The sequence below is a fragment of the Geotrypetes seraphini genome, chromosome 8 (assembly GCF_902459505.1).
Source record: "Geotrypetes seraphini chromosome 8, aGeoSer1.1, whole genome shotgun sequence".
NCBI classification, from domain to species: domain Eukaryota; kingdom Metazoa; phylum Chordata; class Amphibia; order Gymnophiona; family Dermophiidae; genus Geotrypetes; species Geotrypetes seraphini.
In genome coordinates this window covers 68,917,893-69,062,071 of record NC_047091.1, presented here as the reverse complement: position 1 = coordinate 69,062,071, position 144,179 = coordinate 68,917,893, and the positions used below count along the sequence as shown (strand labels likewise).

The 144,179-nt window shown below is 43.3% G+C and overlaps 2 protein-coding genes across 2 annotated transcripts; one reads left to right on the top strand and one right to left on the bottom strand.

Annotated features, from left to right (window-relative positions):
• The first annotated feature begins 13,298 nt into the window (after nt 1–13,298).
• Nucleotides 13,299–14,777, top strand: LOC117365462 (galactoside 2-alpha-L-fucosyltransferase 2-like). The gene is made up of 2 exons (XM_033955939.1): nt 13,299–13,437; nt 13,647–14,777. Exon 2 carries the CDS (start codon nt 13,689–13,691, stop codon nt 14,775–14,777), a length of 1,089 nt encoding a protein of 362 aa, XP_033811830.1. The 5' UTR covers nt 13,299–13,437; nt 13,647–13,688.
• A 51,415-nt stretch (nt 14,778–66,192) lies between these two features.
• On the bottom strand, nt 66,193–136,476 carry NAALADL1 (N-acetylated alpha-linked acidic dipeptidase like 1). Its single transcript, XM_033956534.1, has 19 exons — nt 136,292–136,476; nt 120,825–120,997; nt 117,866–117,987; nt 113,711–113,830; nt 112,643–112,832; nt 103,546–103,639; nt 100,988–101,092; nt 98,676–98,761; nt 96,559–96,678; nt 92,625–92,710; nt 91,317–91,380; nt 90,930–90,997; nt 88,028–88,119; nt 83,010–83,100; nt 79,936–80,017; nt 75,862–76,035; nt 67,118–67,208; nt 66,874–66,966; nt 66,193–66,536 (listed from the first exon to the last, which is right to left on the bottom strand). Exons 1-19 carry the CDS (start codon nt 136,474–136,476, stop codon nt 66,362–66,364), a joined length of 2,211 nt encoding a protein of 736 aa, XP_033812425.1. The 3' UTR covers nt 66,193–66,361.
• Nucleotides 136,477–144,179: the final 7,703 nt, after the last annotated feature.

The window sequence follows — 144,179 nt, the reverse complement described above, 5'->3', positions numbered from 1 at the left end:
TGGACCAGAAGGAGATACTGACAAACCACTGGAAGAGATTCTAAAACAACTACCCAGAAATAACACCCAAAGACCCACTCAGTGTGTGAACCAGTTGAGTGGAGTGGACTAACTGGGGGTGGAAATGGGCCCAGAGTTTGCTCAGCAGAATTTCCCAGACTACCTCTTCCTCTCAACACACTGACATGCTACCACCACCACCAACACTAGGAACACCTCACCGAGTATGCCAGCAATGCTTATAAACTTTATAAAACACATTATTATATTTTCTTATAAAGCATATATTTTAACTGAACTCAGCCTTGCCATTCACAAAAATAGAAAAGTTCCCATTTCAAGCTGTCTCATGTACACTTTTCAAATCTAACATATTGTAATCACAAAACAGAAAATAAAATTATTTTTTCTACCTTTTGTTCTCTGATCAATATTCAAATCTTGTTGGTCCCAGGCTCTTGTTGTCTTGCTTGCCAGGGTCTCCTTTCTCCGTGCTAACCATCCGTCTGCCATCTCTGTTCTCCCCTTCCGTTTCCCTTCCCTCTCCCGGAGATCTGGCATCTTTCCTTTTTTTTGTCTCCATCCACAGATTCACCTTTTCTCAACTCCCCACCACCCCAGGATCCACCATCTCTCCCTTTCTGTTCCCAACTATCCTCCTATCCAGTATCTCTATCCCCCCTCCACACCATCCCCTGTTTCCAAGTTCTCTCCCTTTCTGTTCCTTCCCTCCCTAAATCCCATTATGCACCATCTCTCTCCCACTCCTCTGTTTTTAGACCCATTATTTCTAACCCCCAAAGTCTGGCATATGCACGTATCTTTGAACCCCCCCTTCCCTCTCTCCCTCTGTGTACTTTTACACCAGGACCCCCCCCCCCCCGAAGGTCTGTCCCCCCTTAAAGGTCTGCCTGTCCCACCCCCTTGTAGGCCTGTCCCCCCTTAAAGGTCTGCCTGTCCCACCCCCTTGTAGGCCTGTCCCCCCCTTGAAGGCCTGACCCCCCCTTGAAGGCCTGCCTGCTTGTCCCCCCTTGAAGGCCTGTCCCCCCCCCTTGAAGGTTGGCACCCCCCCAAAGGCCTGCACCCCCTTGAAGGCCTGTCCCACCCCCTTGTAGGCCTGTCCCCCCCTTGAAGGCCTGTCCCCCCCCCCTTGAAGGCCTGCACCCCCCCCTTGAAGGTTGGCACCCCCCCCAAAGGCCTGCACCCCCTTGAAGGCCTGTCCCACCCCCTTGTAGGCCTGTCCCCCCCTTGAAGGCCTGCCTGCCTGTCCCCCCCTTGAAGGCCTGTCCCCTCCCTTGAAGGTCTGCACCCCCCCCCGAAGACCTGCACCCCCCCTTGAAGGCCTGCCTGCCTGCCTGTCACCCCCCTCCCCCTTGAAAGTCTGCATGCCCGCCCGCCCGCCCCACCCTGAAGGCCTGATGCCCCGACCCACCCCGAAGGACCATTCGCCCCCCTGGCCTCCCCGCACTACCTATGAAGCAGCCGCAGCAGGATCGCGACGTCAGCTATCTTTGCGCTGCTTAGGAGCTGCTTCCTGCGCCGCGGTCCCGCCCCCTCCTCTGACGTCAGAGGAGGGACGGGACCGCGGCGCAGGAAGCAGCGCCCAAGCAGCTGAGGGATTGCTGACGTCGCGATCCTGCTGCGGTCTGCTTCATAGGTGTGCTGGAAGGTCAGTGGGGCGAGCGGTCCTTCGGGCGTGGGGGGGACTGAGCGGCAAGGCCGGGAACACCCCCTCAGGGCTGGTACCCGGGGCGGCCCGCCCCCCCCCCCACCCCCCCCTAGGTACGCCACTGAGTTCAGGAAGACATCCACAGACACCCACACAGTTCTCTAAAAAGAGGACATGTCCAGGTAAATCCAGACCTCTGGTAACCCTACTCTTTGCACATTTCCCTCCTCTGTCGCCAACCCAGTTCCCAAGTACCTTCCTCTCCCACTTCCAAATCCAGTTTTCCTTCTCCTACCCCCTCCCCCTTCCCCTTCCTATTCATCCATTTCCCCCCTCCCCCCCTGTTGCTTCACAGAGGGGGCCCTACCTCCTCCTCCCCCCCTTCTCTCTGTTGCTTCACAGAAGGGGGACCCACCTCCTCCCCCTCCCCCTGTTGCTTTACAAAGGGGGCCTACCTCCTCCCCCTCCCCCCTGTTGCTTCACAGAGGGGGGTCCCACCCCTTCCCCCTGTTGCCTCACAGAGGGGGATCCCACCTCCCCTTCCTTCCTTCCTTCCACCCTCCCCTCCCCCTCCCCCTCCAACTATGAGGCCTACTATGGGATACATAGCTGGGCATATGGTCAGTTTGCTATCTGGAACCTGGATCTTCAATCGCACCACCGTGAAATAGAGTTGGTGGTAGATCCATGCAGAGGCAGTCCGGGAGAGTCACAAGGTCCATGGTAGCACAACTATCTTTGAGAGGGAGGTAGAGGCCATAGTGGGCCCCTTCCCCTGGCCACAGCCCCGCCCTCGGCCCTACCTGTGGTCTTGGCCAGATGTTCCATGGGAGGACCCCTGGCTGGTGGAAGCCTGTCTGGAGGAGGCCTGTAGGGTGGCTTGATCACCAACAGGGCGACCCCGGGCATTGAGCTGGCTGAGCAGGTATGTAAGCATGGCCTGCATGTGCTTGTGAGATTGCCGGGTGGCAACTTGCTCCCACGACCAGATCAGCGAGATGCTCATTGATAACATCCACCTTGCTGGCGAGAACATCCAGAGTCATATTGAAGCCCCGCAACCTCTTCCCTGAGCTGGACTTGGTCCTGGTGGATGGTGATTTTCACACACATCCAGGGAGAGGGGGAAAATATATTTTGTATTATTATTTGATTGGATGTAAGTGCTGTTCAATGTATTTCTTGTTTGTAAAAGTTTTTGCACTTTGTACTCGAATTGAAAATCAATAAAGAATTATAAAAAAAAAAAAAAAAAAAAAGCAGAAGCAGTACTCTGTAAATTACAAAAATCTCTCCACAAGTTTAATTCTTCAAGTATTTGAAAAAAAATCATAAAAGACAAAAAAAAAATAGAAAGCATTCAATTACGAATGCCACATAAAAATGTGCTAATAGAATACTAAACTATATATAGTGCTCAGTCACCAACCAAATAGTGTCATAAAAATGGCAGCAATGGTTGTGCAGAGGGACCATCGTAGCACATAGAGAGTCCCTCTTACTGCCCTCCAAGTAACATAACGTTGAACTATTAGGTGTATCGTGTAGTAGAAAATGATGAATATAAACGTTACTTATCTGAATCAGATGAGAAAATTAATGGAGGCAGTAATTTAACGGTAATGCTAGACAATTTACTATTGAAATCTCAATCAATCAAGTGCTGTGAAACCTTTACATCCCCGTATTCACTGGACTACTGGCCTCCCTTTGACTCAAGTGTCGCTCAAGGCGTCGTCAGGAAGGGGGCATAGCACGGCCAGCAGGAACGCTGCAATTCAGTGGGGGGCACTCGTAATTGAATGCTTTCTATTTCTTTTTTGTCTTTTATGATTTTTTTCCAAATACTTGAAGAATTAAACTTGTGGAGAGATTTTTGTATTTTGTATTTTAACACAAGTGCTCCTGGAATCTGTTTAGTTTTTTCGACTCTGTAAATTACACACAGATTTATCCAATGAATCTAATTTATTTCTTAGCTGTATTATTTGAGTTTCATACTCATTCATTTTAATTGTTGTGTCGGAGTAGAACTGACACAATTTCAAAACATTATTTTGTAATGAAGATTCAATTCTATTAACTATACATCATTTAAAGTGACTACTTTATCTTTAGGGAGAACACTAAGGCTTGGCTCCACAACCATTTGTACAGAAATCAAACCTTTTGCTCCCACCGTACCAGATTGATCTGAAACACTAGGGCTAGATTCACTAAGGGCACGGATCGGATCTGATCCTTGTCTGGAGGGCTGATTTCACGAATCGCCCTCATGCAAATGAGGGTGATCGGAATCGCACCCCGAACCGCCTGCCCATGGTTAAAACCACAGGTTTACACTGCAGGGAAGGGCAGGAGAGGCGGAGCAGCAGGAGATATTCAGAGCGAGAGCAGGGTGGCGAGTCGGGGCGGCAGGAGAGATTTGGGGTGAAAGCAGGAGATCGGGGCAGGCAGGAGATTGCAGGAAATCTGGGCAAGCAGGAGATAGTGGGAGATCGGGGCAGGCAGGAGATTGTGTGAGATCGGGGCAGGCAGGAGATAGCGGGAGATCAGGGCAGGCAGGAGATCGGGGCTGAGAGCAGGAGATCGGGGCAGGCAGGAGATTGTGGCTGAAAGCAGAAGATTGGGGCAGGCAGGAGATTGGGGTTGAGAGCAGAGAAGCAGGGCAGAAAGCAGGGCGGCAGAAGGCAGGGCAATCAGAAAGAACCTCAGCAACTGGTCCTCAGCAGTCGCTTATGTTTGGATCGGCCAGCCCAGTTGATGTTGCTTTTTTATTTTAGTGAATCGCTTCCTGACAAGTGGTTCGACAATGAACTACTCCAACTCAAAAGACAATGCAGACAAATAGAAAGAAAATGGAGAAAAAGCAGCCAAGAATCCACAAAAACAGCATGGATAGTAACAAACCGAAAATACAAACAAAAACTGAAGGAAAAAAGAAAGACATACTATTCAAAACAAATAGGAGAAGGACCCCAAGACACTAAAAAGCTATTCCAGCTACTAAAAGTTCTCACAAACACCACACCCTACATAGCCAACAGCAACTCCCCCCCTCCTTCAGCCACCCTCTTAGCCACATACTTGAAAAACAAGATTGTAAACTTCAGAGCCTCATTCAACGGAACCCCCACACACATAGAGACATCATTTCCCCCTACAGAAAAAGAACCAATCGCGGCAGATAGAACCTGAGCCCATTTCTCACCTATACAATGGTCAGACTTCAACAATCTTTATAATAAATACAGCCATGCAGCCTGCGACCTTAACCATTGCCCCTCATACCTACTGAAAACCTTAAGTACATTATTCCGCTCCCTTCTTCTACAATGGATACACTCTTTACTACTAGAGGGTCATTTCCCACAAGAACTCAGCTAAATCATCATAACTCCGATATTAAAAGACCCCAAAGGAGCAACGGACCAACCATCCAACTACAGACCCATAGCCTCAATCCCACTGTACGTCAAACTGATGGAAGGCCTCGTAGCCAAAACTTTAGCCTCAAACCTATATAATCACAACCTACTCCACCCCACACAATCGGGCTTCAGAGTCAACTACAGCACGGAGACCCTACTAGGAATACTAATGGACACCGCAAGACAATACCTCTGTACAGGCAAGAAAATCCTACTCATACAACTAGACCTCTCTGCAGCCTTCGACCTGGTAGATCACGACATTCTTCTACAAACTCTAGACTCCATTGGAATCTTAGGCAAAGTACTTGCATGGTTCAAAGGCTTCCTACAATCCAGAACCTACAGGGTTAAAACAATGCAAGAAAAATCAGAACCATGGTCCAACCCCTGCAGAGTTCCCCAAGGATCACCCCTATCACCCACACTATTCAATATATACATAGCCTCCATCAGCTCCTATCTAGACAAACATGGCATAACTTCATACAGCTATGCGGATGACTTCACTATTCTCCTCCCCTTCGACCACCCAGAACCCACCATGACAAGCACAATACACAGAACACTCGAAACGGTAGCAACATGAATGACAGAGCACAAATTAAAACTTAACCCTGACAAAACAAACTTCATCCACCTAGAAAACAACAAAACTCAAACCTTAACAAATCTAGTAATAAACTCGATCTCATTCCCAATTTAACCCACACTAAAACTTCTGGGAGTAATAATTGACAGAGGCTGTACCATGCAAACACAAATCAACAAAGTAATAAAAGCATCGTTCGTGACCATGAGAAATCTAAGACAAATCTGAAAATTCTTCGACAGGAAACAATTCCTACTTCTGGTACAATCTCTTATCCTTGGACTAATAGACTACTGCAACATGCCCAGCGCCCATGATAAAACAATTACAAACAATACAAAATACAGCCCTGAGACTCGTCTACTACTAAAAAAAATATGACTTACCATGACTCACACTGGCTTCCAATACAAGCAAGAGTACACTTCAAATTCTACTGCCTACTTTTCAAGGCTATTAACGGAGAAAGTCCAACCTACTGGAATAACCGACTAACTCGATCCTCTTCAACCAGGCACAGGAGAACCCACTCACTATTCACACACCCATCATCCAAAAATGTCAAACAAAAAAACTATATGACAACCTAATAGCCTCCAAAGCACCTAAACTGGACAGACAAATCACCATTCTGTTATCATCAATCACAGACTACAAAACCTTCAAGAAAGATATTAAAACCATACTCTTCAAAAAATACATAAAACCCATCTAGCACAACCAGTCCCTACCCAATCCCCTCCAACCTTCTCTATACCCTTAATACACCCTAATGTGCTTCTAACTACCCAACAAAGTCTAAAATGCTTCTAATTTACCCAACTAGTATCCTTTCGTCAATGTTTTATTCAATGTTTTTTTCTTTTCTTTCAAACCACTTTTCTGGGGCGTCAGACATGCCAATTATATTCGCCTCCATTCTGGCGACATAAAAGTCTTTTTGGCTATGACTCTGGCTGTGGCCTCTTCATTCGCCCACTATAAATAACTTTTTGTTTTTTGTATTATTTTGTTTTTTAAGTTGTTTTTATTTTTTATAATAAAGTGCTAGTGCTTATTTTCATAAATATTAAAGTGAAAATAACTTATCTTAAAAAGACTTTGTTTCCTTTAGTATAATCGGACCAGGGACCTGTCAAATCGACATGTTTCGCCTCCTTGGCTTTTTCAAGATTAAGTCCCCCTTTTCTTTTTCATATGACCATCCCGATACTAAAGCATTTTCGATCTACCAAGATCTACCAAGATCTACCAAGATCTTGGTAGATCGAAAATGCTTTAGTATCGGGATGGTCATATGAAAAAGAAAAGGGGGACTTAATCTTGAAAAAGCCAAGGAGGCGAAACATGTCGATTTGACAGGTCTCTGGTCCGATTATACTAAAGGAAACAAAGTCTTTTTAAGATAAGTTATTTTCACTTTAATATTTATGAAAATAAGCACTAGCACTTTATTATAAAAAATAAAAACAACTTAAAAAACAAAATAATACAAAAAACAAAAAGTTATTTATAGTGGGCGAATGAAGAGGCCACAGCCAGAGTCATAGCCAAAAAGACTTTTATGTCGCCAGAATGGAGGCGAATAATTGGCATGTCTGACGCCCCAGAAAAGTGGTTTGAAAGAAAAGAAAAAAACATTGAATAAAACATTGACGAAAGGATACTAGTTGTACAATACTAGTCAATGTAAAGAACACTGGCTTATATATCTAATTTACCCAACACATATCACTTAAGCTCTCGATTTCTCTTTGGTAATTCTTATTACCCAACATTTATCACCTTAAGATCTCGACAACTCTTTGGTACTTCTTTAGTAAATATTATGACATCACTTTGCTATTCCTATTTGATACTTCTTAAGTAAATCGTATGACATCGTTTATGTTATTCCTTCAAACTTTTAATGTAATTCTTGATAACTTTGATGTAATCCGCCTAGAACCGCAAGGCATTGGCAGAATAGAAATCACTAATGTAATGTAATGTAATTTGCATGAGCAGATCAGAGGATGATTGGGACAGAGATTAGTGAATCAGGACGGAGGGAAATTGGGTCATAAAGGGGTCGCTAAGTGGTCGGAAGTTGATCGATGGGCTTAGTGAATCTAGCCCTTAGTCCAGTTACATCAGACAATTGTAAGGAACAGGTTACTTCCTCAACCTTAAAGGGTGTCTCTACTCTTCCAACAAAACTTGATGGCTGGGGAGGTGCCACATCGATGTGGAGATGCTGGTTAGCGTCCCCCTTGAAGTTCGATTGGATTTGTTACACCCTGTGGTAGCAGACTTATGAAATGCTGGCCACCGTTGGTGTACCGATCAACAGCAGATAAGTGGAAGATTTTTCCTCTATCTTCAAATGCATACAATTTAATAATTTAAATAGCACCGAACAATGCTTTTATCTATCTGCAACATTACAGAGGTTTTTTGCCAGTGAGGTTATCGCCTAACCACCTTTCAACCACCATTGTGGTGGTGGGAGGGCCTCAGTCTGAGGCTTTTTCCTCTGTTTAATTGCCTTTTATGATTAAGCTTGCAAGGAGTTATAGATATCCACTAGACGTCATTCTCACATTTTTTTTGTGAACGTGTTTATTTGATACATTAGGATTTCACAGTACTTGAGTCTTTTTGCTAATCCCAATCATAAACCATGCCCACAAACCTTCGACTCGAGTTTCACTTAGCGCGTCATTAGTAAAACAAAATAACAATTACTACTTACATAACTCTCACTCATTCACAAATCCAGCCGCTCGCAAACCATTGCAACCATCGCAATTAAATATCAGCTTCAGTAAACTAATTTCCAAATCATGAACAATGCACGAGTTTATGTCTACATACCTAATGGGTAGAGGGACTAATGCATCGGGACACAGTGAAGGCAGAATAAAACCAACTGCCGGGGAGCATGTTTCAAAGCCCCAAGGAGAGACACAACTCTGAGGACCCCCACAATGGAATGGCAACTCTAGGGTCCCAGTGAGAGCCCCTACTCCATCCTCCGAAAAAGTACACAGGTGAGCAATCTCCATGAGGCGGTTAGCAGCGAGGCGATACCTGGGCAGCTGCTAATGTTTGCTCTGGGATGGAGGAGATCAGCAGGCGAACTAATCCCCACCCATAGGCATCTGAGAGTCAATATGTGGTAAGACGGTGTGTTTGCACTGAGCATTAAGAAAAATAAAGCCCAGCAGGAAACAATAGAGAAGGAAGCGTGACACCCAAGTATAAGGAAGATGAGATATGTGGTAAGACGGTGTGTTTGCACTGAGCATTAAGAAAAATAAATCCCAGCAGGAAACAATAGAGAAGGAAGCGTGACACCCAAGCACAAGGAAGATGAGATTGAGAGGGAAGAGGGGTGGGAGGCACTTCCTGGTGCAGGTTTAACTACTTTGAACTTGTTTCAGTGGGGCACAGATGTGTTGGTACTAGGACAGAGGGTACTATGGCAGAGACACTCATAAAAAGGTACTGTATATGTCAGGGGTAGGGAACTCCGGTCCTCGAGAGCCGTATTCCAGTCGGGTTTTCAGGATTTCCCCAATGAATATGCATTGAAAGCAGTGCACGATGTTCCCAAATGGACTTTATTTGAAAGTATCAAAGTTCCAAAGGTACACTAAAATCATCCACATAAAATAATTCCATCCACATAAAAGTAAATCATCCACATAAGAGCCTTAAAGGACCTAGTCCGCTAGGGATACAGGACCCAACACAGTCCGCGTTTCGACAAAAAGTCTTCTTCAGGGGTCCTATAAATAATGAGGGGTAATTAAGAATGCATGTAAGTTATGAATAGTAGTAGTGATAAAATGTGAAACTGTGAATGATATCTGGCATGCAAAGAGTATGAAAGATATGTGATAAAAGGACACAGTGATGTAAATGGCACTAATAAAAATGAGTTGGTGGACGATTTACTTTTATGTGGATGGAATTATTTTATGTGGATGATTTTAGTGTACCTTTGGAACTTTGATACTTTCAAATAAAGTCCATTTGGGAACATCGTCACTCCACAGAGTTTTTTTGGTTTTCTCTGGATTTTCTTCTTTGTGGATATTTTGGGGTCAATTCCTTTTGTTTTTTGAAAGCAGTGCATACAAATAGATCTCATGTATATTCATTGCGGAAATCCTGAAAACCCGACTGGAATACAGCTCTCGAGGACCAGAGTTCCCTACCCCTGGTATATGTTAAGAACGTAAGACTAGCCGTACTGGGCCGGACCAATGGTCCATCTAGCCCAGTAGCTGGCTTCACACTGGCCTAAATCACAAGTACCTGCCAAAAAACCAAATAGTAGCAACATTCCAGAATCTCAAAGTGGCAACATTCCTTGCAGAATTCCCAAAGAGTGACAACATTCCATGTTACTGATCTAGGGCAAGCAGTGGCTTCCCCTATTTCTCAATTTTCTGACTGCACTTTTCCTCCAGAAACTTGTCCAAACCCCAATGACAGGTGTGACTGTGAAGAAAGTGTGACTCAGATTTCCAGACTCCTCTATCCATTTTGTCTGTAACCAAAGAGGAGAGGTCCCTGTCCGGGTCTGTGTAACCCTGGGGTGAGTTATACTGTCTCCCTATGTTTCCAGGTTAGATTTACTAGAAGGCACTACCATATTATTCCTCATTGAGATACATCATTGTGTGTTATTTACATGGTAGCGCACTCAGGTGACAGCAAGGAAGCTTTCTGTTATGTGACATTCCGACATACCACTAGGATCAAGCACTGTCATTTTTGAAGAAGGTGGTGGGATGAGCAGGATGCCACTGGACACTTCTCCAGAACTGTTTATCATTTCTATAGTGCTGAAAAGCGTACGCAGTGCTGTACAATCAACATGCACTAGATGGTCTCTTACAATCCAATTGGACAGACAGACAAGACTATGATAGTATTATTGGTCCACAGAGGTGGGGGCACCACAGCATTACAGACTCTCTGGTTAAGGGGCTCCCTATGCTGGGTGCCTGTAGCTCTTAAGGCTACTCCTTTTCTTACTGTGATTGACTGCATTAAAACCTGTGTTGCATAATTTGGAACCTTCCTCTGCTCCTCATGTTATCGTCCACTTTTTATCATAGCAGAACAAGAATCCAGGCTACACTGACTGCTCCAGTACCTCCGGGATCTTATCAGAGAGCAAAAATTCTGGACTTAAGGATCTGATTTGACAGGTCCCTGAAGAAGAGTCCCACATTGGAATGGGCACTTCGGTGGACCCACTAAATCTTTAAACCCTCCCTACACCCTCAAATGGCCCCTCGACAGCCCAGGTAGTGACTGGCACCCATGCCAAGGTCTTAGCCACCAGCTGGCTGCTCCAGGCTTGGATGCTACCTGTACAAATTAATTCATTTTGCTTGATGGGGAAGGTTTCTGCTCTGCCATCGAAAACCAACAGGAACCCTTGGCCACACTGGCAGTACTGGGCACAGCACCTAGGAACTGCTATTTCTCAGTTCTTTAGGAAAGGTTTTGTCCTGTCACATCTCTTTCTTCAGAATGAATCTTCCATGTAGCATATCTAAACTGATAGCTCTCCTCCTCCAGGACAACCCAGAGCTGAGTAGGTGTGGCTGCTTTTTTACCTTCTTCACACAGACACTGTTTCCAAATGCTGTGTGACAGCAGAGTCGGCTAGGCAGGAGCTCCTTCTGGTTCTCCTCCCAGAGACTTTGTCTTCAGGGGGCAAAAAAACTCCAAAGATCCCAAGAAACACCTGCAGGTACGCAAGGGAACAGGAGCTAAGGCTTTCTTCTAAGTGTAATGTCACCATTTAATCAGGGACTACATTTCATACAGGAGAAAGAAGTGACACCAACCCAGGGAGAATTAGAAAGCAAGGGGACTGGGGAAAGATCTCATTGAAGGGATATTCCTATAGGGGGGATTATACTTAATGAGCAAAGTTATAACAGCTGAGGGTAATTGGCCATGGTTGAATCATCTAGCCTGTCAATCACTAGCCAGGTGTCAATCTCAACCCAGAGCTTTTTCTTTTAAATTTTGGTTAGCTTAATGGTTGGTTGTTTGATTGCATTCCCTAAGGATACCTGCTTGGGGTGGTAAATTTCAGTGGGGTGGGGGGCAATATTGCTATGTATTCATTGGGTAGGGAATAGTGTATGTGGTTGGGGTTGCCTTGTGAAAATGTTTGAGATGTAAGACACTTTGGGTCATTTGGTGATATTTTGATCTATAACTGAGCCCTGTATAAAGTTTTAGAAGATGCATTTCTTGACTTATGCATTTGACTCTGCTTTCTATTTGTCAGTTGATACATTGATTCTAGTTTATATGGTTCTGTTTTGATGTGACTTGTTTGAGTGTTTTCATAGACATGTAACAGCAAGGTAAAAATATAATTCTAATACATCACTTGGAACTTAAAATTGCTTATTTATTCTTTCCGAAAATACAAGGCCTGGAGAGGGGGGGCACAAGAAGAAGCTATTTAGTACATTTTTAAAACAAGTTGGAAAAGAAAATGTTTCTTCACTCATTGCGTACTTAAACTCTGGAATTTGTTGCCAGAGAATATGGTAAAAGGGTTTAGCTTACCAGGGTTTAAAAGAAAAGTTTGGATAATTTCCTAGAAGAAAAGTCTGTAAGGCCTTGTGGCACGTGGGATAGTGGTCTTAATTCATCTTTGGTCAGTTCTCAGTATTGCAATTCTTATGAAATAAATACAGGAGTCGCTCCTGGTGAAGAGCCTTGGGAGGGAGAAGCAGGGAGAGCTGAGTTCAAATTAAGACATCTGGTAACCCAAATCATTCTGCAGCTTTCAAGTGCTGCTGACCATTGAAAGGGAGGCAATGAGTCACTGAAGCTATTTACCATCCTGGTTCTACAGGAAAGTGACATTTAGTGAATCGGGTTCTGACTTTTACTGGTTAGTCTTACCGATAGGTAATTCTTCAGCCTCTATTTCTACAAAATCCTCACTGGATATTTCATCTAAGAAAAGCAAAATCTAGAGAGGGGGTTTAACCAGGATCAGGTTGGTTCTGCCTGCCTGGAACAAAACATTAGGAAATCAATAAAAAAAATTATCAAAGGAGATAAAGGTTGACATCTGCTAGGGAGACATTTAATTCTTTTTATTTATTTATTTATTTATTTATTTATATCTTTATTCATTTATAATACTTTCATTAAGTGAATACAATAAAAATACATTTTACACTTTATACATCACTTAAAATCCTTAGAATATATAATAAGATCAACACATTTTCCCATCAAAAATTATTATATAGTTATTGATGAAGTATATTCATAACCTTCCAAAAGTGCAAATGTCATATTTTTCATTTTTATAAAGAAATAGTAAGCACCTATATAAACATTTAATTCTAAGTTTCTCAAGATTGTTTACTGATAAGGTTCAGATAAATCTTTTCCACACACAGGGCCTTTAGAAGTTGAGAAAACTGGTACACAGTTTGGCTGTTTCACACAGTTTCACCTTTGACTCTCAGGAACCCACCAGGGAGGGGGCTGGTGGGGGAGGAAAGGATGATGTGGTTTTGAATTTCCAGGAGGGGATTGAAGGTGTGCACTTTGTATCTTGGACAGGTTGGCCATTGCTGAATGAGGCCTGAGTACAGCTGATGCTGCTAAGTCAGATTAACTCTGCCGGACTCTGAATTGTGGTATATTACTGTTAATTATTGGGATTTGGCTCATGCCTTTTCCAGCTGTTGCTCAAGGTGAGTAAATAGATCCCTGTCTCTGTAGCTTCCAATTCAAGTTTGTCCTGGATGGATGAAGCAGATCAGTGCTCAGCTTGGGGGGGGGGGGCGGGGGATGTCCATTTGTGACAGGAGTATTTTGGTTTAATCTTCCACATCTCCTTAGAACCTTGGCTGTAATTCTTCAGTCATAACCACCACTCATCTCTTCCATTTTTCCTTTCTAGACCATCTACAGATTGCGGTAAAGAGGAAAGGGAGTCTTAGTGATGTCCCACAAGGGTTACAGTTTCGGCATCCTCCTTATGCTTATCTGTACCCTGTCTGTAATCTTCCTGCGAGCTAAATGGACCACTGAACTGAGGAAAATACTTAGTTACTCCCAATTCAAAGAAAGTGAGTGCCCCATGGCGGAAAGTACAGAGGACAGCAACAGGACTGAAGATTGCAAAGTCCACAAGAAAAGAAATGGCATTTGGACAGTGAATTCGAGTGGTCGTTTGGGCAACCAGATGGGCCAGTTTGCCACTCTGTATGCACTGGCTAAACTCAATGGCTATGAAGCCTACATCCAGCAGGAAACCTATGATTGGCTGGCCCCAATCTTCAGGATCAGCCTCCCAGTGATACATAAGAAAGTGGTTAGTAAGATACCCTGGAAAAACCGTTGGGTCCATGACTGGATGTCAGAGGAATACAAGCACATTGAAGGGGAATATGTGAAACTCACAGGCTACCCTTGTTCATGGACTTTCTACCACCACATCCGAGAGGAGATCCTCCGGGAGTTCACCTTCCATTACTTCATCAGAGATGCGACCAATAACTATTTAGAGCAAGTAAAAGGGAAAAGGAAGAATGCCACCTTCATTGGGGTCCACGTACGAAGGGGGGATTACGTCTATACAATGCCCAACACATGGAAAGGAGTAGTGGCAGACAAGACTTACCTGGAGAAGGCGATGAGCTATTTCCGTAATAAGTATCAAGAACCCATCTTTGTGGTGGCCAGTAATGAGATACAGTGGTGTAAGGAGAACATTGATGCCTCTAGAGGAGACGTCTACTTCTCTGTGGATGGGGTGGAGTCTTCACCTGGGAAGGACTTTGCCCTCCTTGCTCATTGTAACCACACTATCATGACTATTGGCACCTTTGGTTACTGGGCAAGCTACATGGCAGGAGGGGAGACCATTTACCTCACCAACTTCACTCTACCAGAGTCTAACTTCTTGAAAGTCTTCCATTATGATGCTGCCTTCTTACCAGAGTGGAAGGGGATCCCTGCTGACCTCTCACCTCTTCTTAAACTGCAAAAGGAACAAACAATCCCAGTAACTAAAAGCATTGTAGAATGAATGAAACCGGTCCTGTCCCCAAACTTACCCAACACCACCTCCAGAATAAGGTCTCTTTTCCAAAGGCGATTATCGCGGCGGGCCACAGTAATTGCTCCGATGCCCATAGGGATTCAATGGGCATCGGAGCATTTGCCAAATGGCAGCCGCTATAGAGTCTTTGTAATGGGGAGAGGGGAGATTAGGATTATTGAAGGAGAATCTGCCATGTGACAATGGTGATATTGTCGTACTTTCATATATAGTATTGCTTTTTTTTAAAAAAAAAATTGTATTTTATACTGTTTCTTTAAATTACTTATAGTTAGATGACACAGGTTTGTTTTAACTTTTCCCATCTTCCTGGAATATGAAAAAAAGAATCAATAGAACACAACTGTTTTGCCATTGTAAATTTCAGATCCCTCTAGCCTGAGGCCATGTCAAATATGAATACAGCACGGATGGCTGGAGGAAGAACTCAGTGATGAAACAGATACCCAACTGGAGAATACATATCAAACAGCTGAACAGAGAACTGCAGGTGGAGTTTGGTGAGGTGGAGGGATGCAATAATAAGTGACAACCACCTTTAATCCAAGGGCATAGAAAAGTAGTGTGTTTTTGATATTAGAAAATTTTTTTTAAATGCTCTGGTTACAGAACAGACAGATAAGTCAATTTCTCTCAGGAGCAGTGTCTCCAAATGGGTCACTTTTGCTAGAATATGCAGTCCAATATCGTTGCTTGTGTGCTCTCTTGCAGAAGGCTACACACTGTCATCAGCAATGGAAAAAATCAGAAATTGTGGGGGTTTGCTTGTCCAGAAAATGGTAAATCTCATTTTAGGTGACTGCATATCCTTGGCTTTGCACAGGCCATGGGGGCGGGACTGCGGTGTAACAGGGCAGGGATGAGTGGAACTGGGGGGGGCGGGTCTAGGGATCTGAATTTTACTAAAGTAAAATCTGGCAACTACTCTGACTGTATCTCTTCGCACTTGAGGATCTTCTTTCTTTTCCTGCAGCTTATAGAGTTATCGCTAAGGGCAGATAACTTTGCCGATTAATGCCCATCTGGGGGTTTTCTCTTTCACCACTGTGTCCAGTTTCTTTGCATCCAGCTTTTTAATGGTCAGAATGGGTGATCATAACCTCTTCATTCTCGAGAATTCTCTTAGGGTTGTAGGTCCCCCAGTGCTTTTCCAGTCCAATGATGCTAAAGTGTTTACAAAGTTCCCAGCGGATGTGAGATGTTATTTCATTGCATCTTTCTACATTGAAAATTACTATCCTCAACACCTTGTAGTCATCTATGAATAGAGTAACTGTTCCTAGCAATTACATTTCTATTTTTCCATTTTCCCACTCCTGCAGATAACTCACCAATCTGCTGTCATCGACCACAGACTACAAAACCTTCAAAAAGAAACTAAAACCCTACTCTTCAAAAAATACATAAAACCTATATAACACAACCAGATTATCTCAGAAAAAAAAAAGTTCAATCTACTCCTTATGTATTTCCAAATATCATGACAACATCTGCCTTATTTATTTAATAATTCTTATGTAATCCGCCTTATGTATTAGCAATATCATGACAATGCTTATGTAATCCGCCTTGAACTGCAAGGTAATGGCGGAATAGAAATCACTAATGTAATGTAATGTATTTGCTGCGATCCGTATCTCTGGTAATCCACTGTCTTAGGTTGCAACTTTCCAATTTCTTATCCTTTGGTTTCAGTTCCCCTTTCCTTAAATGTGTCCAGTTTTGACTAATTTACATTTCCCACTCTGTTTCCACATTAAACACCTGTTTTATTTTGTTTTTCCATGGTGGTGGGAGTGATGTTGAAACTCTGCTCAGGTAGGGAAAAAATGATTCAGCCTTTATGCTAGACATTTGCTACAGGAGGGCAGCACTGAGCATCTCTGCAGTTAAATATACTGATTCCTGAAGCAATGCACCCTCCAGTGACTAGAATAGCATCTGCAAACTACCAGTAGAGCAAAACGGCAGATTTTGAACAAAAGTAAATAAATAAATTCCTTTTTATTTGCCCTTTTAAATTGTTCTCCATCAGTTTGTTATTGAGATAAATGCTTTGCGTTCCATAGTTGGGGAAAAGGGCGGTCTCTAAATATAATATGATAGAGTATTGACCTAATCCATCTCATGAGCAGTTTTCAAATGCTCACTCCCTCCTTTCTCAGACCCAAAGCAAATGAGTAAAAGATGGCAAAATACCAGAAATTTTATCTGAATCATTAAAAAAACATTCATTGCAATGATAGTCTGAAGATACCACTTTGTTTTGTTTTTGTTTTTTTAATGGTGTAATGAAGCAGACAGATACCAAGTTTCCAAGTTTATTAGTTTTTAATATCCCGATCATAAAACAAATGTCTGACCGGTTAACAATAAAATTTAAAAATAGAAAGAAATGATAGTAAGTGCATAGAAAGTATGCACTTACTGAAGTGAACATAAATGACGTAGACTGACAAACTAGAAAGTGAGGATAAAAAGGGGAGGGAGGGAAAAGTTACAGAATTTAGATGAAATGAGAAAGAGGGGTAGGGATAAGACGAGAAGGGTAGGGACGCATTGTTGAGGTAAATATTTGTTCAAGAAGAAAAGAAAAAACAGAAGAGAAAGGAAAAAAAAAAAAAAGAAAATTAATATTAGGACCTATCGAAGGCATCTTGAAATAAGAAAGTTTTAAGGCTAGTCTTAAATTTGGGTAATTGTTGTTCGTCGCGGAGATACTGTGGAAGAGAGTTCCATAATGTGGGTGCAGTTATTGCAAAGTTGGTTTTCCGAGTATAATAGGATTCTTTTAAGGATGGAATGAAAAGAAGTTTTTGGTCCGTTGATCTTAGAGTGCGGGGGGAACATTGTGGTATTAAAAGTTTATCGAGAAATGAAGGCAGGTGAGAGAGTTTGATTTTAAAGGAGAGTAGGATAATTTTGAAGATGATGCGGTGGGTGATAGGGAGCCAATGAGCCTCTTTGAGAAGAGGAGTGACGTGCTCGAATTTACCTTTTTTGTAGATAAGTTTTATTGCCGTGTTTTGTATAAGTTGTAATCGTCGTAGTTCTTTTTGGGGTAGTCCATTAAAGAGAGAGTTGCAATAGTCTAAATGGGAGATAACTAAGGAGTGAATCAGAATATTGATTGAGTCGGTATCCAGAATAGAGCTGAGTGAACGAATAATGCGTAGTTTAAAGAAGCAAATTTTTACGACTGAACTTATGTGGTCATGAAAAGTAAGCTCTCTATCAAAGATAACGCTGAGTAGTTTAATTTTAGTTTCCATTTGTAGTGGTAGAGATTTAATAGAGATTGTTCCTAATAGTGATTCGGATGTTTTGATAGGAAGAAGGAGTTCACAGGATTTATCGATATTGAGTGAAAGTTTATTTAAGAAGAGCCAGTCGCTTATAATATCCAATTTATTGTTTATTTCTTTTACATCTGAGATGTTTGTAGTATTGATTGGATGGAGAAGTTGTATATCGTCTGCATAGGCGAAAATTGTAAATCCTATTGATTGGGCTAAAGTGAGAAGAGGAGATAGGAAGATATTAAATAATAACGGAGATAGAACAGAACCTTGAGACACTCCAAAAGTTTGTGATATGGTTGAGGAAGTTTCGTTTTTTACGTGAACTTTAGAACTGCGTTCATGAAAGTAAGATATAAACCAGGTAAGAGCGTGACCTGTAATACCACAGTCTTTTAATCTGGATAGTAGAAGAGAGTGGTCTATGGTATCAAAGGCTGCAGATAGGTCGAGAGAAATTAGTAAAACGGATTTTAGGTGGTCATGATAATATTGTATAGTTGTGATAAGGCTGAGTAATGATAATTCTGTAGAATGTGAAGCACGAAAGCCGGTTTGATATGGATGTAAAGCGTGAGTTTGATCGAAAAATTCTGATAGTTGAGAATGAATAAATTTTTCTGTAAGTTTAGAGATTAGAGGTAGATTGGCAATAGGATGGTAGTTGTTAGTTAAAGAGGAATCTGTATTGTATTATTTGAGTTTTGGAAAAACAAGAGCTGTTTTCCAAGCGACAGGGACAACGCTGTCAGAAAAAGATTTGGAAATCATTTCCCATATATATGGGCCGAAGAAGGAGAAAAATTTTTTAAGAAGTATTGGGGGAATGCTTTCCGAAAGGTTATTGGGGGAGTTTAAGGATTGTAAGATAAGGAATAGATGAGCTAGTGAAGGCATTTTGAAATTAGTATAGGAGCTGAAAGGTAGTTGAGTAGATTCATTATTAGTTTGGGCAGAGAAAATAGGTAATGAAGGTCCGAGGTGTGATCTTATAGTTTTGATTTTTGCGTCGAAGAATTGAGATAATTCATCTGCAGATGGTAAGGTTGAGACAGGTAGGTTTTGGGTTTTTTTAGAATATTTTGAAAGTGACTGAGCGATACTGAAAAGGGTAGAAGAATTACGAGTGGAAGAGATAAGTTTAGAATAATAATCTTTTTTAGTCTGTTGAATGTTTTTTTTTTATAATGACAGGCTTTTTCTTTATAGAGAAGGAGATAGCTGTTATGGTGTGTTTTACGCCATTTGTTTTCAGCAGACCGAAGTTGACGGCGGAGAAGGACCAGATTTTCGTTGTACCAGGGTTGTTGTTTCTTTGAGGATTGATTAGAGGTGGGGTTTTTTTTTTTTCAGATTTGGGAGCCAGAGAGTTTAATAGGGATTTTGTGGATGTTTCCCAAAGAGAAAATTGTTCAGTGACGGAAAGGGAGGAGAAATCTTTAAGATTTAGGTCAAAGGAAGACTGGAGAGCTGAAAGCGTTATATTATTAATGTTGCGGGTGAAAGGGACATTATTTGTTTGTTGGACATGGTTAGAATGTGTTGGAAGGTCTAGTTGCCAAGTAATCAAGGTATGGTCTGACCATGGAATAGAAAGAAAATCAAAATTATGAAAAAGATGGTTGATAGCAGTTGGACATAGAATCATGTCAAGAGTATTTCCAGCAGAATGTGTAGGCATATGGTTGAGAGGGGATAGTGATAGATCAGTGAGCAAGGTTAAGAGTTCGGAGGTATTGTAGTGATTAAGAGAGTTAAAGTGAATATTGAAATCTCCGAGGATTATGGAGTCAGGATAGGCGATATTAAAATCAGATATGGTGGAAATAAGGGAAGAAAGTGAGGTTTTAGATACTGGCGGGGGTAGGTAGATAAGAAGAAAGTTAAGAGAAGAGGAGTGTTTTATTGAAAATTGGAGAGTTTCAATGGGAGCATAAGAGAATGAATTAGAGGTATTTGATTGAAGAGGGATTGAGGAATGATATATAACAGCTAAACCGCCTCCTTTTTTGTTTGGGCGGGGTTGAAAAATTGCTTTGTAGTTGAGAGGACAGGCTTGAGTGATATAGGCTTCTTCTCCCTGAGTTAACCAGATTTCAGTAATACATAAGATTTGGAGATTATGTTGAGTAATGATGTCATGGATTAAATGATATTTATTTTTTATGGAACGTACGTTTATTAGGCCTAAATTGAATTTGGAAGGGGAGTCAGGTTGATTGAGACAGAGGTTAGATAGAGAATGAATTGGTAAGGAGATGTAGTGTCTAGGGCGAATTATGGTTTGATTTTTATGGAATGTGGACTTAGGAGGTCGGCGGCCCCAAATGGTGGGGATAGAAGACATTGTACTTGGACCGGAAAGTAGGGGAATGGAGGGAGTAAATTGAAAGGAGTAATGAAATAGAAAAAAGGAAATAAGTAGATAATTTATAAAACGGAGGGTTCTATGTAGAGAAAGAAAGGTAGACGAAGTTTTGGTGAAAGAGAAATTGTGGTGGAGAGAGGATAGGATATGAAAGAGCTGCATGAAGGAGCGCATAAAGGAGCAGAACCTGCTCCTTAGGTGCGCTCCTTTGGCGCCACACTGTGTTATTCAGAGAAGGTCCACCTCGTCTGCCACAGTGTGCTCTGCTGATCAATGCTTTTTTCTTGCTTCCTTAGATTCTGTGCTTGATTCAGGATTTCTTGAATTATGTCACTGCTATCTGCTCCAGAAGTCCATCTCAGTGAATGTCTGAGATGGGCTTCTGGAGCAGGTGCTACCAGAAGCTACCTTAAGAGACTGGAAATTCAAATGGCAGATGATGTTTAATGTGAGCAAGTGCAAAGTGATGCATGTGGGAAAGAGGAACCTGAACTATAGCTATGTGATGCTGGGTTCTGTGTTAGGAGTCACTGCCCAGGAATAGGATCTAGGTGTCATTGTTGAGGATACGTTGAAACCCTCAGCTCAATGTACGACTGCTGCTAAGAAAGAAAATTGAATGTTAGGAATTATCAGGAAAGGAATGGAAAACAAAGATGAAAATGTTATAATGCCATTGTATCGCTCTATGGTATAGCCACACCTTGAATACTGTGTGCACTTCTGGTCACTGTATCTCAAAAAAATATATGGAGGTAAGTCTTAAGTAGTTTGAAAGTATGCCCCAAAGTGAAATTAGAAAAAGTACAGAGAAGGTTGATGAAAATGATAAAAGGATAGGTTGACTTCCCTATGAGGAGAGACTAAAGCAGCTAGGGCTCTTCAGTTTGGAGAAGGCACAGCTCAGGGGTAATATGATAGAAGTCTATAAAATACTGAGTGGAGTGGAAAGGGTTGATGTGAATCGTTTGTTCACTCGTTCCAAAAATACTAGGCCAGATATGGTCTCCAAAACTGAACACAGTACTCCAAGTGGGGCCTCACCAATGACCTGTACAGTGGCATTAACACCTTCTTCCTTCTTCCTTCTACTGACTACGCCTTTCTTTATACAGCCCAGAATCCTTCTGGCAGCAGCCACCGCCTGGTCACACTGTTTTTTTGTCTTTAGATCTTCGGATATTATCACCCCAAGGTCCCTTTCCCCATCTGTGCATAGTAGCCTCTCACATCCCAGCATATATGGTTCCTTCCAATTATTAATCCCCAAATGCATTACTCTGCATTTCTTTACATTGAACTTTAGTTGCCAGATATTAGACCATTCCTCTAATTTTTGCAGATCCTTTTTCATGTTTTCCACTCTCTCCTCGGTGTCTACTCTGTTACAAATCTTGGTATCATCAGCAAAAAGGCAAACTTTTCCTTCTAACCCTTTAGCGATGTCACTCACAAACATATTGAACAGGATCGGTCCCAGCACCGAACCCTGAGGGACTCCACTATTCACCTTTCCTTCCTCAAAGCGACTTCCATTAACCATCACCCTCTGACGTCTGTCCGACAGCCAGTTTCTAATACAGTTCACCACTTTGGGTACTAACTTCAGCCCTTCAAGTTTGTTCAAGAGACTCCTATGAGGAAGCCTCCTATGAGGAACCGTATCCAAGGCTTTGCTGAAATCTAAGTAAATTACATCTAGCATATGTCCTCGATCCAGTTCTCTGGTCACCCAATCAAAAAAATCTGGTTTGTTTGGCACGATTTACCTTTTGTAAAGCCATGTTGCCTCGGATCCTATAATCCATTAGATTCTAGGAAATTCACTAGCCTTTCTTTCAGCAACACTTCCATTATTTTTACAACAACCGAAATGAGGCTTACCGGCCTATAGTTTCCCGCTTCATCTCTGTCACCACTTTTGTGAATAGGAACTAGAAACATAGAAACATAGAAACATAGAAATTGACGGCAGAAAAGGGCTATAGCCCATCGAGTCTGCCCATACCAATGACCCACTCCCTGATTCTTACTCTCCTAGAGATCCCACATGAATATCCCATTTTCTTTTGAAATCTAACACGCTGCTGGCCTCAATTACCCTCTGAGGCAGCTCGTTCCAATGATCTACCACCCTTTCAGTGAAGAAGTACTTCCTCGCATCACCCTGAAATTTCCCTCCCCTGATTTTCAGCAAGTGTCCTCTGGTTACTGAGGGCCCTGTAAGACTGAAGATATCATCTTTCACCTCTATACGCCCAGTAATATACTTAAAGGTCTCAATCATGTCCCCTCTCTCTCTTCGCTCCTCCAGTGAGTACATCCTCAGTTTTTTTAACCTTTCTTCATACGTGAGTTCCCTGAGCCCCAAAACCATCCTGGTAGCCATTCGCTGAACCGACTCAATTCTCAACACATCTTTTCGGTAGTGTGGTCTCCAGTATTGAACACAATACTCGAGATGAGGTCTCACCATGGATCTGTACAGCGGCATTATGACTTCAGGTTTTCTGCTGACAAAACCCCTACGGATACAGCCCATCATTTGTCTTGCCTTGGACGATGCCTTCTCTACTTGATTGGCAGCCTTCATATCGTCGCTAATGATCACTCCTAAATCACGTTCCACCGTGGTCCTGGACAAGGTTTCACCATTTAGTGTGTAAGTTCTGTGTGGATTTTTTTTGCCTAGGTGCATTACTTTACATTTTTTAGCATTGAAGCCCAGCTGCCAAGTTGATGACCACTGTTCAAGCTGTCTTAGGTCCTGCGTCATAAAGTCAGGCACGTTGCTTTTGCCAACTATGCCAACTAGAGAATGACCCGGGGAAAAAATTTGTCCCCGTCGCCGCCCTGTCCACGCAACCACTGTCCCCACCCATCCCTGTGACTACTATCCCTGCAGCATCCATACAAGCCTCAGTACTGCAATATTTAGCTTATTCCTTCCTTATAAATCAAAGTTCTGGCTGCTGAACTAGAGAAAGAGATGTTCAGCTGGCAGGGCTTTTTTTTTTATAAATTTTTATCAACACAACTAATATACTACATTATCTTAAAGCAAAAAAAATAAAAAAAAATAAAAGGAAATAAATAAATAGAATTTTTTTTCTACCTTTGTTGTTTGGTTTCTGCTTTCCTCATCTTCTCATTCAACTCCTTCCATCCACTGTCTGTCTACTCTCTGTGTCTTCAATTTGCTCTGTTACTGTGCCTCTTCCTTCACTCCCCCACCATTTGGTCTGGCACCCATCTTCTTCCCTCTGCTCCCCCCATAGTCTGGCATCTCTGTCTTCTTCCCTTCCAGTGTCTTCTCCCCACTCTCTGTTCCCCATTTCCCTTCAGCATCTTCTGCCCACTGTCTTCCCCATTTCCCTTCAGCATCTTCTCCCCACTCTGTCTTCCCAATTTCCCTTCAGCATCTTCTCCCCACTCTGTCTTCCCCATTTCCCTTCAGCGTCTTTTGCCCACTCTGTCTTCCCCAATCACCATTTCCCTTCAGCGTCTTTTCCCCACTCTGTCTTCCCCATTTTTTTCTTTCAGCATCTTCTCCCCATTCTGTCTTCCCCAATCCCCATTTCCCTTCAGCGTCTTCTCCCCACTCTGTCTTCCCCATTTTTTCCCTTCAGCATCTTCTCCCCACTCTGTTTTCCCCTTCAGTGTCTTCCTCCCACCATCACCCCCTTCCTCTCGCCACCTCACCGCCCTTCAGCACACCTCGCACGGCCCGAGAATCTCCCTTCCCCTCCCTTCCCTTCGCGGCACGTTAGTAAAGTAACTCGCTGTAGCCGGCCAAGCCTGCCTGCAGTCGCGTGTGTGTGGGCGGAAGCTTCTCCTCTGACACAACCGGAAGTTGCGTCGGAGGAGGAGCTTCCACCCACACACACGCAACTGCAGGCAGGCTCGGCCGGCTTCAGCGAGTTACTTTACTAACGTGCTGCGAAGGTAAGGGAGGGGGAGGGAGATAGTTTTGATAGGTAGGAAGAAGGAAGGGGGCCACAATCGATCAGTGACTGCACGCGTTCAGTCCCTTAACTGCGGGGACAAGGCCATTCACCGCGCCACGGAGCCTGCAGTAAGCACTTCGTCCCCCACTGTTTTGGCGGATTACCCGCAGCTAGCCACCATGTCATTCTCTAATAGGGACACTATCATTGGTCACCTTATAGTTCCAAACACATTAACTTAAATTCATAAACTGCTACAGTCAGCTGGAGCACCTAGTGAACACTCAGACCCACAACTTTATCCCAGTGAAAGCTGTGTAGAGAGACCATCATAGTGGTTCACAGTCTCACCTACCTTAACAAAAAAACTTGTGTTGCATCACTGTAAACACAAAGAATAAAAACAAGGAATAACTTAACTTATATTGTAATGGTGGGTAATAATCAATACAGCTACTCCAGGCACCATCTTAATTGCTTCAACTGCATACAAGCAATTCTCCGGCCTCCGGAAGAACGTTCCAGCTTTCTACCACTCTCTGGGTGAAGAAGAACTTCCTTATGTTTGTACTGAATCTATCCACTTTCAACTTTAGAGAGTGCCCTCTTGTTCTCCCTACCTTGGAGAGGGTGAACAACCTGTCCTTATCTACTAAGTCTATCCCCTTCAGTACCTTGAATGTTTCGATCATGTCCCCTCTCAATCTTCTCTGTTTGGGGAAGAAGAGGCCCAGTTTCTCTAATCTTTCGCTGTACGGCAGCTCCTCCAACCCCTTAACCATCTTAGTTGCTCTTCTCTAGACCCTTTCGAGTAGTACTGTGTCCTTCTTTATGTATGGTGACCAGTGCTGGACACAGTACTCCAGGTGAGGGCGCACTATGGCCCGGTACAGCGGCATGATAACCTTCTCTGATCTGTTTGTGATCCCCTTCTTTATCATTCCTAGCATTCTGTTTGTCCTTTTTGCCGCCGCCACACATTGCTTGGACGGCTTCATTGACTTGTCGATCAGAACTCCCAAGTCCCTTTCCTGGGAGGTCTCTCCAAGTACCTCCCCGGACATCTTGTATTCGTGCATGAGATTTTTGTTACTGACATGCATCACTTTACATTTATCCACGTTGAACCTCATCTGCCATGTCGATGCCCATTCCTCGAGCCTGATTATATCACATTGCAGATCTTCGCAATCCCCCTGCGTCTTCACCACTCTGAATAACTTCGTATCTTCCGCAAATTTAATCACCTCACTCGTCGTACCTACGTCCAGATCATTTATGAAAATGTTAAAGAGCACAGGTCCAAGCACCGAAACCTGCGGCACCCCACTGGTGACGCTCTTCCAGTCCGAGTATTGTCCATTTACCCCCACTCTCTGTTTCCTATGCTCCAGCCAGTTTTTAATCCACATGAGTATTTCACCCTCGATTCCATGGCTCGCAATTTTCCGAAGTAGTCGTTCATGTGGAATCTTGTCGAACGCCTTCTGAAAATCCAGATATACAATGTCAACCAAATTGCTCTTGTCTATCTGTCTGTTTACTCCCTCAAAGAAGTGCAGTAAGTTTGTCAAACACGATCTGCCTTTGCTAAAACCGTGCTGACTGGTCCTCATCAGCCCGTGTCCGTCAAGGTGATCAATGATGCTGTCCTTTATCTACCATCTTTCCCGGTACCAAGATCAGACTCACAAGTCTGTAGTTTCCCTCACAGGTCTGTAGTTTCACCTCGAACATTTCTTGAAGATCGGCATAACATTCACCACCTTCCAGTCTTCCGGAATCTTTCCCGATTTGATCGACAGATTGGCTATTAGTTGAAGCAGTTCTGCTATGGTCCCTTTCAGTTCCTTGATGACCCTTGGATGGATGCCATCCGGTCCCAGGGATTTATCGCTCTTAAGCCTATCAATCTGCCTACACACCTCCTCTAGACTGACTGTCAATCCTGTCAGCTTTCTGTCTTCGTTTCCAACACATAGCCTGATGGGTTCCGGTATGCTGTGTACATCTTCTTCGGTAAATACAGACGCAAAAAATGTGTCCTCTTTTAGCGCTCCCTATGTTCCATGGTCATCCAACGGTCCCACCACTTCCTTCGCGGGTCGTTTCCCCTTAATATATCGAAAGAATGGCTTGAAGTTCTTCGCCTCCTGAGCTATTTTTTCCTCATAGTCTCTTTTGGTCCCTTGTACCGCCTTATGGCACCTGCATTGATGTTGTTTGTGCTTGTTCCAGGTTTCATCCGTTTTTGACCTTTTCCATTCCTTGAATGAAATTTTCTTGTCTCTGATCGCTTCCTTCACCTCTACAGTGAGCCACGCCGGTTCTTTGTTCTTTTTCCTCTTGGATCCCTTGTTGATACATAGTATATATAGATTTTGCGCCTCGGTGACTGTGTCCTCTTCTTAATCTTCTTCCCTACCATGAGTCTCATCCCTTTGTAATTCCCTTTTCGGAAGTTCAGTGCCGTAGCTGTCAGTTTGGACCGATGTTTCTCCCCTGCGTCCAGATCAAAGCGGATCATATTGTGATCACTGCTTCCCAGCGTCCCTTCTACTTCTACATCTTGTGCCGGCCCTTGCATGCCATTTAGAATTAAGTCCAGAATTGCATTTCCTCTAGTATTTTCCTTGACAAGTTGTTCCAGGAAGCAATCGCCTACAGCATCCTAAAACTTGGTCTCTCTAATGCAGCCAGAGGTGCCTAGGTTTCAGTCTACTCCCGGATAGTTGAAGTCGCCCATGATAACTGTGTTGCCTCTCTTGCAGTTGTGTTTAATCTCGTCTGTCATTTCTCCATCAATTTCTTCGGACTGCCCTGGGGGTCGATAGTAGATGCCGATCTTCATTTACAGGCCATTTATTCCTGGAATTTTGACCCATAGAGACTCTAACTTATCCATCAGTTGTGGCGTGTTCTCTCCAGTAGATTCGATTTCCCCTTTGATGTATATGGCAACGCCCCCACCTTTTTGAGCCACTCTGTCTCTGTGGTATAGTTTGTATCCCGTAGCACAGTGTCCCAGACGTTTTCCTCAGTCCACCATGTTTCCGTGATGCCTATGATGTCAACGTTATCTTTTTGTGCCATGGCTTCTAATTCACCCATCTTATTTCTAAGGTTCCTTGCATTCGTGTACATACACTTGAGTTTGCGGCTTGTTCCTTTCTTGCATTTCCTTCCCTCTTGTGTCCTTTTCAATCTGTCTTGCCTGTAATCCGGTGAGTCTTTCCCTCTATCTTTTTGCACGGTATCCTCCTGGTATACCGGTTCCCGAACCATCCTCTCTCTCTCTTGGACGACTGTCGGCTTTTCCCTTCTTCCTAGTTTAAAAACTTGTCCACTTCTCTCTTGATGTTGCTTGCAGGTAGCCTCGTTCTGTCTCTGCTGAGGTGGAGACCATCCTTCCTGTAGAGCTTGCTCTTCCCCCAGAACATCGTCCAGTTGCGCACAAAGTGGAATCCTTCTTCCTCAAACCAGCGCCACATCCACGCGTTGACAGCTTGCAGCTCCATCTGCCTCTTCTCATCTGCCCTGGGTACCAGCAGAATTTCCGAGAATGCTATCCTCTGCATTCTGGTCTTCAGCTTCCTTCCTAGCATCCGGAACTGGTCCTTCAGTACTTCCCTGTTGTAGTTCCTGTTGCTCACGTTGTTCTACCTTGGCTCCCGATAGACAGGTCACCAGCCAATCAAGTCTTCCTCCTGCTACATGGCTGTCAACTTGTTTGATGATGGAGTCCACCACGATGATTGCTGTCCTCTCTATCTTCTCCTGATTCTCCAGCCGCAGGTCCGTGTCCCTGGTGTATGTCCATCTCTCCTGCCGCAGGTCCGTATCCTTCATTCTCGCTGCTATGTCACCCATTTCTTCTTGATGGTTGTTCATCAGGTGATCCACACTCTCTGTAGGTGTCTTTCGGTAGTTCCACTGTTGCTGGTAATTTTCCAAGGCTTCCCTGTATGCCTCCTCTATGAACTTCTCCAGCTCTCGGACTTCTTCCTCGATGGTGTCCTCTGTCTTGTTTCTGCTTCCTCTGTCTGGACATTCTCTGCATCTCTGTCTCTCTCCTCCGGTGCTTGAAGTGCCTCCAGTTTCAGTATTCTACCCTCCAGGAGTCTGACTTGTCTCTTCAGGCTCTCCAGTTCTCCGCATCGAGCTCATACATAAGACCACCTCCCAGAGTGGAGGTAGTCATACATATGGCAGACGATGCAGAAAACTGGGTAGCTCAACATCTTGCTTCCGTCTGCTGCTTCCATTGCTGCCTGCTTGCCGGTCTGTTGTGGTTGTGCCTGCTCTTTTATCTGCTTTTTTCCCCCTTTGGCTTCTCTCTCCCTCTACCTCTCTCTGTGGCTGCTTTTCTCCTGCTTAGATCAGCTCTGCTCCATTGGCCCCTCCCCTTTTAAGGCAGGAGCTTCGGTGGTTGATGTCGGGGTGGGCGGAACTAACTCTCACCGATACCCCTCTTGGTCTACTGCCTCTGCTTCTCTCTCCTGCTCTTTTATCTGCTTTTTCCCCCTTTGGCTTCTCTCTCCCTCTGCTTCTCTCTGTAGCTGCGTTTCTCCTGCTATCTCCTGCTCAGATCAACTCTGCTCTGTTGGATATCGCTTGGATATCGATCTTTACATAGAGAGCTACTCCTCCACCTTTTTTAAAAAAATTCTTTATTAATTTCATAAACAAACACAAAGTGCAATAGAATATACAGTAACACCTTGGATTGCAAGTAACTTGGTTTGCAAGTGTTTTGCAAGACAAGCAAAACATTTTATTAAATTTTAACTTGATATACAAGCAATGTCTTGCAATACAAGTACATACAGTATACACACATCATAACTGAGCCGATGGTTGTTCGCTCGCTGACGCTGCGGGAGTGTAGTGACTGTTCTAAATAAGCAAAGTCTTGCAATACGAGTACATACAGTATACACACGTCACTTCATCACAACTGAGCCGATGGTTTTTCTCTCTGACGCTACAGGAGTGTAGTGACTTCTAAATGAGCAAGGTCTTGCAATACAAGTACATATGGTATTTTGTATTAAAGTTTTTGGGTTGTGGAATGAATCGTCTGAGTTTCCATTATTTCTTATGGGAAAATTAGCTTTGATATATGAGTGCTTTGGATTACAAGCATGTTTCTGGAACGAATTATGCTCGCAAACCAAGGTTTGACTGTATAATCAATTGGTACGTTAACCAGCACTTATATATAACAAATAATAATATAAGTACATATCACCCCCACCCTTCTCTCCCTCCCACCCTTCCTGGATGTGTGTATAATTCATTCAGAAATCAAAGGCTTATACTAGTGATCAATTTTTACAAAATTTGCTAATGGACCCCAAGTCTCTTTAAATTTCTTTTTTTTAATATTTATATTTCTTTATTAATTTTCAATTTAAATCAAGCTAACCACTTGTACAGAAAGCAATAGTCATAATAACAAATAATCATAAGGTAATTAACATCCAATAAAGAAACATTATTTAACTATTTATGCTCAAGTCCTCCTACAGGATCCAAGTTTTAAATTTTTTTTTTTTTATTATTATTTTTTTATTATTTATTTATAGAATTTTATAATATTACCAAGCATATACATCTTGTACAGTAAAGTGAGCTCAAACAACATAATAAACTAAATTTCCAGAATTAAGATATACCACAATCATAATTCAATTTGAAAATGAAGATAGATAAATGAAGTAATAATAATCTAGTTGATCACACACTAGTCCTCCATGTATTGGATCCAAGATTTAAAGAGTAGAACAAATATAAATCAAATAAGTTAAAAGGAAATGCATGTCTTACTACAGTGCAGGGGGGGCTAACCTTCCATGGGCGCTGTTATTCCTTTCTCAAGACGTTTCGCTGAGAGAAAACTAATCAGTTGAGACGGCTCTGTAAAAATATACTTCAAAGATAAATATCTAACCACACATTTACATGGATATCTCAGAAAGAAAATACCCCCTATTTGAGTCACTCCAGGTTTTAGAAGTAGAAATTATTTTCTTCTCTTTTGAGTCTCTCTAGAGACATCAGGAAAAATCTGAATATGATGTCCCAGGAAGTCTTTGGACCTATTTTTAAAGAAAAGTTTTAATATCCAATCCTTGTCTGGAGCCAAAGCCACAGACAACAAGAGAGTGGCTGGAACAGCCAATTCTCTATCCGATTGTTCCAGAATTGCGGAAATGTCCAATGATCTGTCCCGGGATTCCTCAATTTTTCCTTCTTCTTTGGATTGGGGCTTGGCAGGAAGATAGTACATTCTTGTAATAGGAGGTAAGGAGCTTTCAGGAATTTCCAATATTTCCAAAAAATACCTTTTCACCATTTCTCTGGGAAAAGTTGACAAGATCTTTGGAAAATTTATAAATCTCAAATTGTTAATTCGACCATTATTCTCCTGAGCTTCCAGCTTCCTCCTGAGTATTATATTATCTTTAACCAGCAAATCTTGATTTTGTTTTAAAGATATTAGCTCCTTACTTGTATTTTGTGAGTCTGTTTTTAATTGAGATATATCCTGTTTTAACACTTTTTGTTCTTTTAATTCCTTGTGCAAACTTTTTATTTGAGGATTTAAAGAATTCCCCAAATTCACTACCAAGTCCCATAATGCTTCAAGTGTAACTTTAGGGGGTTTTGTAGGTGAAAAAAGTTGTAATGGTGTAGTGTCTAACTGTTCTGAAGTTAGCTTTACCTCAGTGGAGTCTTGTATTTCCCCAACCTCTGTTGTCCCGGTCGCAGGTCCTAGCAGAGAGAGCCTGTCACTCTGCGTTGTTATGTTCGGCGAGCCCTCCATGCTAGCCTCTGGAAACAAAGAAGCTACCTCCTCGGGTGCATTCTGGTCCCGTGGAGAGCTGGCTGCTTGCGGCGTCGGTTGAAAGGGTGGCGTCCTGACGTCGGGGCTAAGAGTAACATCGAGCCCAGGGGATCTCACCACCATGCTACTCTCCGGCGGCGTCCCTAGCGAGCTGGCACCCGACTCTTCCTGCTCCCGCTGTAAGCATCAGAGAAAATCATCTATGGTGACCGCTGGGGTTAAGGGTCGCCGGGAGGCTCCTCCGACGTTCCTTCCCTGTCTTTTCGGCATAATTACAGGTAGCTCTCGATGGCGTCCTCACTGCAGCAGAGATGCAGCGGCCATCTTGGATCTGTCTCCAAGTTTTAAATTTAGCGAAAAGTTAAAATAACAGAAATTTTTTAGCAAGATGCTAAAAGCAGAAGCACTGAAAAAATGAGGTTTCTTAATTATATTAGGGTTCAAGATAATCCTCCATCCAGACGAGACGTAGCTACAAAAGTTGTCAATTGAGATGGCTCAAAGAATACATATTTAACAGAATGGTAACACACTATACATTTACATGGGTGTCTCAAATAAAAGGTAGCCCCCAGAGAAGTAACCCCAGATTTCAAAAGAAGAAATTCACGGCGACGCTTCTGTGTCTCCCTTGTAAGATTAGGAAACATCTGTAATTTACAATCAAGAAAAATTTTTTGTCTATTTTTAAAGTAAAGTCTTAATAAACATGTTTTATCTAACGGAAGTGCCACAGTTAGAATCAAAGTTGCTGGTGATGCCAAGTCTTTATCAGATGTCTCCAATAATTCTGATACATTTAAAGTTTGTTGACCCAGTTCTTTTTGTTGATTTACAGAAATTTTCATAGGCAAATAATAGACACGTGAGAATGGTGGTAACATTTCTTCTGATACTTCTAGGATTTCCATCAAATATCTCTTAAGCATTTCTCTTGGATTTACCATTTCTAATTTAGGAAAGTTAATTAGGCTTAAGTTATTACTACGAGAATTGTTCTCAAGCATTTCAACTTTCCTTCTCAAGTTGGTATTGTCTTTAATTAAAGTCTCTTGAAGTTGTTTAGATGTAATTATTTCCTTTTCAATTTTCTGAATAGATGCATCTGAATCAGACAATTCTTTTCTTAAATCTTTAAGTTCTTTTGTATGTTTTATAATTTTTCCTTCCAGATATTGAAATTTAGGCGTAGTAGACTTTACAAAACCAGCAATTAAGTCCCATAATGAATCTAAGGTTACAACTTCAGGTTTAACCAAAGAAATTGAAGTTTGTAAAATAGTAGAGTGCTCACCATTCTGTGGAGATTCTTCGAGGCTTGTCTCCTGGATTTCGCCCCCTTGTAAAGTTGGATTCTCCTCAGGTATATTTGTTAGAGCTCCTTGAGTATGAGCCCCAACCTCCAAAACTTCTCCCAGATTTAGTCTTGCCTCTGAGGGAGAGAGCACCACCAACTCCGGGGTTTCCCTGCCCCTGGGAGAACTGGTAACCTGAGGTTGTGAGGGCAGCGCCCTTGCATCGGGGCTCAGCGTAACATCATGCCCTGGAGGAACAGCTACGGGTTCGCTTCCCTGTGCCCTCAGCGGGCCGCCTTCCGACGCCCGGGAAACCTCCTGCACTCACCTCAAGAGCCGCTCAATATTGCCCAGAGAGGGAACCTCAGGACGCCGCGAGACAGCAGCAGCGCTCCGTCCTCTTCTCTTAGGCATAATTGTAAGTAAGAAAAAACCCCTTTCAAGGTTCAATAGAAGGAATTTCTTTGATTTATGAGCAGGTCCGACGCGAGCAGCTCAGCGCGTCTGACTCGTAGCAGCCATCTTGGATCGGTCTCCTTTAAATGTCTTATAGTACCCCAATTGTTCCGAATTTATAAAATTGGCACAGAGTTTCCTACCAAAAGATATGATTTACCCCCTCTTTTACTAAGGTGCACTAAAAAAATTAGCGCACTGAGGTGCATAGCCTGAAATAGCACGTGCTAATAGCCGAATTAGCGCATGGCATATAGGTGTGTGTGTGCACTGTGACAATCCTGTAACCCCGAGTCTTGTCACAGAGAGATTTGGTAGGAATTACAAGCCCCGATGCAGAAGGGCTGACCAAGTCAGAGCTCGGGGGGGGGGGGGGGGGTAGATCAGCTGACTGTCCGGTGGACTCTGAGACAGAATGGAAGTAGAACAGGAAAGCTGTGACTTCCCTGATACTGTCCAGAAACCAGGCAGTAAAGTTTTACCTCGCTGTTTGCCAGGTGCTGGGAAGCAGAAAGCAGCACAGCAAGGTGCCTTGAAAGCAATTCAAGCCGAGGGAAGGAAACTCACCCCCCTGCAGCTAAAGGGGAGTGGTTTCTTCCCTCAGCTTAAACAGAGGCTCTGTAAGGAGCTTAGGGAGGCAGCAGGAACGTGGCAGAAAGGAACCAGCAGATTCTCCGGGACAGGAGCAGAGCAGGAGCCAGAATCCCAGCATGAAGCTGAACTAGCTTGGAAGCAGCCAGAGCTACTTGCTGAAAGGGACTGGGACATGAAGGAGGAACAGGTTGGAAACTTGCCTTTATCATACTATGTGCCTGAGTCTATGATAATTGATGAGGGCTATGCTCCGTGTGTAACTCACGCTGAGCCAATGGAGATTGCTTAGGGCTGTGAGGTTAAGGAGGGGAAGATTTTTGCTCCTTTCTGTTTCTCTGCTGTTCCTTGCTCACAAGGAGAAGTTATGACCAAAGTAATATTCATGAAAACTGTCAGCACTTTTCCTGATGTTAGGATCAAATAAGGCACCAGAGCTTATATGTTTTGAGGATATACAAGCCTGCATATAGCTGAGTGAAACGCTGTACAGAACGACAGCCTGTGTTTGCCTGGTGTCAGGTTATAAGCCTCCGTGCAGGCTTACAGAGTGCTAATTGCTCTCCATAGCAACTAAGGAGAGGCTACATAGTGCTGCCAGATTCAGAGTCTTAACCCAAATGCTGGCTAAAGACTGGTTTATGAATGTTGAGAGAATACAGTCCCCGTTTGTAACAGCCGATGGGAACTAGCTGTACTGCATTGAAACTGAATGAACTTTTGATTGATAGCAGTTGCACTTCTCAGTTATGATACTCTGGTGAAGAGGACTGTTAATTCTATGATTTATTTTGATGAAGTCCAGAGCATGCCATATTATGTCTGATTTAAAGAAGTGCCTGTTTTGTATATAAAGTTTATGTCACCGGTGAAACCGGGCTTGCCTGAAGTTGCCAAGGCCAGTGGCCTAATAAAAGCTATGATTTAACATTGAAGCCATTCTGACTGTTGAAGTTTCTGTACCAAGAACACACCAGATCTAACCCAGGTGATAAATTAGAGGTATCCTGCTTGAAAGGTAGCCCTACTACAAAGGGGCTCACGCCGGAGTGTCGGTTATAAGTCACTGCCTAGCTACCAGAAACCGCTCGGCCAGAACATAGGTGGTGACAGTACGTGATAGAGCCGCGTAAGTAAACAGCACGCGACAAAGACAGATATTAGCACACGGTAATCCACCAGCATTATGCCTAGTCATCTTATGGACCCAACTTTTCTCCATGTGTTAAGTAGAATAGTTTAGTGCATCCCAATGGCCCCTTTAACATAACTGTGCTAGCACTGTTTTGCAAGCGGGAGCTGTGCTCAATGTCCTGTGCCACTCCTGGTGGTTCCTATGCGTGTCGGGAGAAGTGGGCAGCATTCTGTGGGGTCAGGGTGCAAAAAATTGCTGGTGTGGTTTTTTATAAGAGGTGTGTGTGTGTGTAGATGTACTCTGTTACACATAAATGTCACCCCTCCTCCCACCCTTTGGCCAACCTGTGCTAGTAGTGTTTAGTGCTAGACAGGGTGCTTAATGCTCTGCACTGCACCTGACACTCTATGATTGTGTAGGAACAGTGTCAGCAGGCAGTTTGCCCATAAAACCCCCTATCATGCTTTGGTAAAAGGGGGGGTGGGGTGAATTAGTGTTGGGCTGATCTCACCATTAGTAACCAGCACTGTGCAAACACACACACACACTCAAACTCACACTCACTCACTCACTGAACTGGTAGGACTGTTCCTGCCAAACTCTGGCTTCTGGGTATGCTGGCTGCCTCCGCTGATCAGACTGGAAATACCCCTGCTGCAATCAACTCAGCTGCCTGCCCCACACCACCTCTTTCCCAAGAGTCATCCCTGAGATTGGCAGGATGGAGGGATGGCCACTCCAACTTGCCTGATACCATCAACACCCTCACCTCTTACATTCCCAGATCGGCAGGAGGAATGCTCATTCTCTCCTGCTGCTGGGACCCCCCCTTCAAACCTGTGACACTGCAGCTTCACGTCACAACACCCACTTGATATCTCAACACCCCCCCCCCCCGATCCTGCTAACACCATATCCCAACACCCCTAAGTATCTGGGTGCAGTGTTTGTTGGTTTGAGCTCGGTGTCAAGTGTTAGAGGTGAGGTATTGAGCGTGTGAGGAGGGCCTGTTCCCATGAGGGAGCAGGTATTCCTCCTCCAGATGTCAGGGATGTATATGGGCCTCTGCTGCAGCTGCCAGAACTGATCACAACAAGGGTATATTTCCCCGATCAGCTGAGACTGTGTGACTCCCAGAAGCTGCGGTTTCATGTGAGGATTCTTGTGTCATCATCAACTGATTGTAAGGTATCCCTTTCCAAAGACAGGGGGCTGAGCAGCCTGTCTTTGTGATCAAACAGATGGGATTCTCTAACTAGGGATAATTAGAGAATGGCGGGGGGGGGGGGGATCTTGGAAATAGGTAAGGTGACATACCGGTGTAGCACATGCAATGACACAGCTATAGCTTCATCAAATGTGTCCTTCCAAATGGGAGACACCATCCAGCTCTCATAGGGGGACATGTCCAAAGCACAGAAGCCATGCATAGAACAACCTCACCAATGGTAATGAAACAACATATTTGAAAGAAGGTGTATGTGCCTGGGGACACCTGGGAGAAACATATATACACATGTCAATATAAGGCTGTATGTGAAACTTCACATGGTGTGGGAAATGGTGAGGTGGCAGGATGAGGCCACCAACAGAAGCAAAAATACCTCAACTCAGGTGCAATCCCTGTCATACAGCGGTGTTATGATGGTCATATGTAACTCAATAAGAAAATTTGAACTGCCTTACTGGGTCACTCCAATGGTAGGGCTTTCTCACGGTGACCAAGGCAGCTCCCTAGTATCTAGCCATAACCCAAAGAGTTGCTACATGCTACCCATCTCCCCGTGTACTGATAACCAACTATGGACTTTTCCTCCAGGAACCACAGCAACAACTATGCCTACACCACAGAAAGGCTTAGGCTGCACTGTAGATTGACATTTCCTAGACGCATCCTGCTCAGAACAACATCTATGAGAAGTGAGCCTTGGAAACATTAGAACTGCCTTACTGGGTCAGGCCAATTGTCCATCAAAGGCAGTAGCCCCTTATCATGGTATCCAAAATATAATTAAATTCGGAAACACTCATAAAAATGCTGCTTATTTGATATATGCTCCAATGAAGCATCAAGTGGGATTTGAACTCGCAACCTCAGAGGTTGGGGTGGGGGGGGGGGGCGGGTACAGCAAGCTAACCACTACACCACAGCTCCTCTACACATAAACATGACAGCATAGATGGTAATTTCATATTCGGCACACATACGGAAGATGTTAAAAGTAGAATTCTCCAATTTGGCACAAGACATTTGGACTTTAGAATCGCAATTGGTTTTGAAATGGGAACAATCTAACTTACAGGCCCTTAAGAAAGCTAAATATAAATACAATGAGACTTCCTCAAAATTGGCTAGGAAAGATTTGTTTACTCAGCAGGCTCTGTATTATGGAAATTCGAATAAAGCGGGAAGATTATTAGCAAATTATTTCAAAGCAAAAAAAGGAAAGTAAAAATAGTGGCTATTAAAGATGAGAAGGATAAAACTCATTCTCAAATTGGGAATATTGTGAAGCAGTTTTTGAAATTTTATAAAGCTTTATATTCTTCCGAACTTTATCCAGACAAAGAATTTGAAGGATTAGAATTTTTAAAGCTAATTAAAGGGCCAAAAATTTTTGAGCATATAAAACAAAATCTTGAGGCACCTATATCACTTCAAGAACTTCAGAAAGTATTGAAGTCCCTCAGAGCTGGATCCGCTCCGGGTGGTGATGGCTATACAGTGGAGTTTTTCAAATCATTCCAAATTATTCTTTTACCTTATCTGCTAAATTTTTATCATTCGCAACTTAGCAAAGGTTCTATTTCAGGTACTATGGCTGGACCCTTAACCATTGTTTTGCCGAAGCCAAATAGAGATTCCATATTGGTTTCGAATTACAGGCCTATTTCTGGAAATGTGGATGGAAAACTCCTGGCTAAGTTATTGGCTTTAAGGCTAGCCAAGGCTCTCCCATACATGATTGGTATGCATAAAAACGGGTTTCGTTGCTCAGAGGCACTCTTCAAATAATAATTGATTGGCATTTCATATACTTAATTTATCAAAAACAATGAACGATCCAGCTTTCTCTATCTCTCTGGATGCAGAGAAGGCCTTTGATCGAGTGGAGTGGACTTTCATGTATCAAGCAATGGATTGGTTTGTTATAGGATCTGGATTTATACAAATGATTCAAACCTTGTATAGCTTCCCATCTGCCAGATTATATATAAACAATACTTTTTCAGAATGTTTTCGTCTGGAGAGGGGAGTTAGACAAGGGTGTTCATTATCTCCTTTGCTTTTTGACATTGTACTGGAACCCTTACAGGGTATTCCTTACGCAGGTCGGGAATACAAGGTCTCTGTGCAGATGATATCTTGCTTCATTTAAAAAATCCTGAATCTACCATTCCACATTTACTGGAATTGATTGATTGATTTGGCAAATTTTCTGGTTATAAAATAAATTGGAGTAAATCTGAGGTTCTGCCACTAAGGGCTCCTTTTACGAAGGTGCGCTAGCTTTTTTAGCGCACACACCGGATTAGCGCACGCTATGGCGTGTGCTAGCCGAAAAACTACCACCTGCTCAAGAGGAGGCGGTAGTGGCTAATGCGCGGGGCATTTTAGCGCCCACTATTCTGCGCATTAAGGCTCTAACGCGCCTTCGTAAAATGAGCCCTAAATGCACACTGTACAAAAGGACTATTTGAGTCATTCCCATTCCTTTGGAAGGAAGAAGGGATAAAATATTTAGGCATCATGATACAAAAGACTCTGGAAGACACAATGATAGTAAATGAAAAATCTTTATTGCTGAAAGTCAAAGATATGTGCGAGCATTGGAACCCTTTACATCTTTCTTGGTGGGGGAGAGTACAAATGGTTAAGATGATGATTTTGCCTGTGGTTTGCTACCAAATGGGGATGTTGCCAGTCTATTTTCAGGGGTCCTTTTAAAAGAAATTACATAGAATTATCACTAACTTTATTTGGCTGGGTAAAACTGCTAGAGTAGCAAATTGCGGAGGGTGGGGTAAATTTTCCCAATTTCTACAGATACCATAAAGCTTTTATCATGCGGCAGGGTATGTATTGGATCCTTCCTGAGCTCATGGAACATGTTCCTGATTGGCTGTACTTGGAGTGGCAACTTATGTCCCCATTATGGCTGTTTCATGTGTTGAGTATAAAGTTACCTAGTTAAGTTAAAGACAACAGTATTATATTTTACATTACATTACATTAGGGATTTCTATTCTGCCATTACCTTGCGGTTCAAGGCGGATTACAAATGGATTGTCCGGAGATTAGAAGTATTTAGGGAGTAGTTTGTACATTTCTTTGAGTTGCTAGGATTACATCTGAGTTGTCATGATATGTAATAGTTACAGGTGATGCTTGGGACATTATTGATTGTGTTAGTTCGGTTTCATGTGTTTTGTGAATGGAAGGGTTTTTATTTCTTTCTTGAATGTTTTGTAGTCTGTGGTCATTGTCAATAGGTTGTAGAGTTGTTGGTCAAATGTTGCAGCTCGAGTGGCTAGGAAAACCTTGAAATTTATTAACAAATTAACAGAGATCCCAATAGAGAGATCTACTTATCAGTCCTTATGGTTGAACTCCAAGATTCAAATTGGCGAGTCTAAAATTGCCTGGAAGCATTGGATGCAAGTATTTCAAGATCTCAAAATTATAAATGGTTGCAGTTGAAGCAAGCCATTCAGAAGGGGTTTCCTGATTGGCAGAATCTTAAAAATTATTATAGCCTGCAGGTCCTATGCTTCCAGAAAGATTTGTTGGGACATCAGGCTGTCCCGGTGGTATAAATTGATATCTGAATTCTTGAATAAAAAAACAAAATCTAGTCTTAGGGAAATTTGGAGCATTGAGATAAAGCAGTACATTTCCGCATCTCGATGGCCACAAATTTGGTCTTGGAGAATGAGATGTAGAGTGTCAGCATCTATGAGACAAACATGGTTTTTCTTGTTACATAGATCTTTTTGGACCCCTGTTAGGTTGCACAAGTTAGACAGTTTAAATCTAATAGATTCTGGCACTGTCATCTGGACATTGGATCAACTGTTGTACTATTGTCCTATGATACTCAACTTTTGGAGGTTAGTATGGGGAAAGATAAATGCCTTACTGGAATCATCAATTCCATTGACATATGAGGCAGTCATATGCGGAACATTATTACATATTAAGCCTCCCATGGACTGATATAAACGTAGGCTTTTCCTAATTATGACCAGGATAGCCATGCAGATGATTACTTGAAATTAGAAAAATTTTGATCGCCTCAATTTTCCTTTTTGGTGGGCGAATTTATGCTCCAGTTATAGATATGAGAAAATGAATGCTGATATGTTGGGGCATAGCAATATATTTAAACTGGTATGGGGCCCATTGACATCTTTTATTACCTCATTATAGTTGTTTTTATGTCTTAACTTTTTGTTTATTTCCACACGCACATCCAGGGGAGGGAGGGGGGGGGAATATTTCTATCTATCTTAGTTCTACACATTTGAATATATACATCTAGGGTGGGTGGGGGGTGGGTGGGATTGCATTATTATTTTACATAAGGGAAGGTTATTGAATGAATATATGTATATGTGCTGTTATTGATTAGTCAATGGGTGGGAGGGTTAAAATGATTGATCAGATATGTCTGCAAGATGAATGTGCTTTTATTGTTTTAGTATATGTTTATATACTTGTTTATTGCACTGTCAATATTTGGAAAACCTATAAAGTTTATTTTAAAAAAAAGTGCCTTTCAACTTTGCTACACTATAGATTCTAATGCCATTTCTGCAGCTGTACTGTCACTAAGCCATATCATGTGATTCTTACTAGAGAATGACACAGGGAAAAATCTGTCCCCTTCACCGCCCCGTCCCCATCCCTGCCGTCCCCATCGCATCCATCCTTCCCTCTCACCACCTCACCGCCCTTCAGCGGCCCGAGAATCTTCCTTCCTCTCCCTTACCTTGGCGGCGCGTTAGTAAAGAAAATTACTGAAGCCGGCGGAGACTGCCTACCTGTGCCTGCAGTCGTGTGTGTGTGGGTGGAAGCTTCTCCTCTGACGCAACCGGAAGTTGCGTCAGAGGAGAAGCTTCCGCCCACACACACGCAACTGCAGGCAGGTAGGCTTCGCCGGCTTCAGTAAGTTTCTTTACTAACACGCAAAATGTAGGTCACGTGTGCCATTGCCCATATACAAGAATTCCATTTCAACTAGGTAGGGGAAAGTTACTGTGGGGCTGAGTGGAAAAGCACCTCTTTCCCTACCATTTCTTCCCACCAGCAGGGTGTTCTAATCCCAGTAGTATAGTTCTCACATACTTGCTCCCTAAAAGTTCTTAGATGCTGTGTAACCATGAAGTCACACAGAAGCCTCAATCATTGCTGTGAACTATAGGTTGATTTAAATGTACACAAGCAAAAAACATCAACACCCACACACTACCATGAACACGCCAATGCATTAACATGCATATGCACTTCCATGAACACGCTTACATTAGCACATTGTTACATCATTTCCTTTTCCTGTTTTGGTTTAAACTGAATGCAGACTGTTGCAGTGTCAGGAGCCAGCTTCCTGTGTACATATTATATTCATCTGCACACATGGTTAATAGGAATTTTCATGCACATACTAAGAAATATTCTGTACTTTTTTGGTACACCTGCTTTCTTTTTAAAAAAAAAAATCTTTATTGATTTTCCAATCTAACAACAATGCATGAAATTAATACAGAAATAATTCAATAAACAACACTTGCATCTTTTCCACTAATACTCGAAAAAAATGTTTTCTCCCACCCAGTTCCATAAACTCAAGAAAAACATAATACATACATTCCTTTCTTAAAACATTCTCAATATAATATCTTAAATACCTAATATATCCCCCTTCCTCCCATCCCCCACCCTGGATGTGTAAGTTATACCTAGTAGTATATTAATAAATCATTCAATTATTATTATTAAAATTAGTTAACGGACCCCAGGTTAGCTGAAATGTCTTAGGGCTCCTTTTATAAAGGTGTGCTAGTGGTTTTAGCGCGTGCCAGCCGCTACCGCCTCCTTTTAAGCAGGTGGTAATTTTTCAGCTAGTGTACGCTAATCTTGTGTGTAAAAGGAGTCCTTAGTGTTACCCTTTTGGTCAGAAATCATTTTCTCCATCCTATAACACATACTTAAGTGCCACCAGAAAGTGAAGTTCAAGCGATCAAAATTTTTTGTGATCATTTGAATGGCTATCCCCGTTACAATGGGCAGACCTCAACAAACTCTATAACAAATACAGCCATGCAGCCTGCGACCTCAACCATTGCCCCCCATACCTACTGAAATCCACCAGTATGCTATTTCGCACCCAGATTTTTCAATGGATCCAGACTCTACTCACAGACGGCCTTTTCCCACAAGTCCTCAGCGAAATCATCATCAACTCAATCCTAAAAGACCCCAAAGGAGCAATAGACCAACCGTCCAACTACAGACCCATAGCCTCAATACCGCTCTATGTCAAGCTAATGGAAGGCCTCGTAGCCAAAGCCCTAACCTCATACCTAGAAAACCACAACTTACTCCACCCTACACAGTCCAGATTCAGAACCAACTACAGCACAGAGACCCACCTAGGTTCTCTCATGGACACCGCTAGATAACACCTCCACAGGCAAAAAAATGCTGATTATTCAATTAAATCTCTCCGCAGCTTTTGATCTGGTGGACCATGACATCCTTCTACAAATACTAGACTCTATAGGAATCATTGGCAAGGTACTATCATGGTTTAAAGGATTTCTACAATCCAGAACCTACAGAGTCAAAACAAACAATGTAAAATCAGAACCATGGTCCAACCCGTGCGGAGTACCCCAAGGATCACCTCTATCACCCACACTATTCAACCTATACATTGCCTCCCTCAGCTTCCACCTAGATAAACTAAACTTAACCTCTTACAGCTAAGCAGACGAAATAACCATCCTCCTTCCTTTTGACCAACCAATACCCTCTATGGCAGACACAATACACAGAACACTCAAAATAATAGCAACATGGATGAAAGAACACAAACTAAAACTAAATCCTGACAAAACAAACTTCATTCTACTAGAAAACAGCAAAACCACAATCATAACAAACCTAGTCATAAACTCTATCTCATACTCCATTCAACCCACTTTAAAACTCCTGGGAGTGTTAATAGACAGACGCTTCAAAACCTTCAAAAAAGAAAAAAAAACCTACTATTCAAAAAATACATTAAACTAAACTAACACAACCAAATGTGCACCACCTGCAACACTCCCTGATCCTTCCATCTTAGTAAATTTCCAGACTACTTCTTATGTATCTCCAATTGACCTAATATCTCATATGTAATATGTAATACTGTAAATTGTAATAATGTAATCCACCTTGAACCGCAAGGTAATGGCGGAATAGAAATCACTAATGTAATGTAAGTAATGTAATAATACCCAACAGTCTATTTTTTATGCCTATCAATTGGAGGCTTAGGGGATAATAAAGTTCCACAAATTACCATATCATAAGATAACGGAACCACAATCTCCATAATCAGATTAATATGTCCCCAAATAGATTTCCAGAAGTTGAGTATCAAAGGACAATAGAATAGTAAATGATCCAGTGTCCCTATATCAATCTATTAGATTTAGAACTATCTAATTTTTGTAATCTAACAGGGGTCCAAAAACTTTTATGTAACGAAAAAACCCAGGTTTGTCTCATAGATGCTGACGCTGTACATCTCAGCCTCCAAGTCCAAATTCGTGGCCATTGAGACGCAGAAATCTGCTGTTTAATCTCAATGCTCCAAATATCCCGAAGGCTTATTTTTGGTTTCTTATTCATATAAACAGATATTAATTTATACCACTGGATGGCCTGATGCCCTAGGAAAACTGTTTGGAAGCATAGGACCGGCAAGCTATATTGAATTTTTAGATTTCGTCACTCAGGGAACCCCTTCTGAATGGCCTGCTTCAACTGCAGCCATTTATATATTTGAGATTTTGAAATACTGAATGTTTGTTGCAGTCGTGAAAAGTTAAGCATCCTCCCATCAGATAATACATCATCCAGAGTACGTATACCTGCCTGCAACCAATGCTTCCAGAGGATCTTAGACTCGCTAATTTGAATCTTGGAGTTCAACCATATGGATTGACATGTGGATTTTTCTACTGGAATATCTATTAAGTTGTTAATAAATTTTAAAGTGCTCCAAGTAGCAAATAAGATATTATTGTCCTTATAGATTCTAGGTAATTTGATACTCACCAGGTGACTCAATCTCAATGGGGACATAAGTTCCCACTCTAGGTAAAGCCAATCAGGGAGATTTTCCATGAGCTCAGGAAGGATCCAATACATACCCTGACGCAGTATATAGGCCTATAAAAGTGTGGGAAATTTACCCCACCCGCTGCAATTGTTTTTTGTAAAGATACTAAAGCAATTCGAGCAGTTTTACCCAGCCAAATAAATTTAGTGAGAATACTATTTAATTTTTTATAAAAGGACCCCTGAAAATAAACTGGCCACATACCCATTTGGTAGCAAACTACAAGCAAAATCATCATCTTAACCATTTGGACTCTCCTCCACCAAGACAGATGTAAGGGGTTCCATTGCTCACACATATCTGAGACCTTCAGCAATAGAGATTTTTCATTTACTCTCATCGTCTCTTCTAGCATTTTTTTTAATCCAAATACCTAAATATTTTATATCCTCTTCTTTCCAAAGAAAAGGGAATGAGTTAAATAATCCTTTTGGACAGTGTACATTTAGCAGAAGAACCTCCGATTTACTCCAATTTATTTTATATCCAGAAAATTTTCCAAATATGTCAATCAAATCTAATAAATGTGGGATAGTAGATTCAGGATTCCTTAAATGAAGCAAAATATCATCTGCATAAGCATAGACCAGGGGTGTCCAATGTCGGTCATCGAGGGCCACAGTCCAGTCGGGTTTTCTGGATTTCCCCAATGAATATGCATGAGATCTATTTGCATGCACTGCTTTCAATGCATATTCATTGAGGAAATCCTGAAAACCCGACTGGATTGCGGCCCTCGAGGACCGACATTGGACACCCCTGGCATAGACCATTTATTCCCAACCTGCATAAGGAATATCCTGTATCTCCTTTGCCTGTTGAATAGCTAATAGCAAGGGTTCCAGTACAATATCAAAATGCAAAGGGGATAATGGACACCCTTGTCTAACTCCCCTCTCCAGATGAAAACATTCTGAAAAAGTATTATTAATATACCAGTCTTTAAACCTGTTACATTAACGGGAGGAAAAGGATGCAGAATTAAATGAAGACATTGAGAATATTACCTTACGGGGGGAGGCTGTCCTATTAGGAGACTTCAACATGCCTGATGTAGACTGGAACACACTATCAGCGACAGCTTGTGATAGCAGAAGGATATTAACATCCATGAAGGGAGTACGGCTCAAACAAATGGTACTAGAGCCCACTAGGGCCCAGGTCATCCTGGACCTGGTACTTACGAATGGGGAAAGCGTCTCGGACGTCTCGGTGGGAGAGACGCTAGCCACCAGTGACCATAACATGGTATGGTTTAACCTTAAGAAAGGCTTCCCTAGATCACAAACAAAAACAAGGGTACTTAATTTCAGGGGCACGGACTTTGCACGCATGGGAGATTTCGTCTACCAGACGCTGCAGGTTCAAGAAGTAACTGATAATGTGGAAGCTATGTGGACAACCTTGAAATCGATCCTTCATGAGGCAACTATCCGCTACATAAAATCGGTAACCAAACAACAAAGAAAAAGGAAACCCCAATGGTTCACAGATGAGGTACCATACCTCGTCAAGGAGAAGAAAAGAGCATTTCTATCATACAAACGCATGGGGGAAAAAGAAGCAAACGTTAAGTACAGGACAAAGTCTGCAGCGGTCAAAACAGCAATCAGGGAGGCCAAACTTCGTATGGAAGAAACTCTAGCGAAGAACATCAAGAAAGGGGACAAATCCTTCTTCAGATACGTTAGCGACAGGAAAAAGAACACAAACGAGATAATACGCCTTAGAACGCCAGACGGGAACTATGTGGAAACTGACTCCGATAAAGCCAAACTACTGAATGATTACTTCTGTTCAGTCTTTACCTGCGAGGCACCAGGGCACGGGCCTCGGCTGGATACAAAGCAAAGCATGGATGACCCATTTCAGGAGTTTGAGTTCACACCAGCTGATGTTTACAGAGAGCTGTCAAGACTCAAGGTGAACAAAGCCATGGGACCGGACAATCTGCACCCAAGAGTGCTCAGAGAGCTATGCGATGTTTTGGCGGAACCGTTAGCCATGCTCTTCAATCTCTCCCTAAGTACGGGGAGGGTCCCCCTGGACTGGAAAACTGCCAATGTTGTTCCTCTGCACAAAAAGGGTTGCAGAGCGGAGGCTGCGAATTACAGACCAGTAAGTCTCACATCAATAGTGTGTAAACTCATGGAAACTCTACTTAAAGGGAAATTAGACATGATATTGGATGAGGGGAATCTGAGGGATCCCTGTCAACATAGATTCACTAGGGGCAGGTCATGCCAGTCCAATCTCATCAGCTTCTTTAATTGGGTGACAGGAAAGCTAGACTCGGGAGAGTCTCTGGACATAGTATACTTGGATTTCAGTAAAGCTTTTGACAGTGTCCCACACCGTAGACTATTAAACAAGATGAAATCGATGGGGTTAGGTGAGAAACTAACTGCATGGGTCGATTGGCTAAGTGGAAGACTTCAGAGAGTGGTGGTCAATGGCACCCTCTCTGAGACATCGGAGGTGACTAGCGGAGTGCCGCAGGGCTCAGTCCTGGGACCATCCCTTTTTAACATATTCATAAGGGACTTGACCCGAGGGCTTCAGGGAAAAATAGCGCTGTTTGCCGACGACGCCAAACTGTGTAATATAGTAGGTGAAAGCGATCTCACGGATGGTATGGCGCAGGATCTGATCAAGTTGGAAAACTGGTCCTCAACATGGCAGCTAGGCTTCAACGCAAAGAAGTGTATCTCAATGCATCTCGGCAGCAGAAATCCATGCAGAACATACACCTTGAATGGAGAAACACTAGCTACGACCTCATAAGAACGGGACTTGGGAGTAATCATCAGTGCAGACATGAAGGCTGCCAAACAGGTAGAGAAGGCCTCATCCAAGGCAAGGCGGATGATGGGATGTATCAATAGAAGCTTCGTCAGCGGTAAACCTGAAGTCATAATGCCACTGTACAGAGCCATGGTGAGACCTCATCTGGAGTACTGTGTGCAATTCTGGAGGCCACATTACCGTAAAGATGTACTTTGAGTTGAATCGGTCCAGCGAATGGCCACTAGGATGGTCTCCGGACTCAAGGGTCTCTCATACGAGGAAAGACTGGGCAAGTTGCAGCTCTACTCTCTAGAGGAGCGCAGGGAGAGGGGTGACATGATTGAGACATTTAAGTACGTCACGGGTCGTGTCGAGGTGGAAAACGACATATTCTTTCCTAAGGGACCTTCGGTCACAAGGGGGCACCCGCTCAAACTCAGAGGAGGGAGATTTGGTGGTGACACCAGGAAGTATTTCTTTACAGAAAGGGTGGTGGATCACTGGAACAAACTACCGGTGCAGGTGATCAAGGCCACTAGCGTGCTCGATTTTAAGAATAAATGGGACATCCAGTGGGATCTCTACGTGGGTCGAGAAGCACTCTGACTTAATGGGGTGGGACAGTAGAGTGGGCAGACTTGATGGGCTATAGCCCTTTTCTGCCGTCATCTTTCTATGTTTCTATGTGCTAGAATAGATGTATGTGTCTGTCTTTCGTTCTCTCTCTCTCTCTGTCTGTCTGTCTGTATGTCTGTCTTTCTTTCTTTCTGTCTCTCTCTTTTTTTGGCTATCTACCACCACCCCTTGCCTGCTCCTCCTGTCCAGCAGCACCCCTTTCCTGCTCCCCCTGTCCAGCAGCAGCCCTTCTCTCTTCGCTTTACCTCCCCCCGTCCAGAAGCACCTCTTCCCTGCTCCCCCTGTCCAGCAGTAGGCCTTCTCCCTTTTATCTCCCCCCTGTCCAGCAACACCCCTTCCCTGCTCCCCTGTCCTTCAATAGCCCTTCTCCCTTCCTTCTTGTCCAGCAGCACCCCTTCCCTGCTCCCCCTGTCCAGCAGCAGCCCTTCTCCCTTCGGTTTACCTCCCCCCTGCCCAGCAGCATCTCTTCCTGCTCCTCATGTCCAGCAGTAGGCCTTCTCCATTCCTTTTACCTCCCCCATGTCCAGCAGCACCCCTTACCTAATCCCCCTGTGTAGTAGTACACCTTCTTCTTTTCCTGCTCCTCCTGTCCAGCATCCAGTAGCCCGGGCAGCCTCGGGGCTTTTGCTAGGCCGGCCCACCTTGCATTATTGAAGTGGGCCGGCCTAGCAAATGCCCCGCAGCTGCTATATTTGCTGGTCCAGGGTGAGAAGAGGCATCCCGGTAGCAGCAGCACAGGAGTCAAACCGCCACCGCTGCTGAAAAGGCTGCATGCGCCGCAAGCTGGTGCACGCGCTGCAAATAGAACATGGCACGGAAGCAGAAATCACAGCGGCAGGGATCACGCCGTGTCAACTGCGCATGCGTGGGTAAGGGTTTTATTATAGAGGATAATCTGGCAGAAGGTGAACTATACAAGGTTTGAATCATTTGTATAAATCCGGAACCAATACCAAACCAATCCATTGCTTGATACATAAAGGTCCATTCCACACGATCAAAGGCCTTCTCTGCATCCAAAGATACAGAGAAGGCCGGATTTTCCATGGCTTTTGTTAAATTTAACATATGAAAAGCCAGTCTGGTGTTGTTTGAAGAATGTCTTTGAGCAATGAAACCTGTTTGATGCATACCGATAATATAAGGGAGAGCCTTGGTCAAACGTAAAGCCAATAACTTAGCCAGAAGTTTTCCATCTACATCAATTAAAGAAATAGGCCTGTAATTTGAAACCAACATGGGATCTTTATTTGGCTTTGGCAAAACAATAATTAAAGATTCTGCCATAGTACCTGAAATGCAACCTTTAGTTAGTTATTCCTGATATAAATTTAAAAGATGAGGTAATAATGTAATTTGGAATGATTTGAAAAACTCCCCAGTGAACCCATCACCACCTGGAGCGGATCCAACTCTAAGGGACTTCAACGCTGCCTGAAGTTCCTTCAGTGATATAGGCACTTCAAGATTTCCCTTTATATGCTTGGGAATTTGTGGCCCCTTAATTAACTTTAAAAACTAACTTTATTTGAATAAAGCTCAGAACATAGAAATAGAAGTTCAAAAATTGTTTTAAAATATTTCCAATTTGAGAATGTTTCACCCTTCTCATCCTTAATAGCCACAATCTTTACTTTTCTTTTTTTTTTTGCTTTGAGGTAATTAGCCAATAATCTTTGCTTTATTAGGGGGTGTGGCTCGGCTGCCAATCGGAATGGAGGGATATCTACTGAGCTCCTCCATGAAATGCCTTATTTTAGTTGTTTATATTGTCTTTTCCAACCCAATTTCAATTATTTTTGCTTTACATCCTAATGTGATTGCCTACCGGGAGAGAAATGTCATTTGCATTCCTAATTCAGTGAGGGGATTGTAGCACGAACATCGTGTTGGGACAAGCTGCCCACAGGTGTTTGACTGAATTTTTTTCCCCTCTAAAAAGTCCCTCTAAATCTCGCTGCTAATATAAATTTAATTTGGTAACAAACTCACCTTCCTGGTGAGGGGATTTTCCTTTCTATCATCAAATATACGGCTGAATGTGAAACATCATTTTAATATAGCTGACAGTTGGGGAATCGGCAGTTGAAAAATCGGCCGGCCATCTCAGCTATTGAGCTTCCACAATACTGAAGTTCGCAAACAACATAAATATAATTTGGCGGCAACTCACCTTCCTGGAGAGATTTCCCTTTCTGTTATCGGAAGGGATAAGGGAAGGTAAAACAGCATCATTCTGATATAACTGACCGCGGCAAAGTTGGTAGTGACGGCGGTTTGAAATTAACGCCATTCTCAGCTGATTAGCTTCCGCTGGACTGCAGGTGCCGTTATCTTTGATTGTGGCAAAACTGGATGGATGCTCAACCTCAGACCACCAGGAACATAACTGGTATGTGGAGGGGGTGGGAGGGATATAAAAAGCTGTTGAAAGTCCGCTGGACAAGGATATGAGAGAAGAGCGACTAAAATGGTTAAGGGGCTGTACAGTGAGAGATTAGAGAAACTGGGCCTCTTCTCCCATAATCTTCTTTCCATTCTCTCTCCGAAAATCATAGGCACCAGAAGGCACGATATGTTCTTGGTTATGGCCCCTCAACTATGGAACCTTTTACCTCAATATATTAGAGAACTAAAAGACTTTTCATCGTTTAAAAAAACCTTAAAAACTTACCTTTTCAATGATGCATTCGATCTTTTACTTTCCATTCAATAATATTTTTTCATCTAATACATATGAAGCCAATTTGGCACCAAATTTACCCTCCCTTTTGTTCATTCCGTTAATGTTTTTCTTTCTTACTCAATTAGCATTGTATTCCCTCATGACTCACGTTAGTTTTTCCCCATACTGTCATTGTCACTTTGTACGTCAGCACCAGATATTTATTTGTATATTTCTTTTATTATATTGTACATCGCTTAGTATATTAAATAAGCGATTCATTAAATACGAATAAAACTTGAAACTTAAAAGAGGAGACTGAGAGGGGACATGATAATGAAGGAAATAGACTTAGTAGATAAAGACAAGTTGTTCACCCTTTCCAAGGTTAAAAAGGGATAGATTCTGTACAAACGTAAGGAAGTTCTTCTTCACCCAGAGAGTGGTAGAAAACTGGAATGCTCTTCCGGAGGCTGTTATAGGGGAAAACACCCTCCAGGGATTCAAGACAAAGTTAGACAAGTTCCTGCTGAACCAGAACGTACGCAGGTAAGGCTAGTCTCAGTTAGGGCACTGGTCTTTGACCAAAGGGCCACTGTGTGTGCGGACTGCTGGGCACGATGGACCACTGGTCTGACCCAGCAGCGGCAATTGTTATGTTCTTATGTATAGGTCTTATTTTCAGGGAAACAGGGTAGTAAGTTATATAGACACAGAGATACCTCATGGATTAGTAAGCAACACACTCTATCCTAATCCCCAGGTTGTGCTTGCTTGCTTGCTTGTCACTGACCACCTGGCAATTTTTGTGATGAATGAGCACACAGTCCAAGACCCACAGTGACCCTCTCACATTTCACACCTCCCCCACCTACCTAGCAAAACACCTACCTGCACTGCACTAAGTGCAGCTATGGTTTCTCACACCCAACTTAACTGGGTTAAGTGGTTCTATGAACACTTAGAACATAAGAAGTGCCTCTGCTGGGTCAGACCAGAGGTCCATCGCGCGGCTGCCCAACAGGTCCAGGACCTGTGTAGTAGTCCTCTATCTAAGGACAAAGGGCAAGATTCACAAAGCAAACCAATCGTGTACCGATCGGTTTGCGACCCCTTTACTATCAAATTTCCATCTGGCCTGATTCTCTTACCTCTCCTGTGATCCGCTTCGAATCCGTGCATGCAAATGAGGTGAAACGCATGCAAATTGGACAGCGACCCAATTCACTACACAAAATTTCAGATCCGACTGAGCTGGCCACTCAACTCAAGAAAAGTCTGCAGAAGACCAGTCAAAAACGTGTTTTCGACTTTCCAGCTCCATAGAAGCCCTGCTCTGCCCCGTGTCTCCTGCCTGCTCGCCCCGATCTTCCAGCTCTGCTTTCTGCCCTGAGCTCCTACTCTCTGCCGCCTTCCCTGCAGTGCGAGCCTGTGGGTTTAAAGCGGTGCTGCATGCTGCCGCGGGTTCGCACTGCATGGAAGGTGGCAGAGAGCAGGAGAGTCTGGCGGCAAGATTGCCTGGAAGAGGGGAGCAGGAGAGCCAGCTTGCGCAAAGGAAAAGGTTTTTTTTGTTTGGGTTTTGTTTTTTTTAAAGTCGCGGCTGCCCACCCCAACCCTGGAATTTGTTGCCAGTTAGCTGAGCAGGGTTTAAAAAGGGTTTGGATAATTTCCTAAAAGAAAAGTCCATAGGCCATTATTGAGATGGCTTGGGGAAATCCACTGCTTATTCTTAATAATAATAATAACTTTATTCTTTTATACCGCTATAAAGCACAATTACTTACCGTAACAGTTGTTATCCAGGGACAGCAGGCAGTTATTCTCACATATGGGTGATGTCATCCACAGAGCCCGGATGCGGACAGCCTCGCAAGCATACTTGCTTGTAGAAAACTTTAGAAGTTTTGAGTCAGCCGCACCGCGCATGTGCGAGTGCCTTCCCGCCCAGCACAGGGTGAGTCTCCTCAGTTCAGATAGCTAGCAGAGAAGCCAACCAGGGGAGGGGAGTGGTTGTGAGAATAGCTGCCTGCTGTCCCTGGATAACAACTGTTACGGTAAGTAACTGTGCTTTATCCCAGGACAAGCAGGCAGCCTATTCTCACATATTGGTGGCCTCCAAGCTAACCAGAATGGGATGGTGGAAGTGTTGGCAACTTAGGAAAATAAATTTTGTAATACTCTCTGGCCAAAATGGCCATCCCATCTGGAGAAAACATCCAGAACATAATGTGAAAGTACGAACCGAGGACCAGGTGGCAGCTTTACAAATTTCCTCAATAGGAGTAGATCTGAGGAAAGCTACTGAAGCCGCCATGGCTCTGACTTTATGGGCTGTGACTTGACTCTGTAGATGCAGTCCAGCCTGGGCATAGCAGAAAGATATACAAGCAGCCATCCAGTTGGAGATGGTACGCTTAGAGATTGGAGGTCCCAACTTGTTTGGATCTAAGGAGACAAAAAGTTGAGGAGCAGTTCTGTGTGGTTTGGTGCGTTCCAAGTAGAAGGCCAAAGTATGTTTACAGTCCAGAGTATGAGGAGCTGATTCTCCAGGGTGAGAATGAGGCTTTGGAAAAAACACTGGAAGAACAATGGATTGGTTGAGATGAAATTCTGAAACCACTTTAGGTATGAGTTTAGGATGAGTACGAAGGACCACCTTGTCCTGATGGAACACAGTGAAAGGTGGATCAGCAACTAAAGCTTGCAGCTCACTGACTCTTTGAGCAGATGTGAGGGCAATGAGAAACACCACTTTCCAAGTGAGATATTTCAGATGAGCTGTAGACATTGGTTCAAATGGAGGCTTCATCAATTGAGCAAGAACATTGAGATCCCAAACCACTGGAGGCAGTTTGAGAGGAGATTTAACATTGAAAAGTCCTTTCATAAATTTAGAAATCACCGGATGAGCAGAGAGGGGTTTTCCTTCAATAGGCTGGTGAAAAGCAGCAATTGCACTGAGATGGACTCGGATCGATGTAGACTTGAGGCCAGAGGTGGATAAGTGCAAAAGATAATCTAGTACAGAAGATAAGGAGGAATCTTGAGGCTCCTTATCATGAGAGATGTACCATGTAGAAAATCTAGTCCATTTTTGATGGTACTATTGTCTAGTGGTAGGCTTTCTAGAAGCCTCTAAAATGTCTCTTACAGGTTGAGAAAACTGAAGAGGAGTTATGTTGAGAGGTACCAAGCTGCCAGGTGCAGAGACTGCAGGTTGGGATGAAGTAGAGACCCTTGACTCTGTGTAAGCAGAGATGGAAAAACTGGTAGGAGGTATGGCTCCCTGCTGCTGAGTTGAAGTAGAAGGGAGTACCAAGGTTGTCTCGGCCACCAAGGAGCTATCAGAATCATGGTGGCATGATAGTTCTTCAACTTGACCAGTCTTGAGAATGAGAGGGAATGGAGGAATTGCATACAAGAAGTGATTCGTCCATTCCAGTAGAAAAGCATCTGCCTTTAGGCGATGAAGAGAATATATCCTGAAGCAGAACTGAGGCAGTTTGTGGTTGTGGGGAGATGCAAAGAGATCTATCTGAGGAGTTCCCCATTAAGAAAAAATGTGATGAAGAGGCGAGGAATTGAGTGTCCATTTGTGAGGTTGCAGAAAATGATGCCTTGGATGTAGACAGCTTTGAGGAAGGTGTTGTGGAGGATTACCCAGTCCCAAACCTTCAGAGCTTCTTGACAAAGGGAGGGAGATCCCGTCCCTCCCTGTTTGTTGACATAGTACATGGCGACGTGGTTGTCCGTCAGAATGAGGACTACCTGGTCGTGAAAAAGATGTTGAAAAGTTTTGAGAGCATTAAAGATCACTCTGAGTTCCAACAGATTGGTGTGACACTGAAGATTCCTGCTGGTCCAGTGGCCTTGAATACGGAGACCATCGAAATTAGCCCCCCAAGCGTAGGTCGAGGAATCTGTCATGAGGACCTTCTAATGAGGGGGCGTTTGAAACAGCAAGCCTCTGGAGAGATTGGAAGAGAGCATCCACCACAGGAGAGACTGTCTCAATGAAGGAGTGACTGTAATGTGACGAGAGAGTGGTTCGCAAGCCTGCATCCACTGAGATGCCAGGGTCCACTGAGGAATTCTGAGGTGAAGTCTGGCAAAAGGAGTCATGTGCACTGCGGAGTCCATGTGACCTAGGAGGACCATCATGTGTCTCGCTGAGATTGAAGAGCTTGAAGACACTGCATGACAGAGTTGAAGAAGAGCATCCAGATGTTGTTGAGGAAGGAATGCTTTGAGTTGGATAGTGTCCAGAATAGCTCCGATGAAATGTAGATTCTGAGAGGGCTGAAGTTGGGATTTGGGGAAGTTGATTTCGAATCCCAAGCTTTGTAGGAACCACGTAGTCCGTTGGGTCACTACAATAACCCCCTGAGATGTTGAATCTTTGATGAGCCAGTCGTCTAGGTAGGGAAACACCTGAAGACCATGGTTCCTTAGAGCTGCTGCTGCTACCACCACCAGGCACTTGGTGAACACTCTGGGAGATGAAGCCAGGCCAAAGGGTAGCACTCTGTATTGGTAATGCAGATTCCTCACCCGAAATCTGAGGTACTGACGGGAGGTCGGATGAATGGAGATGTGAATATAAGCCTTTTTGAGATCTAGAGAACATAACCAATCGTTCTGATCTAGAAGGGACACCAGGGCAACATGCAAAATTTTTCTTTGCATAAAAATTTGTTGAGAGCCCTGAGATCCAGAATAGGTCGCAGATCGCCCGTCTTCAAGTTTTAAGTTTAATGGAGATTTGATTAATCGCTTAATTATAATTCTAAGCAATGTACATAATAATAAAATTACAAAATGTGGGGAACAATACAATAAATAAAACCCCCTGCTCTGCTGTTCCAGAGGAACTTCCTCGATGGTACGGAGATGAAGCAGAGTTTGAGCTTCCTGAAGAAGAAGGGCGGACTGGGATGGATTGGAAGGATACTGTCTTGGAGGCAGCTCTGGTGGAACCTGAGTGAAATGAAGAGAGTATCCTTCCCTGATGATTTGACAGCACCCAGAGGTCGGATGTAATGGTCTCCCATCGATGGTAAAAATGATGGAGATGACTACCTATGGGGAGAAGGGAGGACAGAGGCAGAACGATGGAGATTATGCTCCGTTTCAAACAGTCAAAAAGGCTGTGCAGCCTTAGGCGCAGCAGAAGACTGAGGTTTCTGTTGCTTCTGTTGCTGTGGTTTCTTGGGAGGTGCTCAAGTATAAGGAGCCGCCCTTGGAGTATAACGCCTCTGGAAAACTGGAGAAGGGCGTGAAGATTTTGCAGGAGCTGGCTTTGGCTTTGGTCTGACAATGGAAGCAAAAGATTTTTCATGTTCAGACAATTTCTTAGTGGCAACCTCTATGGATTCATCAAAGAGGTCATTGCCTCACAAGGAATGTTAGCCAGACAGTCCTGAAGATTAGGGTCCATGTCAATGGCCAAGCGGTGCATCGCTACAGAGAAAGCAGTGGCCTAGCAGACAGTTCAAAGGCATCATAAGATGACTGGAGAAGATGTAACCTGAGTTGTGACAAAGTAGCAGTGACTTCTTGGAACTCGAAATGCCTATGTTGATCCAGGTTCTTCAGGAACCATGGAAGAATATCAATGAGGAACTTGAGATAAGTAATGAAGACAAAATTGTAGTTGAGAACTTTGGAAGACATCATAGCATTTTGATAAAGACGATGTCCAAACTTGTCCATGGTCTTATCCTCTCTTCCAGGAGGAACTGCAGTATAGACCCTGGAAGGATGGGTTCTTTTCAACGAGGACTCCACAAGGAGGGATTGGTGAGATAACTGTAAATTCTCAAACCCTTTACAATGTAGAGTTCTATACCTCGAGTCCAACTTGCCTGGAACAGCAGGTATAGCATAAGGAATCTCCAGACATCGTTTGAAAGTTTGAGACAAAAGTTGGTTAAGAGGGAGCTTAAGTGACTCTGCAGGAGCTTGAGGCAGATGCATTACCTCTAGATACTCCTTAGAGTATTTAGAACCAGCATCCAATTGAATTTCCAGGTCATCAGCCATTTGACGAAGGAAGGAAGAGAAAGACAGCTGATCCACCAAGGCCCTGCCTCGACAGGGGCTCAATGACCTTGAGGCGCCTCTAGTGGAAAACAAAGGTGAAGCCTCTCTGGAAAAGTGGCAATCCAAAGAATATGGAGACTTGGAAGAGGCAATGGAAGCAACTGAGTCCTCGGGGTCTGGAAGCGGTGATCTCAATCGAGGAGTTGGAGGCCTCGAAGAGCTGGAAGGTCTGGAATGAGGCCTGAACGAGGGAGGCTGCTCTTTGGAAGAAGACCTGTGCCTCAATGGATGTCTCGATGAGGGCCTTGATCGACAATGAGAGTGGTGTCTGGAAGCAGGTCTCAAGGAGGATTGAGGAGACTTCACCCTATGTATGGAAACAGGCAATGCTGCTGGTGAATGAAAAGGGCTAGAAGCTGTAGATCGAAACTCAGTGGTTTGGATCGAGGAATCTCGAAGCACTCCCAAAGACTCTGCTCCGTGTATGGAGTGTGAGGATTCCTGTTGAGACACTTGCAAAGAATCTACTCCTTGCATAGAGTGTGTTGATGCCAGACCAGACACTCATAAAGACTCGACTCCTTGCATAGAGTGTGAAGCTGCAGCTCGAGGCACAGGCAGGGACTTGACCTCGCAGGAGACTGCTGATTGCCCAGGCTGGATTACAGGAGGCTTAGTCGAGGCAGAACCATATTTGCTCAGTAATTGAACAAATTGCTGCTCCAACATGGTCTGGAGAGAAGCCTGAAAATGTGGATCCGCGTCTGAAACCGGACCACTTGCTGAGGCTAAAGGCTCCAAGGTAGCAGTGGAGATGTGCTTCGACTTGGAGGTCATGGAGAGCTTGAAGACCACCACCGGAACCTTCTGCTTAAGTATTTGACCCGAGGGAAGCTCAGGGGAAGACAAAGTAGGTGTACTCGAGGCCAAAGACGATCCAAACGAGGAAGGTCTAATGAGACTTGAGGTCGGAGTCATGGAAGCAGGAGGACCCTCAGTGGAAGGTGGAACTGAGGCAGCACTCAAGGTCGAGGGTGTCACTGAAGAATCCATCCTGAAGAGTTTTTCCACTAAAACCCGACGACGTTTAAGGGCTCGAGGTTGAAGAATAGCACAGCGCTCGCATGACTTAGGACTATGATCAGGTCCGAGGCACTTAAGGCACCAGCGGTGTGGGTTCATGAGAGAAATCGCATGCTGGCACTGGCTACACTTCTTCAAGCCCGTTACTGGCCGGGACATAGGAGGGAAGATAGCCGCTGTGAAGTCAAAGCCCGCAGGCTGTGGCCGAGCAGCCTGCCCCGCCAGTCAGTCGACGAAGAAAAATAAAATAAAGTAATTTTTTTTTTTTAAAGAGAAAATAAAGTACGTAACACAGCAATTCACGACTGTAAAGGACACAAACCGTGGTGAGAGAAGGCACAAAGTGACCAAAGTTCAACGCAGAGTGTCAAAGTACAGACTTCTTGGCTCCACGGAAAACTGAGAACTGAGGAGACTCGCCTTGTTCTGGGCGGGAAGGCACTCACGCATGCGCGGTATGGCTGACTCGAAACTTCTAAAGTTTTCTACAATCAAGTATGCTTGCAAGGCTGTCCCCATTCTGGCTCCGTGGATGACATCACTCATATGTTAGAATAGGCTACCTGCTTGTCCTGGGATAACCAAAAGTTCTAGGCGGTTTACACTAAAAAGAGCTGGACAATCAGCGAAATACAATAATACAGTAAAAAATACAAATATTTGTAAAATAGAAACTCTCATTAAGTAATAAACTTATCGAACAAAGTGGTCTTAATTAATTTCCGAAAACTGCAATAGGATAACATAGCTTGCTGAATACATTTACCTAACCAAGATTGTTGCCTACCAGCTTGAAATGCTAGGGCCCTATCTAAAAAGGTCTTATATCTACACCCATTAATTTTTGGATAAGCAAATAAGTAGAAGTTTCTAGTTTCTCTTGATGGTCTATGCAACACAAAATGAGGAAAAAGGTAAGCTGGAGACAATACCGATATCAGCTTAAAGCAGATACAGGAAAATTTGAATAATACCGTACTCTTGCCTCCAAAAGCAGCTAATAAAGTAAACGATAATATGGACTAATATGGTCGTTCTTTTTAAGATAAGCAGCATAAAATCCGTTTTACTCTTTGGGTGTCTCCCGGGTTGGCCATGGAAGCAGAATAGGGAGCTTGATGGACCTTTGGTCTATCCCAGAATGGCAATTAATATGTGGTAAGGAGCTGAAATAACTTGTCTCCATGCAGCCTAGCAGACTTATACAGCACTTTTAGAAAGGCAGATAGGAGGGGACATGCACATCAGGAATCTTATCAGTATTACCCCCACACACACACACTTTGTACAAATTCCTAGGTCTGGGGCTGCCCTTCCAGGAGTTTCTCTTAGGCAAGTTCCACTGGTGTTTCATATGCTAGGCGTCTGGTGCCCCCCACTGTGAATTCATTACAGCCATGATATGTACAAAATTGAAAATGTTTGTTCATTTAAAATTACATACCATGTTGTTTCATGTCATTTTCTGTCCTAAACAGGCAAACTTCTACAATGTCTGCTTTTTTTTTTTTTTTTCATGATCATTAACACTGCACAGTCTTTGCAGACAGCAGACAACGATATTGGGCTGCACCCCCATGCACAAGTAACTCATTTGAGGACATCAATCTACCTGAGAAAAATCTGTCTGTCTGTCCTTCCTGGCTTTGTCATGCAACCAGAGCCTCTTTATTTTCTAATCATAAAACATTTTTTTTCTATGCTTTTTGATTAAAAGTTATTTGTATCTTTAATTGCCAATGCTCTTGGTTTAATAAGCCGATCCCTTCCCCACATCCATCCGCCAACCCTTTCTCTCGTTTCAGCTGTTTGATCCGTATTCTCACTTTGGCTGCCTTTTTCTTCCTTAAGTTCTTCCTCCAGTCATCCGTGCTGTATTCATGGACTCCAGTTCAAGGGATCTGAAATTTTCATTGAAATATGCGTGATTCATTTGGGAAGGGGGGTATTTTGCCAGAAGCTTGCGTTCCATTGATTGCCACTTTTTCATATTCCAGGAAGAAGATTGGTCAACTCAGGTTCCTTTTGACTTTCCCTAACTTTTTCAGGGGGCGTTGCTGGGTGAGTTTGGGGGAGAGGGTGGGGTTCTATTTGTTCTATGAATGGTTTTATTTCATTGTGGTTTCTGTTGCTTTTGCATTTTAAGGCAAAGAGGTTAAAGGTCAGCGGGAATCCAAATCCACTCTGGTAGGAAAGCAGTATCGTAATGGAAAATTTCAAGAATTCAGACTCTGGTAGAGTGAAGTTGGGGCTAGATTCACTAAGCAAACCGATCGTGCACCAATTAGTTTGCGACCCAATTGTTCTCTGACCCGATTCACTAACCCTCCTCCCGACCCGATCAACACCCCATCCGATCAGCTGCATGCAAATGAGGGAAATGGCATGCAAATTTTGTAAGACAGCGATTCACTAAACAATTTATACTAAACCGATCGGGCTTGCCCATCAGAAAAGAAGCAACTGCTGAAGACCAGTCGCTTCTATCCTGGCCGACTCTCCTGCCCTTTAAAATCACGGGCTTGCAATGCGGTTTGCTGAATATATAAAAAAAGGAATTTTCCTTTTTTATATATTCAGCAAACCGCATTGCAAGCCCATGATTTTAACCCGAGTGTTCCCCCTCCCCAAACCAAAAAAACCCTGCCCCCCCCCCGCACTGATGCCGCTGATATGTGATGGGTTCCTACATGTTGCCGCTAGCTGATCCAGAAGTCTTCCCTTTGATGAGTTTGTGTTTTGCATCAGAGGGAAGGCTTCTGAGTCAGTCGTTGGCAGCATGTAGGAACCGCTGCTGGTGACCTGAAGAGAAACAAAATTGCTGCACTGGCTGGGGTGGGAAATGAATTTAAGTGCATAAATCTCCCCAGCTGTTAGTAGCAGTTCCTGAACCAAGGGCTGCATGTACATTTCACAGTGGGGTTATGTGAAGAGGTTAAGTGTTAGCTTTGCAATCTGCAGTGAGCAGCCTGCAGAAGGCTGCCTCTGTGAGTGTTTTTGCAAGTGGATGAAATATGAACCCTAAGGCACTTAGGGCTAGATTCACTAATCTCACCGATCCAATCTTATCGGTGAGGTTGCCGGCCACCCGATTCACAACACGATCGCATGCAAATGGGGGCAATCAGAATCACACCCCCAACTGACCACACGGATCACTGAACAGCGATCCTGATGCATGCACAGATCATCTTCTTTGCCTGTAGATGGTCTGCGCATGCTTACAGAGCTTTTGAATTTTTTTTTTACTTTTTTACTTCGCGAGCCTGTGGTTTTAATCTGCTTTAAACCCGTGGGTTAAAACCACAGGCTCGTACTGCGGGGAAGGGCAGAGAGTGGGGTAGAGAGCAGGGTGGCAAGAGGTGAGTCGGAGAAGAGAGCAGGGTGGCAAGAGGAGAGTCAGGGCAGAGGGCACGGCAATTGGAAAGGACCTGAGCGACTGGTCCTCAGCAGTCGCTTAATTTTTGATCGGCCTGCCCAGTCGGTGTCCCTCATTTTTTTTTAGTGAATCGCTGCCTGCCTATATTTGCATGCCATTCCCCTTCATTTGCATGCCTGGATCGGGTGCGGATTGGATCTGGAATAAGGTTAGTGAATGGGGTCGGGGTTACTAAGTGATTGCAAAGTGTTTGGGACACGATTGGTGTCCTTAGTGAATCTAACCCTTAGTGGTGTAGCCAGTGAGTTTCCAAACCTTTCTGGAAACTTACAGTTCATAACAGCTATCTGATCTCTGAATGGGGATTGCATAGTAATTTATGTGTGATATCAGCAGAGATTATATAAGATCCTGTCTTTTGACCAGAGGTGCCCAATACGTCGATTGTGATCGATAGGTCGCTCGCTCAGGCGACCCCAGTCAATCGCAGAGCGGGTTCCCTTCTTCCCTTCTCTTTTTTTCCCTCCTGACTGGTCCGCTCCTGAATTCTGATGCTGCCGCCGCTGCTCAACATTTTTTAAAAAACTGGCTTGGAGAACTTATGCTCCGGGGGCTAACGTGTGCTTGTACCGGCTTCCCTTCTCTTCCCTCTGAAACCGGAAGTTATATCGGGGGGAGGGGGAGAGAAGGGAAGCCGACACGCACATGTTAGAGTCCCATTCGCGGGCTAAAGTGGGAGTCAGGTCAGTGAAGCTTGCGATTTGCTCTTCTTGCTGCCAGGTCCTGCCTAGTTTCAAGTTTCAAGTTCAAGTTTCAAGTTTATTTAGATTTAATGGTTCGCTTAATAAATTCTAAGCGAATAACATAACAGTTTAATAGGGATAAAACAATTAAATAAAAAAATATTTAAAAGAAAAAAAAACAAACAAAAACAAACAGGGTCGATACAGACTAACAATACAGACAAGACTGGAATAATTGGGAAAGAACATAAGGGAATGAAAGTTACAAATTTGTTGTATTCCCACTGGGAAGAGAAGAAAATTGTAAGGATGGGAAAAAACACTAAGGATGAGGTATTAAAAGAGTAAAGACTTTTCACTTTTATTATTTTAAATTATCGAGGAAAAATTCCTTTTTAAATATTGAAAGAGGCTTTGAAGAGAAATGTTTTTAAGTTAGTTTTAAATAAAGTGAGGTCTTTGATGTTTCTAATATATAAAGGGAGAGTATTCCAAATAAGCGGCGCTTTGACTGAAAAAATATCGTGGCGTCTAGTTCCTATTATTTTTAATGAAGGGACCATAAGTAGCTCTTGGGTGTTAGATCGAAGAAGGCGGTTTGAAACGTGAGGAATTAGTAGACGATCAATAAACTGAGGTTCATTAGAAGTTATTGTTTTGAATACTAATAATGCTATTTTATATATTATTCTTTCTGTTTCCTCAAAGGCAGGACCTGGCAGCATTTCTCCCAATAGGTCGATCTTGGGCCGATCAGCCTTCCTCTCCCCGACGTCAATTCTGCCGTCGGAGAAGAAGTTCTGGCCAGTGGAACTTCCTCTCCGACGGCAGAATTGACGTCGGGGAGAGGAATGCTGGTTGGCACGAAGGAGGGAGAGCTTATCCGGCGGCGGGCAGCTTTGGGGGCCTGTGACCCAATGGCAGCGGCAGTGGCAGTGGCTTGGAGGAGGGCAGGGAGGGAGAAAGAGGGCAGGCAGGGAAACAGAAGGAAAGAAGAGAAACAGAAAAAAAGAAAGGGGGCATGAAGAGAGAAAGAAAGAGGGCAGGGAGAGAGGAAGAAAACGTTGGGGGGGAGGAATGAGGTCAGGAGGAGAGGAAGTATACAGGCTAAAAGAAAGGAAGAAAGATTGGATGCACAGTCAGAAGAAGAAAGTGCAACCAGAGACTCATGAAATCACCAGACAAGGTAGGAAAAATGATTTTATTTTAAATTTAGTGATCAAAATGTATCTGAATTTATATCTGCTGTCTATATTTTACAATGTGGTCCCCTTTTACTAAACCGCAATAGAGGTTTTTAGCGCAGGGAGCCTATGAGCGTCGAGAGCAGCGCTGGGCATTCAGCGCAGCTCCCTGCGCTAAAAACTGCTATCGTGGTTTAGTAAAAAGGGAGGGGGGTATTTGTCTGTTTTTGTATGGTTGTTAGTGAGGTGACAGTGCATAGAGTCATCTGCTTTGACCTCTTTGAAAAACCCTGGAATAGGAATGATGATTAACATTTTCTATGCGTACAGTGTGCTTTGTGTTTTTTTTTAATTTTATTGTTGGTAGATCATTTTGACTTGGTCATTTTAAAAGTAGCTCGCAAGCCCAAAAAGTGTGGGCACCCCTGCTTTTGACCCTTTCCACCATTAGATCTGGAATGGATTCCCAGCTAAAAGGAATCTTACCAATCAGAGAGTAAATAACAACTTATCATCTTGTAAGGAAAATAAGAGATGTAAATAGTTTGTTATTTTCACAGTTTATGCCGGCACTAGTACGGTTTTGCATAGAGGGATATGTGTCACTGTTTCTATTTCTGTGGTGTTGCACTGTATGCAGAGTCTGTGTTCTAGGCGATTCAGTTTAATTTTTGTCTATATATTTCTATTTTTAGTTTGTGGCTATTTATTGTAATTTAGAATGGCGCTATATTTATGTACAGTGGTGCCTCGCATAACGAACGCCTCACACAACGAACGCTGCACACAACGAACTTCATGTCTTGATTCACACAACGAACTTCGTTTCACACAACGAACTTCACACAACGAACTTCGTTTCACACAACGAACTTCGTTTCACACAACGAAGTCGCCCGAGCTGCCGATGTATTGCATCCTTCCGCGCAGGCACTGCAGGCAGTCGTTAGTCACTGCGCTTAACTGCCCTCTCTCACTGTATACAGTCGTCCTTTTAAGATAAACTCAATATTTTTTATATATCATGGCTTCTAAAAAAAGCAGGAAGGTGATTTCTGTTGAAATGAAACGGGAAATAATTAGAAGGAGTGAATGTGGGGTAAAACAGTGTGATCTCGTCAAAGAGTTTGGCCTCAGCAAGACCACCATTTTCACCATTTTGACAAATTTATCTTTTTTTATGTCATCTTAGCATATTTTATGCTGCAGAACGAATTATTTTTTTTAACATGTATTGTTATGGGAAAACGCGTTTCACATAACGAACTTTTCGCATAACAAACTTGCTCCTGGAACGAATTAAGTTCGTTGTGTGAGGCACCACTGTACTATACTTACATTATTGTAAACTGAGTTGAGCACCTTTTTGGCTGAAGACCCGGTCTATAAAAGTAAGTTTTAGGGCTCCTTTTACGAAGCCGCCCTAGCGGGTTTAACGCGTGCGACTTCATCACGCACTAACCCCCGCGCTGGCTGAAAAACTACCGCCTGCTCAAGAGGAGGCGGTAGCGGCTAGTGCGTGCTATTATTAAATGTGTCCCACTGTTCTTTTACTGCTGACATAGGCATTGCCTGCAACTCCAAAGATTTTAACATGCTCTGTTCAGTTCTATTCCACCACATACCCCATCCTAGCTCTGCCCCATAGCTTCCCCTTAGCCCCACCCGCTTTTAGCTTCTCAAAACAGCTGAGTCACAGACTGCCTTTGGCTGCATCCCACCTTCCCGCACCTTCCTGTGTCAGAAGGGAGTGGGATTTGGCAGTGCTTGAGCGTGAACCTATATTTAGAGGTCATGAGGTTGGACTGAGCCTGAGTGTGCTTGAAACTTTGGCCTAGGCCCAGAAAGAGGTAGGGCAGGGAAGACCGAGTGTAGGGAAGGGGAGAGGAGATACTGAATGAAGGGGTAAGGTGTGGAAAGGGGTATGCTAGCCACTTGGAGAGGGCTATGGGGGTATGCCTGCTACCTCAGGAGAGGGGAGGGAGGGGAAGAGAGATGCTGGACTATGGAGGGATTAGGGAAGAGTTGCTGCTAAACCACAGGGGGATTAGAGCCATGAGCTGATCCAGGACAGCACATAATACACCTTTGGGCCATTGCTCTCTCCTGTACATTACATGACAGGCCTCTTTACTGTGACAACAGTAGAAAATTTCAGCATGACATATGCATGCATGTATATAATACAGTATTTATAAATTCTTGCAAATATGCATGTGTGTAAGGAGAGTGCACTGACTCTGTCCATTTGTTCTGGATGTGTGATCTTCTTTAATGGAGAAGCTGAACATAATCTAGTGGTGCAGGGACATTTCTGGTGTTCTGGGCTTGTACTATTCGGGGAAGACACTATCAACTGACTGCCTGCAAGTCTTCCCTGTAAAAATCTGCCCAGCGATGTCCTTATGGTCCAGATTACTTTGACTGAAACTCCAGTAATTTGGAACACGAGGACTGTGCTGGGCAGACTTTTACGGTCCGTATCCCGCAAATGACAAGATGGTTTGGATAAGCTAGACTGCAGGGGTAGGGAACTCCGGTCCTCGAGAGCTGTATTCCAGTCGGGTTTTCAGGATTTCCCCAATGAATATGCATGAGATCTATGTGCATGCACTGCTTTCAATGCACATTCATTGGGGAAATCCTGAAAACCCAACTGGAATATGGCTCTCGAGGACCAGAGTTCCCTACCCCTGAGCTAGAGTGAGCTTCAACATCAGCTCCAGTAGCTGGAACACTTCTACTGTCTATGTCTCAGAAATATCAAAGAAAAAAAAAGACAATTTATCATGCGTGTGACTATTGGGCAGACTGAATGGACTGTTCAGGTCGTTATAAGAACATAAGTAGTTGCCTCTGCTGGGTCAGACCAGGGGTCCATCGCACCCAGCAGTCCGCTCCCACGGCGGCCCATCAGGTCCATGACCTGTAAGTGATCCTTTGTCTAAAACCTTTCAATCCCCATTTTTCTTCTACCTATACCCTTCCATAATCCTATCTCTACCTCTACCTCTATCTATATCCCTCAATCCCCGTATCTTTCAGGAACTTGTCCAATCCCTCTTTGAATCCCCTTAGTGTACTCTGTCCTATCACATCCTCCGGAAGCGCATTCCAGGTGTCTACCACCCTCTAAGTGAAGAACAATTTCCTAGCATTGGTTCTAAATCTGTCCCCATTTCAATTTCTCCGAGTGCCCCCTTGTTCTTGTAGTTCCCAATAGGCTGAAGAATCTGTCCCTTTTCACCTTCTCTATGCCCTTCATGATCTTGTAAGTCTCTATCATGTCTCCTCTGAGTCTCCGCTTCTCCAGGGTGAAGAGCCCCAGCCTTTCTAGCCTGTCTGCATATGAAAGGTTTTCCATACCTTTTATCATTCGTGTCGCTCTTCTCTGAACCCTCTGCTGTCATTTATTATGTTATTTGGTTACACTTTGTAACCTGCACCCGCTTGGATTTTTTTTCCAGTTAAGATTATGCTATGAGGTTTGTTTTTTAAATAGTAAAATTACTTTTATTTTTCTCCTAGTATCTGCTGAGTGGAAACAGATGCGAAAGATCAATCTGTCTCATCTTTGTTCATCACATCATTGATTGGGATGCTATCTGACTTCACAACTTATGACTCACAAGCAGAGCTAGGGAAAAGGCAAAGGATCCTCAGGCCTCTGAGCTTTCTCTTGCAGGATTCCGTGTTCTAGATGACGACCTCCAATGTGGCTGCAGCATTTCCAATGGCCTGGATGACAATGGTCAAGTGTTTGTTCACATTGTCCCAGCCTAGTGAGCTATTGCTCACGGCCTTTGCATAGGCGTCGGCAAGCCCAGGGAAAGTGGCAATGTTAGAGCTCTTCGATGCCCAGATGACATGGCTGAGGGGACAATAAGAGGCAATGTGAGAAAAAGTGGGTGACAGAGGAAGAAAGTGGGTAATGAAGGCAGTAATTTAAAAAAAATGTATGTGACAGAGGGGAAGAGAAAGCATAAAAATTAGAAGGTGAAAATGTGTGATAAGAGGGTGACAGATTGAATGTGTGGTGATGAGAATGTCAGAAAGAAGGAGCACAAGTGTGTGACAGGGAAGCTGGAAGAGAGACACACACTTACATTAAGACAGAAAGATTAAGAACTTGCTTAGACATAGGCTTCCTGAGATCTGGAAGATACAGGGAGAGAAACCAGCACAGAGGGCAGTAGGGATGTGAGTACCTGTAGTAATACTTGTCTGGAAAGGCCCGTGGATCCAGGAAGGCTCTTTCTAACAGCATCAGTTGATCATTCAGCATTCGTACCTTTAGGGGGCTATGAGGAGGCACAAGGGACGGAGAGAGTAAATAAGTTCAGGAAAGAGACACAGGGGTCAGTGAAAATCAACTGTTGAAATACTCTGGTCAGATGAAGACTCCCCCAAGAAGACCTGGCAGAGGCTTGACCATTCTCATAAGTCACTCACCTTGGGTTAACTTCTTTCTTCACCTGATCTATTTCCTGATTTATAGCTTTGGCAGCAGAAATAAATCGATCAATAACAGTCTTCAGAGGTTCTGAGGGGAAAGATGTGAAACATTATAAGCAGAATCCAGATACAGCACCTTATCTCCATTACAGTATCTTCTCTTAAGAAACTGCTGGGTGAGGAAGGGACTGTTTTTCTATGGCTCATGATTGAGTGAAATACTACCATAACCCTTCTCCTCCCACTCTTCCATAGTGGGGCAGAGAGTAGCAGACAGTATTTATTTATAAACATTTGCTATAGTGCCCATGAAGCTAAAAACACATGGCAATCCACAAAACTGCAGAATATAAGAAGAGGAATTGTAATCTAGAAGAAAATGAAGGGATAGGAAGGACCTAAGGTAGGAAGAAAAGAGCAGGGACATAGATAATGGCATTAAATCGGAATGGACCCAGGATCGAAAGGGGAGGAGGTCCCAAAGTCTACTTTCCAGTAATGTCTCCGCGAGCCTGAAACAGGCTTTGGGCCCCTTGTGACATGGAAACTCAGGGCAATTGCTTGGTTGCCATCCCCTAACACTAGCTCCCGGGTTAGAATGCATTATGTAGCAGCACCAGGTATCATATCAAAGGAGGTTCAGTCAAATCTTAAAGGCCTTTATATAACTCTGGAGGAAAGGCATCTCAAGTTGAATGAGTTGAGCGAGAGAGTTCTAGATTGCAGACAAAGAGTGAAGGAAGGGCAAGAGCCAGGAGGGAAGCCTGTGAAGAACACAATGAGTGTGCAGTAAGTACACTTTGCGGTGAGAATACAAAGCTGAGACCTGCAGACATCACCACTGACCTCAAATCTCACCGTTACTTTGAACAAGTCACTGTGATCAAATTTAAATAGTGGCCCGCCCTTGTAATTCATTAAACCAAATACTGAAAAGTAGAGGAGTAGCCTAATGATTAGAGCGGAAGAGATGCCAAGGGTGAACCATCCCAAAGAGTGAGATTTACCAAGTCAAGGAGCAATATTGAAGGGCAGAGTGAGATGTTTTAGATGCCTTATCTTACATTACTTGTATTAACTAAACTAAACTAAACTAAAACTTGGCTTTATATACCGGGTCATCAACCAGAGAAAGCTTGACTCGGTTAACAATAATTTTAAAAAGATACACTAAAAGAAAACAACAAGAATTAAAAGAGGATTAATTTCCAAAATGTTTAGCGAATAAAAAAGTTTTTAAAGATTTACGGAAGAATAGGAAAGGGCTAGGGCTTCTCAAAGCTAAAGGGAGTTCGTTCCATAATTGAGAAAATTTAAAAACCAAAGAAAGGCTGAAGTTCTTGATTCCTTTAATTCCTTTTCTAGATGGAAGAGATAGTTTGAATTGTTGAGCCCCTCTAGCATAGGAAAAATAAATGTTCCATAGCAGAGGAGTGAAAATACCATGTAAAATTTTGAAGGTAATGCATGCACATTTAAATTGAATCCTGAGATAAACCGGGAGCCAATGAAGGCTCAACAGCAATGGAGTCACATGGTCAAATTTGTTTTTTCCAAAAATCAGCTTCGCAGTGGTACTCTGAATCAACGGTAATCTTCGGAGACAGGTCTTTGTAACACCAAGATAAATAACATTACAACAATCTAGCCGAGATAATATAATAGATTGAACCACAACAGAGAAATGGCGTTGATTGAAAAGAGATCTAACCTTCCTCAGCATTCATAAACTGAAAAAGCATTTCTCGGCCAAAGAATTTATTTGATCCTTAAAGGTGAAAGAGGAATCGAAAAGGATTCCCAAAATCTTAGAGGAGAAATCAATCTGCAGGGAATCCCCAGAATCCAAAAGTATAGTAGGAGGAAGGCAGTCCAGTTTTGGGCCTAACCACAAAAGTTTAGTTTTGGCTGCGTTTAACTTCATCTGGACTGAAATAGCCCAAGCTTGAAGTTTGGAGGTACAGTGGTTTATTTTAAAAACTAAATTGGTTATATCCAATTCTATCTCAATCAAAATAAAAATATAATCCACATAGATGAGAAGCGTTTCCCAAGCTGACAACTTATAAGAATTCAGAGTAGTCATATACAGATTAAACAGGATTGGGGAAAGCGGAGAGCCCTGGGGAACTCCATAAGGAGGCTGCAAAGAATTGGAAATATCACCATCAATATTGACTGAATATGAGCGAGACAATAAAAATTTAGAAAACCAGTCAAGAACAATCTGATTAAGACCAATATCTGAAAGTAAATGACGCAAAATGTCATGATGCACTACATCAGATGTCGTAGATAAATCGAATTTGAAGCAAAATTGCATATTTATTTTGTAATCGTAATTGTTGAATTTTTGAAAGAAGAGAGATCAATAGAGTTTCAGTACTAAAATTAGAATAGAATCCATGTTGAAATGGTTGAAGTAGTGAAAATTTCTCCAGATAATTAGTAAGTTGACCATCTACAATTGATTCTAACATTTTTGTCAGCAATTGGTCGATCATGAGAAGGAATGGTAGGATCTAAGGCTACTTTTTTCAGAAGAGGAATAAGTGTTAGTTGCCCCATGGATTGCGAGAAGTATCCATTTTCCAATGAATAATTCAATAAAGCCGCAATATCGTTTGAGAGGGGATATTAAGAAAAAGATATGATGGAAAAGGATCTAGTGAACATTTACACTTTCTCATCTTTTCACACAATTTAGAGACTTGGGGATCCTTTTGCTAAGCTGCGAGAGTGTTTTTAGCGCACGCAGAATTTTAGTGCGCGCTAAACCCGTGCTACACGGCTAGAACTAATGCCAGCTCAATGCTGGCGTTAGTGTCTAGCGTGCACGGCAATTCAGCACGCGCTATGCTCACGCTAAAACCGCTATTGCAGCTTAGTAAAAGGAGCCCTTGGTGTTCGGATACTGGGTTAAAAGAGCACCAGGAGCGATCAACTGGTATCTCCATTGTAGGATTGATAGAGTATATAGAAAAATAACCAGCATCTCCTACAGGAAAAGATTGTCTAATAAGAGAGATTTTGTCTTGAAAAAAAGAAGCTAAAACATCAGCAGAAGGAGATGAAAATTGATCAAAATTTGAATTGGAGTTAGTCAAGGAACATCAGAGTTTGAAAAGAATACTACACTGATTATCGGACTTAGCTATTTTACATCCAGAGTAAGTATTTCTCTCTTTCCTAAGTTAAAAAATGTGGGAAAATTGTAGGAAAATCTGGACCCATGGCCATGCCCCAAGACCCACCCAGTTCTACCCCGTTCTGCCTGTGTCACGCCCCGTTCTGCTCCCCAGCCTCGCCCCCTGACGGCATCCGTGCATGCGTGGATGCGATGCAATGATGTCACCGCATGTCCTTGCATGCGCAGATGCCCCTTCCTGATGCGATTTTGACGGGAAGCTTTTCAAAACCCAAAGTGCCGGATTTTGAAAAGCCGTCCAGACTCCCGGACATGTCCTTGAAAAGGAGGACATGTCTGGGGAACTCAAAAACGTCTGGTAACCCTAACTGTATGTAACATGTATAACTCTATATAGTGAAATGTTGCTTGTAACCTGCCTAGAACTCTGATGTGTGAGGATTCAGCAGGATGTAAGATTGCACATAACATGTTGTAAAAAAACAATGGATCAAACGTAAAAAAAAAAATGTACCTGGATATCTTCAAGAGCAAATAGAACTCTAAAAGATGTTGAAAAAGATTTTTTAAATGGTGTTTATTCAGTACTATGAAGAAGGGTTATTATATGTGGACAATAGCTTTTATAATGTAAACAATAATGAAAAAAAGGGGGGTACCCTCTGCCACTCGGCTCCCCCCCTGCCCCCGTGTCTTATATGAAAGAAGAGAGCAGGAGGGATGCCCAGTCTGGCGGACCTTCCCCTTCATGGTGCATCCTGGGATGAACTGGGAAAGGCCTAAGGCCCTGATTGGCTCAGGTGCCTAAGGCCCCTCCCACAACCCCAGCCCTAAACCAGTTCAAACTGGTTTAGCGACAATCGTCAGATGCTCAGTGAGTTTACTGCATCTGGGTCTCAGTTCTTTCCAGAGCTTTAAATTTTCATGTCAACTCTTCTTCATCTCTGCCACATGCAATCAACCATCTTTATTTAGCTCTAGCCTGGCATTTTTCATACTATCTTTCTTTTTAATCTTCCTATCAACAGTCTACCTCATATTTAACTTCCTTCCTCTCAACTCCTGTTTCTAAGAGTTAATAAAAGTATAACATTTTTCAGGAGAACTCATATTCAGAGTTTCACTTCCACACTTCTCATAACAGTTTATGTAACTACAGTACACTCTCTGTTAACCGGAACTCAAGCAACCAGCAAAAAGAAATACTGTAATACTTTAAATGAAAATAAAATCAATTTCTGGCAGAAATTTAAGTGTAAACTTAAATATGTTTGTTAGTGACATCGCTGAAGGGTTAGAAGGAAAGGTTTGCTTTTTTGCGGATGAAACGCCCTCATGAGAGTTGTATCCAGAATAGCCCCGATGAACTGAAGACATTGAGTTGGTTGGCGGTTGGACTTTGGGAAATTGATTTCGAAGCCCATGGTTTGAAGGAAAGAAATGGTGTGAGTCGTCGCCAGGGTCACCTCTTGAGATGATGAAGCCTTGATCAACCAGTTGTCCAGATAAGGAAACACCTGAAGACCCTGGGATCGGAGGGCTGCTGCCACTACAATTATGCACTGCGTGAAGACTCTGGGAGAAGATGCCAGGACAAACGGAAGAATTTTGTACTGGTGGTGACGACGACTGATTTGAAAGCGAAGATATCTTCCTTGAGGTCCAGAGAGCATAGCCATTCGTTCTGAGCCAATAGGAGATAAAGGAGGGCGAGAGAGAGCATTTGAAACTTCTCTTTGACAAGTTATTTGTTGAGAGCTTGGAGATCCAGGATGGGTTGCAGACTTCCTGTATTTTTGGGGACCAAGAAATATCGGGAGTAAAAACCTTTGTTGTGTTGAGAGGAAGGAACTTCCTGTCAATGGCATTGAGGAGGAGGAGAGATTGAACCTCCTGGAGAAGTAGAGAGGACTGCGTCAGATTTAAAGCAGACTCTTTTGGAAGATGGTCCAGAGGAAGGGTGTGAACATGAAGAATATACCTTTGATGAATTATGTTGAGGACCCAAAGAGGATGAACACAGAAGATTTAGAATCAGAAAATAATATTAAATATTGAACTAGGCCAGTACTGGGCAGACTTGCACGGTCTGTGTCTGTGTATGGCCGTTTGGTGGAGGATGGGCTGGGGAGGGCTTCAATGGCTGGGAGGGTGTAGATGGGCTGGAGTAAGTCTTAACAGAGATTTCGGCAGTTGGAACCCAAGCACAGTACTGGATAAAGCTTTGGATTCTTGCCCAGAAATAGCTAAGAAGAAAAAAAAAAAATTTAAATTGAATCAGGTTGGGCAGACTGGATGGACCATTCGGGTCGTTATCTGCCGTCATCTACTATATTACTATGTTACTATGTAATGAGCTCCCAGTGATTGATGTAGATCTGAAGACGTCCTCCTATGGATTGAGGCAGAGAAAGTAGCAGAGGAATGCTGGCTAAGCTTTGAAAGAGCACGTTAAAAAAGCTGTGCAGGTTTCTGAGGAGCAGCCAATTTTTTAGGTTGTTGGTGTGGCTGTTATTGTTGTCTATGAGGCTGGATAGGTGCCTGAGGAGTAGGCTTGGCAGTAAATCTGCGTTGGGAAGAGGAAGCAGGCTTAAAAGGCTGAGCAGGTGGAGACTTCTTTTTCGGCTTAACCAACACATCCCATCTGGTCTCATGGGCAGACAGCTTTTGGGTGGCAGTGGCAGTGGAGACTCCAAAGAGCTCATCACCAAGGCATGGAGCATTAGCTAGACGGTCTTGGTGGTTAACGTGAAGGTCTGAAACACATAACCAGGCCAGACATAGCTGCTGCTCGAGATGAGAGTTCGAAGTATCATAAACAGATCTCACCATGTACAGTGGTACCTCAGTTTACGAGTGCACCGGTTTGCGAGTGTTTTGCAAGACGAGCAAAACATTCGCAAACTTGGTGCCTTGTAAACCGAGCTTGCCTCGCTGTACGAGCGCCCCCCCCCCCCCCCGCGAACCGGCACCTTCCCGCCGCCATCGGGCACCCCCCCACCGCAACCTGAGATCCCCCAACCCACCCGGACCCTCTTCTTACTTCCAGTGTAGCCTCCGCATCGGCATCGGCACCAGCATGTCCTGTGCCCAAAAATCTTCCTGTGCCGGGCCTTGAGCATGTGCGCATGCTCAAGGCCCGGCACAGGAAGCAGATTTTCAGGCACAGGACATGCTAGTGCCGATGCCGATGCGGAGGCTACACTGGAAGTAAGAAGAGGGTTCGGGTAGGTTGGGGGATCTCAGATCGCGGCGAGGGGGGTGCCCGATGGCGGGGGGGAGGGTGCCGGTTCACGAGGGGGGCCTTCAGGGGGAGCAATGCCGGTTCTCGTGGGGGGGGGAGCAGCGCTGCTGGCCTCGGGGGGGGGGAAGGTGAGGGGTTGGAACATATCAAAGCAAGTTTCCCTTACTTCCTATGGGGAAACTTACTTTGATATACGAGCATTTTGGATTACGAGCATGCTCCTGGAACGGATTATGCTCGTAATCCAAGGTACCACTGTACTTTCGAAGTTGCAGAGAGGTAGAGGCCAGAGATTGAAATTTTTTGGCTTTACGTGAAGGCAGATATTGCTGAAGTGATGAAATTTATTTAAGAAGATATTTCATGTAACAGGAAAAGAAAAAGGTATAATTGGATGCTCTGTTTGGCAATATTGAGTTTTGGTACAGACGTCTACCAAATTTGTCCATTGTCCTACCCTCTCTACCAGGAAGAACGGATGCATACACACTTGCCCCAGAGGATTTATTCACAGTGGATTCAACCACGAGAGACTCATGGGGCAATGGAGGCTTATCAAAGCCTTATATAGAGTTTCCAAACATTTAGGAGCCACTGGCACAGAGAGAGAAGTCTCTAGGTTTTTATAGAAAGTTTCCTTCAGAATGGCGTGGAATGGAGTGGAAACTTTAACAGTTCCTTAGGAGGAAGATCATAATCAAGTGTGTCCAAGTACTGCTTGCTGTATTTGGAATCAGCCTCCAACAAAACATCCAGATCATGTGCCATCTTTCGCAAACATCTGGAGAAAGAAAGTTTCTCTGAAGGAAAAGAAGCTCTGGGAGATGAACGGCTAGGACACCCAGAAGCAGAAGAGGCCACATCGGTAGTAGATGGCATTTCAGGCTCAGTATCTCCTAATAAATCTGAATCTCTGAAATGATGGGATCGGTGTCGACAGCTCGGTGTCGAAGTCTCCAAATGTTCATATTTACTAGAGACTTTGCCCGACGGTGCCCGAGTAGCCTCTCGAGATGTGCCAAAGAGGATCAGTGCCAAAGTGGAATGCTCGAGTCCCATGTTATGGATGTCCGCACCAGTGGAGTAGAATTAAGAGGAGTGGTTGGTGCCGGGAGCAACACAGACCGGACCGGCTTCTGGAGGGTTGGTGCCGTGCTTGCTAAAAAGTGAGCTTGCGCCCAAGAGGGTAAAATGCTCTCCTAACTCCTCCCGAAGCAGATTGTCAGTGTTCTGCTTAAGGGAAAATGCCGGTACCGTTGCTTCTTTTTGGCCAGTAAGGATGGCTGGTCAACAAGGTCCGGGAAGGATGAGGCCGAAGAGAATGTACTCTCCGGTATCGGAGGCATGCGTTTTGGGACTTGCGCGAGGTCGGCAGGACTTGACTCACTGCAGCTTTGATCTGCGTCCCGGAAAAGGTAGTGGAAGGCTTCTTAGCCGGCTTACCTAGAGTGAGTTGTAACACCAGAGTTAAAGTTGGTGGATCCACCCTTGGTGTTGTCTGCGGACGGTGTCGGAGATGAACTGGGCTCCGTGTCCATTGCGGCGCCGAATAGTTGTTTCTGTTGAAGCAACCAATTTTTGAGAGTGCGCTTCTGAAGGGATGAGCAGTGGGAGCAGGAGTCGGCACAGTGCTCGGGTCCCAGACACTGCAAGCACCAGCAGTGAGGGTTGGTTACAGAAATGGCCCGAGCACAGCGACCGTATTTTTTGAAACCCGTCTGCAGGTGGGACATGAACTGGAAGACAGCCGTTGGCAAATCAAATTTTATGGCGAAAAAAGTCCATAAGGCCCCGCTGGGCCAAAGCCTGTGACTGCAAAGTAAAAAGAAAAAGAGATTTTTTTTTTTTTTTTTTTTTTTAACTTAACACAGGAAATAAAATTTAAAAAAATGAAAGAACTGTGACAAAAAAAAAGTCATAATCCGCAAGAACGGGAAGGCAAGCGAGAGAAAAAAATTCAGCAGGTGTTGAAAAACATGTCTTTCTAACTCCGCAGAAACTAGAAAACTGAGGGACCGCGCGCCTACGTCGGGCAGGAAGGCACTTGCGCATCTGCGGTGTGGGCTAATCGCAAACTTTCTAAACTTAAAGTTGCGATTCACTTTTCAAGTGTCTGTACTGGAGCTCCATCGGTGACGTCACCCATTAGTGAGAATATGCTGCCTGCTTGTCCTGGGATAATCATTATACCCTTCCTCTGCCCAAATGAATATTGGTTAGGACCTGGATAAGATCTGGCAGCCATGAATATTCTAGCCAACATAGTTCTGAATACTCATTATAAATAAAGGACAGACCCTTCTTGGCTATGGAGGATGGAAGGTGAATGATGTTTTCCTCGTCTCTTACCAAGAGAGATCTTTTGCTGTTCTAGAGTAACTCCAAGCTCAGCCTTTGCTGAGTTGTAAAAGCGCTCAAGTGTCTCCCCGTAGTCTGTCAGATCCAGTGGGATTATCAGGCTGTCTGCCAGTCGTAACAAGACATTTCCAGCTGTGCGGGCAACCGTCTGGTGGCTGGTGAACCCTGCAAGAGAAACCAGGAAACTGCAGATTAGGCTTTGACTTCCAGTAGCCATGTCAGCCCTAGAGAACAGCAAACTTTTACTGCACCGATATTAATTCTGAAAGGATGATGTACTGATGCCAATTTGAGCAGGGATTTTTTCATTTTCTGTTTTGCAGGTTTCTTTTATCGACTTGATTTAATGATGTAGTTCCTTCTTGGTTTTTGGTTGTATTTTATTGCTAAAATATTCTGCATTTGAATTATGATTTTGCTGCTTGGCATTTGGCAGAGTCCTTCAATGCCGGTTGTCATGCTTGTTTCTTTTTGATTAGTTTCTTTTCTTTATGAACTAATATTGACATTGCATGGATAGCGTACATGGATGGCTTAACATTCGGTAACAATCACAATCTCAGCATATAAATTCAAAATCATCCCTTACTGAATCCTTTACTGAAAGGAATTTTAGGATTATTACACATTGCAGGTTTATTGGTGAGGTTTTTGGTATTTTCCTTTTAGTATTATCTCCTCCTGAGGAAGCCCTGTTGGGTGAAACTTAGGACTAAGTAGAGGAGCAGTCAACTTATTCACTTTTTGAGCATGAACCACATTGAAGCAAAAGAAAAAAATGAGAAAAGTAACATCCTGTCGGGCCGCTAAAGAGATACATTGCTGTAAACTGATTAGCTACCTCAAACTAGAAAGATAAGTGCCACTATATTATAATTGTACTATCTAAGGGAGTAGCGTTACATATTGAAACAGCTAAACACAGCAATAACTGAGATGGGACTGAAAAGTGGCATGATGGTTCCAACATTGTCTTCCCAGCGGCACCATACTTGTACTGAGCACTTTTCACTATTCATTTATTTAATTAATAATTTATTCAATGAGATGATGATTTTGAATTTATATGCAGATTGTGATTGATATATAGTGACAAGCATCTAAGATATATTTTTCTATACTCCTAATGGTATTTTGTATGTTAACATTAGGTAAGACTAGGCAGTTGCCTAGGATGGCAACTTTGGGGGAGGGTTAGCAAAGAGCAGCTGTTGTCAAAGTAAAACCATAGAACCTAACAAGCACACATACTCAGAGAATCATCCTCATCCTGCAGCAATGGTGATTTTCAAATGGCCCATTTACCCAGGTAAACAACTTTCCTGATACTCAAGCTCATTATAAGGGTAGTAGTGGGTGTTGCTGTCCAGATAAGGGCCACACCCACATTTTCAGTGACATTATCTAGAAAATGCTGCTGATAATCTTTAACCACCACCCCAGCACTATCCAGATAGTGTCAGAGTGGTCTGGGGGTGGAGCCAGGGCTAGAGTTACCGAGACCAAGACCCTTAATGCCCCTTTTCAATCCTCCCCCCGTTCTGATCTACTCCCCTCCCCCATCTCCCTCCTCTCCCCCCTACTTCTCTCCTTGCTGTTCGCAACTCTATGATCAATTCGATATGTAACCACTTGTAACTACTCTCGCCTTGCTGTTTGCAACTCTATGATCTATTTGATATGTAACCACTTGTAATCTCTGTCTAACTAATGTGAACCGCCTAGAACTCTTCGGGGTATGGCGGTATACAAAAATAAAGTTATTATTATTATTATTACACGTCCAGATTTTCCCAGACCTGTCCTCTTTTTAGAGGACTGTCCAGGTGTCCAGATGGTTTTCTAAAACCGGCAGTTTGTCTGGAGTTTAGACTCTTTTGAGTGTAGCCTAAATCTTTTTCTTACCTTCGGGTCACCTGTGGGTGGGAACTGTTGGCACTGGCTAGAGGTGACAGGAAAGACCCCGGCTCTGTCTGAGCTCAGGGCTGCATCAGGAGGGCATCTACGCATGCGTGTGAAATCACATCAGCGTATGCTTGGAGGCCATCCAGACGCGGCCCCGAGCTCAGGCAGATCTGGGGGCCTTTCCTGACGCTTCCAGTGTCTCACAACGTACCTCTGAACCACTCGTATCTGCAGTGGGACCATAATTGATGCAGCTCACCCATTGGTGACCCCCGCTGCCATTAAAGGTGTACACCAGGGCTGCCCAAGTCCGGTCCTCAAGATCTACTGGCAGGCCACGTTTTCAGGATATCCACAATGAATATGCATGAGAGAGATTTGCATACCAAGAAGGCAGTGCAGGCAAATCTCTCTCACGCATGTTCATTGTGGATATCCTGAAAACCTGGCCGGCCAGTAGATCTCGAGGACTGGATTTGGGCAGCCCTGGTGTACACATTCTGTGTGTGTGTGGGGGGGAGCGAGGAGGGGGAGGGAAAGAGGAATAGACGAGGTGGCTCAAGTTGTGTATGGGTGAAGCTGGGGGTGGGACAGGGCAGGGCTGGGGGCAAGGCCATGTGTCTTTTTTAACTTGAAAAATATGGTAACCCTAAGCCAAGACAATGCCAGAATTCATCCAGGTACTGTCAATATTTAGCACCAGTACCTGGATAGCATCTGCCTTTGCCTTGGCTCCACCCAGGGCTTAATTTGTACACAAGTAGGAAGTGGAACTGTAGAGTGGGTGGGCAAGCCAGGGGCAGGAACATCAGAAAATGAGAGTCTAGAATAGGGGGCAGAATACTGTTTTCTGCTCTGCTCCATGTTGGTCCCTTCATAGGCAGCGGAATGCTTTTTTGTTTTTGGGGGGAGGGGGGCAAAAGATCCGCCCTAGACCCCATCTCCATAATAATAGTACTAATTGTAAATGCCATTTCTTCCATTAATTTTTCATATACGCACAATATAATCTTTAATAATACACAATGGTAACCACAAAATTAAACTACACAAAGAATACTTTTCCCCTTCCCACCACTGCACAGCATTTCTTCCTCTCTCCTCCACCCCCATGTGCAACGTCTTCCTCTCTCTCACTGTCCACCATCTCTCTCTCTCATTCCTTCCCTTGCTGAAAAGGGAGTAGGGAAAGAGAAAGGCAGAGACGGATCTAGAGTGCCTCTCTCCCACCCCCTCTACTGCCACATCCAATATATCTTCCTCTCTTATCCCCCGGACTGTGTGCAGCATCTTTTGCCTCTGCCCACCAGCCCCATATCCAACATTTCTGCTTCTATCACCCCTCTCCAACTCCATGCCACATCTCTTCCTCCATTCCCTCTACCACCCTCTTGCATCCATTTCCATCTGTCCTACTCTCCACCACCACATCCATCATTTCTCCCTCTCATCTGTCTCTACCTCACTCCTCTCCCAACACCATGTCCAATAATTCTCCTTTCTTCCTTTCCCCATGTACACCATCTCTTTTGCTTCCACCCCCAGATCTAATATTTCTCCCTCCCTCCCTCCCTCCTTACCCTCCTTCCATCTCCTGATGCAAGGGGGGGTGTCACCGCCATTCGGGGACGGGTGTGTTGTGTTAATCGCCACTACAGGGAAGGGGTATTGTGATGCAGCAGAGAGAATGGGCATCTCTACCACTGCATCATAACACAGGGGCTTTCTAGCAGTCTCCGACACTGACTGGCATCCATGGACCAGTCGCTTATTTTTGTCGCCAAAAGCCGCTTTTTGAAAATGACTCGGCATTTTTTAAGAATCCACCAGAGAGTTCATTTCAATGTTGAAGAGCCCATTTGCATGTCAATGTCGGAGACTGCTAGAAACCTCGCTAAAGACAGAGATAATCCCTTTTGATAATCTGCTGCTAAACTGTGTACAGGGGATCCCTGCCAGCCAAAGTATTTTTTATTTTAATTTTGGTGGGAAAAGGAATGGGAAACCAAGGGGAGACAGAGAAATGGGATGCCTAGTGCCCACCCATGTTAATCATTGCCCCTCCCCCCAAAAAAAATTAATTTCTGGCTATACCACTGTCCTTGCAGAGAGAGAACTTCACTGTCATACTGAGCTCCCCTATGTGGTGCCATTGTTTACCTGGATCAATGAACTTGGCAGCATAATCAAAAGTGTCATAGGCCGTGTGATATGCAGGGTAGATCCGGGCTGAAGTCTTGCTCTGAGGGCGAGGCAAACAACACATTAAGAAGGGATTAGAATACAGATATGAGGGGGATGAGTTTGTATCTGGTCACCTAACTGTAGGCTCATTGGAGGGCCAGTGTGCACAAAGTAGGAACCTAATAGTCATACACTTTGTTGTATGGGGGGAAGTGTTTGAATACAGGAATTTAAAAAATGCAATCTCCATTCTCCATATGTACAGTACTTTGCTTCCCCCTTACTTGTCTCCTCTCCATTTTTTTAAATGATAACGTGTACACACTGTATTTGAATTTGCAGTGACAGAGGGCAATAATCAAATTTTATGTGAATAAATATGCATTTATGTACAAAAACGTCTTTGTTAAATGCTTCCACAGTGATTGGTGTAGAACAGTGGTCAAACTTGTGGCCAGGGGACCACATGCGGCTCGTCAGGTACTATTTTGCGGCCTGCAGTCTATACTAGTGCTGCCTGCTCTTTGCAGCGTCCTCCGGCTTCCCGCTCTTACATTCAGATAATTACCGCAGCCTACAGAGAGGATTGCTGGTGCTGTTGTGATCCTTGCAGGAGAGCTCAGAAAGGTTTACATGAGTTTATTCAGGTACTCAAGCATTTTTCCCTGTCTGTCCCAGCGGGCTTGCAATCTATCTAATGTACCTGGGGCAATGGGGGAATTAAGTGACCTGCACAGGGTCACAAGGAGCAGCATGGGTTTGAACCCCATTAATGACAGTCGTATTGCACCTTCAGACCGCAGAACATAAGAATATAAGAATTGCCATCTCTGGATCAGACCCTGGGTCCATCAAGTCCGGTGATCCACACACGCAGAGGCCCTACCAGGTGTATCCTGGCCTAGTTTTAGTCCCCATATCACCGTATGCTTCTCAAGGGAGATGTGCATCTAATTTACCCTTAAATCCTAGAATGGTGGATTCTGCAATTACCTCCTCTGGGAGAGCATTCCAGGTGTTCACCACTCGCTGCGTGAAACAGAACTTCCTGATTTTTGTCCTGGACCTGTCCCCCCTCAGCTTCAGTTTATGTCCTCTTGTCCATGTCACATCGGACATGGTAAATAACTGCTTTCCCTGCTCCATTTTGTCGAATCCTTTCAGTATTTTGAAAGTCTCAATCAGGTCTCCTTGCAGTCTCCTCTTCTCAAGGGAGAACAACCCCAGTCTCCTAAGTCGTTCCTCGTAGTCCAGGTTCTCCATACCTTTCACTAGCTTCGTTGCTCGTCTCTGCACCCTCTCTAGCAGTTTTATGTCCTCCTTTAAGTATGGAGACCAATGCTGGATGCAGTATTCCAGGTGCGGTCTGACCATGGCTCTGTAGAGTGGTATTATAACTTTCTCTGATCTACTCGTAATTCCCTTCTTTATCATGCCTAGCATTCTATTTGCTTTCTTCGCCACCGCCGCACATTGCGCCGACGGCTTCAGGGTCGTATCTATCAGTATATCCAGGTCCTTTTCCTGTTTGGTCTTTCCCAGAGTTACACCTGACATGCTATACTTGTGTTCTTTATTTTTCATGCCTAAATGCATCACTTTGCATTTTTCCACATTAAACTTCATCTGCCATTTATCTGCCCACCTCTCCAAATGATTCAAGTCGATCTGGAGTTCCTCACTGTCCTTCTTTGATCTGATTGCCCGGCATAGCTTTGTGTCGTCTGCAAACTTGATAATTTCACTGGATGTTCCTTCTTCTAGGTCATTTATGTAAATATTAAATAAGATGGTACCAAGTACCAAGAACTTCCCATTTATGCCCACTCTCTGTTTTCTGTTCTCTAGCCATTTGCTTATCCATCTTAGTATATCTCCCTCTATTCCATGTCTTTGTAGTTTCCTGAGAAGTCTTCCATGTGGAACCTTGTCGAACGCTTTCTGAAAGGCCAAGTATACAATATCCACCGGTTCTCCACTATCAATTTGTCTATTCACTGTCTCAAAAAATTGGAGTAGGTTCGTCAAACATGATTTCCCTTTCCTGAACCCATGTTGACTGGCTCTCATCAGGTTGTATGTGTCTAGGTGCCGGACTATGCTCTCTTTGATCAGCGCCTCAACCATCTTTCCAGGGACAGACGTGAGACTCACAGGTTTGTAGTTGCCTGGCACTCCTCTCGATCCTTTTTTAAATATCGGCGTGACGTTCGCTATCTTCCAGTCGTCCGGTATCTGTCCTGTTTTGATTGACAGGTTGGCAAGTTTTTGCAATAGTTCTCCGATTTCAAATTTTAGTTCTTTTAGGACTCTCGGATGAATTCCGTCCGGTCCAGGAGATTTATCACTCTTAAGTTTGTCGATCTGGTGGTAAATCTGGTCCAAGTCCACTTCTACTGTGGTGAGTCTGTCCTGTACGACTCCCTTGAACACTTTCACTGTGTCAGGTATTGTTGCGGTGTCTTCCTTTGTAAAGACCGACGCAAAGAAGGAATTCAGTTTGTTTGCGGTCGATAGATACCAAGGAATCTCATGGTAAATGACTTTGTAAACCAAAGTTAATGTCTTGAAAATAATGCGTAATCGCACAGGTAACCCATCCTGTCCCCGCAAGTTCTTTTCCTGTCCCTGCCCCATTCCTGCAAGCTCCATCCTCATCTGCACAAGCCTCAAACACTTTATAATCATAAGTGTTCAAGGCTTGTGTGGTTAAGGCAGAGCTTACAGGAATAGGGCAGGGACAGTGTCATTCTCTATTTAGGATTCTAGGGTAAGCCTTGGTATATGGCCCCCAGCTAATGACTGGATGAACCGAGATGGCAGGTCATAAATAGAGGAAAAATCCCTGAGTAGCTGCAAATGAGAACAAATTGCACCCCACAACCAGAAGCATTTTCCTGCTATTGACAATGTATATGTATGAGTATCCAGTACTTGGAAATTGATCTCATAAATATTCATTGTGCGATTCCCAAGACAGGTTTGGGAAGCTTTGCTGTAGCCCAGCAGAGGTTATTTGACTAGCAGAGAGCAGTAGAGATATGTCTCACCCGGTCATATGTGTAGGCAAGGTCCATGGAGGTGATCCCCAGGTAATGGAGGAAAGGGGCATAGTCGCTGCCAGCCCCTAAGGTTCCTAAGCTGTCAGGGAGAGAAATAAGAATAAAGGCAGAATAAAAATTTGGCTTATTCACTGACCAAACTGTTGATATTGTCCAATGATATCAGATACTGGGAAGTATGGGGGTGGGGGGTGGGGAAAGAACCCATCCAGAGCTTTGTGATCTATTTGTGCTGTGCAGTAGCCAAGTGGGCAAGAAAAATAGATTCAGTGAGGAAGATGAGCAGTTATAAGCTAGGAGTCACAGCATAGATACACTCAAGAAATCCAGAATGCCTCAATTATCTTTTATTGTTAAAGATAATCAAACTGCTCTGCAAGACTAGTCAAGACTTCTAGAGTGAATCAATACCAGTATCAGTTTACATGTTTTTTAGCAGCAGCGGGAGGTCACTGTATTTTTTAAAATGCTTGTTGTGGCACTTAAATAAAAAAGTATATTCAGCACTATGACATGGATAGGCAATGGAACTGAATACCAGTGTTCTTTAAAGTACTAGATCAAAGCACTTAAGTAAAGGTAAGTACATAATTTGATACTTAAGTAAAAGGTATATTGACCCGGATTCTGTAACCGGTGTCCATGTCAGCGGCTGCCTTAAAAGTGGCCACCAATCACGGGTCAATCACGCAACAACGCTGGTTACGGAATCAGGCCTGATTCAGCTAAGATAGGCAGCTGAAATGTAGGCCTGGAAAGCCTCCCGTGACCAGGAAGTGACGTCAGTGGGAGAGCCGAGGCCGGCGCAGGCAGAAAGTTGGAGCTGCTGCTCATGCCAGGGAAGTTGAAGGGTCATGCTTATATTGCGGGTTGGCGGGGAAGGGGCAGGGGGGCGTCACCGCCCCGGATGCCTCCCACCCTCACTTCGCCAATAATTTACCCAAATAGTTATCTGGTTAGTGGGCTGAAAACCTCCACTAACCGAATAACCTTGACTCTACCCAATTCCCACCTCTGGACCACCCTGGCACTGTCTGGATAGTGCCAAGACTGTCCGAGGGAATATTCAGGGGCACTATTTGGACAGTGCTCCTGAATATTCCCTCTGACAGTCTCGACATTATCTGGATAGTGTCACTGAATATTGGGCTCACTAGGACTTATCCAGTTAGGAAGTCCTGGAAAGCTCTTTTGAATACTGGCCCCATACCTCCTAATTCTATCTCAGCACCATCCCAGCGCACAGCTGTGCACACAGAGATAATCTGTAACATAACATCATGTGCTTATCTGCCACACTTAGGTCTGCTCATGTACACTTACCGTAAACCTGGCGTAAGGGGGTGTGCCTAAATGTGGACATTATTCTACTGACTCATGCTAGTATTCTATAATGGCTTCTTGTCACACAGATGCCATTATAGATTTGGCACTCTGTGAATGACAAAAGTCCACTTAACTGGAAGCACCCAGTTACAGAACTGCCCTCATAAGGCCTTTGAAAATCAGTGACTACTAGCTGCTAGTAAATGTGTAACTCCTTTTGAATATTGATTCCATTATTGTTAAATGCTATGGAAAAGAAAGAAAAAGGGAGGGAACTAGGACACGCAAACATTTACATGGATCCAGGGACATTACTCAAAATGCAGTTATTTGTTGATGCTTTCTTTTAGATCAGGGATCTCAAAGTCCCTCCTTGAGGGCCGCAATCCAGTCAGATTTTCAGGATTTCCCCAATGAATATGTATTGAAAGCAGTGCATGCACATAGATCTCATGCATATTCATTGGGGAAATCCTGAAAACCCGACTGGATTGCGGCCCTCAAGGAGGGACTTTGAGACCCCTGTTTTAGATAAACCTTTGGCCCCACACTATTAATTTTTAACCATGATTTTTATGCAAAGTTATGTTAATTTTTTAGCTATGAATTTTTAAGGTTTGCTTGTATGTCTATTTTACTATGTTCTTAAAATTATGTTTGTCTATTAATCTGTAGTTTTAAACGGTATAGAAATTTTTAAAATAAATAAAAATACTGAATCCTCAGGCTTGTGTTTCTGTAAGCTGTCATTATTCTCCTGGCTCTGCCGTTTTAAAACAAAACATCCTTCCATCTCCAATTTTGTTGGTGCTTCTTGTCTATCTGTCTGTCCTTATTACAGAGCTGCCTAAGGGATCTGATCTTTGAGAGGGAGATTTTAAGTACACCCCACCCAGCCACACTCTCAGACCCATTCACTCGACCTCCTGGCTCCATGCTCTGACAGGCCTCAGCCAGGACACCAACAAACCACTTCCCCCTTGGGCAAGAGGAGATGTCTTAATAAAACATCATCTCCCCTGCTGCTGTCCTTGATTGTTTATTATTATGATGATGATGACATTGTCTATGTTTATTTTACTACGTTTTTATGGATGGATTTACCTTTATATGATTTTTCCCTTGGTAAACCGCCTAGAAGTCTAATTAGGCGGTATAACACATTTTAATAAAACTTGATTTGAGATTTTGCAGTTCATATTACGAGACTGGTCTCTCCATGGCAGCAGGAGATGGTGTCTTTTTTTAATTCATTTCTTGCTGCTGAAAAGGAGTTCTTTGTTCCCCAGCAGGAGTGGCAGGAGATGACCCGCAAAGGTGAGAGTCTCCTGCTGAATGTGGTAGACTTAACAGCTCTTTCATTAGACTATAAGCATCAAGAAAGAGGAGCCGTCTACTCTATGAAATGGTAGCACTATGGTGCTTATTTTAGAAGTGCTATTTATGTCTGAGACATCCATGAGCCAGCATTTAGAGTAGCATTCATAGTGCAGGAACACCTAAATCCTGTTTTTTCAAAGCTAAACATCTAAAGCTTAAGAGTGTCAATGTGGTAAGGAGAAATTGCTCCCAATGTAAAAACAAAAATGCAATCTAAATTTTCCCTTCTTCATGCAGTATCTTTACCTCAGCTCTGAGGCAGAGTATAATTCTAACAGGGAGCAAAAAGTTCATCTGAGATGAAGTACATGAGCCTGCTCTGATAAGATCCCTGGTGGCCCAAGTGGACTCCAGACTTCCTTCCCCCAAACCACTTTTTGGGTTGAGAGGCAGGAGCAAAACCTGCTCATTTCTGCCTCCAGCATTGCCAACTTGAAAAATGGCAGTGCTTGACCCCTTGTGCTACGCTGGAACATAGTAAATGATGGCAGATAAAGAACTGAATGATCCATGCAGTCTGCCCAACAGTCACACATTACAAATTCATGATTAAATGGTCTTTTTTTTCTTTGATATTTCTGGACCAAAGACTGTAGAAGTCCACTTGGTACTGTCCTTAGGTTCCAACTACTGGATTTGAATTGATTTGTTGTCCGAGAAAATCTCACTCATTGATTCAGCGACCCCCACCCTGGTGAGACCTGACATACCTCCAAGGCCTCCTAAAGCAGCAGTAGTGGCAGCGCTCTGAACGGGCAGCTTTGCAGCCTTCCCTGATGGGGCATACTCTCTGCCATGTCACTGATGATGTCATCAGTGATGCAGAAGAGAGAAGCCCTAGTGAGGTAGGTCACGAAGCAGCCTGTTCAGAATGCTGCCGCTGCTGCTGCTTTAGGAGGCCTTGGAGATATGTCAGGTTTCACGGTGGAAGGATCATTGGGGTGCTGCTTGCACAGGGGGATGGGTGGGAGAGGAGGAAAGTTGCTGCTCAGGGGGATGGGAGGGGAGGAAAGATGCTGCACATGGGGGGAAAAAAGAGAGAAGAAGAATTGTTGGCGTGGAGGAGCGGAAGGGAGAGATGAAACAAAGAGGTAGAAAGGGGTGACAGGGAGAAATCCTTCATATGGAGTAGGTGAGGGAGACTTGCATGGAAAAGAGAGAGGGAGAAATGTTGGACAAAGGGTGGCGGGCAGGGAGAGATGGTGCATAGGAAGAGAGAAAGAAATGTTGCACATGATAATGGAGGGGAGGAAAAGAAAGATACTGCATGGAGAAGAATAGAGAGGTATGACCCAGGGCACAAGGCAGGGAGAGTGAGAGAGAGAGAGAGATGGTAGACAGTGGGAAATAAACAAATGTTGGATATGACCGTGGAAGGTAGAAAAAAATAATTGTATTTTCTATTTTATGATTACAATATGTCAGATTTCAAATGTGTATCCACAGCGCTGATATGAGGTTGGAAAGGGCAAAGGGAGTGGGGTGGGGGGGAAAGACTACAAAATAAACCTGCCAGGACATTTGAAAAAAACACCCGATTGGGAAGGAAAAGTGAATCAAATCAAAAAATCGATTCAATAGGCTGAATCGAATTGAAGAACTTTTCCCTGAATCGGGTAGCACTATATACCACTAGGGGTCAGCCTGCTAAATAACAAGGTACATCTTTATTTAGCCATATCCCCCCTAGCGGTTAAACCATTTCTTTACTGCAACAGAAGTAAAACTTTTCTCCAGTACCTGCACTAGGAAATGTATACTAAAGTTCAGTGCACAATTCTAACAAAAGACTTGTTACATCAGTCCCTCTGAGTTCTTTGTGAAATGAGCCCACCTGTTAGAAGTTTCAAGTTTCAAGTTTCAAGTTTTATTAAATTTTGATTTTACGCAATATCAAATATTTCAATGCGTATTACATAATTGAAATGTACAATAAAAAAAAAAACTGGGGTGACAAATACAAATAAGACAAAATTATACAAACTAATCATTATGTATTATTAATACAAACTGAAACAAGTGGATAAAGAAAAAATGGAATTACAATTTAAAAAGAAAAAAAAATTATTATTTTTTTTTTTTTAACAATTAAGGTTTATACATAAGGGTAGGGTAGGTGAGAAAAATGATGAAGGAAAGAAAGAGAGAAAAGAAAAAAAAAAAACAAAAAAAAAACCATCAAAAAGAACCATCAAAATATTGGGGATGTGAATGTGGGGTAGGATCTTGCTATGACAAACCCTTGCACTGCCTGCAACTAGGGTGTTGTTTTTGTGGCAAACATCCAAGGAGAGACTCACCTTGGTACTAGCCCATGGAGTGAGCTGGTCCTGTTGAAATGACGTTGCCAGTTCTCATACACTGTAATAGACGAGTTCGTAGGAATCTTGACCTGAAAGAAAGAATATTGCCTTACCATATCTACCCTGCCACAAATTCACGTGCTATATCCACTACCCAATACTAGTGGCTAGGTTTTGCCATGTTAAGTGCCATCCTGCCATGTCATATACTAGGTTAGCCACGTTTTGTATACTGTCTGCCATGCTACATTTGGATATATAATACGGTGACCCGTCCAAAGCGCGCAGGACAAATGCACGCAGACAAATGCGCACACGTCAACTGCACGTGCGACAAATGCGTGCACCGTCAAATGCACTCAGGACAAATGTGTGCAGGACAAACCATCATGCGCTAGGGCAGGGGTGCCCACACTTTTTGGGCTTGCGAGCTACTTTTAAAATGACCAAGTCAAAATGATCTACCAACAAAAAAATTTAAAAAAAACACAAAGCACACTGTACGCATAGAAAATGTTAATCATCATTCCTATTCCAGGGTTTTTCAAAGAGGTCAAAGCAGATGACTATGCACTGTCACCTCAGTAACAACCGTACAAAAATAGACAAATACCCACCCCCCTCCCTTTTTACTAAACCACAATAGCAGTTTTTAGCGCAGGGAGCTGCGCTGAATGCCCAGCGCTGCTCTCGACGCTCATAGGCTCCCTGCGCTAAAAACCTCTATTGCGGTTTAGTAAAAGGGGACCACAGTGTAAAATATAGACAGCAGATATAAATTCAGATACATTTTGATCACTAAATTTAAAATAAAATCATTTTTCCTACCTTGGCTGGTGATTTCATGAGTCTCTGCTTGCACTTTCTTCTTCTGACTGTGCATCCAATCTTTCTTCCCTTCTTTTAGCCTGTATGCTTCCTCTCCTCCTGACCTCATACCCCCCACCAACATTTTCTTCCTCTCTCTCTGCCCTCTCTATCTTTCTCTCTTCATGCCCCCTTTCTTTTTTTCTGTTTCTCTTCTTTCCTTCTGTTTCCCTGCCTGCCCTCTTTCTCCCTCCCTGCCCTCCCCCAAGCCACTGCCACTGCCGCTGCCATCGGATAACAGGCCCCCAAAGCCGCCCACCACCGGCCAAGCTCTCCCTGCTTCGGGCCCACCAGCATTCCTCTCCCCGACGTCAATTCTGCCGTCGGAGAGGAAATTCCGTTGGCCAGAACTTCCTCTCCGATGGCAGAATTGACATCGGGGAGAGGAAGGCTGATCGGCCCAAGATCGATCTATTGGGAAAAATGCTGCCGGGTCCTGCCTTTGAGGAAACAGAAAGTAGGCAGGACCTGGCAGCAAGAAGAGCAAATCGCAAGCTTCAGTGACCTGTCTCCCGCTTTAGCCCGCAAACGGAGCTCTAACATGTGAGTACCGGCTTCCCTTCTCTCCCCCCCCCCCCCCCGACATAACTTCCGGTTTCAGAGGGAAGAGAAGGGAAGCCGGTACAAGCACATGTTAGCCCCCGGAGCATAAGTTCTCCAAGCCGTTTTTTTTTTTTAATGTTGAACAGCGACGGCAGCAGCAGAATTCAGGAGCGGGCCAGTCAGGAGGGGAAAAAAGAGAAGGGAAGAAGGGAACCCGCTCTGCGATCGACTGGGGTTGCCTGAGCGAGTGACCTGTCGATCGCGATCGACGTATTGGGCACTCCTGCGCTAGGGCAACCGCTCTTATGGCGCATGCGTAAACCAAATTCCCCCCCCAGATATATACGTGCACGCTGCTGGTTTGCCATGCTATGTTATTATGTCCGCCGTGTATAATACGTCTGCCATGCCATGTTTGTCACGCTTGTAATACCATACTTATCTTGCGATGTTATGCTTGTATATATGACTGTCTGCCATACTACGCTGCCATCCTATGTTTTTTGTGCAATGCTTGTCACACTGTGCCATGTTTGTCATATTATATTTTACTAGGCTTTATTATGTATGTAAATTTGTAACCCGTTCTGAGCTTTCCTGGAAGGACGGGATATAAAACCAAATAAAAGTGTGGGGTGGGTGTATGTGTGTGAGCTGGGAATGAACCTCATTCCTGAACCAAGTAGTAGTAACCAGTGTATGCTGAATCTCAATCTCTCGAACAGAAAGCCTTTTGCGGTATATAAATAACGATTTGCATTATGTTATTGCCAGTGCTTGTCATATTGCATGTACGATGCCAAAGAGAGTTCATGGGCTGTAATGTACTGACAAAATGTTCTGTACATTGACCTGTTGGTGCTGTACCGGGTAGCTGTTTAATGCTTTCCTGTTATTGTACGGAATCCTACGTCTTTGCTCAAGAATGAAGGATTCTTAAGAATTGGCTTGACAATTGTCGCTTATATTCCGCTAACACTAATTAGTTCATTTACTGATCTCCACGGTCCAAGGCATGCATTTACCGTGATTATTTCGGATCTTTTCCAGATAAGCCCCGCCAAAAAGTTAACCCCCGCCACCCAAAAAAAATTATAAAAAAGAGGCGCGATCTGTAGAAAGTAAAGTGGGGGTTCCCCCCCACGCCTCCCCCCCCCCGTCGGAGCCCTTAAAAAAATGGTCGACAGTTTATCCTATTTTTTTATAATGTTAAGTTTCATATCCTCTTTTTTATAATCTTTTTTGGGTGCTCCGACGGGGGGGGCGTGGGGGGGAACCCCCCCACTTTACTTTATACACATCGCGCTGCGTTGTGGGCCGTTGTGCTGAGAACTTCACTGGTTAAGGTTGCGTGCGCTGGCAAAAGGTGTTTAACTTTCGGCGCGTCCACTTTTTCCATTAGTGGCAGGGCTTATCTGGAAAAGATCCATTATTTCTGCTGTTCGAGGTGAGTATTTACTGATTTCTTTCTTATGAGGTGGGATTTTACCTGTTTGGCTGCAGCAAATATGACGTTCTGTGCTGCTGGGGTTCCCTGAGCTCTCAGAGTTGCGTTGGCTGAAAGCGGAAAAGGAAATGTGTCTGTTAGAGCTGGCAGCTGATAGAGAAGTCTGCTCGGTGAGAGCACAGAAAGATGTGGCTTGACTGTCCAGCAAAGAGAAGCCCACAGTCACCCTCACTCTCCCCCACTTATGGATTCGCTCAAGTTCGGCTTCTCTTTTCTTTCTCCCGTTTTCTTTCTGAAGTCCCACCATTCTTCCCCTTCTATTTCTCTTTCCCCCAAGTCTTCTGAGAGAGCGCAAGAGAGAGATGCAGAGTTGGAAAGACAAGAGTGGAGGACAGAGAAAACAAAGAGAAGAGAACATGTTACACTCACCAAAGACAGAGATGTCCACGTTGATATAGGCAACTGCTCTATCCCGAAGTTTACTGTAATATTCCTGCAAGAAGTGGAAGAGGCTTGTTCAGCAAACTTTCTGGGCATGGCTTAATGGTTTTCTCAGACAGTTTTTTGGGGAAGGGGGGGAAACATAGAAACATGGTAAAGGACAAATGGCCCATCTAGTCTGCCCATCCGCGGTAACCATTATCTCTTTCTCTCTCTGAGAGATCCCACGTGCCTATCCCAGGCCCTCTTGAATTCAGACACAGTCTCTGTCTCCACCACCTCTAACGGGAGACTGTTCCACGCATCTATCACCCTTTCTGTATAAAAGTATTTCCTTAGATTACTCCGGAGCCTATCACCTCTTAACTTCATCCTATGCCCTCTCATTGCAGAGTTTCCTTTCAAATGAAAGAGACTCGACTCATGCGCATTTATATTACGCAGGTATTTCAATGTCTTTATCATATCTCCCCTCTCCCGCATTTCCTCCAAAATATACAGATTGAGATCTTTAAATCTGTCCCCATACGCCTCATGACGAAGACCATGTACCATTTTAGTAGCCTTCCTCTGGATTGACTCCATCCTTTTAATATCGTTTTGAAGGTATAGCCTCCAGAACTGTACACAATATTCTAAATGAGATCTCACCAAAGTCTTATACAGGGGCATCAATACCTCCTTTTTCCTACTAGCCATACCTCTCCCTATGCAACCTAGCATCCTTCTAGCTTTCGCCGTCACCTTTTCAACCTGTTTGGCTACTTTAAGATCATCACATACAATCACACCCAAGTCCTACTCCTCTGTCATGCACATAAGTTCTTCACCCCCTAATCTGTACCATTTCCTTGGGGTTTTGCAGCCCAAATGCATGACCTTGCGTTTCTTAGTCATGTCACTACATGGGACACATTCTCCTCAAGACTGAGCTCTGCTATCTGATATAAGTGGACTGAATAAGTTGAGGCTGAGGTTTGCAGTGCTGGGTTGCATTCCATGAGCTGAGTTACATCCCTCCTTACAAAGTCTTGCATGCTATATGATCTGGGTGTGTTGTTCAGTCACAGAATCATCTCCTAGATGTAAGAATGCTGGGAACCTTTAGTGTACTGTAGAGAAAGACCCGGAAAGTCAAGATGGGCTTGCATCACCTGGGAAACTTCCATGAAGGCAATGGGGAGAGCCAGAGAAATGCTAAGCAAAGAGTGTCCGTGATGGTGGTTCTTCCCATGTTTGCCTCCTACAGGTACTGCCCTGCCTTGCATACACTAGCATCAGATTTACAGAACTCACCTCAGTGAACTCTGTGGAGCCAATCAGCCCAAACTCCTCTGCCCCCCAGCTGCAGAATATGATCGATCGCCTGGGTCTCCACCTGTCTGGAGGAGAATCAGTGTTGCATTAATTAGAGCAATTAGCAACATTCATTTTATTATTTGGAAATATGACTGTAAGAAATGTTGTTGGAGGAGGGATCAAGACCCTTTAGGACACCAGCAACAACTTCGCTACTTAATAGCCATCTATGGAATACCAGCAGGGAGATAGCTCCCAAACGAGGAATGTGTGAACAAAGCTGAATAGGAGAGGAGAGAAGAAAGATTATTATTCCACATTCACAGTTCAGTAAACTGAGACACAGAAAGATAAGATGATTTGCCCTAGAATCACTCAGGGCTAGATTCTCTAAGCTCTGACACCATGGTAAAAAAAAAAAAAAATATATATATATATATATATATATATATATATATTCAGGGATCTCAAAGTCCCTCCTTGAGGGCCGAATCCAGTCGGGTTTTCAGGATTTCCCCAATGAATATGTATGAGATCTATGTGCATGTGCTGCTTTCAATGCATATTCATTAGGGAAATCCTGAAAACCCGACTGGATTGCGGCTCTCAAGGAGGGACTTTGAGACCCCTGATATATATATACGGTGATGGGAGTGATTTTTTTTTTGTTTTACTGGCAATTCTCAATTATATGCATGCTATTTGTGCAGAGAATTGTCGGTAAAGGAGAGGAGGAACTGTGTTTCACGCTTGCTCAGATGAGCAATCGCTAGCACAATTCCTCCTGCCTGAAAAAAAAAAAAAAAGTAGACCCTGCACTCACTGCCTGAACCTGCAAGCAGGGAGGGCAGGGGCTGCTTTTTTTTTTTTTTTTTTTTTATAGGTGCAACTGTTGTGTGTGCACAACACATATACAAGAGCTGCACCTATTTTTTTTTTTTTAATTCATTATTCATTTTTAAACATACATATATTTATTGCACCTATTTTTACAAAAAAAAAAAAAGCCCTCCCAAATCTAAGTATGTTTTTCTTTTGTCCCTTGATACTTAGGGCTCTTTTTTATCAAGCTGCACTAGTGGGGTTAATGCGCGTTGACCCCCGCGCTGGCCTAAAAACTACCGCTTGCTCAAGGGAGGCGGTAGCGGCTAGCGGGGCCGGCGGTTTAGCGCGTGGTTTGATAAAAGGAGCCCTTAGATTTTGGCAGTCCATTTGGAGTCAAATCAATAGAATATTGGAAAATCCAGTGGCTTTGACTTGTGATACATTTCTGTTTGGCACGTTAATGAGGGCTAAGAGCCCAATATCTTCCCACAACAAATTACTTTTCATTATGACAGGAGTTGCTATACAACTTATTTTGAAAAACTGGAAAATCTGGGACCAGTTACATTAAACTTTTGGTGGGAATCTTTATGCCACATTTTTAAAATGGAATGTATGATTGCCATACAACAGGGACATTATGGGAAATTTAAGGATGTTTGGGAACCATTGACAAAATTCTGTAAGGAATGATTATTGATATTTCCCTTTGTTTTTACACGTCCAGGGTGGGTGGGGAAATTCTTTTAATTTAATTATGGTAGAGTGTAATTGTTGGGTATAAGGATGGGGGTGAAGGGACATGTATTTGTTATGAAATATAATTTGTTTGAATTTAAGTGCTGTTAAAGTGAAAACTGTCTGTATAACATGTTGCACTTATTTTTAGCTTTAAAATGAATAAAGATTAAAAAAAAGCCCCCCCCCCTGATGCTGGAAGCCTCCCCCCTTTACATCAGGGTACTTTTTTATTGAAAGATCGACAGGAGGGATACCCATGCTGGGGAACCTCCCTGTCGGCAAGCTCCCCCCCCCCCACAAACCACTCCCTCACACACACACCAAGCCCCCAAGATGAAACCCTGGTGGTCTAGTGGGCCATTCCCTCTCCAACACCCCATACCCTTTTTGAAGTCTGGCAGGAGTCTTGCTGGCAGACCTGCCTCTTCAAAATGGAAGTCCTTCCCCCTCCCAGTGCATTCTGGAATGCACTGGGAGGGGCCTAAGGCCATGATTGTCCCAGGCACCTATGACCCCCTCACTCTAGTTGCCTTGGGGGGGGGGATATTCAGGGCTTTAGGCCCCTCCCAGTGCATCCCATTTTGAAGAGCATACCCCCTGCCAGTCTTTTAAAAAAAGGGGGGATCGGAAGGGGGATAGCCTGGTAGACCACAGGGTTTCATCTTGGGGGCTTGGTAAGGGCTGGCGGCGTGCAATCGAGCTCACAAGCCTTCCCTTTTTGGAGGTGGAAAAAGTGTGTCATATGGAGTGAAAAAATACGGTATGTTTATATTTGATCATTTATTGTTATGCTGTCAACAAAATTTTAAGTTTTATGTTAAACTGTACCTGCTGTATACCACTTTGGGTGAATCCCTTTATATAGTTGGTTAATAAATCCCAACAAATAAAATAACCAATAAGTCCTGTCTGGACACTGAACTTCTTGGTATGAGTGATATTGCTACTACTATTTATTATTTATAAAGCGCTACCAGATGCACGCATCGCCGTACAAAACACACAAGAGATGGTCCCTGCATGAAAGAGCTTACAATCTAATTAAGATGGACATAGGACAAAGGCTTATACTTGTCACTTAAGTGAAGAAATATAAGGGGCTAGAGGCAGGGGGAGTAAAGAGGGCATGGCAATAGATATGGGTGCTTTACAAGTTGGAAGGGTAGGGCATTTTAAAATAAAGTGGGCTTTTAGCCTGGATTTGAACGCTTCTGTCTTGTGATATGACTGAGGTGACAGAGTCCATGAACATCAGCCCTGGAAGTGTTATACAACCCTCTCCCCCCTCAAGTAGTCCCAGGTGTAAAAATGTGAGGGGAGAACCTTTGCCTATAGTGTATCTTGGACTTGGTAGAAAAAAGGTCTCAGGCCTCACATCAGTAACCGATTCATGCTATACATGTTGGTGCAATATGTAAAATCCACCAAGACAAAGTAGTTGCAACTGGGAGCCCTAAGAGACTGCTTGTGTTCTGGGAAGCTTGGAGTCCTTGGAGGGGGGGGGGTGATACATAGTTATATTATAGGTTTAATCAATATTTATGAATATAACACATGTATGATATTCTTGATTACAATATTTGTGGAAAGGGGGGGTTGGGGTGGGGGAGGGGGTTAATTTATATATTTCAGATGATAATAAAAAGATTTTCAAGTGATGTGTATGATTCAATTGATGTAATATTGTACACTTGATGTAAGATGAAAAAATGAATAAAGAATTGGAAAAAAAGAAAGAAAATAATTTATTTTAACTACAAGCACTTATTAACTTACTTTTGCTTTTTCTTAAGGGGGCCAATTCCCAAAAAAAAAAAAAAAGTTCAGTGCCCCATTTACGATCCCAATTTTCAGCTGCCTGCATTTAAGGAAATTTGCAGTGAATCTAAATCTTTAGCTTACGATTGTCTTGCATTTATGAACCTAAAATTAGAAACCTAAGTGCAGACCTGTAAGTGCATTTTCTAAATTTAGGGAGTTTCATTGGGACTAACCCTGGATCCAATCATCTAGTCAAGTAAATCTTTACGTAACAAGATAGATCCCTTTGAAGACTAACTTCAAATTTATTCAGCCCCAAGTTTAAGCATGGAGGGCCAACGGCAGAGCTGGAAATTTGAAAATGAAGCTTAAAAGGTTACAGTTTTCAGAGCCATTGAAATGGGTAGATAGTGATTTTTATACACTTACAGTGGCTGTCTAAAATCTTGCCTCCTTCAGTACAGCTTCAGTAAAAGGTTGTATATTATTCCACAGAGAGCTGAAGTCATTTTCCCTCAAGGTCACACAAAGCCTGCAGCAGAGCAGGATTTGAACTTACTTCCTGCTGTAACCCCACTTATCCCACAGAACAGAAACCACTTACTTTCCTTCAACATTTTGCCTACGATTCTCGTGATTTCCAGCATCACAGCAGTCCCGCTGCTGGGGTCTATAGCACCATGGACCCAGCTGTCCCTGTGGTTGCCATACATAACATACCTGTCTGGAAAAAAGGCAGTCCATGAGGTTAAGCTATAATTAGATTTTTCACTTTTGGACTTGGTCTTACTCAATTGGCTAGTCCCAATTTTCTTTTAGAATCAGAACTATGAGTCCCAGATTGCAATAAGATGAAAGTTTTAAAAAAACAATGTATTGTCGGTAGGGTTACCAACTGGCTTCAGATTTACCTAACAGGGTTGATCCAGCCCTGGATTTACACCATTGAATGCAAGGACTTGTGGTCTTACTTTTCTTAGGGAATCCAGTTTGGAAATCAGAACTACAAGGCCCATCATACAATGGTGTACAACCTAGAGTAGATCAGCCCTGTCAGAGGAATTTGGATGCCAGTTGGCAACACTAATGGTTAGAGATGTCCCTAATAACCAGCAGAATTTTGATATCCCAGTATTCAAGAGTCTTACTGATACAGAGCAGGTCTTTGTGACTAGCTCTGATGAATGAAATTTTCTTCAAGTGAAGAAAGACAATTCATGTGGTTTATTTATTTATTTATTATTTAAAACATTTTTAGTCTGCCTTTATCCAAGGCGGCTCACAATATCTACTATAATAGAACCCTAAGTGCGCATGCGCACTCCTACCTGCATGTTCCATGATCCGGATGTCTGTGGCGGCAGGAGTGCGCTTGTGCACTTAGGGTTCTATTACCTTGGGAGAAAAAATGGCACCACACTCGCGGAACCCCAAGGATGTTCTGAGCAAAGTTATTTTTAAATTCTAAGCCGCAGTGGCGGCTCCTCTCAAGAGCACCACCTGAGTCAGAGAAGTCTTCCGATGCAGGCGGGGATCGTGAAACGAGCCACCGCGGCAGATTTAAATTTAAAAATACCTCTGGCACAGAACTAAACATTCGGCAAAAGAATGTCGGATATTGCACGCAATCCCGGCCGCTCCTCACACACACTAGCGGGCAAAACAGCTTCCCGCGCACCCAAGCAACCTCTAAGCGCGGGCCACCCTGCTCTTCAGCTCTTCCAGGCAGCGGCAGACCTATCCACAGCCAGGAAGTACTGTAAGGACCTCTGCTACTCTTCTGTCTGCCCTCCTCTTCTAAACAGCCAGATGCTGGACAGGGGAATCAGGTAAGGGGTGCTGCAGCACAGGGGGAGCAGGGAAGAGGTGCTGCTGGGCAGGGGGGAGGAAACAGGAAGGGAGGCCTACTGCTGGACAGGAGGAGCAGGGGAGAGGTGTTGCTGGGCAGGGGGGATGTAACAGGAAGGGAGGCCTACTGCTGGACAGGGGGAGCAGGGAAGAGGTGCTGCTGGGCAGGGGGGATGTAACAGGAAGGGAGGCCTACTGCTGGAGAGGGGGAGCAGGGAACAGGTGCTGCTGGGCAGGGGGAAGGTAAAACGAAGGGAGAAGGGCTGCTGCTGGACAGGGGGAGCAGTGAAGGGGTGCTGCTGGACAGGGGGGAGGTAAAAGGAAGGGAGAAGAGGTGCTGCTGGACAGGGGGGAGGTAAAACGAAGTGAGAAGGGCTGCTGCTGGACAGGGAGAGCAGTGAAGGGGTGGTGGTGGTGGACACAGGGGAGGTAAAAGGAAGGGAGAAGGGGGAGGAAAAAGAGACAGAAAGAAAGAAAGACAGACAGCAGGAGGGAGAGAGACAGAAAGAAAGAAAGACAGACAGACAGAAAGCAGCCAAGGAGAGAGAGAAAAAAAGAAAGAAAGACAGAGAAACACATCTATTCTAGCACCCGTTAATGTAACGGGCTTAAAGACTAGTTACATACATATTTCAGGATTTGCACAATATAAAGATCCCATATACCAGCAAAAATCATAACATTATACCATCTCAACTGCTCATTTACTACATTACTTGAATCAAGAAGCACAAATCTAATAACCTGCAAAAAAGATGATATTCAGAAAGTAAAATATTAACTCAAGAAGCAGAATATTAGCTTAAAACACACATATGGGTCTTAAGCAACTTTCTAAATTGCAATAGATTTCTACAAAACCATGAAACTTACCAGGCTCAACGCTACCTCGTATAATACCCATGACATTGGCAGAAGAATTTATAACTCTTTGGTTGTATACGTTCACCTGAACATCACTGAAAAAGAAGAGACAGTAAGGCTTCTCTCCACATAATAAGTCAACAAACTACCGATTCTGTTCTAAAGTATCCATTAATTAATGTGATCATCAACAAACTCATTGCTCCTTTATTCACAAATCTATTCATTCAATGCTGTATTCATGCATTAATAACTTCATCTATCTTGCAAATTATCCAAGAGATCAGCAGGATTCAAAGATTCAGGGAACCTGATAGGCTGCAAAACAAGAGTGATTGCTAGTAGGGATTGGCTTGTCGTTTGTAGTGACATATCCTATGGTGTTGAATGCCATTACCAAATGAAAAAGCAGAAAAAAACACTATATTTTGTGTTTTGTTCTTTGCCAATAATAGTGTGAACTATGTGGAAAGAGGGCTCACTAGTTCCTGACAGTGAAACCAACACAATATCTTTCGACACAGAAAGTTTATTCACACAAACTTGAGCAAGAAAAAAATAATAAAACATTGATTCGACACAGTGGTTGGAAGGCATTGTGTTGGACGCCTACTTTTGAATTTGTGTTGATTTTCCACATAGGGGGTGACCCTCTGCCCTTGTGGGTTTCGTTCCTTGCTCACCGATAGTGGAACCACCACACATATGCAAACTATTACGTATGAGCAAATTAGTGCATATACACAACCTTGGGCACACATGTGCACCCTATTGGGAAAAGAGTGTGCCCTCTTTCTACATAGGAGAAAATTCACTAAATGATGCTGAACATTTGGTGCAAAAAAACCTGAGCGCTAAGCGCCGTTCTATAAAGGGAGCGTATCCTTTCTAGAATAGCGTTTGGCATGAATCCTGCTCCTAACTTTTGGATGAACAACAGCAGACGAGGCTTTGTAACTCAACTTCACAAGCTGCACTTATTTCACCAGTGTTATTTTTGTGCAAAAATCAATTCATGAAAAAAAATCAAACCACTTAAATTAATAAATAAAGAATGTGATCTCCAATGGGAAAATGCCAAATTTATTACAACTGCAACAATCATTCGCCATTTCAAAGTCTCAAGCTTATAAATGGTTGCAGTTGAAACAGGCCATTCAGAAAGGGTTCCTTGAATGGCGAAATTTAAAAACTCAGTATAGCTTACCGGGCCTATGTTTCCACACTGCCAAATGGTACAAATTAATATCTGAATATTTGAATAAAAAACCTAAAACAAGCCTAAAAGACATTTAGAGCATTGAGATAAAGCAGCAGATCTCGGCTACTCAATCGCCACTTGGAGAATGAGACAAACTTGTTTTTTTCTGTTACATACAGTTTTTTTGGACCCCCAGTTCATTTGCAGAAGTTAGACAGTTCAAAATCTAATAGATGCTGGCACTGTCATCTTGAAATAGGGACACTGGATCATTTGCTGTTCTATTGTCCTTTGATACTCAACTTTTGGAAATCAATATGGAGACAAATTAATTTGATTCTGGAGTCTTCGATTCCGTTGTCTTATGAGGTGGTTATCTGGAGTACATTGTTGTCACCTAAACCTCCATTGGACAAATATAAAAGCAGACTATTTGCCACAATGACTGGGATAGCCATGCAAATGGTTACCAAGAACTGGAAAAATTGGGATAGACTTAATTTCTCTTTTTGGTGGGATTCTTTATGTTTATGTTATAAATATGAGAAAATGAATTCTGAAAGGCCATCTTGCCAGTGTTTGAAAAACTTCTGATAGAACACTAAGAAGCAGTAAGTACACTTGCTAGATTTAAATGGATATAGACTGTAATAGTGATTTTCTCTGATAAGTTATTGTACTTGTTTTAATCTCTAGACATTACTGTGCTCTAAAATCGGCCCTAAAGCAGCAGACAAACCAGCAGTCCATGAAACGCCAGCCGCGTTGGCTCTGGCTCTAGTCCCGAGAGCGTTGAAAGCTCCTGTTCTGGTCCCGAGTACGAAATAGCACAGAATTGAAGAAGCTCAGAAATGGAAACAGAATAACGAAAACACTAAAGATAAGTAATTTTCTGTGAGGTTTTTCAAATTCTGAAGCGGTCTGCACTCAATCAATTAGTGTGCAAAATAAGAGATATAAGTTATAACAAAAATTTTTTTAAAGATTTCTTCATAGGAGTGGAGATTTGACTTTTGTGATACATTAAATATTTATACCACTCAGTTAGGATTGTTTATGGTTAAATTATGAAACCAGGATCTGGTACCAATCAGACAGCAAAATTGGCATATTTTCTTACCTATTCATGGGGAAACTGCTTTCATTTCGGAAACCTGGTCCAAAACGGTAGTCACAGTTAAACGAACCCTGCCAAGCAGTGGGGGCAACTGGACCATCCAACTGACTAAAGGACACAATGCAAGAAAAAGGATGAATAGGTCACCATTTCAGTAATTGTATTTTCAGAACTTTTAACATGGCAACTAGTGTAGCAGCAGCTATAGCATAAGAGGCCTCGTGGCCTGAAACCCTGCCAACTTCGGCAAACTGATGATGTTCAGCCATTGGTTCAGCCTTCTAGTTAAGGTTGGGATGAACTAGGCTCCAAACATAGGCAGCGGAACGCTTTTTTGTTTGGGGGGGGCCCAAAAGCTTTGCCCTAGACCTCTCTTTCCGGCTCCCAGCTCCCCCACTTACCTCTTCCCCGGCTGCTTTAATTTTAAATCTTTGGGCAGCCGTCAGCGGCAATGAGTGAGCCGGAAGTCTTCATTCTGCAGCAACTGGCAGTAGGCTCACTCGTTGTCGCTGATGGCTGCCCAAAGATTTAAAATTAAAGCAGCAGGGGAGGAGGTGGATGGGGGAGTCGGGAGAGCCATAACTCTTTTGACCTCTGACCACCAATTTGGGGGGGGGGCATGGCCCCTGTGACCACCCCCATACCGACACCCATGGCTCCAAATATCTACATTCTGACATAAAGTTCTTTAGTGTGTTTACAAAAAGTCTCTTTGATGCAAAGGCCCACACAGACTCGCTGCTCTAGGCACCCCTTGTTAAGTGTGCTGCTTGCACGCGTTTGTACCAGGCTATACTGTGAAATGCCTCTTTTGTAGAGGCCTCTAATAAGTGTGGTGGCCCTGATCTGGTAGTGTGCAATTTCTCACTCCTCAGGCCTTCTGCTTCATGCTCTTTCTTGTCCCAGCTCCCTTATGGAAGCAAAGCATGCGTGCCCACTAAGGAGGGTACAGTTACTATGGCCTCGGTAGGCCCAATGGAAGTAAAAGAGGAAGTCATTTGATAAAAAGGCACCTTAGCTGTTAAGGCAGTAGTCAAATATGCTGTGCCAATGTTATCAAGGCTATATACTATGTACCTTTATAAAATATCACTGAAAACAGGTGCCTGCAATTATACTTGCTCTGAGGCAAATATAAGTAGATACCAGTAACAATTTGCATATGCAGGAACTTGCCAGTTTCATCTTTGCTTCAACTCATTCGTTGCCACCAGGAATGCCTTCACTTATGAGGGGCTGCCGACAAGTTCTCAGTCCAACCAAGAAGAGAATGATGTGGAGCCATGAAACTTACAAGTTATTCCACACTTTTTGTGACACTTTTCATTTCATTATCATTGAAACGAAAGTGTCAAGAAAGGCCTGGAATAACTTGTAAGTTTCATGGCTCCACATCATTCTCTTCTTGGCTGGGCTGAGAACTGTTCAGCGGCCCCTTGTATATCATATAGAAATAGCTGCATCTACTCTGCGTAATCGTAGAGTCTACTTGAGTTCTTGAAATACTGGTTTACAAACTTGAGTGGAGGAGTAGACTAGTGGTTAGTGCATTGGCCCGAGGAACTGGGTACAAGTCCCACTGCAGCTCTTGGACTCTGGGTAAGTCACTTAACCCTCCATTACCCCAGGTACAATAAGTACCTGTATATAAGGTGACCCCTCAAATGCGTGCATGACAATTGCACGCATGACAAATGCGCACACTGAATGGGAAGTGACCCGTCAAATACGCCCCGACAATTGCGCTCCCTGATCACAATCGGCAACGGATACTATTTTGTCTTTTTGAAGGTTATGAAGCAACCCTCTTTTTTGAGGGGGGGAGGGACCCCTCCCCAACTACACATCCCACTACACATAAAAGATTCACTTGGTATCTAGTATTAGGGTAAGGTTTACATGATGATTATGGGAACCCTTTACATACATGGATATCTGGAAGGCCATGATTTGCTCAGACTCCTCAGGTCCCAGCCCTTAGGCCCAAGGGATGGGGCCTGAGGAGTCTGAGCAAATCAGGGCCTTCCAGATATTCACTTATGGCAGATTCAGATTGGTATGCACATTTCATGGGGTGCAATTGACAGGGCGCATTTGTGCACGCAATTGTCATGTGCGGATTTGTCAGTGTGCCGTACATAATATGTAAACTGCTTTGATTGTAACCACAGAAAGGTGATCTATCAAGTCCCATCCCCTTATAACATTATCTCCAGAATAAAGGAAGTACCCTACCTACCAGGGTTGGCCCAACCATGAGTCAAGACTAGACAGTCACCGAGGGCAGCAAAGAGAAGCTGCATTTGCAATGCAAAATAAGAGATGTTGACAATTACACAGACACAAAGAAATGTCAATGCATGCTTTGACCTTCAGGGAATGCGGACAGTTTTCAAATTGCCCATTTACCATGGTAGGTGGATGGACTCTAGTCATGCCACGTAGAACTAAAGAGACTGAGACTCGGATAATGGAGAGAACAGAGCACCTGGGGGAAACCTCCTTTCCCCAGTCTTACCCCCCATGTACACATACACCACTATGCACACAGCATCACCAACCAGATAAGATTTTCAGCATCTTCAAATCCAATTGGCTGAGTTGGAATAGGTGGGATGCCTTCAATTTCTGATTCTTTGATACGGTATGTGAAATCTGAAAGAGAGCAGGACACAGGACACCATGACTGCAAGTGCTGAAAAAAATCAAAAGCTCCAGTGGAAACATAGCTGATCACATTGCTAGGTCTACCCGGCAAGCTATATAAAGGACCTGGGAAGCTCACAGTCCCTTTGGGATCCTCATTAATCCTGTATTCTCCTGATACTTAGATCATACCACTTTAGCTTTGTCAGGGTCATCCTTAAGTAGGGGCAACAGACAGGGGAGGCCATACTGCTAGTTCCCTACACTTAACTGATTCAGTTTTGCAACTTGTACCTTACCAAAAATTAAAGATTCTTTTCTTTTTCTATTTCCATCTCCCTCTCCGCCACCTTCAGGGATATTCATAAATTTAAACTAGCCTTTCCTTCTATTAGGGGAATTAAAGCTTTAGGCATGATCTGTCGATCTTTTGCAAAAATTTGGAATAATCTTCCTGCTGAAGTTAGACTTCTTTCTTCTTTATTAATTTTTCGGAAAACTTAAAAAACTTATCTACCTGTATTTCAGAAATTTCTAACTGATTCTTCAATATAAATAAGGATTATAAATGATGATGCCTGAACTGCAATATTCCGCTTTTCTGTCCTATTATTTAATTTTTTGTAAACTGAATTAGTATATAAGACCAAGGATTGGATTGGACTTGGTGCTTACAAACGGGAAAAGTGTTTCTGATGTTTTAGTGGGTGATCATCTGGCATCCAGTGATCATTGCATGGTACGGTTTAATACTAAAATGGGTATAGAGAGGGTTCATTCAAAAGCAAAGGTTCTATTAAAAAAAACTAACTTTGTTCGGATAGGGGATTGTGTCAAGGAATTGTTGTCTGGATGGGAACGTCTGGAAGGAGTGGAAATACAGTGGGCAAAACTGAAAGGAATAATTGTAAAGGTGACAAACCTTTTTGTGAGGCAAGTAAGTAAAAGTCAGAGGAAAAGAAAGCCGCTTTGGTTCTCAATAGTAGCTGAGAAGGTAAGGAATAAGAGGTTAGTTTTCATAAACTACAAAAGATCACAGATAGAGGAAGACAGGCAAAAATATCTGGAAAAGTTAAGAGAGGCTGATCGTGTAGTCAGGAAAGCAAAGATGTAAATGGAAGAAAAAAATAGCTGAAATAGTAAAATGGGGAGACAAGACATTTTTTAGATACTGCATTTTTCGCTCCATAAGACAAGACGCACCCTAGATTTATAGTAGGAAAACAAGAAAAAAAAATTCTGAACCAAATGTGCACCCTGTCCCCCCTTCCCTGCCAGGCTCTGCACCCTGATCCCTTCCCTGCCAGGCTCTGCACCCTGATCCCTTCCCTGCCAGGCTCTGCACCCTGTCCCCCCTTCCCTGCCAGGCTCTGCACCTTATTCCCCCTTCCCTGACCTGTAACCTGCCTCCCTCCTCACCTCTGATGGTCTAGTCGTAGGCTGGGACAGGAGGGATCCATTCCAGCTGACTAACAATCCTCTTCCCTCCCCCACTCCCGCCGGCCCTTTCTTTTAAAATACCCTCGCCTGCCCGCAATTCCTTTTAAATGAGCCCTGAAGCCTTGGGGTCCAGCGGTGTATGGGCCGGCAGGAGCATGCTGTCTGTGCTGCTGCCTGGGCCTGCCCCGCTTTCTGAATGGCTGCGGTCAGTTCTCGTGAGTCCCATGAGAACTTTTTTTTTTTCCAATTCTTTATTCTTTTTTTTTTTAACCCAATACAAAGTGCAACAGATTACAAATAAGTGATACAATAGACAGCACTAATAACAATCAAATAATAAGATAAAATACACATCACCCCCTCCCTCCTTCCCAACCTGGACACTCATTCAGAAATCAAAGGATAATACAAATGATCAATTCTTGCAATATTTCTCCAATGGACCCCAGATCTCTTTGAATTTATTATATTGATCCAATTGTGTCGAGTTTATTCTCTCAAACTTATAAAACTGGCACAAGGTTTCCCACTAAAAATTATGATTTATTCTGTCCCAATTTTTCCAGTTTTTCGTAATTAGCTGCATAGCAACTCCTGTCATGATTAGAAGTACAGTAATCTATTCTTATTTGCATCAATTGGACTCTTGGGTATTAAGAGAGTTCCAAATAACACTATGTCATATGACAATGACAGTGAAACTTCCAATATCATGTTGATTGTACCATTCAGAAAGTGGGGCAGGCCCAGCCAGCAGCGCAGACAGCGCTGGACCACCAGGCTTCAGGAGTCATTTAAAAAGGTACTGCGAGCAGGCGAGAGTCTTTTAAAAGGAAGGGCTGGTGGGCGGGCCGTGTTATTACAGGGTACCAGGAGGGGGGATTGTCTTCGCTCCATAAGATGAACTCACTTTTCCATTCCATTTTTGGAGGTGGAAAAAGTGTGTCTTATGGACCGAAAAATACAGTATATTAGTGATAGGAAGAAGTGCAAAATTGGCATTGTGAGACTCATATGTGAAGAGGAGAAATATGTAGAAGCTGATAAATAAAATGCTGAATTGCTTAACAAATATTTATGTTCTGTGTTCATGGCTGAAGCGCAGGGAGCGGAACCACAGAAGACAAACATGAATAGGGATGGAGGAGTGTAGACCCTGATCGATTTTCAGAAGGTTGTTTTCGTGAGGAGCTAGCTAAAATAAAAGTAGACAAAGCGATGGAGCCAAATGGTGTACATTCGAGGGTGCTGAAGGAATTTAGAGAAGTTCTGGTGGCTCCGCTGACTGACCTTATAAATGAGTCTCTAGAGTCGGGAGTGGTACCGGAGGACTGGAGAAGGTCGGATGTGGTCCCTCTCCACAAAAGTGGAAGTAAGGAAGAAGTAGGGAATTACAGGCCAGTAAGTCTGACTTCTGTGGTGAGCAAATTAATGGAAACACTTTTAAAACAGAGAATGGTAAAGTTTCTGGAATCCTGTAGATTATATGACTGGAAGCAACATGGATTCACTAGAGGTAGGTCTTGTCAGACAAATCTGATCAATTTATTTGACTGGGTGACCAGAGAATTGGATAGAGGGAGTGTGCTAGATGTGGTGTATTTAGATTTTAGCAACCTGAAATACCTGGGCTGGCAGGGATCCCCAACCCCCACCAGCAGAAGCCCTCCTCCAGCCGATGTTTTTTTTCTGAGCCACTGCTCTGCCTGCCCTACTTCCTCCCCCCTCCCCCATTCACATGCTTGGTTTTAGTGAAATTAAGCATGCGTAAGGAAGGCCTGACCCCTGTGAATGCTCAGTTTTCACACATGCTTGGGGGGGGGAATAAGCCCCCCTTGCATATGCTCAATTCCACTAAACCCAAGCATGTGCATGAGGGGACTCCAGGGCAGGTAGCACGGAGACTCAGGAAAACAAAAATAGGCTGGAAGAGGGATTTTGCTGGTAGGATTTGGGTACTCCTGCTTAGGGTTACCATATGGCTACAGAAAAAAAAGAGGATGGATTGAGACATCTGGGCTTTACTTCCATTGCAAACCAGCAAACAACACATCAATTTGGAGAGGGAAGGCTTGAACCGAAATTAGGGGAACCAGGCCACCAAGTTCCCCCGTGGCTATGCCCCAATATTGTACACCAGTATACAGGTACTGGCTGGTACTGAATATCCCAGCATAGTAAAAAGAAGTGGGAAAGGGACAGGATGCTTTTCCAGCTGGGATCTTTATTTGAAATGTCAGCAATTATTTTAAAAAATCAACACTGACAGTGTTTCAATGCCAAAAAGCACCTTCCTCAGGACTCAAACTTGCAGAGCAACTTAGAACAAACTGCCAAAAGCCCGGGCATGCAGTGAAAACTATCCCCTCTTCTCTCTTCTATGAAACTGCGCTAGCAGTTTCTAGCGCGGGGACCGCGCTGAATGGCCCACGCTGTTCCTGACGCTCATAGGAACTCAATGAGCGTCGGGAGCAGCACGAGCCATTCAGCGCAGCTCTCTGTGCTCTCTCTGCACTAAAAAAATCGCTAGTGCGGTTTTGTAGAAGAGAGGGTATGTGCAGAGTAATTGTCTTCTCTACCGATGTAGCTTGTGATAATTGGTGACATTTTGAATAAATATCCCACCTTTAAAAGCATCTTGTCCCTTTCCCACTTCTTTTTACTATGCTTCCAGCCTTTGTGGGAATTTTGTGCTGCTTTTAGTGTTTGGCTTTGAATATCCCAGCATAACATTAAACAGTATGGTGGCCTTTTAAATCAGCACTGACTGCAGAGTTTAAATATCAGGGGATTACCTTTCTAAAGTTGGTTTTACATCTTGACCATCTCCCTAGTATACATTATCCTTGAATCTCTTGTTTATCATGTATGTTTGTGTTGAATAGATTGTATTTCTCTAATACAATCAGCAAAACTAATACAAAGCAGCAAAACTTAACCACTCCATCTCCAACCTGTTGACGGCAACGGGCGACTTCAAAACTTTTCAAAAAGAAATCAAAACCCTACTTTTCAAAAAATTTATCCAGATATCTTAACCCAACCCTTCCCCCTCCTCCTAGATAAATTCTCCCCCAAAACCTCCACTTAAATAATCTCTTCCTCCCCAAAACACCAACCAAGTATTCAGATCCCTGAAATGTTAAGTAAATTTTATTTGGACTCTAACTGTAATCTATTTGTTATATCACACAGTAACGTACAGTCAATTTAATATCCAATTTGCAAGTTCTTCCAGAATTAATCCAGCTACCTCTCCTCCCTTGTAACCAAAAAAAAAAAAACCCCAAAACTGTTGTAACTTCACTGGAAATGTCCATGGTCCATGGAAATGTCAGGTCAAAAGTGCGCCGGGACAAAGGCGCGCGCAGACAATTGAGCGCAGTGTGGAGGCGCACGCCGAAGAAAATTACTGTTTTTAGGGGCTCCGACGGGGGGGCGTGGGGGGAGGAACCCCCCCCACTTTACTTAATACAGATCGCGCCGCATTGTGGGAGCGTTGTGGGGGGTTTGGGGGGTTGTAACCCCCCACATTTTACTGAAAACTTCACTTTTTCCCTGTTTTTTGGGAAAAAGTTAAGTTTCCAGTAAAATGTGGGGGGTTACAACCCCCCAAACCCCCCACAACGCCGCCGCGATCTGTATTAAGTAAAGTGGAGGGGCTCCCCAACAAAACCCCCCATCGGAGACCCTTAAAACAGTCATTTTCTTCGGCACGCGCCTCCGTCTTGCGCTCAGTTGTTGGCGCACGCCTTTATCTTCCGCGATTATGTCTATGAACCGTCCAGTTAGCTCTTTTGTAATCCGCCTTGAACTGCAAGGTATAGGCGGAATAGAAGTCCCTAATGTAATGTAATGTAATATATATGTACAGTTCTATGTATCACTTTCCAAGTTTTTTGTGAATCTCACTAAAATCCTTAAGATTAGGCTATCATACAAGTCTGTAAATTCAATAATGCATAGTCAATCGTCATAAGTAGAGCCGACAAAGGTGGCGCTACTGTTATCTGGAATACGATAGACTATAAGAAGGAATTGACTCAACAACTGTCTGATAAAGGCACCTATAAAGTATTGGATGTTGATCCTACGTGTCAGTTGAAAGCCCAAATTTTGGCCTTAACCCAAGAAGGTTTCGATGAGGGTTATGTTACAAAACGAGAGTTTCAATTTTTGAATAAAGAATTCAGTACCATTCCATGGATGTACTTAACTCCTAAAATTCACAAAAGACTACATAGTCCCCCTGGGAGGCCAATCATATCCTCAATAAATTCTATTCTTGAGCCCCTCTCTAAATATGTGGATTATTTTTTGAAACCTATAGTAAGTCAAAGCAGCTCATATATAAAAGATACTAGTCAATTTCTACTGTGGCTAAAAACAATTGATTTATTAAATAAACCTACTATTTTGGTTACTTTGGACATAGTGTCACTGTATACTTCTCTCCCCCAGGACAAATGTTTGGAAGTTGCACAAAATGCATTGGACACTCGTGCTTGTCCTCATCAAAGCCCTACTAAATTTATTATGGCCTTATTAGAACTGGCCTTAACGAATAACTTTTTTACTGATGGTCAAAATTTATATGTACAAAAAAAGGGGGTGGCGATGGGAGCCACATGTGCCCCCTTGATTGCCTGCCTGTACATGAAAGATTATGAAGAAACGTATTTAGTAACTCATCAATGGTATCAACATATTGTAGGCTGGAAAAGATACATTGATGACGTTTTCATGATATGGCAAGGTTCTAACGACCAACTGTTAGAATTTTTTGATTGGCTCAACACCAAGGATAGTAACATCCAGTTTACAATGAATTGTTCCACTTTGGGGATAAATTTTTTAGACACTTGGGTTAGTATTGTAGATAATCATCTTGAATCCAAGCTCTACACTAAACCTACTGACACTACTAGTTTGCTGCAGTATGATAGCTGTCATCCAACCTCTCTTAAAAATAGTTTGCCTTTGGCCCAATTTCTACGGTTTAGGCGTATTTGTACTCATACAGCTGATTTTAAAGCGTCAGCCAATAAGTTAACAAAAAACCTAAGGAATAGAGGTTACCCTGAAAAAGTATTGAAAAAATCTTACCGTAGGGCAAAATACAATCATCCTGAGTGGCTTTTACAGCCGTCTACTGCAAGAAGTGAAAATAATACCCAAAGTTGGGATGATACGAATGAGCTTAGTAATGTTGAAGAGTTTCAAACATTCATACTCAGACATAATGCGGAGTCTGACCATGTAGCTAGTATAGTTCGTAATCATTGGAGAGTAGTCCAGAGTAGCCCTTGCTTTGAAGACTCTAAATTACGTTTGACTTATTCTAGAGCTCGTAATCTCAGAGAACATTTAAGATTAAGACCTGATCCAGTATTAGTAGAAGGTAATAATAAAGGGTTCCATTCACGATGCGGCAAATGTCAAGTTTGTCCTTTAATGATTCAGGGAGATGTATTTGAAAATCCTGTAAATCATAAACAATATCAATTGTGACACATTACTACATGTAGATCAGATTTTGTTATATATGTTATTAAGTGTCCATGCCAAAAGATTTATGACAATCTTTTATTGTCATTAGACAATTTAATATCCGAATGGCGGAGCACAAATCTTGTTTAAATCTTCAGAGAAAGGAAGCTCCGCTTGTAGCTCATTGTATTCAATACAAACATACATTTGACCAACTAAAATGTATGGTAATTGACAGAGTAGAGGTGTCCGTAAGGGGAGGGGATAGAGGGAAAAAGCTTTTACAAACTGAACAGAGGTGGATTGATCGCCTACATAGCCTTCAACCTCAGGGTTTGAACATGGCTATTAATTGGCAGGTCTTTTTTTGATCTTGTTATATTATATAGGACTTGGGTCAGCTTAGGAAATTCCTTTTCATTCAGTAGTTTCCTTTTATAAAGCGGTGTTTATAGCTTTCCTTTGGTATTTTGGGATTGCTAATTAACATGTATGAGGGTGCGTATACATGGCTATGTCAGCATTTTTTTGCCGGCTGGTTAGTTCATTTTCCGGAAGTGACGTCAGACGCTCTTCCTTAATTTAAACTTCGTAGGATGGCGTTGAAATGATCATTGACTCTTGAAAATATTCGGGTCACTGCAAGGAGCAGTCTCTTCATAACTCCCGTTAATTTATCGTTGTGGCGCCGGTGGTGTTATCAGGTACGCCGGGTGGTAGGCTCGTTTGCTGTTTGTTTGGCTGTCCTTATTATTATTATTATTATTGTTAAGATCTGTATGTGTTTCAGGTTTAGAGTTATGTGGTTACTAATTATCCTTAAAAATATATATTCTCATTCTCTAAAGAACTTTTAATAAAGAAGGGTTTCTCTCCCTTGAGAAAAGGAGACTGCGTGGGGATATGATCGAGACCTTCAAAATACTGAAAGGAATCGACAAAATAGAGCAGAGAAGATTATTTACATTGTCCAATTTGACACGGACAAGAGGACATGAAATGAAGCTAAGGGGGGGCAAGTTCAGGACTAATATCAGGAAGTTCTGCTTCACACAGAGAGTGGTTGACATCTGGAATACTCTCCCAGGGGAGATTATTGCGGAATCGACAGTCTTAGGCTTCAAAAGCAAACTAGATGCATATCTCCTTGAGAGAGGCATATAAAGATATGGTTGGCTATAAAATAAGCCAGGTGTATACCTAGCAGGGCCTCCGCGTGTGCGGATCGCCAGACTTGATGGACCGAAGGTCTGATCCGGAGATGGCGCTTCTTATGTTCTTTTGTTCTTATGGAATGTTTGAATTTACTAAAGTCTAGGTTTAGAAGTTTGAAATAGTTTGTCCATTAGTGTTGCCGTGGAGCCCTTTTCAGTGCAAGCAGTTAATGCTTTTAAGTTTGACTGAGTATGCTAGTATTTTTCTAAGATCAAAGTGTTTATGCTTTATTTGTAGTGCTACCTTTGGCATTTGCCCTGATGAAGCTCTTGTTTAATTAATAAGAGCGAAACGGAGATCTTCCGTCGAGAGAAGACATTGAAGTAAAGCATTTGGGAAAAAATTGAAATAAGCACTTTCAGCTAAAGAATATGAAAGCTAAGTAACCTCTAATAAAATATGGGAGAGGAATAGATATTTAGAACACTAGACTACTTTATCAGTTGTTTTAAATAATAAGAAAAAAATGAGAAAAAATATTTAAAAATAATTAGAAAATAATAAATTAATAATTATATTAAAAAAGTTTAGAGAACATAACTGGGTCGATGATAGCTCACCGAATAAGTCACCAGCCTTGAGAATAACATCAGGCTCTTGATTATGAGCGCTTGAGTTTCCTGGTTCGTCTCTAGACTATGCATTATTGAATTTACAGACTTGTATGATAGCCTAATCTTAAGGATTTTAGTACATTTCTATGTATGCCTGATACTGCTTCAGAAATTAGAAGTAGTATTATTAAAACCATACTCCCAATATGGTACCTCCCATAGTGAGAAAATATTAAAATACAGATTAGCACAATAGGCCCTGGTGGGGGTGAACTGGGAAATAACACAGGAAAAAAGAAGGGCCCGGTTTTACCTTTTGCAGGGTAATAAGGTGTCAGTGGGTCCCCAAAATATCCATTGAAAGATCCCCGTTCCACCCCTGAGGGGGGCAAGTACCAGGAGTTGGGGTAGGTCTCATGCTCCTGCATTTTTCCATCATTGATATCCTTGGGATCGGTGTAAACAATGACCCCAATCACGCCAAACTTGGCACCATTGATGGCCTTTCAAGAGAGAGGGAGATATTTTATAGACAGTTCTCTTCTTCAGGGACAAGGATGTCACATTTTGCCATGTATGGATCTTCAGAAAAACACTTGACATAGTAAGCTAGATGAAGACAGGAGAACATAAGACTCTTTGACCCACGTAGTCTACCAGTTAACATTTCCACATGCATCTCCATTCTCCCTCATACTCATCTCCTTTTCATACTTTGCTTTCATTTCTGTGAAGGGATGCCATTCTAAAACAGGGCGAGATCAGCACACTGATTTCCTGAGGCCCTGTGAAAGGATGCAGACTCCTTCCCTCTCTCCCCCTTACCTGGCACAAATTAACCCTTACCTTAATTTGATTAGTCCTTAGTTATAAAGGACATCAGACAGGCATTGCATACCTGCAGAGAATCAGGTTTTGTCTAAATGCTAATCAGGATATGCCTACGTGCAGAGTTGAGGGTGACACGATGTAAAAGCAAGTACCTTTGTCTCAACCAATCATTAGAGATGTACTTAGGGGAGTTACTATGATGTCAGTAGCCTAGAAGCATAATAAAAGGGTCTAGGAGTTAGCCACTGGCAACACCTCCTTCCCGACTCGTATCCTGTGTGTGTGTTTGCTGTGTTCGCATCCCTACATTCCTGTGCCCTTGTCTTGGTTTGTGTGTCTAAAACTTAATGCAATGCATCATTTCTTATAAAGAGCTTTAGAATACAGTTTGGGCCGCTATTCAAAACAAGTTATGCATTTACTGGTATCCTAAAAGCCTGACTGCAACTGTGGAAATAGAGATTGGGAACCCTAGTACATGTGTCTGTTTGTGAAGTACTTTCGGGTAGTTAGTATGAAATGCTCCACACCTATCCTTTCCTTTCCTCACCTTGCCAGCTCTCCCCTCTCCTCCATAACGTGTGATCGCGATAGTGCCGGTAAGATTCACTTCTTTCGCCAGCAACTCATAGTCTTTCATCGTGCCTTGATTTGCATAGACCAGTTTCCCCTGCAGGAAAGAACATTAAGAACATAAGGATGATAGCCATAACATTCCAACCAGTTGCGAGAGATCATGTGTTGAGTCAGTATAAGGTGGAACTTCTACAGCTAAGATGTTATTTTCTTGATACTGATGTTACAAGTGTTAAGTTCAGGAAGGCAGATCCCTATCCTTAGTAGCAGGAGATTCATTGCATTTCACCTACTGCAGGGCTCTTCCTGATAAAAAAAATTCCTACTACAGGATGGAAGAAAGCGAAGGAGAGAGAGAGGAAATGCAACCTAACATCCTGACTGTGTGTCAGAAGCCATGTTTGTTCCTCTGTGCCCAGCTGTTGACTAGATTGTAAGCTCCGTAGTACAAGGACTTTCTTCTATGGGCCTGTACAGACCCATGAGCACAAGGTACCGCAATATAAATGTTTAGTAAGCATAGAAATAATCTAATCTAATACAAGATTTCTGAATCGCTCTAATATCATTTAGTTCAAGGTAATTTACATCAAAAAGAGGCCATAATAATTATATGAGAAAATACGATTCCTTGGATAAAAAGATGTCCTTACAATTCTTTTGGGGGTGTTTTTTGTTTTAATTTTTTATTGAATTTATTTAGACAGATATGAACCAAATTAACATCACATAATATTTACTACAAAGGCAAAGGTACTTGTAAATTAAACTGAAGTCTGACAATAGTCATCTAAAAGTCTCCAAACCTTGTAAAAATTTGATAAATTGCGCATTTTAACAGCAGCTATCTCTTCAAATTTCCTTACTAGAAACATGATGGCAGATAAAGGCCAAATGGCCCATCTAGTCTGCCCATCTGCAGTAACCATTATCAAGTTTATTTAAAAAATTTTATACCGCTTAATCAAACTTCTAGGCAGTGTACAATGAAAAATACCATAAAACCAAATTAGAAATTAGAGATGCTAAACAATACCGTAATATATTAGTAAAACAAATGTGACATATAGAATTACTTCAAACAAATGGGAAAAAAAGGGCAAGAATTACAATCTTTGGAGAAAAGAGCACAAAGAAGGGAAAAAACAATAGGTGGGGATAAAAATAACGAAGCATTGTTGTAGTCCTTAAAAGGACAGTTATTGTCCAAAAGCATCCTGGAACAATAAAGTTTTTAACTTGGATTTAAATTGATTTAATGTGGACTCGATGCGTGATTGGGCAGCGAGTTCCAGAGGAAGGTGCAGTGACAGCAAAATTATTAGATCTCAACGTGTTGATTGACTTTAAAGATGGTACAACAAGGAGATTCTGTGACATAGAATGAAGTGATTTAGAAGGACTATAAGGGATTAAGAGTCTGTCAATGAACTCTGGTTGATTACTGGAACTGATTTTAAAGGTTAAAAGTAGGATTTTGTAGCTGATTCTATGTTCAACGGGTAGCCAGTGTGCCTTGAACAAAAGAGGTGAAATGTGATCATATCCTAGGCCCTTTTGAATTCAGACACAGTCTCTGTCTCCACCACCTCTTCTGGGAGACTGTTCCATGCATCTAACACCCTTTCTATAAAAAAGTATTTCCTTAAATTACTCCGGAGCCTATCACCTCTTAACTTCATCCTATGCCCTCTCATTGCAGAGTTTCCTTTCAAATTAAAGAGACTCGACTCATGCGCATTTACATGCCTTTCCTCCAAAGTATACAGATTGAGATCTTTAAGTCTGTCCCCATATGCCTTATCACGAACACCACATACCATTTTAGTAGCCTTCCTCTGGACCTTCATCCTTTTTATATCTTTTTGAAGGTGCGGCCTCCAGAATTGTACACAATATTCTAAATGATGCCTCTCCAAAGTCTTATACAGGGGCATCAATACCTCCTTTTTCCTACTGGCCATACCTTTCCCTATGTAACCTAGCATCCTTCTAGCTTTCGTCATCACCTTTTCAACCTATTTGGCCACCTTAAGATTATCACATACAATCACACCCAAGACCTGCTCTTCTGTCGTGAAGTCCAGTATGGCCGCATCCCGTGTGGGTTCCATTACTAACTGCTGGAACAGTTCTCCTTGTAGAGAATCCAGAATCTCCCTACTTCTAGAAGACCTCGCAATAGGGATACCCCAATCAACATCCGACATGTTAAAAATCACCTATTAGCAAGATTTCCCTTTTTTTATTCTGAATGTCTGCTATTAAATCTACTTCTTCCGTCTGTGAAGGAGGCCTGTATATCACACCAATATAAATATATTCACCATTCCCTCTTTCCAAATTGATCCACAGTGCCTCTTCCTTGCCCTGCAGATCCTGCAATTGTGTAGCTTTATTATGATCTTTAACATATAACGCTACTCATCTTCCTTTTCTTCCTACCCTGACTTTCCTGAACAGATTATAGCCCGGTATAATTACATTTAAGTCATGGTTCTCTGTGAACCATGTCTCTGTGATCGCCACTATATCCAACTCCTCTTCTTCCATCACAGCTTCAAGATCCAGAATCTTATTTCCCATACTTCGAGCATTAGTATATACTGCTTTCTAAATATTGCCCCCTTTTCCCATCCTTGTAGACGTATTCAGTGATTTACTTAACTGAGGGCTTATACTCACCCGGGAGTTTTGATCACTTCTACTTTAAAGCCCTCTTCAGTAGATTAGCCAGCCTGCTGGCGAAGACACTTCTTCCCTTCTTTGATATTAGCACACCTAGCACATCTCACAAGAACTTCCCATTGGCTCGCAGTTCAAACTGTCATGGAACTTTTTGAAAAGATGTCATATACAAGAAAACAACAAAGTGGCCCTCAGATGAAACAGCAACTGGAGGCAAAAGTAGTAAACACCACAATTTTATTCGAGAACCCAACATGGCTCATGTTTAGGCATTCTTGCCTGCATCAGGGATCAATAAAGATCTCACAAATAGGGCTTCCATCAATTATCTGATAAAGTACAGTCCCTGGGATATTGTATGATCAACATCGGAAGCCCTGTTTGTGAGATTTTTATTGATCCCTGATGCAGGCAAGAACACCGAAATGAGATCCCGACAATTGGTGGGAAGAAAATTTGGAGGTGACAAATGGTAGGATGACAATTCATAGGATCTTCCTACCAAATCCTACAAATTGTCCTACTACCAATTGTTGTTTCCTACAAATTGTCATTCTACCAATTGTCGTAGACCCCACTGAATTATGGGTCGTGTTGGGTCCTTGAATAAAATTTTGTATACTACTTTTGCCTAAAGCTGCTGTTTCATCTAAGGGTTACTTCACTGTTTTCTTGGTTTGAGGCTCTTTGTGTCATTGACTCCCTCTGGTCTGCTTGTATTGTACTGTACATTGTTCAGTGCCATAACGGTCCATACCTTTTGTTCTCCACCATGATACAAAAAGTAATGAGTGGCTTTTGTCACCAAGCTCCTGATGCAAATTTGTGTCTAAAAACTAGAGCTTCCCATAGAGCTCTGGTTTGTCAGGGGATAGGTTGGTGCTAGCTGCACACATCATTGCATCTGTGTGAGCATGTAGTTCTAAGTTCCAGTGATGCAGTAGGCAGTGTTCTTCAATAAAAGGCCCAGGGGTCAATGGCGGCCCTTAAAGCCCTCTAAGGTGGCCCTCATCATAAATCTGGCTTTTTTTCTGTTACTCTCTGTCTCTCTAACCAGGTTCATGACAGAAAAAGGTAACTGAATAGGAGGAGGAGCCACAAGCTGGAAGATCAAGGCATTTCTCAATAGGTGAAGAAATGCTCACCTCCTTAAGGATACACTCCATAAACAGTTTGAAGGCAGGCTGGTAGTGTAAATGTCATTGACATACATTGGTCAGCAATGTTGTGATCTTGCATGGGAAAATATTTAGCAACTCTTCCTCAACTCATTGGTCTCAAAGTGACCCCGACTTAGAAATTAGTGAAGACCACTGCAGTAGGGCAATTAGTTCAGCCTGTCCCTGAGGATCTGGAGCTGGCGCCTGTTGACTAAGGTCAAAAAGGGAACCTTTTATCTTACATGTCTTCCCTGTGATCAGACCCTGCCATGCTGCTATACCTTGGGTGTGCCAGGGGGTGCATAGGCTGCATAAGGTTTCACTACATCAGTGTCCAATTGGTCTGCAGTGTAATTCTTCTCTGTGAGGCGGGAGGTGAAATTTACCGTGCCATTTTCAGTCACTGTTGAAATAGAAGAAACAAGAGAAAGCTCAGGACATTTGAGTACCATAAATCTGCTGCCCAGGCCATTCACCCCAAAGTGGCCTGCATCCATGACAGAGCTGCCAAGTTTAAGGTTACCATACCCTAGTTTAGGGCTACCTTTTTTTTTTTTTTGAGCCATATGGTAACCCTAGCCAAGTTATCTAATTCCAGAAAGATTTAGGTTACTTCTGGATTAGAGAGTTGCGTGGGGACAGAAATCTAACCCGTTCCCGCTGGAAATCAAATCTGTTCCCGCCTGGCCCCACTGGAATCAAATCCATAAACTTCAGAAGTAGTTACCGTATTTCATTTAATTATCCTACTGAATTAAAAGTTTTGGTAGAGACCCATTTACAAATAAGCAAAGACACTTTATTCATTTGGAAATATTAATTGGGAAGAATACATACTTTGTAAATAGGCCTCTGCCAGAGCCTCTAATGTAAATATAAATACTCCAGCTGATGAGGACCCTCAAGTTATGTCAGCTGAAGACTTCCTCTGAAGGTGGCTAAAAATCCCTTTTACCAATCTTGGCAGGCAGCAGCAACATCCCTAAGCCACAGATTCTGGCACCTCAGTGGTTCAATGATGCTGCCAGTGACTCCTACACTTGGTAGAAGGGAGCTCTGGACACCTTTGGAGGAGGTCCTCAGCTGGCGGTGCTTAAGGATCCCCATCAGCTTCAGCAAGGGTAACTTCAACATTGGAGAAATATACCAGAAATGCATTTCCCTTTCTCTCTTCCCTCCCTTCCATTGTACAGCATCCTCACTCTCTTCTATCTTGGATCATTCTCCTTTTTTTTCTCCTGGATCATTCTCCCTCTTTTTCCCCTCCCCACTCCTGCACAGCATTTCTTCCTCTCTCCTCCATCCCCATGTGCAACATGTCTCCCTCTCTCTCTTTCTCACTGTCAACCATCTATCTTTCTTTCATTCCCTCCCTTACTGCAAAGGGAGTGGAGAAAAAGAGAGAGAGTGACCCAGGGTGTATCTCTCCTCCACCCTCTACTGCCACATCTGAGGAAATACTTTTTTACGGAAAGGATGGTAGATGCGTAGAACAATCTCATGGAAGAGGTGGTGGAAACAGAGACTGTGTCTGAATTCAAGAGGGCTTGGGATAGGCACATGGGATCTCTCAGAGAGAGAAAGAAATAATGGTTACTGTGGATGGGCAGACTAGATGGGCCATTTGGCCTTTATCTGCCGTCATGTTTCTATCCAACATTTCTTCCTCTCTCATCCCCTGGACCATGTGCAGCATCTTTTGTCCCTGCCTAACAGCCTCCTTCTATCACCCCTCTCCAGCACCATGCTACATCTCTCTCTCCATTCCCTCTACCTCCATGTCCAACATTCCTCCCTCTTGCATCCCCTTCAATCTATCCCACTGTTCCCTCTCCACCACCATATCCAACATTTCTCACTCTCATCTTTCTCTTCCCCATGCATCTGTACCTCACTCCTCTCCCACCACCATGTCTAACAATTCTCTCCTTCCCTATGCAGAACAATTCTCCTCTTCCTTTCCCCATGTGCACCATCTCTCTTTCCCTCTCACTCACACCAAAGCCCAACAATTCTCCCTTTCTATTCCCTTCCCCACCTCAGCATCTCTTTCCCTCCCTCTATCCTATGTCCCAAGTTCATGCCCCTTCCCTCCCTTCTATGTCCCAAGTTCATGCCTCCTCCCTTCCTTATGTGTTCCAAATTTGTGCCCCCTCCCTCCTTCTTTCCTTCCTTCCAGCCTTTGTCCCAAGTTTGTGCCCCTCTCATGTCCCAACGCACTCCCTTCTCCCTTCCTAGTTCCAATGCATATCCACGCATACTCACTCACTCACTCCCTTCTGTGTTCCAAGTTCATGTCCTCCTCCCACAGATGTGTACCTGAGCTGTCCAAGTAGGCCTTTCTTCTTCCTGTCTTCCAGCCACAGTTGCTTCTTCACAAAGCTGTGAGCAGCGGTTTCTACATGCTGCATGTGGATGTCAGAGAGAAAGCTTCCAGGTCAGTTTTATGAAGAAGTAACTGTGGCTGGAAGGCAGGAAGGAGGCACTGCTTGTATGAGCGAGATAACACACTCATGGGAGCCCCTCAAGAGGTGCCTTCGTCCCTACATATTCCCAGCTGTCTCATTCCCATGCAGCTCTCTATTCTGGATTTATGATTGTCCTATCCTGATTCATTATGGGACCTGCAGCATTGATGTCAATAGGTAGAACCAGGAACTACACTGCTAGGATGTGAGTTCAAAACCAGGACAGGTCTAAAAGCTTTCCTCCTGGAACTGGATAACTTGACAGCTCTGTTAGGAAGAAATCTTGGCCTGTTCCAGTGACACCCAGGAAGCCACGGGCAGATGAAGGATAGAATAGTTGCCATCATTGAATAGGTCACTGAATATTTAAGGGGATAAAACCAAGATTAAGGCAATCTGACTCAGATCAACAAGATAATCCAGTCTTAGCTTCCCCACCCACAACTCACTGAATATGGAGGAGTGCATAATCTCCATGTCTTAAGAGAAGTAAGAATAAGAAGTCCCAACATGCAATTTGTAAAGATGCAAATTCAGGACTGGCTAAGCTTCCTCCCTGCTGAACCAGAGCCATCTGGAGAACCTGATTCTAGGAAACAAACAGCGAAGGAGACTCTGGTGTCCAATCACTTTTATTAATATCAATTCTTGATATTAATAAAAGTGATTGGGCACCAGAGTCTCCTTCACTCTTTGTTTCCTGCTTTCTGAGCTTTTGGGATGTTGGCATCTCCTGTTTTCCTCGAACCCTGATTCTCTAAACCATACCTACCCACTGTGACACTGTTGGGATTTGCAGGATCAGGGATAGAAAGAAACACATCATAACGATCCACTGTGGCATTGTCCAAGCCTGTCATGGCATCCTTCCAGCGGTTCAAGATCAGTTGCACCAGTTCCTCGTCACCTGAAGTGGCAGCCATATGTGGCTTCTTCGTCAGCTCTCTAAAACAAGTGACAGACATTTGAACAGGCATTTGTCCATGCCTAAAATCATTTAATCACATCACAACATTCTACTTCCCAGAGATATCAAGTTATCCAGTTCCAGGCTGAAAATTGTGGGGCAGTCCTGAGTTTCTGACCACCCCATCCTGGTGCATTATGAGACTTGCAGCACTGATTTCAATGGGCAGAATCAGGCACTACAAATTCCTTATGCTTTTTGTTTTTTAAGTTCAAATAATCTTTATTAGAGCTGCATGTTAATCGCAATTAATAATTAATTCCATACATGCATCTCTTCTGCCTACTTGCCTTCCTCCCCTCCCTTGGTCCAGGAAGTTACATCAGAAGACGGTGGGCCAGGTAAGAGGGAAGGTCTAATGCAGACTGCAGTCAGCTTTTCAATAGGGCTGCCACTGGCTGCAAGGCCGAAGATTGATTTAGAAAGATAAAGGATGCCGGTGGGGGGGGGGAGCGTCAGGATCGGTGATCAAGTTCGGGTTCGGGTCCAGGAAGAAGAGAAGCCATACTGTTCAGAGGGAGGTAATTAAGAGAATTGGATCTGGGAGCAGGGGGTAGAGGGAAGGAGGGAGAGAGAGAGAAAGAAAAAGAGAGACAGAATTGGATCCGGAGAGAGAGATTGAGTTGGAGCTGGGGGAGGGGGAGGATTACCATAAGGCTCCAGAAAAAGGATAGATTGAGACATCCAGGTTTTATTTCCATTACTTTCAATGGAAGTAAAACCTGGATGGCTCAATTTGTCCTCCTTTTTCTGGAGCTATAAGGTAGCCCTAGGAAGGGGGAAGGAGGGAGAAAGACAGACAGAAGTGGAACTGGGGGGTGAGGAAGAGAGAGAGTTGGACGGGGGAGGAAGGAGAGAGAGAGAGATGGCTTTGGGGGAAGAAGAGAGAGAGAGAAAGAGAGAGAGAGATGGACCTGGGGGGGAAAGGAAAATATTGGGCTTTAGGGACTGTTTGCAGGGAACTGTGAAACCACAGTGCTTTTTGTTTTTGCTGTGTTCAGTTTGAGCTTTTTGAGTGTGGCCCACATTTGTCTCTTGTCTATGTAGGCGATTCTCTGGGGGATGTCATTGGAATCGCACTCTATTGTGATGTGGAGGAACATAAGAACATAAGAATTGCCACTGCTGAGTCAGACCAGTGGTCCATCATGCCCAGCAGTCCGCTCACGCAGCGGCCCTCTGGTCTAAGATCAGCACCCTAACTGAGACTAGCCCTATCAGCGCACATTCTTGTTCAGCAGAAACTTGTCTAACTTTGTCTTGAATCCTTGGAGGGTGTTTTCCCCTATAACAGCCACTGGAAGAGCGTTTCAGCTCTCTACCACTCTCTGGGTGAAGAAGAACTTCCTTACGTTTGTACGGAATCTATCCCCTTTCAACTTTAGAGAGTGCCCTCTTGTTCTCCCTACCTTGGAGAGGGTGAACAACCTGTCCTTATCTATTAAGTCCATCCCCTTCAGTACCTTGAATGTTTCGATCATGTCCCCTCTCAATCTCCTCTGTTCGAGAGAGAAGAGGCCCAGTTTCTCTAATCTTTCGCTGTATGGCAGCTCCTCCAGCCCCTTAACCATCTTAGTCGCTCTTCTCTGGACCCTTTCGAGTAGTGCCGTGTACTTCTTCATGTACGGCGACCAGTGCTGGACGCAGTACTCCAGGTGAGGGCGTACCATGGCCCGGTACAGCGGTATGATAACCTTCTCTGATTCTTTATCATTCCTAGCATTCTGTTTGCCCTTTTTGCTGCCGCCGCACATTGTGTGGACGGCTTCATCGACTTGTCGATCAGAACTCCCAAGTCCCTTTCCTGGGAGGTCTCTCCAAGTACCGCCTCGGACATCCTGTATTCGTGCATGAGATTTTTGTTACCGACATGCATCACTTTACACTTATCCACGTTGAACCTCATCTGCCATGTTGATACCCATTCCTCGAGCTTGATTATGTCACATCGCAGATCTTCGCAATCCCCCTGCGTCTTTACTACTCTGAATAACTTTGTATCATCTGCAAATTTAATCACCTCGCTCGTCGTACCTATGTCCAGATCATTTATAAAGATGTTAAAGAGCACGGGTCCAAGCACCGAGCCCTGCGGCACCCCACTGGTGACGCTCTTCCAGTCCGAGTATTGTCCATTTACACCCACTCTCTGTTTCCTATGCTCCAGCCAGTTTTTAATCCATGTGAGTATTTCACCCTCAATTCCATGGCTTGCAATTTTCCGAAGTAGTCGTTCATGCGGAACCTTGTTGAACGCCTTCTGAAAATCCAGATATACAATGTTGACTGGATCGCCCTTGTCTATCTGTCTGTTTACTCCCTCAAAGAAGTGCAGTAAGTTCGTCAAACACGATCTGCCTTTTCAAAAACCGTGCTGACTGGTCCTTATCAGCCCGTGTCTGTCAAGGTGATCAATGATGCTGTCCTTTATCAGTGACTCTACCATCTTTCCCGGTACCGAGGTCAGACTCACCGGTCTGTAGTTCCCCGGATCTCCCCTCGAACCTTTCTTGAAGACCGGTGTAATATTCGCCACCTTCCGGTCTTCCGGAATCTTTCCCAATTTGATTGACAGATTGGCTATTAGTTGAAGCAGTTCAGCTATGGTCCCTTTCAGTTCCTTGATGACCTTCGGATGGATGCCATCTGGTCCCGGTGATTTATCGCTCTTAAGCCTATCAATCTGCCTACATACCTCCTCTAGACTGACCGTCAGTCCTGTCAGCTTTTGTTTCCAGCATATAGCCTGATGGGTTCCGGTATGCCATGTACATCTTCTTCGGTAAATACAAATGCAAAAAATGTGTTCAGTTTGTCAGCGATTGCTTTGTCCTCCTTTAATGCTCCCTTTATTCCATGGTCATCCAACGGTCCCACCACTTCCTTTGCGGGTCGTTTCCCCTTAATATATCGAAAGAACGGCTTGAAGTTCTTCACCTCCTTGGCTATTTTTTCCTCGTAGTCTCTTTTGGCCCCTTTTACCACCTTATGGCACCTGCATTGATATTGTTTGTGCTTGTTCCAGTTTTCATCCGTTTTTGATGTTTTCCATTCCTTAAATGAAGTTTTCTTGTCTCTGATCGCTTCCTTCACCTCTACAGTAAGCCATGCCGGTTCTTTGTTCTTTTTCCTCTTGTTGATACGTGGATCCCTTGTTGATACGCGGTATATATATATTTTGCGCCTCGGTGACTGTGTCCTTAAAAAGGGACCAAGCTTGCTCTAGCGTTTTTACAGTGCTTATCCTCTTCTTAATCTTCTTCCCTACCACGAGTCTCATCCCTTCGTAATTCCCTTTTCAGAAGTTCAGTGCCGTGGCTGTCGTTTTGGACCGATGTTTCTCCCCTGCGTCCAGATCAAAGCGGATCATATTGTGATCGCTGCTTCCCTGCGTCCCTTCTACTTCTACATCTTGTGCTGGTCCTCGCAGGCCATTTAGAATTAAGTCCAGAATTGCATTTCCTCTAGTATTTTCCTTGAGAAGTTGTTCCAGGAAGCAATCACTTACAGCATCCAAGAACTTGGTCTCTCTAATGCAGCCGGAAGTGCCTAGGTTCCAGTCTATTCCCGGATAGTTGAAGTCACCCATGATAACTGTGTTGCCTCCCTTGCAGTTGCGTTTAATCTCATCTGTCATTTCTCCATCAATTTCTTTGGACTGCCCTGGGGGTCAGTAGTAGATGCCGATCTTCGTTTCCAGGCCATTTGTTCCTGGAATTTTGACCCATAGAGACTCTAACTTATCCGTCAGTTCTGGCGTGTTCTCTCCAGCAGATTCAATTTCCTCTTGGACGTGTATGGCAACGCCCCCACATTTTTGAGCCACTCTGTCTCTGCGGTATAGTTTGTATCCCGGTAACACAGTGTCCCAGACGTTTTCCTCAGTCCACCATGTTTCCGTGATGCCTATGATGTCAACGTTATCTTTTTGTGCTATGGCTTCTAATTCACCCATCTTATTTGTAAGGCTCCTTGCGTTTGTGTACATACACTTGAGTTTGCAGCTTTTTCCTTTCTTGCATTTCCTTCCCTCTTGTGTCCTTTTCGATCTCTCTTGCCTGTAATCCGGTGAGTCTTTCCCTCTATCTTCTTGCATGGTATTCTCTGGGTATACCGGTTCCCGAACCATCAACTCTCTCTCTCTGTCGACTGTCGGCTTTCCCCTTCTTCCTAGTTTAAAAACTTGTCCACTTCTCTCTTGAAAATGTCATCAGCGTATGAGAATAGGCTCTCATTGTTGCTGATAGTAATATTGCCTAGGGAGCTCATGAATAGGTTGTAGAGTATAGGGGAGAGGGGGGATTCTTGGGGATACACCACAGAATGTCTGACAGCTTTTTGAGAATTCATCGTCTTTCCAGACAAGGTAATTCCTATTCTGTAGGAAATCTTTGAACCAGTTGTATACTGTGCCCACTATGCCTATTTCACTGAGTATGTTTAGAAGTAGATGGTGATTGACAGTCAAATGCTGCAGAAATATCAAATTGAAGAAGGAAGGCTTGAAGTCCTTTGCTTAATGCTTGCTTGACTTTGGTTGTTAAGGTTAATAGAAGCAGTTTCTTGCTGTGTTGTGTGTGAAATCCAAACTGTGTATGATGAAGGCTGGAGTACTTTTCAATATAGGTTGAGAGCTGTTTACTTATATATGTTTCTAAAAGTTTTGTGAGTACTGGGATTCCAGCTATAGACCTGTAGTTCATAGGATTTGTTAGGTCAGCATTTGAGGCCTTGGGAACAGGAGTGAGTGCAATCTGACCCATTTTGGGTGGGAGTTGGCCATGGTGTAGTAAATCGTTCAGAAAGTGAGTGAACCAGGCAATGATGTGATCCGAGGCATTGGCTAATAACCAGCTGGGGCCTTTATCAAAGATGCTGCTTCGAGAGGGGAGTTTATCTGTGTCAGAATTTTCTAGAGGGATAAATGTGCTCCAGATTTGGTCAGCAGCATAGGGGTCGGAAGACACTTGTGGTGGTGAGTGAACTGGAAAAGTTGTTGATGGAAGCAATCTTGACTTCTTGTATGGTCTTTATCTTACTGAGGAAGTGGTCAGCTAGAGTCTGGGTATTAGGTTAAGAGATCTTTTCAGACAGACCTAGATCAGGTGATATTGAAGTTGTCATTTTCAATTTCTTGAGCATAGTGGGCTTTTGTGGCCTCAGCAATGTTGTATTTGTATTTGTTGATCACAGCCTTCCAAGCAATTTTGTGTTCAGGTAAGTTACTTTTCTGTCATTTCCTCTTGAGTTTGCTGCAGGTTTGTTTTTCTGCTTTTAAGGAGTCTGAGAACCAAGGGGAGGTCCTTGCAGCTCTTGTGTTGTGATAGTGCAGGGGTAGGGAACTCCAGTTCTCAAGAGCCGTATTCCAGTCGGGTTTTCAGGATTTCCCTAATGAATATACAATGAAAGCAGTGCATGCACATAGATCTCATGCATATTCATTGGGGAAATCCTGAAAATCCCGACTGGAATACGGCTCTCGGGGACCGGAGTTCCTTACCCCTGTGATAGTGTAAAGGAGTGTGTGTGTTCAATTGCATTATTCTAGGTAGTCAGCATTGTGAGGGCATTATTTGTAGTTGTGTTTACAATTACAAACATTTTATTCCAGAACCGAGTGGAGTTAATTTTGCCTCTCGATAAGAGTGTTTGTGGGGAGACTTTTGGTAGGTGCCTTACCCATGCTTAGGAGGAGATTGAAGGAAAATAGATTGTAGTCTGACCATGGGACAGGAGACCAGTTAGTGTCTGAGATGAGGTCAGAGAGGGAGGGATATTTGGATGCAATTATATCCAGTGTGTGCCCTTTTTCGTGTGTGGGACCTGAGGGTTTTAGATCCAGGTGGCTGTCGTTGAGGAAGGTTTTTGGTGTTTTTTAAAAAAAAATTTTATTTATAAGATTTTCAATTTTACAACCAAGCATTACATTTACAACTTGATAAAGATCAAATAAGTCAAAATAACAAAGCATAAGGAAAAAAGAAATAACTCCTATTTAGCCCACAATAATGGAGATCAGGAAAGGAAATAATATCCACTAATGATTAATTAAACTTATATTAGAGCAGCGGCACTGGATAACCCCACATACAGCCACTACATGTACACAGTGGAAGGTATCATTAGTCATGTTATCAAACCTTCTTTTGACCCAATAAATTCTAAAAGCTGTTTAGGCTCAAAGAAAAGAAAATTTTTATGTTGATATGATACATAACATTTTGCAGGAAATTTCACAAGAAATGTACCTCCCAGAGCAAGGACTCTTGGCCTCAAAGCCAAGAATTCTTTCCTTCGTCTCTGAGTTTTCTGAGCTATATCAGGGAAAATGTGAACATTAGAGCCTAAAATCTGGTCATTAATATGCCGGAAATTCAAATGAAGAATATATTCCCTATCACTTTCTAAGGGAAGAGATATCAATATGGTAGTTCTATCCATAACAATCTCAAGGGACCTTTCCAAATATGTAGACAAATTCATGTCCACCACTTTACCAGCTGAAATTTCAAAAGGAGTGGATTCCCCTTAAGGTCTCTTAATATTCAAATAATATGCTCTCACAATTGTAGGTAAATTTTCTAATGGAATGGCTAATATCTCATGAAAGTACTTCCTTGCCATCTCAACAGGTGATATAACAGGGAGTTTAGGAAAATTAAAAAAATCTCAAGTTAGTTTTTTCTTAATTGGTTCTCAAAGTTCTCCATCTTGCGTGAAATATAGGATCTCTCTTTAACCATTTCCACTACCTTCATCTCATTTAACTTATCTTCTTGTTTCTCCAACTTTTCATTTAATTGAGATAGTAATACCCCCTGTTGTTTCACCTTAGAAAAGACAGTCCCATAATCAGGTTGAAAGGTTGAAAGACTCAGTTTAAAGTTGGAGTCCATGACTGATATGGCCTGCCAAAGTGCTTCCATATCAATTCTTTCTGGTTTCTTCAATACCCCAAAGTTGATGGAACTCCCAGCCGAAGCACCTCTCACCTCATCAATGTTGCAGGGAGAAAGCTGACCAACTTTGTTTACACCTTTCTCATTAGAGTCCATTGAAAATATCCCTCCTGAAATGAGGTTCAAGCTTCCCTCTTGGGCCATCAAAACACCAGCACTTCCCTGCAGCAAATCACTTCCAGGTTGGGGAGGAACCAATCTCTGGTCTGGAGAAGGGTCACAAGTGGTGTTCCGCAGGGGTCAGTACTCAGACCACTGCTATTCAATGTATTCATAAATGACCTAGAAACAGGGCTGAAGTGCGAAGTTATAAAATTCTCAGACAACACAAAACTTTTTAGTGGGGTTAGGAATAAAGAGGACTGTGAAGACTTACAAAGGGACCTGAACAAACTGGGAGAGTGGGCAAACAAATGGCAGATGAAGTTTAATGTAGATAAATGTAAAGTCTTGCATGTAGGAAACAGAAACCCGATGTACAGCTATACGATGGGAGGGCTGGAAATGGGATAAACTAGCCTAGAAAAGGACTTAGGGGTACTGGTGGACAAAACAATGAAGCCGTCGGCACAGTGCGCAGCAGCCTCTAAGAAGGCGAATAAAATGCTAGGTATTATCAAGAAAGATATTACAACCAGAACGAAGGACATTATCCTGCCATTGTATCGGGCGATGGTGCGCCTGCATCTGGAGTACTGCGTCCAATATTGGTCGCCGTACCTTAAGAAGGATATGGCGATACTCGAGAGGGTTCAGAGGAGAGCGACACGACTGATAAAGGGTATGGAAAACCTTTCATATGCTGAAAGATTAGAGAAACTGGGGCTCTTTTCCCTGGAGAAGAGGAGGCTTAGAGGGGACATGATAGAGACTTACAAGATCATGAATGGCATAGAGAAAGTGGAGAGGGACAGGTTCTTCAAACTTTCAAAAACTACAAGAACGAGAGGGCATTCGGAAAAGCTGAAAGGGGACAGATTCAGAAACAATGCTAGGAAGTTCTTCTTCACCCAAAGGGTGGTGGACATCTGGAATGCGCTTCCAGAGGGTGTGATAGGACAGAGTACGGTATTGGGTTTCAAGAGGGGCTTGGATGATTTCCTAAAGGAAAAGAGGATTGAGGGGTATAGATAGAGGATTCTATGCAGGTCCTGGACCTGATGGGCCGCCGCGTGAGCGGACTGCTGGGCATGATGAACCTCTGGTCTGACCCAGCAGAGGCACTGCAAGAAGCACACTGGCTACCTATTTCACATAGAATAACATATAAAATTGCATTGTTAACATTCAAAATTCAGAAAACTAATACTCCAATATTCTTATATCGATATTTAATACCTTATTCCCCAGTTAGATCTCTTAGATCAACAGATCAGTATTTGTTGACCATTCCATCACTGAAAGTAATTGGCACCAGAAGAACCACAACCTTTTCTATCTTGGGACCCCAGCTTTGGAACAAACTTCCAATCTATTTGCGCGCTGAAACCTCCTTAGAAAAATTTAAAAGCTATCTAAAAAGCTATCTTTATAAAGATGCTTATGAATCTTAGATCAGACAATCCTTTTGACTCTCCTATTTACTTTTAGATTAGGTCTTACCTAAACAATTACTCTTAGACTAAGTCTTCATAAAAAAAATTTTTTTTTTCTTTTCTCTTTAATACCTCTCCTAAAGTTGTTCTTCCCTAACTGTTATTTTATTTTTAATTGTTTATTTTAAATCAAATGTAATTTAACCTTTCATTCCTTACGTATCTTTAATGTAACTATGGATAAAACTGTATGTATATGGTTTTATTTGTCCCCCTAAATTATTATTGTTATACGCATTGAAAATACTTGATATTGCGTTTAAATCAAAATCTCAATAAACTTGAAACTTATGTTCTTATGGTCTGGGCTCAGTGATGCCAGGTTCACTCCTGCACTAGGATCACTCACGGAATCCGGGTTCTCCCCTGAGGTACTTCAGCTATCCTCACCCAGGTGGGCAAAAGCGCCCGTTATTATTGTCTGTACCAAACGCTGAGGGGTTCCGATTGCTGGAGGGTTAGGGCGAGAAGTTCCTTTTCTCTTTCCCATTATATATTCGGGAAAGAGTAGCTGCAGTGGGTGGAACAGGCAAAATGAGCAGCACAGCCCGCTCAGGCATCCACTCTCGACACCATCTTGATCTCTCTGGTTCTTCTTGAGGAAGGTTTTTAATCTACAATGGGTAATTGGACCATGCTACCTAGCACTGACACTGGACAATGACAAAGGTATACTCCCAGCCTATGTAATCATTTTTAGCAAGTTCCTCTCCATCTCCCCTTGCCCTACCAATGTCTTCAATCAGAGATGCCAAGTCACTCAGTTCTAGGCTGGAGACTTTTTGGCCAATACTGGTTATGAACTTATATCCCAAAGCATGTGGGATTTGTAGCGTTTGATCTTGCTTATTGAAATCCAGTGCTGAAGGTCCCATAATGCACTAGGATGGGGTGGTCAGAAATCCAGAACTATCCCAGAATCTCCAGCCTGAAACTGGCAACTTGGCATCTCTGTTCTTTATCTCCTCCTGCCTTTGGGTTCCTTTCCTAGTTTTAATCAGGTTCGTCTCCATCTTCGCCTCCCCTATAACACTGATTTCTATCCATTGTACTCTTCCTCTTTAGTTTTCTCTATATCACTCCTCTCCCAGGGTTCCCTCTATCTCTTCCCCTTCTCCTTCAAGTTCCTTGAAGTTTCTTGGAACACAGCATTATGAATAGAAGCAGGTCACCAGGGTGGGGGCACAGTTTTGTTCCCTGTCCTCTTGGTTGGTCTTCCATGGTGCACTACTCCATGAAGGGGAGGGTAGGCATAAGCATAGCTTCCAGTCTCCCCATGATACTGGCTTGTTCTCATTGCTAGAGTGGAGAGGAAGTGGAGGAAGTTCAACTTTTCTTTTTAAATTTGTTAAAGGTTCATTCATAACAACATAAAAATAACCAACCTAGATCAGACCAATGGTCCATCTTGTCCAGTATCCCATCTTCATAGTGGCTAATCTAGGTCTCAAGTACCTGGCAAAATTCCAAAGAGCAGCAACATTCCATACTACCAATCCAGGCAAGCTGTGGCTTCTCCCATGTCTGTCTCAATAGCAGACTATGGACTTTTCCTCCAGGAACTTGTCCAAACCTTTTTTAAAACCAGCTACATTAGGGTCTTGGCTGGCAGATATTGACTGTTGTAGTAGGGATGTGTTCTCCTTATCATTCCCACAATGTATGAGGGTGGGGTGGGTGGATGGGTTTCATGGATATTCAGCTTTGTTGACTTATTTATACCGATAATGTAGTGAGTTTTCCATTTCTTTTCTGTACCACAGTATTACATATTGGAAATTTGAATAAATACATTTTTTTAAATCCTGCTATGTTAACCACTCTTACAACATCCTCTGGCAATGCATTCCAGAGCTTAACTATTCTCTGAGTTAAAAATATTTCCTCCTATTGGTTTTAAAAGTATCTCCCTGTAACTTCATAGAGTGTGCCCTAGTCTATGTAATTTTTGATGGAGTAAGAAAATTGATCCACTTGTACCCATTCTACACCATTCAGAATTTTGTAGATGTCATTCATACCTCCCTTCTTGTTCAAGCTGAAGAGCCCTAACCTCTTTAGTCTTTCTTCATACCAGAGGAGTTCCATCCTCTTTTTCATCTTGGTTGCTCTTCTTTGAACCTTTTCTAATTCTGCTTTGAGATATGCTGACCAGAATTGAACACAATACTCAAGGTTAGGTCGCATCATGGAGTGATACAGAGATGTTATAACAGTCTTCTTTATGATCCCTTTTCTAATTCATAGCATCCTGATTGCTTTTTTGGCTGTCGCTACACATTGGGCGGAAGATTTTTTCTTGGGCGCTGATCTTTAATATCCTGTACTCTGGGGATGCATCAGTGACCAACATATACGTAGTTATAGCTATAATTTATCAAACACAGGAGTTCCATGTCCAATCCACGCAACAGAGAAGAAACAGAGAAACCTGAACTGTTCAGACTATCCCTGATGATGTGATGTTATCTGGTGACCTTATCAAAAGCTGAAGTTTAAGATAGGCTCAATTGCAGGATAAGTATAGCTGTGACTGTCAGAGGTGCCAAATATCACTCATTAGGAGTGTATTACACTTATTTGAAGGCTCTTTTATTCTTCTCACTCATTAGGAATGTGTCAGACATTTGAACGTGCTCTCTCACACTCTCTCAGCCCTTTTTCTCACTCATTATGTGTCACACGCATTTCAAACTCTCTTATTCATTATAAGTATGTCATTCATTTGAAGGCTGTCTCACGCACACACTCTTTGAGCCCCTTCTCACACTCATATGCAAGCTCTCTCTCATTCTCACACTTTGAGGGTCTTCTCTCACTTTATTATTAGTATGTCACATTTCTGTGAAGGTTCTCACACTTTGGGCTAGATTCACTAAGCAAACCGTGTACTGATCGGTAGCCCTTTGCGACCAAATTTTGCTCCTGCATTATTCACTAAGGCCTATAGTGATCCGATCCCAATCCTCCCATGCATATTAGTAAAACCCCATGCAAAATAGCCAAGCGATTGATTCACTAACAATTGCTTGGCTATTTTGAGTCGGGTTTTACTACTGACAAACCCGACTGCTGCAGACCTGTCAGTAACTGAGGTACCGACAGGTCTGCAGGTTTTTTGACAGGCCTGCCTGTCATTTTTATTCATTTTTTTCCATGGCACAGATATTTTGCATGTGTTACACATGCAAAATATCTGCCCCATAAAAAAAAGAAAAGACAGGCAGGCCTGTCACAAAACGGCTGAGGGACAACATCCCCCCCCCTCCCCGGCGACCCACTCCCTCCTGCAACCACCCGACACTGCCCTCCCCACGGGCTCCCTGCCTGACAAAAAAGTAAAAAAAAAGAAAAAGTTTTTTTTTAAAAGTCGCGATGCCCCCCCCCACGCTGATGCCCCACAAAAGGCAGGAAGGTTGCCAACTCCCTCCTGCCATGTTATCCTCCTGGTCTGGCCTGGCCCAGCCCACCTTAGGAAGTCCCTGATTGGCTATTGCTTTGACCAATCAATGACTTCCTTAGGCTTAGCCCTAAGGAAGTCTCTGATTGGCTCAGGCGCGCAAGGTGGGAACCTGAGCCAATCAGGGCCTTAGGCTACTCCCTGTGCATCACATGATGCAACGGGGTGGGTCTAAGGCCTCAGATTCGTCGCGGGAGTCATTGGAGCAGGAGGGATTGAGCATCCCTCCTGCTCCGTTAAAGGTACGGGGGGGGTGGAAAGGGGGCTTGGAATGGGTAGGGGGTGTCCGGGGGGGGTGGCAGGAGGGAGTTGGCATCCCTCCTACATTTTGCAACAGGGACGGAGGTGGGCCAGACGGGCCAAGCCAGACCAGGAGGGTAACATGGCAAGAGGGAGTTGGCAACCCTCCTGCCTTTTGTGGGGCATCGGCATGTGGTGGGGGGCATCAGCATGTGGGGGGGGGCATCGATGCGGGGCGGGGCGGGGGGGGGCATTGCAACTTTTTTTCCCCCCTTTTTTTTCATTTTTGTAGGCCAGAGAGCCCGTGGTTTTAACCTGCTTTAATCAGCGGGTTAAAACCACGGGCTCCCAGTGCGGGAAGGGCAGGAGAGATTCGGGGCGAGAGCGGGAGAGTCAGAGCAGGCAGATTCAGGGCACAGCTTCGGGGCAACAGAGATCAGGCTGTGAGGCAAATTTTTTGTGGGGGTCGGGGCACATGTTGGGGAGGGTGTTTAATTTTTTTTAAATTGGGCAGATATTTTGTGTGTGTAAAACATGCAAAATATATGCCCGATTAAAAAAAAAATTTTAAAAGCCGGCAGAAGCCCTGACAGCAATGACAGAGGCTGCTTCTCCTGTCATTCCTGTCAGGGTATGTGCATGAGCGGGGATCGCTCTGGCCTTGGGTAGGGGGCATGTTAACGATCGTCCCCATTTGCATGCAGACCTTTACTGAATTTGTCGGCCGGCATGCAAACGGAAACGGATCATGCACGGTTTGGATGTTTAGTGAATCCTGGCCTTTGTACCCCTTCTCTCATTCTTTAGGAATGTGGCACTCTCATTTGAGAGCTCTCTCACACTTGCACTCTCTCACTTATTAGAGCTTCCATGCCAGTGCATTGGTTCTGATCATTACTTTCTCAAGAGGTGAAAAATCCAAGTGCCTCAACTGGTAGGAAGAAATATGAGCACACCTTCCTGTGTACTGCCTCCCCCTCCCCCTCCCTTTTTTCTGCACCTACAAGTACTCGTAAGTGCTGTGAAATCTGCACACATACTGTTAACCGCTGATTAGAGGAAAAATTTTAGCCTATATTGACTCCACTCTGTATCCTTTAGCTGCTCATAAAAAACGCATACATCATTTTATAGAAACCTGATGGCAGATAAAGGCCAAATGGTCCATCCAGTCTACCCATCCGCAGTAACCATTATCTTTTCCTCTCTCTAAGAGATCCCACATGCTTATCCCACACTTTCTTGAATTCAGACACAGAAAGGGGCATAATAAAAAGATATGTCTAAGTCCGATTTGGATGTAAGGTGCTATATGCCCAAAGTCAGCAGCGGAGAAATGTCCATGCATGAAAAATAAGTCTAAATTTTTTTTTTTTTGGGGGGGGGGGGGGGGGGGAGAATTGTCTATATGGATGTCCAGGCTATTGTTCGTCCAGACTGCTAGGTTGTCTATCTTTACACCACATTCTTGACCAAAATTTTGTCCAAGTCCCAAACGCCCAGAACAAGACTTTTGGGACATGAGAGGGGCCAGCATTGTGATGGACTGGCCACCCAGACATGGCAACATTGCAGAGGGGCACCTTACAGGGCATTGCTGTAAACTTCACAAAAAGGGTGCCACATAAACATCTCACCACAACTCCCTTATAGGATATAGTGAGACCCACCAAACACACTATACCAACCCGTCTATAACCCCAATAGTCCTTAGGGCTGCAGGTGGCACCTATATGGCAGTACAGTAGGGTTTGGGGGGGGGGTTTGGTGGGTGCACGATGTTCCACCCACATGTAGTGGTTAGAGTGGCTTAAGGGCCTGGGTCCACCTCTCTATGGTTCACTAGCCCACCCCCAGGCTATTTAAGACACCTGTGTGCAGCTCTACTAGGCTTTCCTATACCAGGTGCTGATGTTCTGGAGACAGGTATGTACTTTTTTATTCTGATATTTAGGGGGGCTTGAAGGGGTCAGTGAACCTGGGGGAATGTATGTGGGTCTTTACTTTGTCTCTGCAGTGGTTATCTGGTCACTTTGGATACCTTTTTGGCACTTATACCTGTTTTTACATTGTCTAACTCACAACATTTAAGTTTCGTCCAGAATGTCTACCAAAACATTCTATTATCTCCAGGGCAGGATTAACCAATAGGCCAAGTAGGCACATGCCTAGGACCCAAAATGGTCAAGGGGGGCCCGATGAAAGAGGGCATCAACATTGTTTTTTCCAAATGGCGATGGGCCCCTCCAGCATTGATCGGCAACGCAGGCCCCACCCTGATCGGCAACGCAGCCCTCCCCCATTTACGGAAACTAAGACAAGCAAGCAACGCAGGTAAGAAAGGCAATTGTGCAAGCGGTGCTGCTTGCCCAAAGCTTCCCTCTGACGCACCTTCCTGTGGGTGGGGTGGGGCAGGGGTCCCAGTGTACTTGTGTGCCTAGGGGCCCTCGATGAATTAATCCTGCCCTGATTATCCCTGCAGGATGACTAAGTCTAGGTCGGCCTACATCCTACCCTAACTACCCCTCCAGATATGCCCCTTTAACTCTGGGTGCATAGCAACATTCAGAAGCATATAAAGCCCGTTGACACGTTCGGAAAGTCAGTTTGATTAACAACACTTGGACGACCTGTCTTTTACATCATTCAAGTGTCGACTTGGGCCGGTTTTTAGACGCATCTAAGTTTTGATTATGAGCCCCTTAGCATCTCTACTTTCAGCAGTACTTTTAATGTACTAAGACAAAACTTGTGTACCTCTCCTGTTCCCACCAAGAAGCAGGTAAAGTGCAGAAAACTGGGTTAACATGTTTTAATTCAGACTAAACTAGACCCCATTCAAGAGGCTCAAACATAAACCAACTCATCTAATCCATCCCCAGACTACTAAAGGCTCAACTATAATCCAACTCACCTGGCTCAAACATAATCCAGACCAGCTAGCCCATGTCTAGAGGACTGGTTAGACTATTCCACTGTTGCCCAAGACCACCAAAAATTGTTTTCTTTAAGACCTACCTGAGCCTATTCTCAATCTCCTTGTTATCAATCTCTGACATCACTTGCTGAATGAAGGCCTCATCCACATCCTTGATTACAGCAGGCCCGGATTCCTTGGGGATGGCAAAGTGGCCCACCAACAACCCAATGGTCAGTATAAGTGCCCCAGCCAGTACACCGCCCAAAATCACAAACCAGCGCATCTTGCTGTCACCACCACACAGAAACAGTGTCAGCCAGCCTGGAAAGCAGCTTTCATATAATACCTATAAAAGCAGTCCTTCTACTAACAATAAAACCCCAACTAGATAAGAGATAGTAAAATCATCCTAAGATGAGTATAAGCTATTTATTAACCAGGAGCACACATAAAAGGCAAAAGATGGACTTGACCTTTGCACTCTGTAAGACAGGTTTTATTATTAAACACATACCGTCCTTGGATTTGGAGGGGTGTGGAAAAATATTTATGGGTTGGAGAGGGGTCAGTGGGCAACTTGAGATGATGCTCAAGGGTAGGAGAGGAGCAACTGAGCCAGGGTGATTACCAGAAGTGAGCTGTAAGATGTGGAGGAGGGACTGAAAAAGACAGGCATGAAAGTCTGAAAGGGAAATAATAAAGAGGTCTTGTACCCTTTTCAGTTGGTCATAGTCTAGCATTAGCTCTGTAGGTCACTGTGTGCAAGGAGATTAGGCCAAACTGAAATGAAGAGGCCTTGATGGGTGGGGAACTAGGTAAGGAGAGAGTCAGCCCACGTAAAGTTGTCCTAGATGATAACTATAGTTGGCAAACAAAAAAGACATACTGTGATATCTCAGTGTATTGAGATATCAACACCAATGATACTGACTGCAAACACAACTCATAAGTGGAGAAAAAGACCTCAATATTCAAGCTCCCAGAATACAAGACAATCTTATGAAGCTGTTTATTATCATGGTCTTAAAAAAAAATCTCCACTTCAATCAATCTCAAGTCCAATTCCAAACTCAGTTCAATTCATATTTCATCTCTGACACAAATAATTTTATAACCAGTACAGCAGTTGTTCCCAATTCTTCACGTAAATCATAATTTATGGTGTATTTGTAGTGTGTCCTTTAATCATTAAGACAGAGCAGCAATAAATGCATTCCAAACTGAAGCCCTTGTTACTTATCTTGGCCAACTGAGTTCCAAAGGTCCATCATCTTAGTAAAAATCTTCTTGTACTCCTCTCATATTGCCACTTTCATGGAACTCCTGTATTTGATAAATAAATTTATAGCTATAACTATATGGTGGTCGCTGATGCAATGAAAATGTAAATGAAAGTGGCAATACAAGAAGATTTTTACTAAGATGTTAGACCTTTGGAACTCAGTTGGTCAAGATAAGTAACGTTTGGAATGTACCGTATTTATTGCTGCTCTATCTTAATGATTAAAGGATTTAAGTGAAGAACTGGGAACAACTGCTGTACTAGTTATGAAATTATTTGTGACAGAGATGAAATATGAATTGAACTGAGTTTGGAATTGGAATTGAGTTTGATTGAAGTGGAGTTTTTGTTGTTTTTTTTTTAGATCCATGATGATAAACAACTCCATAAGATTGCTTTGTACTCTGGGAGCTTGAATATTGAGCCATTTTCCTCCACTTATGAGTTGTGTTTGCAGTCAGTATCAGTGGTGTTGATATCTCAATACACTGAGTTCACAGTACGTCTTTTTTGCTTTTAGTTATCTTTCGAACATCTGTGCCCGTAAAGATATGAGTGTTTTCAAACTGTAGATGGCAACCAAGTTTAAAGGGAAAGAGTCATAGATGGGTTTTAGCACTTGTGATGCTAACTAGTTCCTGCCAAGGGAGAAGTATATCATTTTGTGACATTATGGTCAATACTGACCAATATGATATTTATGTGGATGTGGTCATTAGCCAGAGTAATCTGAGGAAATATTTTTTTACAGAAAGTGTGGTAGATGGGTGGAACAGTCCCCCGGAAGAGTGGTGGAGACAGAGACTGTGTCTGAATTCAAGAGGGCCTGGGATAGTAACGTGGGATCTCTGAGAGAGAGAAAGATAATGGTTGCTGCGGATGGGTAGACTAGATGGGCATTTGGCCTTTATCTGTCGTCATGTTTCTATGTTTCAATTTCATCCATAGTGACTGGCTGAATCCACTACAGTCCAGATCTAATTTTACTCTAGTGCAGGGGTTGGCAGCCTTTTTAAAGCAAAGAGCCATTTTATCCAAAATGTTTGACCCAAGATTTACAAAGGGCTGCAAGGTGTAGGTTCTCTCCCATCCAACCCCTTACAGGTTTCTGCACCTCTCATTCCTCCCTCCCCTGCTCCTGCCTCTACCCCAACCAATAGCCAAGGTTTTCTCCCCTCTCCAGGCCCTGACTCTTTAATCTCCCTCCCAACCTCATGATTACCCCCTCCCCAGGCCTACTGAGGTACTTGGTGGTCCAGCGGGGCTCTTTGTGGCAGGAGTGCGGCCTTCTCACTCCTGCCTCCTAAAATGACTGCCGTGACCTCTCACGACAGCTCATGGTACTACAGGATATGCCACGAAAGGTCAGGGCAGCTATTTTAGAAGGCAGCAGCGAAGAGGCAAGAGTGACAAGACCCCCCGCTGGACCACCAGGTACCTCGGAAGGCCTAAGAACATAAGAACATAAGCAGTGCCTCCGCCGGGTCAGACCATAGGTCCATCCTGCCCAGCAGTCCGCTCCCGCGGCGGCCCAAACAGGTCACGACCTGTCTGAATCACCAGAAGGGGCCCCTTTCCACCTTGGTTTCTCATTAAAGTCCTATCTTCCCATCAAAGTCCTCACCCTCTGGTCTTGCCAATGCACGACCTGGTTGGCTTTCTATACTTATTACCTGGTTAGCTTTCTATACTTGTGTTACATCCCAGCACCTCTCTCAGTATCCCACGATCCCTTTATCCCTCAGGAATCCATCCAATCCCTGTTTGAATCCATGTACCGTACTCTGCCTGATCACTTCCTCCGGTAGCGCATTCCAAGTGTTCACGACCCTTTGGGTGAAGAAAAACTTCCTTGCATTTGTTTTGAACCTATCTCCCTTCAGTTTCTCCGAATGCCCCCTCATACCTGTTGTCCCCCTCAGTCTGAAGAATCTGTCCCTATCCACCCTCTCTATGTCCCTCATGCCTGGGGGGACATTGTGGGGTTGGGAGGGAGATTAAAGGTTTGAGGTCTAGAGAGCCACAGCCAATGCAAGAAGAGCTGCATGTAACTTACAAGCCACAGGTTACCAACCCCTAGTGCAGGGCTGCCCAAGTCCGGTCCTCGAGATCTACTGGCAGGCCAGGTTTTCAGGATATCCATAATGCATATGCCTGAGAGAGATTTGCCTGCACTGCCTTCTTGGTATGCAAATCCCTCTCATGTATATTCATTGTAGATATCCTGAAAACCTAGCCTGCCAGTAGATCTCAAGGACCGGACTTGGGCAGCCTTGTCCTAGTGTATGCTTGAACATGTAATTCTCCTAGCAGTATGAATAATACACCACCCTGATCTACTTTTTAGGTAAAACATGGAGCTAGTGGATCACCCTATCCCCAGAGAGTGCAGCAGAACTTTATAAACACAATTTCTGATTGACAACCTGGTGTATGTAACAAGGCATTTTGCCCACTCTTGAGCAGAAGACAGGGTTCCCAAAGTTCTATCAACCAAAAAGGAGGCCAGAGATGGTACAACAAGAGCCTGATAAAGAACATCAGGAGGGGTATAGGGTATAGGATTAAGGCTATGAAGGGACTGGGGTGATCAATGACATAGGGGGATATTTACAGAGGGCAGGGTAGGGGGTAATTATGGTCATCAAGGAGATGCTAAGAGCTGGGGTCTACAATTAACCTCACAGGGTTAATTCAGTCCTAGGTTTACCCCCATTGCATGCAGGGACCTATGGTTCTAATTTCCCCATTGCATTCCCTAAGAAATGCAAGACTTCAGGTCAATAGGACAAACTCAGAACTGGATAAACCTTGTCAGGCAAATCTGGATCCAACAGGGCCTTCATTACTGCAGGGTTGCCTAGTTATCCAGTTCCAAGGGGAAGATATGTTTGGCCAGTCCTGATTTGAAATGACATCCCATAAACAGTGTGGTAGTTGTAGTCCTTGTTTCTATCCCTTGAAATCAGTACTGCATGACCCATAATGCATCAGATAAGGTTGCCTGAAACCCACGACTGTCCTAAAATCTCCCTCTTACATTTGGTGATTTGGCAGCTCTGTTGCAAGGCAGGGGTGGGGGAGCTAACTGATGGAAGCTGAAGAGAAGAGGTTGCTTTGAGATGGGGGAAAAATGTAGATTTGTATTCCTGCCACACTACCTGATACATCTCACTCTGCTGTTCAGTCATTGGGCTAGGCTGCTGTTGATGTCCCTGCTACAGGGAAGTTGAACACAAGATTAACATGATATAGGTTGTTCAGTTATTAACTTTAATCTTAACACCTAATCTAATTATTCCAATATAGAATGCCATAAAATGCTGCAATGTTGGCAAATAGCTGATAAAGATCTGTGTCGTGTTAAATCCAACTGCAGCAGAAGGAAACCTGCTCATTATTGTGTGGTATAAGGCAACAGAGGGGTTTTCAGGCACCACTCAGAGACAGGAGCTAGGGAGTAGAGAATGACACGGGGACAATTTTTTCCCCGTCACCGCAGGAAATCAATTTCCCCGTCCCCCTCCCCGTGAGTTTTCTCGCTGTCCCTGTTCTATTCCTGAAAGCTCTGCCTTAACTGCACAAGCCTCAAACACTTATGATTTTAAAGTGTTTGAGGCTTGTGCTCACCGGGATGGGAAAATGAGTTCCCGCAGAGATGCGGCAAAAATTGTCCCCATGACATTCTCTACTTGGGAGGAACTGACTAGCCTCAGTCCTCTGTAACACAGTATAAGGACATCCAATATCACATTGTCGGAGGTGACAGCTTTGGCTCAAAAACCAAGATTCTATCTATGTGATCGGCAATTAAAATCCCTGTGCCTTGTGTAGTTTTTCAATGACATTCCCTATGTGCGGGTGAGCGTTGTCGTGAAGAATGAGTGGCCCAGCCAAGAGCAACTGAGGTCAGGTTTTGTGCATTTTTCTGTACATTATTTGCAAAAAATCACTATAATACACTGCTGTGACACTTCTTCCACATGGAACTTTGTCTGTGATGATGATGCCTTCATTATCATAAGCAAAAATTATTATTTGTTTGACTTTTGATTGAGCTCATCAAAATCTTTTTGGTCATGAGGAAGATGAAACTCTCCACTCGTCATTGAAAAACTATGCGAATATGGCTGGGAGGTGTTACCTTATGCTTCCTACAGTCCAGATATGAGACCACCAGACTTCGACCTTTTTCCAAAGTTGAAACAACCTATGCATAGACATCGTTTTGCATCTCTGGAAGAGCTTTTTTCTGCTGGTACCCGAGCCATTCGACAACTGAACAAAAACGGTGTCTTGGATGGAATAATGAAGCTTCCCAGACATTGGGACTCGATATTGCAAAGCAGGGAGACTATATTGAAGGACTGTAAAGAAATACTTGAAAAAAATAAAATAAAAAAATAGTGTGCATTATTTATGAAATGACCCTCGTAAAATTATTCCCCAGTTAAAGAGCCTCCAGAACTGCAAACAAATATCTCCATTCCACAATTCAGCATTCAGGGCCCTTAATCTTGCCCACCCTATGTATTTTCGACTACAAAGTTACTTTGGGCATGGCTTGGGACTTCTGATATTGTCATTCCTTCGTCAGATTACATAGGCCAACAAAAAACAATTTTTTTCTTGGTGCCTTGTTTTTTCAACCTGTTCCTGGGGTTATTTGGGATGCTGATTCAGAAAATTGCATTGGATAGACCACATCAGCTCTAGTGTCTTACATATGGTTCTATTTTTCCCTTATTTACAAGTCTATTCCAATCGGTCACTCCACCACAATGAAAGAAGAGTACAAGGCCATCTCTTTAGTCTTGGAAAAGATAAATTAACAAGTACATCGATGGGTGATTTGCTTAGACTTGAAGATTGTTTATTTTCTTCTTGGGTCAACAAAGTGGCTACACAAGGTATCCTTGCCTTTTATGCCTTTGGGATAGTAGAACCAAACATGAACATTGGGCAAAAAAAGATTGGCCTACGAGGGAATATATGGTGGTTGGGGAATATATAGTGGTTGGAGGACAAAATGTAATCAATGAATCTTTGGTAGTACGAGATGGAATCATACTGCTACATATAAAGCTAGGCCTGATGAAACAATTTGTAAAGAGTTTGAATAAAGACAGTTCGTGCATTGAATACATAGCACATATGTTACCTGGACTTACCATGGAAAAACCACATTTCATAGCATCAATGAATGAAATTGAATCATGTGCCTGGTCTTCATCTGTTCTTGTTGTGAAAAACTTTCTTGGCAACAAGGTGGCAGACAACCACACACAATTACTAGAGGATATGCTCTTTCTTTTCAACAGGCTTGGCTGTAACATGAGTGTTAAAGACTAAAGTCCATTATCTGCTCAGTCACTTAGATCGCTTTCCAGAGAACCTTGGTGACTTAAACGAAGAGCAAGGTGAAAGATTCACCAAGACATAAAAATAGATACCAAGGAAAATAAGATGCACACAGAGGATCTCTAATCAGAAAATAATGGTATATATTGAAGAACTAAGGCCAGTACTGGGCAGACTTGCACGGTCTGTGTCACGTATATGGCCATTCAGTTGAGGATGGGCTGGGATGGTTTAGATGAGCTGGAGTGAGCTTTAACAGAGACTCCAGTAGATGCACAATACCAACAAAGCTCTGGGTTTCTAGCCCAGAAATATCTAGGATAAAGAACATTTTAATTAAATTATAGAGAGTGTATGTTTGGGCAGACTGGATGGACCATTCAGGTCTTTATCTGCTGTCATTTACTATGTTACTATGACTATTGTTGGAATCTTATGCAGGATTACCCTGGCAGATCCCACTCTCGGAAGTCTTAGAAAAGTAGCTTCATGTGTGTCGAATGACTGGAAAATTTGTATCATAAACTTGTGCTTTTGGTGTGAAATAAGTAGATTTTCAAGTTGTACACTTTTCTTTTAATTTTTAATGTTTCCTTCGTGCTTAAAAGATATCAATTTAAACCCTACATTAAAATATCCTGATTTTTTAATGGGCGAGCAGTGTGAAGAGTGGTATATGGCACATGTTCTGTATCTCAAAAACTAGAGCTGATAGGAGAAAACTGGTGCCAGTTTTGGAATCAGCAGGTCAAATACTCAGAAACAGGTTAACATTTGAGGCACCAAAATAAGTGTTGGCCAGTGTTATAAATGATTGCTTTTTGAATTGGAAGGCATGGGTCTACAGCCAGTGCAAACTTCTGTTATTATGTTTTTCATTTAAAGTTTAAGGTCACGGCTTTTCAGAACGAATAGCATGAAAGAGTTGTAATCACAGTTCCCTTGTTCATTGAGCTATTCCACATATCCATGGCCCAAATTGTTAATCTAGGAGAACTTGTACTGGCCACTTTGACATCTATTGTTAATCATTCCCTTGCAGAAAGAGACTCCTTGATCGTTAATTCTTTTTTTAATAACTTGTCTATTAATGCATCTGATGTAAGTGTAACTCCTTGTTTCTTCTGGATGTGGCAAGGGGCACACAAAATTATTTTATTTGTCAGGACCAGAGCTGGGACCAATTTATGAGCTGGAGTCCCACAGCAAGCATGCACCAGACTTCCACTCTCTCCTTGAATAATGCAGACCACACCAGGATATAAAGTCCAAAAAAAAATCCATCTTTACTTCTTCTTAGTAAAATAAGCAGAGGCACTCTCTTTAACAGTGAACAGATTATT

Excerpts from the sequence above, each read along its gene's own strand:
- LOC117365462 (XM_033955939.1), top strand. The coding sequence starts at position 13,689 with ATGTCCCACAAGGGTTACAGTTTCGGCATCCTCCTTATGCTTATCTGT.
- NAALADL1 (XM_033956534.1), bottom strand. The coding sequence starts at position 136,476 with ATGCGCTGGTTTGTGATTTTGGGCGGTGTACTGGCTGGGGCACTTATA. Across the intron at positions 91,381-92,624 it reads GCTCCACAGAGTTCACTGAG|GAATATTACAGTAAACTTCG; the intron begins GTGAGTTCTGTA and ends CACTTCTTGCAG. Across the intron at positions 67,209-75,861 it reads ACAGCAAAAGATCTCTCTTG|AACCTCTGAAGACTGTTATT; the intron begins GTAAGAGACGAG and ends CTTTCCCCTCAG.